The 120,000-nt window shown below is 39.2% G+C and overlaps 1 protein-coding gene across 1 annotated transcript; it reads right to left on the minus strand.

Annotated features, from left to right (window-relative positions):
• Positions 1–18,504: 18,504 nt before the first annotated feature.
• Positions 18,505–103,956, minus strand: Gorab (Golgin, RAB6 interacting). The gene is made up of 7 exons (XM_053776584.2): positions 103,793–103,956; positions 97,230–97,378; positions 75,268–75,385; positions 58,887–59,145; positions 56,484–56,624; positions 35,764–35,971; positions 18,505–22,411 (listed from the first exon to the last, which is right to left on the minus strand). Exons 1-7 carry the CDS (start codon positions 103,872–103,874, stop codon positions 21,917–21,919), a joined length of 1,452 nt encoding a protein of 483 aa, XP_053632559.2. The 5' UTR covers positions 103,875–103,956; the 3' UTR covers positions 18,505–21,916.
• Positions 103,957–120,000: the final 16,044 nt, after the last annotated feature.

A 120,000-nucleotide genomic window follows, 5' to 3' on the forward strand; every position in this document is an offset into this window, starting at 1 on the left:
GGATAAAAAGGCTTCAAGGAAGAATATTTGGATTTCTTCCTGAAGCCATTTGAATATTCCATTTCCCCTACCACCCCATCTTTTAAACTATTTTTTTTTTACCAATAGGAATATTTTATTACATAATATGGCACAGAAGATTTAAGAGATACATTGTTGATATAAAGGTGGCATATACGGTACATGTTGTTACGTGTGTATCACCGATTATAAGGCGAAAATCTCATCCAGCTCCTCAGAGCTGGGGCGTGTGCCCAAAATGCAGCATGCATTACCCCTTTGAACAGCCGCACTGAGCCGCTGGAACAGAAAACTAGCTGCCCTGGGATCCCTAGTTACCCTGATGAGTCTTTTTCCCAGCTCCTTAAGGAAATTAGATGCACTCTTTCCCCATGAGCCAAGGGTCTCTGAGCCTATGGGAACAATATATATATATATATATATATATATATATATATATATATATATATATATATATATATATATATATATATATATATATATATATATATATATATATATATATACGTATATATATATATATATATATATATATATATATATATATATATATATATATACCGTCCTGCCAAGTGATATATATATATTGCTGGTGTCCTTTTTTCTGTCTCATGAACATGCAAGTATATATATATATATATATACAAGCACATATATATATATATATATATATATATATATATATATATATATATATATATCGGTGGGATATATATATATATATATATATATATATATATTATACAGAGGAGTATCTGAGAGAGTTAGAGCAAAGGAAGGGGTAGCAGTAATGTTAAATGATCAGTTATGGAAGGAGAAAAGAGAATATGAATGTGTAAATTCAAGAATTATGTGGATTAAAGTAAAGGTTGGATGCGAGAAGTGGGTCATAATAAGCGTGTATGCACCTGGAGAAGAGAGGAATGCAGAGGAGAGAGAGAGATTTTGGGAGATGTTAAGTGAATGTATAGGAGCCTTTGAACCAAGTGAGAGAGTAATTGTGGTAGGGGACCTGAATGCTAAAGTAGGAGAAAGTTTTAGAGAGGGTGTGGTAGGTAAGTTTGGGGTGCCAGGTGTAAATGATAATGGGAGCCCTTTGATTGAACTTTGTATAGAAAGGGGTTTAGTTATAGGTAATACATATTTTAAGAAAAAGAGGATAAATAAGTATACACGATATGATGTAGGGCGAAATGACAGTAGTTTGTTGGATTATGTATTGGTAGATAAAAGACTGTTGAGTAGACTTCAGGATGTACATGTTTATAGAGGGGCCACAGATATATCAGATCACTTTCTAGTTGTAGCTACACTGAGAGTAAAAGGTAGATGGGATACAAGGAGAATAGAAGCATCAGGGAAGAGAGAGGTGAAGGTTTATAAACTAAAAGAGGAGGCAGTTAGGGTAAGATATAAAAAGCTATTGGAGGATAGATGGGCTAATGAGAGCATAGGCAATGGGGTCGAAGAGGTATGGGGTAGGTTTAAAAATGTAGTGTTAGAGTGTTCAGCAGAAGTTTGTGGTTACAGGAAAGTGGGTGCAGGAGGGAAGAGGAGCGATTGGTGGAATGATGATGTAAAGAGAGTAGTAAGGGAGAAAAAGTTAGCATATGAGAAGTTTTTACAAAGTAGAAGTGATGCAAGGAGGGAAGAGTATATGGAGAAAAAGAGAGAGGTTAAGAGAGTGGTGAAGAAATGTAAAAAGAGAGCAAATGAGAGAGTGGGTGAGATGTTATCAACAAATTTTGTTGAAAATAAGAAAAAGTTTTGGAGTGAGATTAACAAGTTAAGAAAGCCTAGAGAACAAATGGTTTTGTCAGTTAAAAATAGGAGAGGAGAGTTATTAAATGGAGAGTTAGAGGTATTGGGAAGATGGAGGGAATATTTTGAGGAATTGTTAAATGTTGATGAAGATAGGGAAGCTGTGATTTCGTGTATAGGGCAAGGAGGAATAACATCTTGTAGGAGTGAGGAAGAGCCAGTTGTGAGTGTGGGGGAAGTTCGTGAGGCAGTAGGTAAAATGAAAGGGGGTAAGGCAGCCGGGATTGATGGGATAAAGATAGAAATGTTAAAAGCAGGTGGGGATATAGTTTTGGAGTGGTTGGTGCAATTATTTAATAAATGTATGGAAGAGGGTAAGGTACCTAGGGATTGGCAGAGAGCATGCATAGTTCCTTTGTATAAAGGCAAAGGGGATAAAAGAGAGTGCAAAAATTATAGGGGGATAAGTCTGTTGAGTGTACCTGGTAAAGTGTATGGTAGAGTTATAATTGAAAGAATTAAGAGTAAGACGGAGAATAGGATAGCAGATGAACAAGGAGGCTTTAGGAAAGGTAGGGGGTGTGTGGACCAGGTGTTTACAGTGAAACATATAAGTGAACAGTATTTAGATAAGGCTAAAGAGGTCTTTGTGGCATTTATGGATTTGGAAAAGGCGTATGACAGGGTGGATAGGGGGGCAATGTGGCAGATGTTGCAAGTGTATGGTGTAGGAGGTAGGTTACTGAAAGCAGTGAAGAGTTTTTACGAGGATAGTGAGGCTCAAGTTAGAGTATGTAGGAAAGAGGGAAATTTTTTCCCAGTAAAAGTAGGCCTTAGACAAGGATGTGTGATGTCACCGTGGTTGTTTAATATATTTATAGATGGGGTTGTAAGAGAAGTAAATGCGAGGGTCTTGGCAAGAGGCGTGGAGTTAAAAGATAAAGAATCACACACAAAGTGGGAGTTGTCACAGCTGCTCTTTGCTGATGACACTGTGCTCTTGGGAGATTCTGAAGAGAAGCTGCAGAGATTGGTGGATGAATTTGGTAGGGTGTGCAAAAGAAGAAAATTAAAGGTGAATACAGGAAAGAGTAAGGTTATGAGGATAACAAAAAGATTAGGTGATGAAAGATTGAATATCAGATTGGAGGGAGAGAGTATGGAGGAGGTGAACGTATTCAGATATTTGGGAGTGGACGTGTCAGCGGATGGGTCTATGAAAGATGAGGTGAATCATAGAATTGATGAGGGAAAAAGAGTGAGTGGTGCACTTAGGAGTCTGTGGAGACAAAGAACTTTGTCCTTGGAGGCAAAGAGGGGAATGTATGAGAGTATAGTTTTACCAACGCTCTTATATGGGTGTGAAGCGTGGGTGATGAATGTTGCAGCGAGGAGAAGGCTGGAGGCAGTGGAGATGTCATGTCTGAGGGCAATGTGTGGTGTGAATATAATGCAGAGAATTCGTAGTTTGGAAGTTAGGAGGAGGTGCGGGATTACCAAAACTGTTGTCCAGAGGGCTGAGGAAGGGTTGTTGAGGTGGTTCGGACATGTAGAGAGAATGGAGCGAAACAGAATGACTTCAAGAGTGTATCAGTCTGTAGTGGAAGGAAGGCGGGGTAGGGGTCGGCCTAGGAAGGGTTGGAGGGAGGGGGTAAAGGAGGTTTTGTGTGCGAGGGGCTTGGACTTCCAGCAGGCATGCGTGAGCGTGTTTGATAGGAGTGAATGGAGACAAATGGTTTTTAATACTTGACGTGCTGTTGGAGTGTGAGCAAAGTAACATTTATGAAGGGATTCAGGGAAACCGGCAGGCCGGACTTGAGTCCTGGAGATGGGAAGTACAGTGCCTGCACTCTGAAGGAGGGGTGTTAATGTTGCAGTTTAAAAACTGTAGTGTAAAGCACCCTTCTGGCAAGACAGTGATGGAGTGAATGATGGTGAAAGTTTTTCTTTTTCGGGCCACCCTGCCTTGGTGGGAATCGGCCAGTGTGATAATAAAAAAAAAAAAAAAAAAAAAAAAATATATATATATATAAATAAAAAAGAGGTACAAGTATGAAGCATAATAATGGTATACAATACCGACAAGTTGATAAGTGAGACACATGTGCAACAGTTAAGTGTCTTTATTCCGAAACATTTTACCTACACAGTAGGATTCTTCAGTCAAGTACAGAGGAGACAGCAGAAGCAGTAGAGATGTAAAGATGATGTAATTAGTCCACCCTTGATGACAGTTTTCAAGGGTGATGGACTGATTACATTTTTTTACATCTCTACTGCATCTGCTGCCTCCTCTGTACTTGACTGAAGAAGCCTACAGTGTAAGTGAAACATTTTGGAATAAAGGTATGTACTTAACTGTTGCACATATGTCTTGCTTATCAAGTATGAAGAAATTTAGCAAACAGTATTATCAGAGAGCAGATGCACTGATGATTACATGAAGAGTATTGCATGTGATCATTTTTCAAAGTGCTGTCAAGGCAGCAAGTGGTGTATGTGGCATGAAAATACTTCTGAAATCTTTTGTGTGTGGAAAAAGATAAAACAAGGTTGTGGAAAAAACTGTTGAATACATAATTATAAGCTTTACAAAAGAAGCTGCAGTAAAACTTTGATTTATTGGACCTCGATATAATAGAGTTCAGGTTTAATGGACAAAATAAAGTCAACGGACAAAGTCCGTTGTTTACAGAACTCCATTATTGTTACGATCCACCAATTATACTGATTCTAGAAACAATGGACAAAGTCTGTCAACAACAAAGTCCATGGTTCACAGAACTGTTCATTTTTCTACTCATTTATTTTCAGCTGTGTGTATAGTACTGTCCTGTTAAATCATGGTGTCACTGTTTAAGAATTTAATACAAGTATAAAAATTATAAAGGAAAGTAAGGATAAAAAAAAAATGAAAAATTGTAGTATTCTATTATAAAATAGGCAAGATATTACTGGAAAATAAGTTGTTTTGGAAAGAAAAAATTCAAATGATAAGAGTGGAGGTGAAAAAATAATGAATATGGAGAAGTCTCTCTTAAAAAAAAAAGTGCTGAGTCACAGGAATAATAGGAGTTATTATCAACTAAAAAATCAACAATAGAAAATATTATGATGCATGGAAACAGCAAATATTCAAGTCCAAAAATTACATATAGAATGGTAAGAAAAATATGGAAAAAAAAAAATTGAATAATAAGAGTTGATTAGCATCTTATGACAGTTTGGAAATGCTATGTTCATGATGATAAATAAAAGTATAGAGAAATTAACAGGAATCAAGTACAGTATATGGGATTAGAGTGGCAACTAACAATCTGGAAGGATCAAGTTGAGTACACAAATAAAAACTACAAGGGAAACAATTTTTGGGGAAAACTATGTTTATAAAGAGGGTTCTAACCTCTAACAAGAGGTTCCTGAGAGAAACAAGGCATCACATTTAAATACTACTCTATCTCAAGTCTGTCTGCAAATGCTTTAATACTAATAAAATGGGCATCAATGGTAAACAGAATGATGCCAGTCATTATCATACAGGTTGGCTGGAAGGCATATGTGAACAGGTACATATACGGACAAAGAAACAAGTATGACAAGGTTTTGCTATAAGAAGTGATGCTTCACATCATGACTTTTAAAAGCTTAACTAAGAATGAAGTGTCCAAATACAGGCTCAAGCATACTTATTGTTGTCCACATGTTATCAAAGGAAAAGTAGCAATCCCAGTATACACATTACAACAATTTTCATAAAGTAAAAGGACACAAGTGCAACTAATGTGACATTTATTGTGGCAACGTTTCGCTCTCCAGGAGCTTTATCAAGCTTGATAAAGTAAAAGGACACAAGTGCAACTAATGTGACATTTATTGTGGCAACGTTTCGCTCTCCAGGAGCTTTATCAAGCTTGATAAAGCTCCTGGAGAGCGAAACGTTGCCACAATAAATGTCACATTAGTTGCACTTGTGTCCTTTTACTTTACATATTGTCGGTAATTCTACCAACTTTATTACAATTTTCATAAAAAAAAAAAAAAAAATGAAATTGCAATATTTAATGTATTAGTCAAAAATTGTAATTTAAACAGCTTAGTCTTAAATTGAAATACTATATGTAACTAGTAATTAACTGAGAATTATTTGGAAGTTCTTCACAACTCTTCCTTGCATAGAAGAGCCTAGCATGCATATGCATATACAAAGGGCTTGGACATACAGCAGGCATGTGAGTGTGTGTGTTAAATAAGAGTGAATGGAGACAAATGGTTTTTGGGACCTGATGAGCTGTTGGAGTGTGAGCAGGATAATATTTTGTGAAGGGATTCAGGGAAACTGGTTAGCCGGACTTGAGTCCTGGAGGTGGGAAGTATAATGCCTTCACTTTAAAAGAGGGGTGTTTGGGAAATATACCGTCAGGAATGACATCTGAACTGTCATATCTAAGTGCAAAGAGTGATTATGTGTGAATGATGGTGAAAGTGTTTCTTTCTGTTTTGGGTCACCCTGCCTCGGTGGGAGACGGCTGACATGTTGAATATACTATATAATTTTTTTTTAACATGTCAGCCATCTCCCACCAAGGCAGGTTAACCCAAAAAAGAAACACTTGCACCATCATTCAACACTTTCACTATCATTCATACATAAACACTGTCTTTGCAGATACTACAGTTTAGATGTCACTCCAAACAGCCAATACAGTGGACCCCTGGCCAATGAAGGCATCGTCTAACGATAAATTCGTCCAACGAAGCGTTTGAGCGTAAAAATTTTGGCCCGACCAACAAAGAAAAACTCGACCAACATGATTCGTCCCTAACCTGTCCGTCCAGCCTGAGTGTCTTAGCTGCCCTGCCGTCATTGTTTACAAGCCAGGGTAGACGGTTCCATGCATATATTCGATAAATTTTGTATTATTCCATTGTTTTTAGTGCTTGTAACTGCTAAATAAGCCACCATGGGCCCAAAGAAAGCTTCTAGTGCCAACCCTGTGGTAAAAAGGGTGAGAAATACTATCGAAATACTATCGTATCACAGTCAGCTGCTGCTGCACCACCATCAGATGCTGCTGCACCACCATCAGCTGTTGCTGCACCACCGTCAGCTGTTGCTCCACCACCATCAGCTGTACTACTCGAAGATGTGGAGCGAGTGTTTTTGGTGTGGCTTAGCCTGGTGGTTAACGCTCTCGCTTCACATGGCGAGGGCCTGGGTTCGATTCCCAGCCAGAGTAGAAACATTGGGCGTGTTTCTTTCCACCTGTTGTCTATGTTCCCCATCAGTAAAATGGGTACCTGGATGTTAGTCGACTGGTGTGGGTCGCATCCTGGGACACTGACCTAATTTGCCCGAGATGCTCAGCATAACAAGTGGCTTTCTATGTAGTAGTATGTCATTTTTGTCAGCTAGGACTGTATACCATGTACATGTACTTGTAGTAAATAAAGATTATTATTATTATTATTAATTACTGAGAAACAATTAACCCCAGAGGGTTAGCCACCCAGGATAACCCAAGAAAGTCAATGCATCATCGAGAACTCTCTAACTTATTTCCATTGGGGTCCTTAATCTTGTCCCCCAGGATGCAACCCACACCAGTCGACTAACACCCAGGTGAACCGGAAAAAATGCCTGGAACTAGTGCTCATATTGGTGAATTTAAGGCCAGCAAAGGTTGGTTTGAGAGATTTAAGAATCGTAGTGGCATACACAGTGTGATAAGGCATGGTGAAGCTGAAAAATTCCAACCCCAACAAGTGTTCAATTGTGATGAAACAGGCCTGTTCTGGAAGAAAATGCCAAACAGGACCTACATTACTCAGGAGGAAAAGGCACTCCCAGGACACAAGCCTATGAAAGACAAGCTAACTCTCATGTTTTATTGTAATGCTAATGGAGATTGCAAAGTGAAGCCTTTGCTCATGTATCACCCTGAAGTTATTGTGCATGTCTCATTATTTTCTTTGTAGGGAAATGTACACTTCATGAAAAAAAAAAAAATTTTTTTAAACTTTTGGCTGTCTGGAACAGATTAATTGGATTTCTATTATTTCTTTTGGAGAAAATTAATTTGACTAACAATAAATTTGCCTAAAGATAAGCTTTCTGGAACGGACTAATATCGTTGGTCGAGGGTCCACTGTATTCCAAACCCCTCCTTTAAAGTGCAGACATTGTACTTCCTACCTCCAGGACTCAAATCCGGTTAACAAGTTTCCCTGAATCCCTTCACAAAATATTACCCTACTCACACTCCAATAGCTCAGCAGGTCCCAAAAACCATTCATCTGCATTCACTCTTATCTAACACACACACACACACGCCTACTGTATGTCCAAGCCTATTGTACACAAAACATCTACCCCCTTCCCCCATCCTTTCCAAGGACGACCCCTATACAATAATAATAATAATAACCAAATTAAGCACTATGCCAAAAAGGGTGATACAGCGCTGATACAATACAGATAGGGATTAATACTGTACATTAATAATACAGTCTAGCACTTACTGCTGTGGAAGCCCAGTTATAGCAAAAAGTTTTTATTTCACTTCGTAACTTCATTTCAGAAATAAATTTTTAAACAAGTATTCTTGATTAACATAACTATGGCACCAAAAAATAGTTTTAATAGGCATGTACAGATGAGTGCATGAGCAAGAGTAAATAAATGGGGAAGTTAGAAGGAAGTGTGTGTGTGTGTGTACTTACCTGCATGTACTGTACATATGTACTTACCTACCTATTTGTGGTTGCAGGGGTACAGTCACAGCTCCTGGCCTTGCCTCTTCGCTGGTAGCTGTGTGTGCATGCATACACTATGTTCTTGTTTGTGCATGCATATGTCTGTGTGTGAGCATGCATGTGTATATATGTGTGTGCATGTGTGTAAATGTGTGTACTCACCTAATTGCATGTGTATGTGTGCATGTGTGTATGTGCACATGTGTGTGTGCATGTATGCACATGTATGTGCATGTGCATGTGTGCATGCGCATGTACTCACCTATTTGTGGTTGCAGGGGTCGAGTCATAGCTCCTGGCCCCACCTCTTCACTGATTGCTACTAGGTCCTCTCTCTCCCTGCTCCATGAGCTTTATCATACCTCGCCTTAAAACTATGTATGGTTCCCGCCTCCACTACTTCACTTTCTAGGCTAATCCACGGCTTGACTACTCTATGACTGAAGAAATACTTCCTAACATCCCTTTGATTCATCTGAGTCTTCAACTTCCAATTGTGACCTCGTGTCTCTGTGTCCCATCTCTGGAACATCCTGTCTTTGTCCACCTCGTATATTCCGCGCAGTATTTTATATGTCGTTATCATGTCTCCCCTGACCCTCCTGGCCTCCAGTGTCGTCAGGCCGATTTCCCTCAACCTTTCTTCGTAGGACAATCCCCGTAGCTCTGGGACTAGTCTTGTTGCAAACCTTTGCACTTTCTCTAATTTCTTGACGTGCTTGACTAGGTGTGGATTTCAAACTGGTGCTGCATACTCCAGTATGGGCCTGACGTAAATGGTATACAGAGTCTTGAACGACTCCTTACTGAGGTATCGGAACGCTATCCGTAGGTTTGCCAGGCGCCCGTATGCTGCAACAGTTATCCGATTGATGTGCGTGCGCGCGCGTGCGTGCGTGTGTGTGTGTGTGTGTGTGTGTGTGTGTGTGTGTGTGTGTGTGTGTGTGTGTGTGTGTGTGTGTGTGTGTGTGTGTGTGTGTGTGTGTGTGTGTGTGTGTGTGTGTGTACTCACCTAATTGTGGTTGCAGGGGTCGAGACTCAGCTCCTGGCCCTGCCTCTTCACTGAATGCTACTAGGTCCTCTCCCTGCTCCATGAGCTTTATCATACCTCATCTTAAAGCTATGTATGGTTCCTGCCTCCACTACCTCACTTGCTAGACTATTCCACTTCCTGACTACTCTATGACTGAAGAAATAGTACTTCCTAACATCCCTTTGACTCATCTGAGTCTTCAACTTCCAAGTGTGACCCCTTGTTTCTGTGTCCCCTCTTTGGAACATCTTGTCTCTGTCCACCTTGTCTATTCCATGCAGTATTTTGTATGTCATTATCACATCTCTCCTAATCCTCCTGTTGTTCAGTTAGGGTTAGGAAGAGATTTGCCGGTACTTCAGTGTTGTCAGTCCGATTTCCCTTATCCTTTCTTAGTAGGACATTCCCCTTAGTTCCAGAGCTAAGGGGAATATCCTATGAAGAAAGGTTAGGGGAAATCGGCCTAATGACACTGGAGGACAGGAGGGTTAGGGGAGACATGGCAACGACATACAAAATACTGCGTGGAATAGACAAGGTGGACAGAGACAGGATGTTCCAGAGTGGGGACACAGAAACAAGGGGTCACACTTGGAAGTTGAAGACTCAGATGAGTCAAGGTGGTAAGGTGAAAATGAATGTGTGTGCATGTGTGTGTGTGTGTGTGTGTGTGTGTGTGTGTTTTAGTCACCTAATTGTTGCAGGGGTCAATTCATGTGTGTATATGTATGCATGTGTACTCACCTAGTTGTGGTTGCAGGGGTTGAGTCACAGCTCCTGGCCCCACCTCTTCACTGGCTGCTACTAGGTCACTCTTCCTGCTCCATGAGCTTTATCATACCTCTTCTTAAAGCTATGTATGGATCCTGCCTCCACTACATCACTTCCCAGACTATTCCACTTCTTGACAACTCTGTGACTGAAAAAATACTTCCTAACATCCCTGTGATTCATCTGAGTCTTCAACTTCCATCTATGACCCCTTGTTGCTGTGTCCCATCTCTGGAACATCCTGTCTCTGTCCACCTTGTTGATTCCTCTCAGTATTTCATATGTCATTATCACATCCCCCCTCTCTCTCCTGTCTTCCAATGTCGTCAGGTCGATTTCCCTTAACCTCTCCTCATAGGATATAACCCTTTAGCTCCAGGACTAATCTTGTTGCAAACCTCTGCATTTTCTCTAGCTTCCTTATATACTTGGGTAGGTGTGGGTTCCAAACTGGTGCTGCATACTCCAATATAGGCCTAACATACACAGTGTACAGGGTCCTGAATGATTCCTCATTAAGATGTTGGTGGGCTGTTCTTAGATTTGCTAGGCACCCACATGCTGCAGCACTTATTTGGTTGATGTGCGCCTCCAGAGATATGCCTGGTATTATACTCACCTTGAGATCCTTTTCCTTGAGCGAGGTTTGTAGTCTCTGGCCCCCTAGACTATACTCCTTCTGCGATCTTTGCCCTTCCCCAATCTTAATGACTTTGCATTTGGTGGGGTTGAACTCCAGGAGCCAGTTGCTGAACGACACCTGCATCCTGTCCAGATCTCTTCGTAGTTCTCCCTGGTCCTTGTCTGATGTGTGTATATGTATGCATCTATGTACAGTATACTGCAACTTCTTGGGATCTTAATACAGTGGACCCCCGCATAACGATGGCATCACATAGCGATTATTTCGCATACCGCTTACTTTAATTGCAAAAATTTTGCCTCGCATACCGCTTAAAAACCCGCTTACCGATTTTCGTCCGAGACGCTTCCAATGTGCGGCCTGAGCCACGCTCACATGTTCCGCCGGTGGCATTGTTTACCAGCCAGCCTCCGCAATAACATCCAAGCATACAATCGGAATATTTCGTATTATTACAGTGTTTTCGGTGCTGTTTCTGGAAAATAAGTGACCATGGGCCCCAAGAAAGCTTCTAGTGCCAACCCTGTGGTAAAAAGGGTGAGAATTAGTATGGAAATTAAGAAAGATTTTGAAGGGTTTGGTGCTAACCCTGAGAAGCCTATGCCAGTTGTGGAATCCATTGTGCCTACTTCAAAAATTAAGGAAATGTGTGCACAGTGGGTTGAACTGCAAACCTTTATGGATGAAAATCACCCTGACACAGCTGTTGCAAGCCGTGCTGGTGACTATTTCAATGACAATGTTGTGGCCCATTTTAGACAAATAGTAAAGGAACGGGAGGTACAGAGCTCTATGGACAGATTTGTTGTGCGACAGAGGTCCAGTGACTCTCAAGCTGGTCCTAGTGGCATTAAAAGAAGAAGGGAAGTAACCCCAGAAAAGGACTTGCTACCTCAAGTCCTAATGGAAGGGGATTCCCCTTCTAAACAGTAAGAAGATAATGCTCTCCCCTCCTCCCATCCCATCAATCATCACCAGATCTTCAATAAAAGTAAGTGTCATGTAAGTGTGCATGCCTTTTTCAGTTTGTGTGTATTAAAATTAACATTTCATGTGGTAAAAAATTTTTTTTTTCATACTTTTGGGTGTCTTGCACGGATTAATTTTATTTCCATTATTTCTTATGGGGAAAATTCATTCACATAACGATTATTTCGCATAACGATTACCCCTCTTGCACGGATTAAAATCGTTAACCGGGGGTCCACTGTACTTGGGAATTCTTCGCTTGCCTAACCCTTGAGCATGACCTACTTCCACATTGAACAAATGTGACGCCACCTACGACTGCTGCACCTCTCCTGCCTACGGTTTATAAGCTACTTCTCCGCACATATGCTGTATTCTATTCAAGATTGATGGACTGGCCACGTTGACTCTAAGGTTGAGGGACTGATTACCTCATTCTCCTCCTGTTCTTCAAGATTCTCCTTTGTATGGACTGATGAAGCCACTGTGTGGCAAAACGTTTCCTGGTGGCCTGGTGGTTAACGCTCTCGCTTCACACGGCGAGGGCCTGGGTTCGATTCCCAGCCAGAGTAGAAACATTGGACGTGTTTCTTTCCACCTGTTGTCTATGTTCCCCATCAGTAAAATGGGTACCTGGGTGTTAGTCGACTGGTGTGGGTCGCATCCTGGGACACTGACCTAAGGAGGCCTGGTCACAGACCGGGCCGCGGGGGCGTTGACCCCCGGAACTCTCTCCAGATAAACTCCAGATAAAACCCAAGAGTTGCACATGTGTCTAATTCATCTATGTAGTATATGTATGCATGTGTGTGTATGCATATGTGTATATATATGCATGTGTGTATGTATATAGGTAGTAGGTTGGTAGACAGTAACCGCCCAGGGAGGTATTACCGTCCTGCCAAGTGAGTGTAAAACGAAAGCCTGTAATTGTTTTACATGATGGTAGGATTGCTGGTGTCCTTTTTTCTGTCTCATAAACATGCAAGATTTCAGGTATGTCTTGCTACTTCTACTTACACTTAGGTCACACTACACATACATGCACAAGCATATATATACACACCCCTTTGGGTTTTCTGCTATTTTCTTTCTAGTTCTTGTTTTTGTTTATTTCCTCTTATCTCCATGGGGAAGTGGAACAGAATTCTTCCTCCGTAAGCCATGTGTGTTGTAAGAGGCGACTAAAATGCTGGGAGCAAGGGACTAGTAACCCCTTCTCCTGTATAAATTACTAAATTTAAAAAGAGAAACTTTTGTTTTTCTTTTTGGGCCACCCTGCCTTGGTGGGATACGGCCGGTTTGTTGAAAGAAAGAAGAAGTGTGTATGTACATGTATCTAAGTATTCTTATTACCATGTTTCATATATCATTAGCATCCCTGTTGGTCCTAATCATATTAACATCTATACTGATGTTCACATTTTCAGAAATACAATTCAACATGCATTAATCTCAAAATATCATTGTTCATATTCCAAACTGTTACAGTTTTTAATGTCAAATATTGTAAACTATAGCAATATTTCATTATAAGTTATCTGTAATGCAGCCTGAAATGTTCTGCATAACAAGGGGCTTTCTATATAATTTCTATATAATTAATAGGTTGGTAGACAGCAACCACCCAGGGAGGTACTACCGTCCTGCCAAGTGAGTGTAAAACGAGAGCCTGTAATTGTTTTACATGATGGTAGGATTGCTGGTGTCTTCTGTCTGGCTCATAAATATGCAAGATTACAGGTATGTCTTGCTACTTCTACTTACACTTAGGTCACACTACACATACATGTACATGTTTATTTATACACACTCATCTGAGTTTTCTTTGACTTTATCTTAATAGTTCTTGTTCTTATTACTTTTCCTTTTATAACCATGGGGAAGTGGAATAAGAATCTTTCCTCCATAAGCCATGCGTGTTGTAAAAGTCAACTAAAATGCCGGGAACAATGGGCTAGTAACCCCTTTAGCTGTAATAATTACTAAAAAGAAAAAGAAGAAGAAAATTGTCAAAGTGGGATGTCTGAATGTGCGTGGAGGTTGTGCGAATGATAAGAAAGAGATGGTTGTGGATGTTATGAATGAGAAGAAGCTGGATGTCCTGGCTTTAAGTGAAACAAAGCTGAAAGGGCTGGGAGAGTTTCAGTGGAGAGGAATAAATAGGATTAGGTCAGGGATTTCAAATAGATTTAGAGCTAAAGAAGGAGTAGCAATAATGTTGAAGGATAAGATATGGCAGGAAAAGAGGGACTATAAATGTATTAATTCAAGGATTATGTGGAGTAAAATAAAGGTTGGATGTGAAAAGCGAGAAGAGAGAAGTGTCGAAGAGAGAGAGATTTTGGGAAATGTTGAGTGAATGCATAGGGAGTTTTGAACCAAGTGTGAGAGTAATGGTGGTTGGGGATTTCAATGCTAAAGTGGGTAAAAATGTTGTGGAGGGAGTAGTAGGGAAATTTGGGGTGCCAGAGGTAAATGAAAATGGGGAGCCTTTAATTGAGCTATGTGTAGAAAGAGGTTTGGTAATAAGTAATACATATTTTATGAAAAAGAGGATAAATAAATATACAAGGTATGATATAGCACGTAATGAAAGTAGTTTGCTAGATTATGTATTGGTGGATAAAAGGTTGATGGGTAGGCTCCAGGATGTACACGTTTATAGAGGGGCAAGTGATATATTGGATAATTATTTAGTTGTAGCTACATTTAGAGTAAGAGGTAGCTGGGACAAGAGGAAAATGGCAACAATAAGTAAGAGGGAGGCAAAAGTGTATAAATTAAGGGAGGAGGAAGTTCGGGTGAGATATAAGCAACTACGTATTGGCAGAAAGGTGGGCTGGTGCAAGTATGAGTAGTGGGGGGTTGAAGAGGGTTGGAATAGTTTTAAAAATGCAGTATTAGAATGTGGGGCAGAAGTTTGTGGTTATAGGAGGGTGGGTGCAGGAGGACAGAGGAGTGATTGGTGGAATGATGAAGTAAAGGGTGTGATAAAAGAGAAAAAGGTAGCTTATGAGAGGTTTTTACAAAGCAGAAGTGTTATAAGAAGAGTAGAGTATATGGAGAGTAAAAGAAAGGTGAAGAGAGTGGTGAGAGAGTGCAAAAGTAGAGCAGATGAAAGCATGGGAGAGGCACTGTCAAGAAATTTTAACTTGTTTAACTCAGCCTAGGGAACGAATGGATCTGTCAGTTAAAAACAGAGTAGGGCAGTTAGTAGATAGGGAGATGGAGGTATTGGGTAGATGGCGAGAATACTTCGAAAAACTTTTAAATGTCGACGAAGAAAGGGAGGCAGTAATTTCATGCACTGGCCAGGGAGGTATACCATCTTTTAGAAGTGAAGAAGAGCAGGATGTGAATGTGGGGGAGGTACGTAAGGCATTACATAGAATGCAAAGGGGTAAAGCAGCTGTAACTGATGGGATTATGACAGAAATGTTAAAAGCCGGGGGTGATATAGTGTTCGAGTGGTTGGAGAGGTTTAATAAATGTAAGAAAGAGGGAAAGGTCCCTAGGGATTGGCAGAGAGCATGTATAGTCCCTTTATATAAAGGGAAGGGGGACAAAAGAGACTAAAATTATAGAGGAATAAGTTTATTGAGTATACCAGGAAAAGTGTACGGTAGGGTTATTATTGAAAGAATTAGAGGTAAAATAAAACGTAGGATTGCGGATGACCAAGGAGGTTTTAGAGTGGGTAGGGGATGTGTAGATCAAGTGTTCACATTGAAGCATATATGTGAACAGTATTTAGATGAAGGTAGAGAAGTTTTTATTGCATTTATGGATTTAGAAAAGCAATATGATAGACTGGATAGGGAAGCAATGTGGCAGATGTTGCAAGTACATATATGGAATAGGTGGTAAGTTACTAAATGCTGTAAAGAGTTTTTATGAAGATGGTGAGGCTCAGGTTAGGGTATGTAGAAGAGAAGGAGACTACTTCCCGGTAAAAGTAGGTCTTACACAGGGATGTGTAATGTCACCATGGTTGTTTAATATATTTATAGATGGGGTTGTAAAAGAAGTAAATGCTACGGTGTTCAGGAGAGGGGTGGGATTAAATTATGGGGAATCAAATACAAAATGGGAATTGACACAGTTACTTTTTGCTGATGATATTGTGCTTATGGGATATTCTAAAATAAAACTGCAAAGGTTAGTGGACAAGTTTGAGAGTGTGTATAAAGGTAGAAAGTTGAAAGTGAAGATAGCAAAGAGTAAGGTGATGAGGGTATCATATGATTTAGATAAAGAAAAATTGAATATCAAATTGGGGAGGAGGAGAATGGAAGAAGTTAATGTTATCAGATATTTGGGAGTTGACGTGTCAGTGGATGAATTTATGGAGGATGAGGCTAATCATAGAATTGATGAAGGAAAAAAGGCGAGTGGTGCGCTGAGGCATATGTGGAGACAAAAAAACTTTATCTATGGAGGCAAAGAAAGGAATGTATGAAAGTATAGTAGTACCAACACTCTTATATGGGTGTGAAGCTTGGGTTGTAAATGCTGCAGTGAGAAGGCAGTTGGAGGCAGTGGAGATGTCCTGTCTAAGGGCAATGTGTGGTGTAAATATTATGCAGAAAATTCGTAGTGTGGAAATTAGGAGAAGGTGCGAAGTTAATAAAAGTATTAGTCAGAGGGCTGAAGAGGGGTTGTTGAGGTGGTTTGGTCATTTAGAGAGAATGGATCAAAGTAGAATGAGATAGAGAGTATATAATCTGTAGGGGAAGGAAGGCAGGGTAGGGGTCGTCCTCGAAAAGGTTGGAGGGAGGTGGTAAAGGAGGTTTTGTGGGCGAGGGGCTTGGACTTCCAGCGAGCGTGCATGAGCGTGTTAGGAGTGAATGGAGACAAATGGTATTTGGGACCTGACGAGCTGTTGGAGTGTGAGCAGGGTAATATTTAGTGAAGGGATTCAGGGAAACCGGTTATTTTTATATAGCCAGACTTGAGTCCTGGAAATGGGAAGTACAATGCCTGCACTTTAAAGAAGGGGTTTGGGATACTGGCAGTTTGGAGGGATATGTTGTGTATCTTTATATGTGTATGCTTCTAAACTGATGTATTCTGAGCACCTCTGCAAAAACAGTGATTATGTGTGAGTGAGGTGAAAGTGTTGAATGATAATGAAAGTATTTTCTTTTTGGGTCACCCTGCCTCAGTGGGAGACGGCCTATCTGGAGAGTTTATCTGGAGAGAGTTCCGGGGGTCAACGCCCCCGCGGCCTGGTCTGTGACCAGGCCTCCTTAGGTCAGTGTCCCAGGATGCGACCCACACCAGTCGACTAACACCCAGGTACCCATTTTACTGATGGGGAACATAGACAACAGGTGGAAAGAAACACGTCCAATGTTTCTACTCTGGCTGGGAATCGAACCCAGGCCCTCACCGTGTGAAGCGAGAGCTTAACCACCAGGCCACCAGAGCCCCCTACTTGTTAAAAAAAAAAAAAAAAAAGTGTCATTTTCTCCAATTGTATACTGTTCAGTACTCCACTTCATAAAGTTGTTTGTTTGTGTGTGGGGGGATATACATTTTTTTTTTTTTGCATATGGATGTGTATGCACACATTTTTAATCCTGTCAAACAAGATATCAAAGTCAGTAAGTTTTCAAGTGGTCATTCAGGTATTCAATCCATAGGAAATCATGAGCATGACTGAGAAAGTAGACAGAAAGAATAGGCTGATTATCAGAAACTGTGGCTCAGCTGTATGTAATGGTAGTAATTTTCTATTCTGAAAGTCCAGATGCACTGATAGATAATTCATAAGATAACATTTTAAAGTCATGCTCCTCACCTTCAAATGTATGGCTGCTATTATATTATCATTATTACTACTATATTTAAAAACAAGTGCCAAACCTATATGAATCATACAGCAAACTCCTACATAACACACGTCCATGGAACACATGCGTCATGTAAATGACCACCTCTCACAGGTAGTTTGTCACTTACCAGCTTTTGGTGTACCCAGAAGTTATATATATATACACACACACACACACAGAGCTGAGTCTCGACCTCTGCAACCACAATTAGGCGAGTATGTACGTACACACACACGCGCACACTCACACATGTTGGAAGTTGGAAGTTGAAGACACAGATGAATCACAGGGATGTTAGGAAGCATTTCTTCAGCCACAGAGTAGTCAGGAAGTGGAATAGTTTGGGAAGCGATGTAGTGGAGGCAGGATCCATACATAGCTTTAAGCAGAGGTATGATAAAACTCACGGTTCAGGGAGAGTGACCTAGTAGCAACCAGTGAAGAGGCGGGGCCAGGAGGAGAGGCGGGGCCAGGAGCTTGGACTCGACCCCTGCAACCTCAACTAGGTGAGTACAACTAGGTGAGGTGAGTACACACGCACACACACACACATACACAAAAAACTATTTTTGAATTCCTCTACGGAAGTGAGCTCCACATAGGGTTTCAAAAATAGACGTGATCTGACTCAAACACGTTAGTAGATGAATGGTTCAGAGAACCAACATGTGTCTAATTTATCAAACACGTTAGTCAGCTAAATGTTAAGAAGCAAGATCAAGAGCTGGAGCTCACCTTCCCTAAACAAAACAAGCAATTAATTACAAATAGTCCACTACACTGCTGTTTTTCACTTCCCATTTTATATATACTTCATGCAGTTTTGGGTATCATTAATCTGGAGGCCCATCCTTATTCATATAACAAGAACCAGTCTAGTAATGCTGGTAAGGTGAACAAATTTAAATAAAATTACCAAGGTGGAAGTGCTTGATACTGGTAATATGTGTCCTGACAATATCATGAAAGTACTACATAACATGAGTTTTAATGAAAGAAGAGAGGGACTTTGCAATATAGATAAAGCCAACCTAAGAACAACAATGAAGAATAAGACACATTAGCAACACTTGAGTATCTTGAATGATACTCAAGAGTTGCTAATGATGTCTTATTCATCAACATATTAGTATAGCATACAATAAATGATATGAAACAATGAAGTCTAAGTACTGCATTAAGATATGAAACATGCCCTGATGATTTAGATTAAAAACCAATGAAGATATTGAGTTTTCCTTCTAATGATCAATCATGAAAGAAAGGGTTGAACAAATTCATCAGAGCCTGCCAAGTACCTGTAGAATACTCTGGATTTGTTGGGTGGCTGGATGGATTCAGGCAGTCAAAAATAACCAAATTTTTAAAAAGCATTATAAGCCATTCACCATCATAACCAGTTGCTGGACCGGTTACAGCAAGTTTTTGTGCCAATACTTTTCAAACAGCTTGGCATCATGAATTTTTTTGTGATAGGCTAAGTAGCATGGCTTCCCCACATGTTTTAGCATATATAATTCATGGTCAGCAAATTCTTGGTAGGACCAGGAATATAGATCTATGCATTACTAAACATCAATATAGATTATACGTACAGTATATACATAAACGTACAGTATGTACATGGATTATATGCTGGTTAATACAGTATATAGAACTTTCAGGCTAATAAATTTTTAATGAATAAATTCCATAAGCCCACTCATCATCAAATTTCTAAAACGTAACTTTGATGCTAACAGCAAAATGAAATTTGTCCAACATGAGTAAGAAACTATACGACAGGCAGGGATAGAACCCATGATCAGAGAGTCATAAAACTCCAGGCTGACACGCTAGCCGCTGGGCCACTGGAGTTTTATGACTCTCTGATCGCGGGTTCTATCCCCACCCGTGGTATGGTTTGTTTGCATTCGTTCATTATGATTTCGTGAGTCATGAGTAAGAAAGGTATTGCTTGATCATACAAATTCGTCTTACAATGAGAAATACAGAATGAGTTTAACTATAGTATGTATTACTGTTAAGTAAAATCAAATCTGAACAAAAATTAAATGAGAGATTGTATTCTGTTCAAAGTTACTGCTAACAGACAGAAAAAGCAAATTTGATAAACCATTACACTGTACTGTACTGCATTAAACATCTGATTAGGTATGCCAAGAGATTTGAAAAGAAATATTACAATATTTTACTGTCATGTAGTGAAAAATGGAACAAAGTATAATACATGTATTTCTTCATCCCTCTTGCATTACAAATTTCCTACATGAACACACTTTCTAATACATTTTGTAACAATATACTGTTGTTATATTTAGCTGTTTTATGAATACTGTTAGCATTGACTCAGTCAAGCTCAGCAAAATGTTGTGGAACATGCAGCTACAGCATTCAGCAACAACATATATCATGTCACTGTGGATACAAGATTATGAGGTCAGACAGAGGTGGCATGAGCATTCTGAGCAGTGCACTGCACATTGTTAAGCAAGTAATAAGTGTCTTCATTATTCTAAGCAGGTGTTTTTGGCAACATATGATGGAATAAAGCAGAGTCATGTAAATCATCAACTCACTAGTCTTAGTCTGCTCTTGATCACACTGCATACGGCATCTATTTACAGGGGGAAAAAGAAGATTCATATATTTGTGCCTTATATTGTGCCACCTTATTGTAATGGCTCTGCAAATTTCATTGTAAAAAATATATATTGATAATTAAAGGTTGTCTGGTCAATCAAAATTTAGCAAAGCCTCTCTTATCAGATATTACAAAAAAATTTAAATCATAAAAAAAAAAAAAATGAAATGGTGAAACCATGTATTACAATTACAGTGTGTTTGATGTGAAGAATAATTTGGGTATGGGTATACACTGTTGAGTACAAGAAACTTATGGACTGTCAAGAACTAATCCTGTGAAAAATTAGATTATGTATTGATTTTTTCACCCAACTAGTTACTAGTCAGACTCAACAGTGCTTAACCTGCCAAACAGAGAGATATCATTCACACCACCAGACCACTAACAGTCAGACTTAAATTTCTATTTTACTTTATTTTGTCATTTAGAAAATGTTTAGAAGAATCAATAAATGTTTAATGTTTTCTTCTTGCAAAAACCTGAATGATGACCATATTAATTTCAACTCAGTGTAGAAGCACGTCACTGTAACAAGTGACATACTTGTGACCAGTTTCGAGGTATTCTGCTCTCAAAATCTGGCATGAGGACAAACTTCATTGTTGGATACCTGATCAATGAGGCTCTTACTGCCATTGACCCACAGGCCAACATAGCCATCACAAACAAGTTAATCTAACTCACAGTCAGTGTAGTTTTCATGATCACATTAATTACAATAACTCAGCCTTATGACTTTCGTAAGCAATTTATCAACATATTCCTCAAAAGCTGAGACATTTAGTGTTACAAAACAACACACAAATGTGAACATGATGAATAAGTAGGTCAATGTGGTCCATGGAAAATAACATTCATATAACAGTGACCTACATTATCATCTTAATTCTTCACCATGAAATTAAATAGACTACAATTCAAAAGGCATGTTACCATGATCTCTTTACCCACATTAGTCAAGATATCTTCTACAATGCTCTAAACTAAAATGAATGGGTAAAATGTTCAAAACATGAATGCTATTACGAAATCACGCATATACAGATGACCATGTATTTCTTCATATAAAGGGACTATTTAAGTGAGTTTATGCATATTTGTTTACAGTGAATTTACTGGTATCTATCTATATGTGCATGTTTTTAATTGCCTATGTAAACTTTGTCTTTGACTATATTATTATTATTATAATCAAAAAGAGTCTTTGACTATAAAAACGAGTGTATGACTATGTACATTTATGCAAAGATATATGCAAACCTGACACTCATTTACATATTTGATCTACATTTTAAAATTAGTTTGTTCTTCTACTCAGAATTAATAAAAATAGATTGCCCTTTTATTAACTATAATAAGACAAAACTGAAGTGTCATCCAACAAAGAAAATCATTATAACCTCAACATAGGTAAGATGCACAAACAGGTGAGTACTCTTCTCACTAACATCATTGTAGTTACCCAAATTAAGTTGAATTTACCTTTGCTGACTGTGATCTTTCAAGGACACACTTTCCTTTTCATTACTTTTGTCAATATCTGGGTGTTTACTCAAGCATTCTATTTCTACCTGACTATTTGCATTAACTTTGCATGTTTCACTGTCACCACCAATAACATTTTCAGGTTTGTCTTTACATACCTCACCATTTTTAGTTGAATCTTGATTTTCACATACCACATTTTTACTTTCTACAGCTTCTTTTATGTTTGTCTGTAAAACCATTTTATTATTTTCAATTAGTATATCTTCTTTCATATAACCCTGAAATTCTGGCATTCTCTCATCCTTATTTAAAATGACCTGTTCCTTTCCTTCTATGAGTAATTCCTTCACATTTTCTAAAGGAATACTATCACCATTTATTCTGGCAATGCCCATTTGTAGGGCTAGGCTAGTTTTCTTAGGATCTTTGATGGTTGTGCAAGCTGCATATGTCACTTCATCCAAGCTAGCTAGTTGAGGCAAAATCTGTAAAAGCCATTGAAAATTAGTCACCCCTGCTAAAGATCACTAACAGACTCAATACTTCTCATTATTACACAGTGAGACCAAAAGTTTAAAAATATACTAGGTCCTAGGTCCATCATTGCCTGCCTATTGTATGTGTTTTGTGCCAACTATTAAACACTGACCTTGATCCCTAATATGTCATGGAGATAATATTCTATACTGTTAATATTTGATGCTTGAATCATAATTTAATCAAATATATAATACTGTAATATAATGGCTACAACTGGTTGTGTTATGGTATATGTACTGTTAAAATGAAGTATACAAATGTGAGGAAACTAGGTGATAATATATTACATGAAAACTGAAAAGACAGGCATTAAGAAACAAAAAGAATCCTTACAATAAATCATTTAAATGGGGGTTTTAGAAACAAAAAATATTTATGATGGTGACCATAAGTTGGAGATCAGCAAGAGAGTTTAAAAAACCAACTGCATAAGTGACTGCATTTTTTAGCTTACAGCCATGATCAACAAAGATTGATAAACAGGTGAGCGTGAACCACAGGTTATCCTAACTGCTTCATATGGTACTTCTGGATGTAATATACCCAAAATACTGTCTGAAATAATAACCAGAACAAAGCTTTTCCAGTGTCTCTGTTGACTTCTCACTCATATTTAAATCTTATCATGATAAAATGAGTGGTAATTAGCAGACAGAGAATGTACAGTCTTCAGTTAATTGTTAGCAACCATAAAAATAGAAGTTTTAAAACTAAATTAAATGTGAATTAGGCAAATCATATACAGACCTAAAATACATGATGATGGCACAAGAAATATTTTTATCACAATAAACAGGATGGCATAAAGAATTTTGTGCAAGAATGGTATATAATACCGACAAGATGAAATTAAGACACATGTGCAACATCTGGGTATCTTTATTGTAGACGTTTCGCCATCCAGTGGCTTTATCAATACAAATTCTAGTACATAACTTGAAGATAGTAAGACTATGTACAGAAGGTGAGGTAATCAGTCCCTCAACCTTGGAGTAGGTGCGAAGAGCACCGTAGTCGTGGAGATTCTGAAGCAGAAGCAAGGAGTCTGGCGCTTATAAAGTAACGTCAGGTGTAGCAGACGAAGGCATAGTCACTGGTAGGCGGGACTCCCCAGTGGAAGTAGGTTCTTCCCAAAGAGATGGGTAGTTGTAGTAGTAGTTACCGTAGTAGTTGTCGTAGTCACGAAGATTATGTACATGTCCTCAGAATCAAGATTCCATGATGTTGCAGTGTCTGACAAGTTGTCAGACACTGCAACATCATGGAATCTTGATTCTGAGGACATGTACATAACCTTCACGACTACGACAACTACTACGGTAACTACTACTACAACTACCCATCTCTTTGGGAAGAACCTACTTCCACTGGGGAATCCCGCCTACCAGTGACTATGCCTTCGTCTGCTACACCTGACGTTACTTTATAAGCGCCAGACTCCTTGCTTCTGCTTCAGAATCTCCACGACTACGGTGCTCTTCGCACCTACTCCAAGGTTGAGGGACTGATTACCTCACCTTCTGTACATAGTCTTACTGTCTTCAAGTTATGTCCTAGAATTTGTATTGATAAAGCCACTGGATGGCGAAACGTCTACAATAAAGATACCCAGATGTTGCACACGTGTCTTAATTTCATAAAGAATTTTAAATCTGGGGTGGAGAGGAGAGGTACAAGCTGCCACAGGAAATGTTTGGGTGAGAGGAGACAAGTGTTTTGTAGGATTTGACATGCTGTTGGAATGTAAGCAAGGTAACATTTATGAAGGGATTCAGGGATACTGATTAGCCAGACTGAATCCTGAAGGTGAGAAATACAGTGCCAACACTCTGAAAAAGGGATGGAGATATTGCTTTCTGAGAGGTCATCTAAACTGTGAAGTCTGCACACATGTGGCGAGTGAATGTTTCTTTTTTTTTGGGGTGGCAGATGGTCTCTGTCAGGGGTGGGCAAACTGCAGCCCACCAAGATAAAGACATATATTCATGTATATGCAGCTGAATGAGCAAAACTTTGTTCATTTTCCTCTGTTGAAAACACAAACTGTTACACAAGCATTATCAGACAAGTACAGTTTCCAGATGATGGCTTTAGAAGTCTGCCCACCCCTGGTCTATGTAGTACAAAAATATATATGCTGTATACCTAGAAGAGTGCTGTAGGTAACTGAGGTAAAATGACACAATAATGGCTTAAAGAAAGAAAATGCCAGGTGTACAAAAGCAAAGCAGAGAAGTCATTAGTAATTACCTATTTGTAAAATCAATTAGCTCTATGTCTATAAAGATAACTCTAATATTAAACTGCTCACTAGGTGACTAAAGAGGAATCACTTTCCTTTCCCAAGTACTACAGTAGAACTCCTGTATATGGGGGTTTGGTTTTTGAGGTTTCAGTTATCCACAGTTTACGATGGACCAAAAAAACCCTTAATTTTTGCTTAATAATGGCTCCAAAGCACAAAAGTAGTGATGCTGGCAGGTCTTCAAAGTCTAAGAGAAGACATCAGTGAAAAAGTGCTAATTCTCAACTTTTTTTTTTTAATAAACTGGCCGTATTTCACCAAAGCAGGGTGACCCAAAAAGAAAAATAAGTTTTTATTTTTACCTTTAGTAATTTATACAGAAGGGGTTACTAGCCCCTTGCTCCCTGCATTATTTTCACCTCTTATGACACACATGGCTTATGGAAGAAGAATTCTTTTCCACTTCCCCATGGAAATACAGTGGAACCTCGTTTTTCGGCTGCTGTGTTTATTGGCCGATTTGTATTTAGGCCAGTTTTTCAGCGAAAATTTTGCTCCATATTTTGGCTGTTGCCTCATATATTGGCTGTATTAGACGTGGCCCGCCAGGGTGCCTCACGTAGGTGAGTCAGTGTCCTTCTGTCTGTCGGCGAGTGAGCATATACATACTACTCGCATTCATCCAAACCTTTCCTTAAAATCTGTTGTTTTTGGTTTTTTTTTATCAAGTGCGACTGTGAAATAAGTCACCATGGGCCCCAAGAAAGTTCCTAGTAAAATTCCTTTGGTAAAGAAAGTGAGAAACACGATGGAATTTAAGAAGAAAGTAAGATCACAAACAAATGAAAATGTGGAGTTGGTGTTGTTGTGGATCAGGGAAAATTAGTTAGCAGGAGACAGTGTTTCAGAGACAATCATTTGTGAATAGGCAAGGCAGTTGCATGCGGATCTCGACAGAATATTATTCAATATTATTCGGGCGACAGAATATTATTCAATATTATGCTAATATCAACTCTATGGCTTATTTATCTATCACAACTGATCTAATATGACATAATAAGCAATATAAACAACACAGAAACATGGTAAATACTCAAGAATGAATAAAATATGTCATTATATGGCAAGCGGTCGCCGTCACTCCTGAGGTAAAGTAATTATCCCTCTGACCATAGCTTCCCATGTGTCCCCTTCTAATGTATAAGAGATAATGGAGTTTTGGAGAGGCTAACTACACTAGATCATTAGTGCAGTAAGCAAAACGCTGAAACAATTGCGATTTTCTCAAAAAAAAAAAAAAAGCCAAAGAGGACCTACATTACGCAGGAGGAAAAGACACTGCCAGGACACAAGCCTATGAAAGACAGGCTTACCAAAGCCCCAGAGAGGGCTTTGATACCTGACGTCTTTATGGAGGGAGATTCCCCTTCCAAAAAAATAATCAGTCTTCCCTCTCTCCTCCTCCTCTGTCTTCCATAAGCCAACAAGCGTCTTCAGTAAAGATACGTACAGTAGACTGTCATTTAGCATGGTAGTTACGTTCTTGAAAATGCCGTGTTGGGTAAAATCGTGTCAGATGAACTGAAGACCTTATGGGTAAAATAGGGTTACGTTCCTGGGAGCCCCCAAAAAGCCAAACACCTTTTTTTAGGTCTCCACATCTTACAAAAACAAAAGTGAATATGTAGTTGTAGTTCATTGTTGTGATATATTATGCTGCTTTTACTGCTTAAGACGACAAATGTAACAGAAATAATAGTATTTCTTACCTTAAATTGTGGATGCTGGTGTTTGTGGATGATTGTGAAGAGAGTGGAGAGTTATGCTGTGGCCCTACTGGGCTGAGGTGGATGGTAGAGGTTCTGGTACTGAAGTTGATGGTTGTACTGGAGTGTTTAACTTTAAGTCATTCAGTCAGTCAAGTCATTCAGTAAGTCAGTCAGTAAAGTCACTCAGTAAGTCAGTCAAATCACTCAGTAAGTCAGTCAAGTCATTCAATAAGTCAGTCAAGTAATTCAGTAAGTCCATCAAGTCACTCAGTAAGTCAGTCAAATCACTCAGTAAGTCAGTCAAGTCATTCAATAAGTCAGTCAAGTAATTCAGTAAGTCCATCAAGTCACTCAGTAAGTCAGTTAAGTCATTCAGTAAGTCAGTCAAGTCACTCAGTAAGTCAGTCAAGTCATTCAATAAGTCAAGTCACTCAGTAAGTCAGTCATTCAGTAAGTCATTCATTCAGTAAGTCAGTCATTTAGTCACACAAACTCATGTTAACCTCTTTTTCTGTGTACAAAGTAACACTTCATTACGGCTACAGGTTATCTCTTGTCTAATATCTTTGTTTCTTTGTTAATTCTAAGACTTAAGTGCTTATACCTCTTTGTGCCACTTTCAGCAACACTGGTATGGCTACTGGGTGTCATGATTGCTTGGCAGATACAAGATATAGTAATTAAAATATCATAACACAATTCAGAAACACAGCTGCCTTGTAGCAGAGAAAAACTGGACACGTATGAATTACGAACACTGGGATGGTGGGGTGTTGTTGGGGAGTGGCAGGGGATGGCTTCCCGGCTGCTCCACAACAAGGCAGCTGCTTGAGCAAAAGAGAATTTTTTTTCCTTCCCACAAACTGAACCATGTTAAATTAATTATACAATGTGTTACATAAAATTGTGCCACAATCATTCAATCGTGCAATACCCAAATTGTGCCAAATAAACTCATGCTAAATGAAGGTCTACTGTAATAGAGATTTAAATGTTCATTTATTTATTTATGCTTCGCAATTACTCAAACCCACACTATTTGCAGATGACACTACATACGTCTTCTCTCACCCGAGCCCAGTCACGCTAGCCAATACTGTAAATACCGAATTACAGAAAATATCTACCTGGATGAGGACTAACAAACTTACACTAAACATTGACAAAACCTACTTCATTCAGTTTGGTAACAGAGCTACAGATGTCCCTCTTAACATAATGATAAATGGATCACCTATCACAAAACTAACAGAGGGAAAATTCTTAGGAATCCACCTTGATAATAGACTCAAATTTCATACACATATACATCAAATTTCTAAGAAAATTTCCAAGACTGTAGGCATACTATCGAAGATACGGTACTATGTTCCACAGTCAGCCCTCCTGGCCCTATATCACTCTCTTATTTACCCCTATCTCACCTATGGAATTTGTGCATGGGGCTCAACAACAATTAACCATCTCAGACCACTAATTACCCAACAAAAGGCTGCAGTTAGAATGATAACAAATTCTCACTACAGGCAGCACACTCCACCAATATTCAATACACTAAACCTACTCACCATACAAAACATCCATACTTATTACTGCACCTATTACATACATAGAACACTTAACTCTGATATTAACCCTCCCCTCAAACATCTCCTTGCCAACCTCAACAGAACACATGACCATAACACAAGGCACAGATCACTCTTTGATGTTCCTCGTGTCCATCTCACACTATGCAAAAACTCAATGCACATAAAAGGCCCTAAAATCTGGAATTCATTACCTGTAAATATAAAAGAAACACTACCTGTTTATAAATTCAAGTCTCTTCTCAAAGATTACTTACTCACCCAAAATCAAATAAATACTGAATAACTGAACATTATAAATTGTATATCTTAAATGTTTCTCACAATTATATCACATAAATGTTAAACCTAAAACCCAATCTAACTTTATTATTTTTTAAATACACTACCTAACAGAATCACTACCTAACTGAATGCAACCATATGACCTGTCTTTGTAATACTCACTTGTGCTTTATAGTTATCTGTTTACATTAATGTTTTATCACTGATTTCATCATTGCTTAGTAGCAGCGCTTTATAGTCCTTGTGGCTTAGCGCTTCTTTTTGATTATAATAATAATAATAATCATTGCTTAGTTAATCTTAAGTTAATTTTAAGCCAGCCCGTAATGCTATGCATAGTATAAGTGGCTTTGGCATACTGCTCTTATCTGTATTTTTTTGTACCTCTGTATGTGTGCACAAATTGGAAATAAATAAAATATGTGTAAAACTACAGGTCTCCCCCCACATTCGGGAGTTCCACTTTCGTGGGCTTCGAACATTCGTGAATGCCCAGCTGCCCAATCATATTTCAAATATGTCATTACATATGTTAGGAATTGTGGCAGTGGCAGAGTTTGTTTGGAGATAGGACAAGATAGTCCTTCAATATGACACTAAAATCAACTCTATGGCTTATTTATCTATCACAATTCATCTAATATGACATAACAAACAATATTAATAACACAGAAACATGACATACAGGTCTCCCTCAACGTTCATGTTTTCAACTTTCGCGGGCTTCACACATTCGTGAATTACCAACCGCCAAATTCCCAGCCTTCAAATTCCCAGCCGCCACCTGCGAGTCCCTACTACCCTCCCTCCGACCCCCGCAACTGGCAGCCAGCCCTCCCACCAGTGTGGTGAGTGTTTTGTTTGTTTATTATTTGCTATTAAACTACAGTATAAATAATGTAAACCAATTCATGACTGCATATTGGAATGGCTATTCGGACAGGTACTGGACGGTGACATCATGTGTTGACTCTTGAACACAGCAAAGAATCAAACATTTCTGCTACTGCTAATAACAACAATAGTAGTAAAAATAATAATAATAATAATAATAATAATAATAATAATAATAATAATAATAATAAATACGACAGAATTGAAGAAGGAAATTGTACAAAAATATGAGGGAGTAGTTGACACATCGTCAGTGTGGCTTTGTTTATGCTGGAGTGAGTATTAGTCTCCGTGCTCTTCCAAACATTTCACAATAATTCTTTGTGTTTGGTGCTTGTAGATTGAGTGCGACTGGAGTGGTAGAGGCTGTGGTTGGGGAAGCGGTTGAGGCACTGGGTGAGGCATTGGGTGAGGCAGTGGGTGAGGCAGTGGGTGAGGCAGCGGTTGAGGCAGCGGTTGAGGCAGCGGTTGAGGCAGTGGGTGAGGCAGTGGGTGAGGTAGTGGGTGAGGCAGTGGGTAAGGCAGTGGTTGAGGAAGCAGTTGAGGCAGTGGGTGAGACAGTGGGTGAGCTAGTGGTTGAGGCAGTGGGTGAGGCAGTGGGTGAGGCAGTGGGTGAGGCAGCGGTTGAGGCAGTGGTTGAGGCAGCGGTTGAGGCAGTGGGTGAGGCAGTGGTCGAGGCAGTGGTATTTAATAACATACATGTTATTATTAATAATAATAATACATGTTATTAGTAATATGTATTATTATTATTTATAACATGTTATTAAATACCACTACCTCAACTGCTGCCTCTACCATTGCCTCAACTGCTGCCTAAACCGCTGCCTCTAACAGTGCCTCAACCACTGCCTCACCCACTACCTCAACCACTGCCTCACCCACTGCCTCAACCACTGCCTCAACCACTGCCTCAACCATTTCCTCAACTGCTGCCTCAACCACTGCCTCAACCACTGCCTCAACCATTGCCTCAACCACTGCCTCAACCATTTCCTCAACTGCTGCCTCAACCACTGCCTCAACCACTGCCTCAACCATTGCCTCACCCACTGCCTCAACCATTGCCTCACCCACTGCCTCACCCGCTTCCTCAACCACTGCCACTCCAGTTGCACTCAGTCTACAAGCACCAAACACATTGAATTATTGTGAAATGTTTGGAAGAGCACAGAGACTAATACTCACTCCAGCATAAATAAAGCCACACTGATGATGTGTCAACCACTCCCTCGTATTTTTGTACAATTTCCTTCTTCAATTTATCGTATTTATTATTATAATTTATTATTATTATTATTATTATTAGTATTAGTATTATTACTACTACTACTATTGTTATTATTAGCAGTAGCAGAAATGTTTGATTCTTTGCTGTGTTCAAGAGTCAACACATGATGTCACCGTCCAATACATGTCCGAACAGCCATTCCAATATGCAGTCATGAATGGGTTTACATTATTTATGCTGTAGTTTAATAGCAAATAATGAACAAACAAAACACTCACCACACTGGTGGGAGGGCTGGCTGCCAGTTGGGGGGGTCGGAGGGAGGGTAGTAGGGACTCGCAGTGGTCGAGAAAGTGGAGGCAGTGGTATTTAATAACATACATGTTATTTACGACGTTTTCATGTATTTTATGATTGTTCATGGTTCAACAAGTTAAGGAAGAAGTACTGTATTATATTTCCCTACAATATATTGGGGCACCAAACATTCGCGATTTTTCAACATTCGTGAGGCTCTTGATCCCCTAACCCTTGCGAATGTTGAGGGAGAACTGTATATCTAGAATGAATAAAATATGTCATTACAAATGTCACGAGTGGTGCTGTGTTTTGTTGTTGGGTGTATAAGGGCCACTGAGAGCATAAGTCTTACATAGTGGTGGTGGAGGCGGCAGCAGAGGTGCTAGAGAAAGCGGTGTTGTCAGTTGCCCTATATAACTCCAACAACATTGGAGGAGTTAGGTTCATGCTGTCTTTTTTCTATTGATTAATTGCTTAACTTACTTGCTACACTGTTAATGCTACACTTTATGGCTGGCTGGTGCTATAGCCTTAATCGACTTGTGCTGCTTTAGTATCGTACGTATCATAGAATCACTGAATTACTGAAGAAGGCACATTCTCCCCTCTCTCTTCCTCCTCCACTTTGGTACTCTGCTACGAGTTCTTTCTTGAATTCTATAGTCTTTCTCACCTTCTTTACCAAAGGGCTGACACTAGTACAATATTTTACAATGTTTTCATGTGTTTTATGATTGTTCATGGTTCAATAGGTTAAGGAAGCAGTATTGTTAGGCTAAATAAATACTATTTTTGTATTACCCTACCCTATATTTGTGCACCAAATATTCGTGATTTTTCAACATTCGCGAGGTTCTTGATCCCCTAACCCTCGCGAATGTGGAGGGAGATCTGTACAATTAATCTTTAAAAAATGTATTTTTTGTTAATATTTTTGGGTGTCTGGAACAGATTAATTGTACTTACATTAATTCTTATGGGAAATATTGCTTCGAATTTAGGCTGTTTCGAATTTAGGCCAACCTTCTGGAATGGATTACGGCCAAAAAATGAGGTTCCACTGTAAGAGGAAATAAAGCAGAACAAGACCTATTAAGAAAATAGAAGGTGCACTCACCTTTTTGTGGTAGAGAGATAAGGTGTAAACTGCAGCGATCAATACATAAAACTCCACTAGCATCTACACTGAACTTAAGATCATAGTCTGTAAGTTTATTCTTGATTCTATGGATATCATTGTTCTTAACATCATATTCCTCACATACCCATGTAACTGAGATGCCAGACTCAACTTCTTTATTAACCCTTTGAGGGTCGACAGGCCCTCTCAGAAACTCGTTCTCAGGGTCGGCCAAATTTAAAAAAAAAAAAAAAAATTTTCTTATGAAAAGATAGAGAATCTTTTCCCGATCATAATGACACCAAAATTATGAGATTTGATGGAAAACTTACGGAATTATGCTCTCGCGAAGTTAGCGGTCTCGGCGATGTTTACGCATCGGCGATTTTGCCCAATTTGAGCCCCATTTTTGGCCAATTCCTCTGTACTAGTCGACAAAAATCATGAATATTTCGCTAGAACTATATTTTTTCTATTGAATGAGTGCAAGAAACCACCCATTTACCATTTTCAACTATCCAATACAGTGGTCAGAATTTAGCAATTTTGCCAATTTCACACAAATTTCAAAAAATGCCAATTTCCGAATAGGGTCCAGAACAAACAAGAAATACATTCCTGGCACTAAAATGACATTTCTTCTGTTCATTAGTCACGTCTCAAGGCCCCTCTTACATTCTTTTGCTTTCCACTTCGAATTTTTATTCTCACGAAAAATAGAAGATTTACTGTTATGCAGACTACTCCATTAGTGTAAAAAATGGTATAAATCATATTGGCGCACTTGCAAAAGAATGTTAGACTCACCAGTTGACGTGTATTGGACGCCTGGCATGATTTGTTTACTTTTGAACTTTGGTAAAAATCGAACATTTCTGCTACTTTGAGCTCAATTTCAAGGTACTTTTCATTGTAAAACCAGTGAAAATCACCTCAATTTCTGTGATATGCATTCCATTCTATAAAATGAGACCAAGAAAACTAGAATACAACAATAAATACCATACGAAAATACAGTGCAAAGTCGATGTTTTATGCCAAAAAAACGGTGAAAGTTTTTTTCTCATTATGCACTGTGTGCTGCAGGATTTTTTTTATACTGTGCACACTGACCACACAGACCCATTCTTTCATATGGAGGCCTACCAGCCTTTTCCCGCGAGATTTGACGGTGCTAGAATTTATGCGTACTAGTACGTCAAAAACCCGTGTATAAGACGTACTAGTACGTCCGAAACCCTCAAAGGGTTAATTCAGGTTTTTCTTCCTTAACATTGAGAATCACATGTTTTCTCTAGGCGCCACCACTTGCTGTAGAAGCCTTTGTTTATTTTGGGAGATGTTAAGCGAATGTATAGGAACCTTTGAACCAAGTGAGAGAGTAATTGTGGTAGGGGACCTAAATGCTAAAGTAGGAGAAACATTTAGAGAGGGTGTGGTAGGTAAGTTTGAGGTGCCAGGTGTAAATGATAATGGGAGCCCTTTGACTGAACTTTGTACAGAAAGGGGTTTAGTGATAGGTAATACATATTTTAAGAAAAAGAGGATAAATAAGTATACAAGATATGATGTAGGGTGTAATGACAGTAGTTTGTTGGACTATGTATTGGTAGATAAAAGACTGTTGAGTAGACTTCAGGATGTACATGTCTATAGAGGGGCCACAGATATATCAGATCACTTTCTAGTTGTAGCTACAGTGAGAGTAAAAGGTAGATGGGATACAAGGAAAATAGAAGCAGCAAGTAAGAGAGAGGTGAAGGTGTATAAACTAAAAGAAGAGGCAGTTAGGGTAAGATATAAACAACTATTGGAGGATAGATGGGCTAGTGAGAGTATAGGTAATGGGGTCAAAGATGTATGGGGTAGGTTTAAGAATGTAGTGTTAAAGTGTTCAGCAGAAGTTTGTGGTTACAGGAAAGTGGGTGCGGGAGGGAAAAAGAGCGGCTGGTGGAATGATGTTGTAAAGAGAGTAGTAAGGGAGAAAAAGTTAGCATATGAGAGATTTTTACAAAGTAGAAGTGATGCAAGGAGGGAAGAGTATATGGAGAAAAAGAGAGATTAAGAGAGTGGTGAAGCAATGTAAAAAGAGAGCATATGAGAGAGTGGGTGAGATGTTATCAACAAATTTTGTTGAAAATAAGAAAAAATTTTGGAGCGAGATTAATAAAAAGTAAAAGTAGACCTTAGACAAGGATGTGTGATGTCACCATGGTTGTTCAATTTATTTATAGATTGGGTTGTAAGAAAACTGAATGCGAGGGTCTTGGCAAGAGGTGAGGAGTTCAAAAATAAAGAATCAAACACAAAGTGGGAGTTGTCACAGTTGCTCTGTGCTGATGACACTGGTGGATGAATTTGGTAGGGTATGTAAAAGAAGAAAATTAAAAGTGAATATAGGAAAGAGTAAGGTTATGAGGATAACAAAAAGATTAGGTGATGAAAGATTGGATATCAGATTGGAGGGAGAGAGTATGGAGGAGGTGAATGTCTTCAGATATTTAGGAGTGGATGTGTCAGCAGATGGGTCTATAAAGGATGAGGTGAATCATAGAATTGATGAGGGGTAGTAGAGTGAGTGGTGCACTTAGGAGTCTGTGGAGACATAGAACTTTGTCCATGGAAGCAAAAAGGGGAATGTATGAGAGTATAGTTGTACCAACACACTTATATGGGTGTGAAGTATGGGTGATGAATGTTGCAACGAGGAGAAGGCGGGAGGCAGTGGAGATGTCATGTCTCAGGGCAATGTGTGGTGTGAATATAATGCAGAGAATTTGTAGTCTGGAAATTAGGAGAAGGTGTGGGAGTACTAAAACTATTATCCAGAGGGCTGAGGAGGAGTTGTTGTGGTGGTTCGGACCATGTAGAGAGAATGGAACAAAACAGATTGACTTCGAGTGTATAAATCTGTAGTGGAGGGAAGGCGGGGTAGGGGTCGGCCTGGGAAGGGTTGGAGGGAGGGGGTAAAGGAGGTTTTGTGTGCGAGGGGCCTGGACTTCCAGCAAGCGTGCGTGAGCGTATTTGATGAGAGTGAATGGAAACAAATGGTTTTTAATACTTGACGTGCTGTTGGAGTGTGAGCAAAGTAACATTAATGAAGGGATTCAAGGAAACCAGCAGACCGGACTTGAGTCCTGGAGATGGGAAGTACAGTGTCTACACTCTGAAGGAGGGGTGTTAATGTTGCAGTTTCATGACTGTAAAGCACCCCTCTGGCAAGACAGTGATTGAGTAAATGATGATGAAAAGTTTTTCTTTTTCAGGCCACCCTGCCTTGGTGGGAATCAGCCCATGTGTTAATAATAATGTTAATAATAAAAAAGTGTTATATAGCCAGGGACAACTAGAGACTGAATGATGAGTGTATGCATGTAAGCACAAACAATAAATTGGCATAAGTGGTCTACAGCTCAAGGAAGAATGAGAATATACACATACAGGACGTTGCCACTCTGGCCCATACTAGACAAACATCAAAGTCATCAGACTTGGTCTGATACTTCAGAAGACAACCGGACACTCTTGCAATGGACAAAATCCAGAATTACAGACTTTCGTCTATGTTGTCCGATATTCCAAAGCTCATCCAGACAATTTTTTTATTTAAAATTGCCAAAATCCATAAATGAGATTTTATTTTACTTTAATTCACTAAATTAATACTATGTATCTTCACATGAAAAATCTCTTCACCATATAAGCTTTATCTCCATTGCATTAGAACTTTCTCTCCCACATACTATTATGTGTAGGTATTTGACCATATTTCTTCACTGTAATGCTGTACTATCAACAGTACTGCATATAAGCATTATCTCCACTATATATGTACTATTCTGTTAAATTAGCACCACTTACCTCTTCAGCCCCAGTATCACCAATTTCTGATGAAATGTCAACCATCTCCAGCTTCGCCATAAGTTCAGAGAGCTTACAGGCTTTCCTTCGTTCATTGGCTTCAATGATGCGGCAGAGATGTTCTGTGAGAAGTTCCTTCTTCTCCAGCTTGCTGAACAACTGCAGTTTGGCTTCTATGAATTCCTTTTCTGCTTTGTCATATCGCTTTCTACCATTAAAATGAAAACACAAGACATTCAGAAATGTTATGTGATTGCATAAGAAATTGCTGACAAACCAGATTTGTCAAAAATGGTCAGATGGAATTACAGGTAAGTGAACATACTGAGGCAGTTTTTATTTGGGGTTTTTGCTTTAAGGATGAAAGGCCTAAAAATTCTTCCCTACTTGCATTCTTTGCCAAATAAATAACAATTGAAACTTTATATAGCCATGAAAGCATGAAGAACTGATGCTGCACTATAAAAACAAATATACAAATTATAAGTAAAAATGAAATCACCTATGATGATGGCACTGAAGAAGAAGCTAAGTCTGCTTGTGACAAGCAGGTGGAGGAACTACAACTAGGCATTTCCCTATTCACTGTTAACCCTTAAACGGTCCAAACGTATATATACGTTCACCTGTTCAGCACCCAGAATATTTTGAAAAAAAAAAAAATTATAGGAAAAAAAGCATGTGCTACCCAGGCATCCCCAATTTTTTTCATATGGCGCACACTGAGTGCGCACACCCATTCTCTCATGTCTAGGTGACTCAGGCCTATCATGCCAATATTGAATGACAAAGGAAACGTACATATACGTTTGGGGTGCTATGCAAGAGAACGTATATAAACGTTTGGACCGTTTAAGGGCTAAAATCATCCTGCTGAAAGATTTCAGCTCCAGTAGACAAGAAAACACAGATCTGATATCAGATACCCAGAGACCTAATAGCACCAGTATCAAGTACGTACTATGATCTGTTCCAGTCAGAAAGTTATGTGTACTGGCAACATGAAACCTCGACTAGATTGTGTGACATACTGAATCAGAATCAGGTTGGGGTATCATCACCTGTGGTACATGTAGGTAACCACAGGTGAGCCTTTCATCCCTTCTGATTGTACATGTAAACTTTGAGAAAAAGAGAAGACAAATGATCTTTACCATTACATAGTTGAGTGTCCAGTTATGAGTGACTCTAGGCCTGGTGGAATGATATACTTGGAACTGTGTGAATACTTTATCTATTCTGAGGTGCTTGAGGATATCCTCACTGTCCACCCTGAATTTACCAGAACTCATTAGAAGCTAGTGCCCCAGTTGCATGCAACTGCATTGGAAAATAAGGAATATCCACTAGGAATTTTTATTGACCTAAGAAAAGCTTTTGACACAGTAGACCACGGCATCCTACTCCAAAAACTTGACCATTATGGTATAAGAGGCCATGCGCTTGCGTATTTCAAATCTTACCTTACTAATAAGTATCAGTATGTCACCATTAAAGTCACAGCATCAACAACACGGCCACTTGATGCTGGAGTTCCGCAGGGAAGTGTCCTTGGTCCCCTGCTCTTCCTCATATACATCAATGATCTTCCAAACGTATCTCAACACCTGAACCCCATTCTCTTTGCTGACGACACGACTTATATCATCTCTTACCCTAATCTTGCCACCCTCAACACCATTGTTAACGAGGAGCTGATCAAAATATCGACTTGGATGACAGCCAATAAACTTAAGCTTAACACTGACAAAACCTACTACATTATGTTTGGTAGCAGAGCAGGAGCTGTGCAAACTAACATTAAGATCGACAACACTCTAATTGCCAGACATAATGAGGGCAAATTCCTAGGCCTATACCTCGACAAGAACCTGAATTTCAGCACCCATATCCAACACATAACCAAAAAAGTATCCAAAACGGTTGGGATCCTCTCCAAGATACAATACTACGTGCCACAAACTGCCCTTCTCACACTATACCATTCACTTATATATCCATACCTCACCTATGCTATCTGTGCTTGGGGTTCAACTGCAGCAACACACCTAAAGCCAATAATAACCCAACAAAAAGCCGCAGTAAGAATAATCACTAAATCCCATCCCTGGCAACACCCCCCCCCCACTCTTCATAGATCTAAACTTACTCCCTGTTCAGTACATCCACGCTTACTACTGTGCAATCTACATCTACAGGACCTTAAATTCCAATATTAACCTTGACCTAAAATGCTTTCTTGATAGTTGTGACAGAACCCACAGGCATAACACCCGACACAAACATCTCTATGACATTCCCCGTGTCTGACTAAACCTTTACAAAAAATTCAATGTATGTCAAAGGCCCTAAAATCTGGAACACCCTACCTGAAAACTCTAGAACTGCAGACACATTCATCACCTTCAAAACTACCATTAGAAAACATCTTATCTCCCTGATACACCCTGAAAACTAATTACATGAATACCACCTGGTGGTTCACACTTACACTCACTCACCCATTTGACCATAAACAGAAATATCAATCTCAATCTTAAAATTATGAATCCTAACTAGTAATAAGTTGGCCTGTGATGCTCCACTACTGAAACTATGTATTGTGCCAAAACAAAAGCATTCACATTGCTAAACTCACAAACTAGTATTTAGTCACTTCGCCATAATACCAGCTTACCTCATAATTTGTAATATTTTAAATTTAAGAATTAATCTAAGTCTGCCCAAAATGCCTAGCCATGCTAGGTGTTCTAGTGGTACACTCTGTAATTATTATTTTACTACATATAAACCACACAATAACCAAATTCTGTAAACTCAGCATTGTAATCCTTATAGAGAATAAATTTTGAATTTGAATTTGAATTTGAATGTTGGTAAGTGTAGTAGGTTGGTAGACAGCAACCACCCAGGGAGGTACTACCATCCTGCCAAGTGAGTGTAAAATGAAAGCCTGTACTTGTTTTACATGATGGTAGGATTGCTGGTGTCTTTTTCCTGTCTCATAAACATGCAAGATTTCAGGTACATCTTGCTACTTCTACTTACACTTAGGTCACACTACACATGCATGTACACACACCCTTCTGGGTTTTCTTTTATTTTTTTACTAGTTCTTGTTCTTGTTTATTTCTTCTTATTTCCATGGGGAAGTGGAGCAGAATTCTTCCTCTGTAAGCCATACATGTTGTAAGAGGCGTCTAAAATGCCGGGAGCAAGAGGCTAGTAACTCCTTCTCCTGTACACATTACTAAAATTAAAAAGAGAAACTTTTGTTTTTCTTTTTGGGCCACCCTGCCTCGGTGGGATATGGTCAGTTTGTTGAAAGAAGAAGAAGAAACATGAAAGATTTCAGGTACATCTTGCTACTTCTAGTTACACTTATGTCACACTACACATACATGTACATGTTTATGTATACACACTCATCTGAACTTTCTTTGATTTTGTCTTAATAGTTCTCATTCTTATTACTTTTCCTTTTATATCCATGGGGAAGTGGAATAAGAATCTTTCCTCCATAAGCCATGCGTGTTGTAAAAGTCAACTTAAATGCAGGGAACAATGGGCTAGTAACCCCTTTTCCCCTATAGCCTACTAAAAAGAAAAAGAAGAAAACCATCAAAGTGGGATGTTTGCATGTGCATGGATGTTGTGCAAATGATAGGAAAGAGATGATTGTGGATGTTATGAATGAGAAGAAGCTGGATGTCCTGGCTTTAAGTGAAACAAAGCTGAAGGGTGTAGGAGAGTTTCAGTGGAGAGGAATAAATGGGACCAGGTCAGGGGTTTCAAAAAGAGTTTGAGCTAAAGAAGGAGTAGCAATAATGTTGAAGGATAAGTTATGACAAGAAAAGAAGGAATATAAATGTATAAATCAAGGATTATGTAGAGTAAAATAAGGGTTGGATGTGAAAAGTGGGTTATAGTAAGCATTTCTGCACCTGGAGAAGAGAGAAGTGTAGAGGAGAGAGAGAGAGAGATTTTGGGAAATGTTGAGTGAATGTGTGGGGAGTTTTGAAACTAGTGAGAGAGTATTTGTGGTTGGGGATCTCAATGCTAAAGTGGGTAAAAATGTTGAGGAGAAGTAGCAGGTAAATTTGGGGTGCAGGCATAAATGAGAATGGGGAGCCTTTAATTGAGCTATATATAAAAAGAGGTTTGGTAATAAGTAATACATCTTTTATGAAAAAGAAGATAAATAAGTATACAAGGTATGATATAGCATGTAATAAAAGTAGTTTGTTAGATTATGTATTGGTGGATAAAAGGTTGATAGGTAGGCTTCAGGATGTATATGTTTATAGAGGGGCAACTGATATATCGGATCATTATTTAGTCAGAGCTACAGTTAGAGTAAGAGGTAGATGGAACAAAAGGAAAATGGCAACAGCAAGTGAGAGGTGAAAGTGTATAAACTAAAGGAGGAGGAAGATGGGGTGATACATAAGCAACTATTGGCAGAAAGATGGGCTAGTGCAAATATGAGCAGTGGTTGGGTTGAAGAGGGCTGGAATAGTTTTAAAAATGTAGTATTAGAATGTGGGGCAGAAGTTTGCAATTATAGGAGGGTGAGAGCAGGAGGAGAGAGGAGTGATTGGTGGAATGATGAAGTAAAGAGTGTGATAAAAGAGAAAAAGATAGCTTATGAGAGGTTTTTACAAAGCAGAAGTGTTATAAGAAGAGCAGAGTATATGGAGAGTAAAAGAAAAGTGAAGAGAGTGGTGAGAGAGTGCAAAAGGAGAGCAGATAATAGAGTGGGAGAGGCACTGTCAAGAAATTCTGCAGAAAATAAGAAAATGTTTTGGAGCGGGACAAACAAGTTAAGAAAACCAAGGGAATGAATGGATTTGTCAGTTAAAAACAGAGTAGGGGAGTTAGTAGATGGGGAGCTGGAGGTACGTATTGGGTAGATAGCGGGAATATTTTGAGGAACTTTTAAATGTCGATGAAGAAAGGGAGGTACTGTGCTTATGGGAGATTCTAAAGAAAAGTTGCAAAGGTAAGTGGACGAGTTTGGGAGGGTGTGTAAAGGTAGAAAGTAGAAAGTGAACATAGAAAAGAGTAAGGTGATGAGGGTATCAAACGATTTAGATAAAGAAAAAACTGGATAACACATTGGAGTGAGGGAGTATGGAAGAAGTGAATGTTTTCAGATACACCTACCATCTGGCTTATGATCGAGTTCGGTTCCGAGAAACCGGTCGTAAGTCGAAATGGATGCAAGCCGAACTTTACTACTGAATATCAACATAACATTTTTGTAATGACTTTATTTTATTGTTTTATTTTGGTATTTCATGTTTTACTTTACTTTTTATGCTGTTAGTACTGTATTTTATGCTGTAAGGTTTAGGAAAAACACTGTGTACAACACAAACACTTGTTTATTTCCCAGAAATTTGGCATAAAAAACACGGTCGTAAGTCGAGTCGTCAGATGTCGAGCAGGTCGTAAGTCGGATGGTAGGTGTATTTGGGAGCTGACGTATCAGCGGATGAGTTTATGAAAGCTGAGGTTAACCATAGAACTGTGGAAGGAAAAAAGGTGAGTGGTGCATTGAGGTGTATGTGAAGACAAAACATTATCTATGAAGGCAAAGAAGGGAATGTATGAAAGTATAGGGGTACCAACACTCTTATATGGGTGTGAAGCTTGGGTTGTAAATGCTGCAGCGAGGATATGGTTGGAGGCAGTGGAGATGTCCTGTTTAAGGGCAATGTATGGTGTAAATATTATGCAGAAAATTCGGAGTGTGGAAATTAGGAAAAGGTGTGGAGTTTATATAAGTATTAGTCAGAGGGCAGAAAAGGGGTTGTTGAGGTGGTTTGGGCATTTAGAGAGAATGGATCAAAGTAGAATGACATGGAAAGCATATAAATCTATAGGGGAAGGAAGGCGGGGTAGGGGTCGTCCTCGAAAGGGTTGGATAGAGGGGATAAAGGAGGTTTTGTGGGCGAGGGGCTTGGACTTCCAGCAAGCGTGCATGAGCGTGTTAGACAGGAGTGAATGGAGACGAATGGTACTTGGGACCTGACGATCTGTTGGAGTGTGAGCAGGGTAATATTTAGTGAAGGGATTCAGGGAAAGTGTCATCAGCAAAGAGCAACTGTGACAACTCCCACTTTATGTGTGATTCTTTATCTTTTAACTCCATGCCTCTTGCCAAGACCCTCGCATTTACTTCTCTTACAACCCCATCTATAAATATATTAAACAACCAGGGTGACATCACGCATCCTTGTCTAATGCCTACTTTTACTGGGAAATAATTTCCCTCTTTCCTACATACTCTAACTTGAGCCTCACTATCCTCATAAAAACTCTTCACTGCTTTCAGTAACCTACCTCCTACACCATACACCTGCAACATCTGCCACATTGCCCCCCTATCCACCCTGTCATACGCCTTTTCCAAATCCATAAATGCCACAAAGACCTCTTTAGCCTTATCTAAATACTGTTCACTTATATGTTTCACTGTAAACACCTGGTCCACACACCCCCTACCTTTCCTAAAGCCTCCTTGTTCATCTGCTATCCTATTCTCTGTCTTACTCTTAATTCTTTCAATAATAACTCTACCATACACTTTACCAGGTATACTCAACAGACTTATCCCCCCTATAATTTTTGCACTCTCTTTTGTCCCCTTTGCCTTTATACAAAGGAACTATGCATGCTCTCTGCCAATCCCTAGGTACCTTACCCTCTTCCATACATTTATTAAACAATTGCACCAACCACTCCAAAACTATATCCCCACCTGCTGATGACACTGTGCTCCTGGGAGATTCTGAAGAGAAGTTGCAGAGATTGGTGGATGAATTTGGTAGGGTGTGCAAAAGAAGAAAATTAAAAGTGAATACAGGAAAGAGTAAGGTTATGAGGATAACAAAAAGATTAGGTGATGAAAGATTGGATATCAGATTAGAGGGAGAGAGTGTGGAGGAGGTGAATGTATTCAGATATTTGGGAGTGGACGTGTCAGCGGATGGGTCTATGAAAGATGAGGTGAATCATAGAACTGATGAGGGGAAAAGGGTGAGTGGTGCACTTAGGAGTCTGTGGAGACAAAGAACTTTGTCCTTGGAAGCAAAGAGGGTAATGTATGAGAGTATAGTTTTACCAACGCTTTTATATGGGTGTGAAGCATGGGTGATGAATGTTGCAGCGAGGAGAAGGCTGGAGGCAGTGGAGATGTCATGTCTGAGGGCAATGTGTGGTGTGAATATAATGCAGAGAATTCGTAGTTTGGAAGTTAGGAGGAGGTGCAGGATTACAAAAACTGTTGTCCAGAGGGCTGAGGAAGGGTTGTTGAGGTGGTTTGGACATGTAGAGAGAATGGAGCAAAACAGAGTGACTTCAAGAGTGTATCAGTCTGTAGTGGAAGGAAGGCAGGGTAGGGGTCGGCCTAGGAAAGGTTGGAGGGAGGGAGTAAAGGAGATTTTGTGTGCGAGGGGCTTGGACTTCCAGCAGGCATGCGTGAGCGTGTTTGATAGGAGTGAATGGAGACAAATGGTTTTTAATACTTGACGTGCTGTTGGAGTGTGAGCAAAGTAACATTTATGAAGGGGTTCAGGGAAACCGGCAGGCCGGACTTGAGTCCTGGAGATGGGAAGTACAGTGCCTGCACTCTGAAGGAGGGGTGTTAATGTTGCAGTTTAAAAAGTGTAGTGTAAAGCACCCTTCTGGCAAGACAGTGATGGAGTGAATGATGGTGAAAGTTTTTCTTTTTCGTGCCACCCTGCCTTGGTGGGAATCGGCCAGTGTGATAATAAAAAAAAAAAAAAAAATCAGGGAAACCGGTTATTTTCATATAGTCGGACTTGAGTCCTGGAAATGGGAAGTACAATGCCTGCACTTTAAAGGAGGGGTTTGGGATATTGGCAGTTTGGAGGGATATGTTGTGTATCTTTATATGTATATGCTTCTAAACTGTTGTTGTATTCTGAGCACCTCTGCAAAAACACTGATAATGTGTGAGTGTGGTGAAAGTGTTGAATGATGATGAAAGTATTTTCTTTTTGGGGTTTTTCTTTCTTTTTTTGGGTCACCCTGCCTCAGTGGGAGACGGCAGACTTGTTGAAAATATATATATATATATATACAGTGGACCCCCGGTTAACGATATTTTTTCACTCCAGAAGTATGTTCAGGTGCCAGTACTGACCGAATTTGTTCCCATAAGGAATATTGTGAAGTAGATTAGTCCATTTCAGACCCCCAAACATACACGTACAAACGCACTTACATAAATACACTTACATAATTGGTCGCATTTGGAGGTGATCGTTATGCGGGGGTCCACTGTATATATATATATATATATATACATATATATAATATATATATATATATATATATACATATATATATATATATACATATATATACATATATATACATATATATATATATACATATATATATATATAATTTTTTTTTTTTTTTTTCAACAAGTCGGCTGTCTCCCACCGAGGCAGGGTGACCCAAAAAAGAAAGAAAATCCCCAAAAAGAAAATACTTTAATCATCATTCAACACTTTCACCACACTCGCACATTATCACTGTTTTTGCAGAGGTGCTCAGAATACAACAGTCTAGAAGCATACACATATAAAGATACACAACATATCCCTCCAAACTGCCAATATCCCAAACCCCTCCTTTAAAGTGCAGGCATTGTACTTCCCATTTCCAGGACTCAAGTCCGACTATATGAAAATAACCGGTTTCCCTGAATCCCTTCACTAAATATTACCCTGCTCACACTCCAACAGATCGTCAGGTCCCAAGTACCATTCGTCTCCATTCACTCCTATCTAACACGCTCACGCACGCTTGCTGGAAGTCCAAGCCCCTTACCCACAAAACCTCCTTTACCCCCTCTCTCCAACCCTTTCGAGGACGACCCCTACCCCGCCTTCCTTCCCCTATAGATTTATATGCTTTCCATGTCATTCTACTTTGATCCATTCTCTCTAAATGACCAAACCACCTCAACAACCCCTCTTCTGCCCTCTGACTAATACTTTTATTAACTCCACACCTTCTCCTAATTTCCACACTCCGAATTTTCTGCATAATATTTACACCACACATTGCCCTTAAACAGGACATCTCCACTGCCTCCAACCGTCTCCTCGCTGCTGCATTTACCACCCAAGCTTCACACCCATATAAGAGTGTTGGTACTACTATACTTTCATACATTCCCTTCTTTGCCTCCATAGATAACGTTTTTTGACTCCACATATACCTCAACGCACCACTCACCTTTTTTCCCTCATCAATTCTATGATTAACCTCATCCTTCATAAATCCATCCGCCGACACGTCAACTCCCAAGTATCTGAAAACATTCACTTCTTCCATACTCCTCCTCCCCAATTTGATATCCAATTTTTCTTTATCTAAATCATTTGACACCCTCATCACCTTACTCTTTTCTATGTTCACTTTCAACTTTCTACCTTTACACACATTCCCAAACTCATCCACTAACCTTTGCAATTTTTCTTTAGAATCTCCCATAAGCACAGTATCATCAGCAAAAAGTAACTGTGTCAATTCCCATTTTGAATTTGATTCCCCATAATTTAATCCCACCCCTCTCCCAAACACCCTAGCATTTACTTCCTTTACAACCCCATCTATAAATATATTAAACAACCATGGTGACATTACACATCCCTGTCTAAGACCTGCTTTTACCGGGAAGTAGTCTCCCTCTCTTCTACACACCCTAACCTGAGCCTCACTATCCTCATAAAAACTCTTTACAGCATTTAATAACTTACCACCTATCCCATATACTTGCAACATCTGCCACATTGCTCCTCTATCCACTCTATCATATGCCTTTTCTAAATCCATAATTGCAATAAAAACTTCCCTATCTTTATCTAAATACTGTTCACATATATGCTTCAATGTAAACACCTGATCTACACATCCCCTACCCACTCTAAAACCTCCTTGTTCATCCGCAATCCTACATTCTGTCTTACCTCTAATTCTTTCAATTATAACCCTACCGTACACTTTTCCTGGTATACTCAGTAAGCTTATTCCTCTATAATTTTTACAGTCTCTTTTGTCCCCTTTCCCTTTATATAAAGGGACTATACATGCTCTCTGCCAATCCCTAGGTACCTTCCCCTCTTTCATACATTTATTAAACAAAAGTACCAACCACTCCAACACTATATCCCCCCCTGCTTTTAACATTTCTGTCATGATCCCATCAGTTCCAGCTGCTTTACCCCCTTTCATTTTACGTAATGCCTCACGTACCTCCCCCACACTTACATTCTGCTCTTCTTCACTCCTAAAAGATGGTATACCTCCCTGACCAGTGCATGAAATTACTGCCTCTGTTTCTTCCTTAACATTTAAAAGTTCCTCAAAATATTCTCGCCATCTACCCAATACCTCCATCTCCCCATCTACTAACTCCCCTACTCTGTTTTTAACTGACAAATCCATATTTTCCCTAGGCTTTCTTAACTTGTTTAACTCACTCCAAAATTTTTTCTTATTTTCATTAAAATTTCTTGACAGTGCCTCTCCCACTCTATCATCTGCTCTCCTTTTGCACTCTCTCACCACTCTCTTTACCTTTCTTTTACTCTCCATATACTCTGCTCTTCTTATAACACTTCTGCTTTGTAAAAACCTCTCATAAGCTACCTTTTTCTCTTTTATCACACCCTTTACTTCATCATTCCACCAATCACTCCTCTTTCCTCCTGCCCCCACCCTCCTATAACCAAAAACTTCTGCCCAACATTCTAATACTGCATTTTTAAAACTATTCCAACCCTCTTCAACCCCCCCACTATATTTTTTTTTTTTCAACAAGTTGGCCGTCTCCCACCGAGGAAGTAGGTTGGTAAACAGCAACTGCCCAGGGAGGTACTACCGTCCTGCCAAGTGAGTGTAAAACGAAAGCTTGTAATTGTTTTACATGATGGTAGGATTGCTGGTGTCTTTTTTTTTCTGTCTCATACACATGCAAGATTTCAGGTACGTCTCGCTACTTCTACTTACACTTAGGTCACACTACACATACATGTACAAGCATATATATACACACCCCTCTGGGTTTTCTTCTATTTTCTTACTAGTTCTTGTTCTTGTTTATTTTCTCTTATCTCCATAGGGAAGTGGAACAGAATTCTTCCTCCGTAAGCTATGCGTGTTGTAAGAGGCGACTAAAATGCCAGGAGCAAGGGGCTAGTAACCCCTTCTCCTGCATAAATTACTAAATTTAAAAAGAGAAACTTTCGTTTTTCTTTTTGGGCCACCCTGCCTGGGTGGGAAACGGCCAATTTGTTGAGAAAAAAAATATATATACATGTATATATACATGTGTATATATATATATATATATATATATATATATATATATATATATATATATATATATATATATATATATATATATCTTCTTTCTTTCTTTAAACACATCGGCCGTATCCCACCAAGGCAGGGTGGCCCAAAAGGAAAAACGAAAGTTTCTCCTTTTACATTTAGTAATATATACAGCAGAAGGGGTTACTAGCCCCTTGCTCCCGGCATTTTAGTCGCCTCTTACAACACGCATGGCTTACGGAGGAAGAATTCTATTCCACTTCCCCATGGAGATAAGAGGAAATAAACAAGAATAAGAACTAGAAAGAAAATAGAAGAAAACCCAAAGGGGTGTGTATATATGTGCTTGTACATGTATGTGTAGTGTGACCTAAGTGTAAGTAGAAGTAGCAAGACGTACCTGAAATCTTGCATGTTCATGAGACAGAAAAAAGGACACCAGCAATCCTACCATCATGTAAAACAATTACAGGCTTTCGTTTTACACTCACTTGGCAGGACGGTAGTACCTCCCTGGTTGGTTGCTGTCTTCCAACCTACTATATATATATAAATATATACATTATAATATATATATATATATATATATATATAAATATATATATATATATATATATATATATATATATATATATATATATATTTATATATATATATATATAATATATATTTATATATATATATATATATATATATATATACAGTGGACCCCCGGATAACGATATTTTTTCACTCCAGAAGTATGTTCAGGTGCCAGTACTGACTGAATTTGTTCCCATAAGGAATATTGTAAAGTAGATTAGTCCATTTCAGACCCCCAAACATACACGTACAAACGTACTTACATAAATACACTTACATAATTGGTCGCTTTCGGAGGTGATCGTTATGCAGGGGTCCACTGTATATATATATATATATATATATATATATATATATATATATATATATATATATATATATATATATATATATATATATATATATATATATATATATATATATATATATATATACATTATATATATATATATATATATATATATATACATATATATATATATTTTTTTTTTTCAACAAGTCGGCCGTCTCCCACCGAGTCAGGGTGACCCAAAAAAGAAAGAAAATCCCCAAAAAAGAAAATACTTTCATCATCATTCAACACTTTCACCACACTCACACATTATCACTGCTTTTGCAGAGGTGCTCAGAATACAACAGTTTAGAAGCATATACGTATAAAGATACACAACATATCCCTCCAAACTGCCAATATCCCAAACCCCTCCTTTAAAGTGCAGGCATTGTACTTCCCATTTCCAGGACTCAAGTCTGACTATATGAAAATAACCGGTTTCCCTGAATCCCTTCACTAAATATTACCCTGCTCACACTCCAACAGATCGTCAGGTCCCAAGTATCATTCGTCTCCATTCACTCCTATCTAACACGCTCATGCACGCTTGCTGGAAGTCCAAGCCCCTCGCCCACAAAACCTCCTTTACCCCCTCTTTCCAACCCTTTCGAGGACGACCCCTACCCCTCCTTCCTTCCCCTATAGATTTACATGCTTTCCATGTCATTCTACTTTGATCCATTCTCTCTAAATGACCAAACCACCTCAACAACCCCTCTTCTGCCCTCTGACTAATACTTATATTAACTCCACACCTTTTCCTAATTTCCACACTCCGAATTTTCTGCATAATATTTACACCATACATTGCCCTTAAACAGGACATCTCCACTGCCTCCAACCATATCCTCGCTGCAGCATTTACAACCCAAGCTTCACACCCATGTAAGAGTGTTGGTACCCCTATACTTTCATACATTCCCTTCTTTGCCTCCATAGATAACGTTTTTTGACTCCACATATATCTCAACGCACCACTCACCTTTTTTCCCTCATCAATTCTATGATTAACCTCATCCTTCATAAATCCATCCGCCGACACGTCAACTCCCAAGTATCTGAAAACATTCACTTCTTCCATACTCCTCCTCCCCAATTTGATATCCAATTTTTCTTTATCTAAATCATTTGATACCCTCATCACCTTACTCTTTTCTATGTTCACTTTCAACTTTCTACCTTTACACACATTCTCAAACTCATCCACTAACCTTTGCAATTTTTCTTTAGAATCTCCCATAAGCACAGTATCATCAGCAAAAAGTAACTGTGTCAATTCCCATTTTGAATTTGATTCCCCATAATTTAATCCCACCCCTCTCCCGAACACCCTAGCATTTACTTCTTTTACAACCCCATCTATAAATATATTAAACAACCATGGTGACATTACACATCCCTGTCTAAGACCTACTTTTACCGGGAAGTAATCTCCCTCTCTTCTACACACCCTAACCTGAGCCTCACATTCCTCATAAAAGCTCTTTACAGCATTTAGTAACTTACCACCTATTCCATATACTTGCAACATCTGCCACATTGCTCCTCTATCCACTCTATCATATGCCTTTTCTAAATCCATAAATGCAATAAAAACTGTTCACATATATGCTTAAATGTAAACACTTGATCTACACATCCCCTACCCACTCTGAAGCCTCCCTGCTCATCAGCAAATATTACATTCTGTCTTACCTCTAATTCTTTCAATTATAACCCTACCGTATACTTTTCCTGGAATACTCAGTAAACTTATTCCTCTATAATTTTTACAATCTCTTTTGTCCCCTTTCCCTTTATATAAAGGGACTATACATGCTCTCTGCCAATCCCTAGGTACCTTCCCCTCTTTCATACATTTATTAAACAAAAGTACCAACCACTCCAACACTATATCCCTCCCTGCTTTTAACATTTCTGTCATGATCCCATCAGTTCCAGGTGCTTTACCCCCTTTCATTCTACGTAATGCCTCACTTACCTCCACCACACTTACATTCTGCTCTTCTTCACTCCTAAAAGATGGTATACCTCCCTGGACAGTGCATGAAATTACCACCTCCCTTTCTTCCTCAACATTTAAAAGTTCCTCAAAATATTCTCGCCATCTACCTAATACCTCCCTCTCCCCATCTACTAACTTCCCTACTCTGTTTTTAACTGACAAATCCATACTTTCCCTAGGCTTTCTTAACTTGTTTAACTCACTCCAAAATTTTTTATTATTTTCATTAAAATTTCTTGACAGTGCCTCTCCCACTCTATCATCTGCTCTCCTTTTGCACTCTCTCACCACTCTCTTCACCTTTCTTTTACTCTCCATATACTCTGCTCTTCTTATAACACTTCTGCTTTGTAAAAACCTCTCATAAGCTACCTTTTTCTCTTTTATCACACCCTTTACTTCATCATTCCACCAATCACTCCTCTTCCCTCCTGCCCCCACCCTCCTATAACCACAAACTTCTGCCCCACATTTTAATACTGCATTTTTAAAACTATTCCAACCCTCTTCAAGCCCCCCACTACTCATCTTTGCACTAGCCCACCTTTCTGCCAATAGTCGCTTATATCTCGCCCAAACTTCCTCCTCCCTTAGTTTATACACTTTCACCTCCCTCTTACTTGTTGTTGCCACCTTCCTCTTTTCCCATCTACCTCTTACTCTAACTGTAGCTACAACTAAATAATGATCCGATATATCAGTTGCCCCTCTATAAACATGTACATCCTGGAGCCTACCCATCAACCTTTTATCCACCAATACATAATCTAATAAACTACTTTCATTACGTGCTACATCATACCTTGTATATTTATTTATCCTCTTTTTCATAAAATATGTATTACTTATTACCAAATCTCTTTCTACACATAGCTCAATTAAAGGCTCCCCATTTACATTTACCCCTGCACCCCAAATTTACCTACTACTCCCTCCATAACATTTTTACCCACTTTAGCATTGAAATCCCCAACCACCATTACTCTCACACTTGATTCAAACTCCCCACGCATTCACTCAACATTTCCCAAAATCTCTCTCTCTCCTCTACACTTCTCTCTTCTCCAGGTGCATACACGCTTATTATAACCCACTTTTCACATCCAATCTTTATTTTACTCCACATAATCCTTGAATTAATACATTTATAGTCCCTCTTTCCCTGCCATAGCTTATCCTTCAACATTATTGCTACTCCTTCTTTAGCTCTAACTCTATTTGAAACCCCTGACCTAATCCCATTTATTCCTCTCCATTGAAACTCTCCCACCCCCTTCAGCTTTGTTTCACTTAAAGCCAGGACATCCAGCTTCTTCTCATTCATAACATCCACAATCATCTCTTTCTTATCATCTGCACAACATCCACGCACATTCAGACTTTCCACTTTGACAATTTTCTTCTTCTTATTCTTTTTAGCAATCTTTACAGGAAAAGGGGTTACTAACCCATTGTTCCCGGCATTTTAGTTGACTTTTACAACACGCATGGCTTACGGAGGAAAGATTCTTATTCCACTTCCCCATGGATATAAAAGGAAAAGTAATAAGACCAAGAACTATTAAGATAAAATCAAAGAAAACTCAGATGAGTGTGTATAAATAAATGTGTACATGTATGTACATATATATATATATATATATATATATATATATATTTCTCTGGAGTTTACCTGGAGAGAGTTCCGGGGGTCAACGCCCCCGCGGCCCGGTCTGTGACCAGGCCTCCTGGTGGATCAGAGCCTGATCAACCAGGCTGTTGCTGCTGGCTGCACTCAAACCAACATACGAGCCACAGCCCGGCTGATCAGGAACTGACTTTAGGTGCTTGTCCAGTGCCAGCTTGAAGACTGCCAGGGGTCTGTTGGTAATCCCCCTTATGTGTGCTGGGAGGCAGTTGAACAGTCTCGGGCCCCTGACACTTATTGTATGGTCTCTTAACGTGCTAGTGACACCCCTGCTTTTCATTGGCGGGATGGTGCATCGTCTGCCAAGTCTTTTGCTTTCGTAGTGAGTGATTTTCGTGTGCAAGTTCGGTACTAGTCCCTCTAGGATTTTCCAGGTGTATATAATCATGTATCTCTCCCTCCTGCGTTCCAGGGAATACAGGTTTAGAACCTCAAGCGCTCCCAGTAATTGAGGTGTTTTATCTCCGTTATGCGTGCCGTGAAAGTTCTCTGTACATTTTCTAGGTCAGCAATTTCACCTGCCTTGAAAGGTGCTGTTAGTGTGCAGCAATATTCCAGCCTAGATAGAACAAGTGACCTGAAGAGTGTCATCATGGGCTTGGCCTCCCTAGTTTTGAAGGTTCTCATTATCCATCCTGTCATTTTTCTAGCAGATGCGATTGATACAATGTTATGGTCCTTGAAGGTGAGATCCTCCGACATGATCACTCCCAGGTCTTTGACGTTGGTGTTTCGCTCTATTTTGTGGCCAGAATTTGTTTTGTACTCTGATGAAGATTTAATTTCCTCATGTTTACCATATCTGAGTAATTGAAATTTCTCATCGTTGAACTTCATATTGTTTTCTGCAGCCCACTGAAAGATTTGGTTGATGTCCGCCTGGAGCCTTGCAGTGTCTGCAATGGAAGACACTGTCATGCAGATTCGGGTGTCATCTGCAAAGGAAGACACGGTGCTGTGGCTGACATCCTTGTCTATGTCGGATATGAGGATGAGGAACAAGATGGGAGCGAGTACTGTGCCTTGTGGAACAGAGCTTTTCACCGTAGCTGCCTCGGACTTTACTCTGTTGACGACTACTCTCTGTGTTCTGTTAGTGAGGAAATTATAGATCCATCGACCGACTTTTCCTGTTATTCCTTTAGCACGCATTTTGTGCGCTATTACGCCATGGTCACACTTGTCGAAGGCTTTTGCAAAGTCTGTATATATTACATCTGCATTCTTTTTGTCTTCTAGTGCATTTAGGACCTTGTCGTAGTGATCCAATAGTTGAGACAGACAGGAGCGACCTGTTCTAAACCCATGTTGCCCTGGGTTGTGTAACTGATGGGTTTCTAGATGGGTGGTGATCTTGCTTCTTAGGACCCTTTCAAAGATTTTTATGATATGGGATGTTAGTGCTATTGGTCTGTAGTTCTTTGCTGTTGCTTTACTGCCCCCTTTGTGGAGTGGGGCTATGTCTGTTGTTTTTAGTAACTGTGGGACGACCCCCGTGTCCATGCTCCCTCTCCATAGGATGGAAAAGGCTCGTGATAGGGGCTTCTTGCAGTTCTTGATGAACACAGAGTTCCATGAGTCTGGCCCTGGGGCAAAGTGCATGGGCATGTCATTTATCGCCTGTTCGAAGTCATTTGGCGTCAGGATAACATCGGATAGGCTTGTGTTAATCAAATTTTGTGGCTCTCTCATAAAAAATTCATTTTGATCTTCGACTCTCAGTCTGGTTAGCGGCTTGCTAAAAACTGAGTCATATTGGGACTTGAGTAGCTCACTCATTTCCTTGCTGTCATCTGTGTAGGACCCATCTTGTTTAAGTAGGGGCCCAATACTGGACGTTGTTCTCGATTTTGATTTGGCATAGGAGAAGAAATACTTTGGGTTTCTTTCGATTTCATTTATGGCTTTTAGTTCTTCCCGCGATTCCTGACTCCTAAAGGATTCTTTTAGCTTAAGTTCGATGCTTGCTATTTCTCTGACCAGTGTCTCCCTACGCATTTCAGATATATTGACCTCTTTTAGCCGCTCTGTTATTCTTTTCCGTCGCCTGTAAAGGGAGCGCCTGTCTCTTTCTATTTTACATCTACTCCTCCTTTTTCTTAGAGGAATAAGCCTTGTGCATACGTCGAGTGCCACCGAGTTAATCTGTTCTAGGCATAAGTTGGGTCTGTGTTGCTTAGTATATCTTCCCAGCTTATATCGGTTAGGACTTGGTTTACTTGGTCCCACTTTATGTTTTTGTTATTGAAGTTGAATTTGGTGAATGCTCCCTCGTGACTAGTCTCATTTTGTCGGTCTGGGGCTCCACGCATACATGTCTGAACCTCAATTATGTTGTGATCTGAGTATATTGTTTTTGATATGGTGACATTTCTTATCAGATCATCATTGTTAGTGAAGATGAGGTCTAGTGTATTCTCCAGTCTAGTAGGCTCTATTATTTGCTGGTTTAAATTGAATTTTGTGCAGAGATTTAAAAGCTCATGTGAGTGTGAGTTTTCATCAGAGCTGCCTCCTGGTGTTATTACTGCAACAATATTATTTGCTATATTCCTCCATTTTAGGTGCCTTAAGTTGAAATCCCCCAGGAGCAAGATGTTGGGTGCAGGAGCTGGAAGATTTTCCAGACAGTGGTCAATTTTTAACAGCTGTTCCTGGAATTGCTGGGATGTTGCATCCGGAGGCTTGTAGACTACCACAATGACTAGGTTTTGGTTCTCGACCTTTACTGCTAAAACTTCCACTACATCATTTGAGGCATTAAGCAGTTCTGTGCAAACAAGTGACTCTGCAATGTACAGGCCAACCCCCCCCCTTTTGCCTGTTCACTCTGTCACATCTGTATAGGTTGTAACCTGGGATCCATATTTCGTTGTCCAAGTGATCCTTTATGTGGGTCTCAGTGAAAGCCGCGAACATTGCCTTTGCCTCTGCAAGCAGTCCACGGATGAAAGGTATTTTGTTGTTTGTTGCTGGCTTTAGACCCTGTATATTTGCAAAGAAGAATGTTATCGGACTGGTGGTATTGTTGGTACTGGGGGGGATTTTTTTTCCGGCATTAGTATCTGTATCTGTTGGTTTGGAGTGGAGGCCATCGACTGTGGTTCCACTCCAGGAATGACTGGATTTGGTGTACGATTTCTGCCATTTCCTGCCAGTTTTTTTTTCCTTCCTGGCACTAAAAAACCTCTCCCTCTTGAGTGGCTGTGGCTACCCAGGTTTTCCCATGGCCTGGATGTTTTGTATCTTTTTGTCCCCTTTAGATGGTATGCCTGGCAATTTAAGTTATAGCACAGTCTTTCCTGTACTGAAGAGGTACACATTTCAGGGTGAAAAAGCTTACAGGAAGGGAGTTTGCATTTTCCTGTTGTCATATGGGCATGGCATTTTCTAGGGTGGTCATAGTTGCACGTCCCATCTGTTTTTCCAGATTTCCCATGCCAGCAGATACCAAGTGCATAGTATGTGCACAGGCTTGGTTTCCGTTTGCCTTGGGTTTCTGTGACTGTATTCCCTGTTGGTGCATGTTTCCCTGTCTTACTTCTATCCTCCCTAGCACCAACAATGGAGCTCCCACCAGTTGTTTTTGGTAATATATCCTCACTATTGCTAGTGGAGTCCTCTTGTTTGCTATTTCCTGTGGTATTTCTAGTTTGCAATATTGGTTTTATCTTATCTTTGACTACACTTGTTTCCCTACTATGGCTCCTGTCCCCTATGAGGTCATTTATATGTATTCCTTCCTGCGTATAATTCCCGACTACCTGGACAAAATCTCCAGCTTCACCATTACTGTCTCCCAGGACAGCACCTCCAGCTTCACCATTACTGTCTACCAGGACAGCACTATCAGCCCCACATTTACTGACTACCAGGACATCACCTCCAGCCTTACAGTTTCTGACTACATGGCCAGTATCAAGGGCAGTACCATTCAGCCCAGACTTTTTATGTTCCCATCTGTTGTAGAAAGCTTCCAGGTTGTCTATGAAAGCAACTTTGATGTTATCCTCTTTTAATACCAATGTGATTTTAGTCCACAGATTTATCTCATTTGGGCATACCCAAAAACACTTCCCTGTTTTAATACTGCTTGTAGCTAGTTCATGGATACATGCACAAGGATCTTCTTCTATTTTCTTACTAATTCTTGTTCTTGTTTATTTCCTCTTATCTCCATGGGGAAATGGAATAGAATTCTTCCTTCATAAGCCATGCGTGTTGTAAGAGGTGACTAAAATGCCGGAAGCAAGAGGTTGGTAACCCCTTCTCCTGTGTATATCACTAAATGTAAAAGGAGAAACTTTCGTTTTCCCTTTTGGGCCACCCTGCCTCAGTGGGATACGGCCGGTGTGTTGAAAGAAGAAAGATATATATAGTATAAAATATATATGCGTATATGGAGGTGGAAGTACATTGCCTGCGCTTTACTGGATGGGTTTGGGATATTTGCTGCTTAGAGTGACATCTAAACTGTCATACATGTGCACCTCTGGCAAGACAGTGAGTGTGTGAATGATGGTGAAAGTGTTTCTTTTTTGGGTCACCCTGCCATGCTGGAAGACAGCCAGCATGTTAGAAAAAAAAAAGTTTGCTTTGAAGGATGAGTTATATGTTTTATATTCAAGATATTACTAAGTTGAGTAAAAATATACATGCCTCTGATATATAAATTCAGCAATTAACTCATAGCCAGTGAAATGAAAGACATAATTTATGCATGTCACACTCACTGTGCCTCATTAAATTCCAGGCTAGCAACTTCTATTTGGTCTCGAAGAATAGACACATCAGAAGACAAAAGCAAATCCAACTTGGCCAATTCTGACTGTATTTGCTTCAACTTTTGTGCTTCAGACTGTGTGCGACGACTCCTGTAATGTAGTTGTCATTTAAAGTTGCAGTACAGTACAGTGATTAATATAGTAATAGCAGCAATTTGAAACAGAAAAGCATAATTTCACACATTTATGAGTTTAGATAAAAAAAATTACACGAAAACCAAAACAAAAGTACAGTATTATACTACAATCTAATTCTACTTATATTGTAAAGAATTATGAACATTGGTTTCTAACCCTGCAATACATTTCTTTGTCTAAATTCTAGCTTAAGTATGCCCGAAATGGTATGTATAACGATGAACTTTTTTTTAATCTGTGGACATATAAACTGTTAACCCAATGTTTCATTTAATTTTAATATCTATGTACCATGTAAATACAAATTATTATATTAATAATAAAATTATTACTATTATCATTATTATTAAAATATAAACATACCCTGTCACAGAAATAAATACAGACTATGGTACAGTATAGTGGAAACAGAATATGTATGTTAGTGAAAAAATGTGCATGTTAGTGAAAAAATGTGCATGTTAGTGAAAAAATGTGTATGTTAGTGAAAATGGGTAGACATGCTTTGCATGTCTACCTGTTTTCCATTATTTCCTCTGCTTTCTAGTTCTTTACTCCAATATACTCATTCCCTTTTTAATAAAACTAACCATTCATCAGAAAACAAAGAAAAACTCATTATCTGCTGTTAGTTTCTCAAAATACTGTCATCTGTGAATTTTCATCTTTTTTTTACCAACTGTTTGTTCTGTTTACATATTTTTTATACAAATGTACTTTTTATAGGTTTAGACCTGTTATCCTGATTAATTTATTTCAAGGTCTGGCTCTAGCTATGATACACTACCCACAACAGTCAGCTAGCACCCAGCTACCTTTGTTCTAAGTAAATATGTAATGGGTGTAAGGAGATTTACCTATATGTCTGGCCCTTTCCTAGGATTGCACCCAGGGCCCTTTGGTGATACCCTAAATGTTCTGATTAATAAACTAAAACTCACCCTGTACCTCTCAATTATATGATTCAAAGATCTTTACACTCGACACTCCTGTAACATACAGTAATCATTCAGATTATCCATTGCTACTGTTCTAAATTTTGATTTTCATGCTCACTTATGTTGTCTCACTCCCTCTCCAAATAATGAAGTTGAAACAATCATTCTTTCTAACTACTACTGTACTTATGGTGTCTTCTTCCTAACCAGGGTTTTTATTTCATTAGTTGCTTTCTTTTCCTAGTTCATTGTACTTTCAGCTTCACGCTTATGTATTTCTTTTTTCGTCACTTACACATCACAGATACTGCATATAAACTGGTCAAGAGATTCCAGCACTTCTCTAAACACAATAACTGTACACAAAATTCCTTCTTTCTTCACTATCCTTAATTTATTTTCATTCATATGGATTTTTCCTTTTGTCTATGCTATGGTTCACCTCACCTTTCATAGATCCATCAGTTGACACGTCTACTCCCAAATATTTTCATACTGTATATCTTTTCCTCCATACTCCCTCACTCCAATCTTAAGTCCCATTTTTTGCCTAAATTTTTTTGTTGCTCTCAAGAGTAAGGTGATGATAAGCACAATGTGTGCACTCTGAAAGAGTGGGGATACTACACTCACTACGGTCTGTAGGGCTATTAAAACTGTGATGTATGTGCACTCCTGACAAGACAGCTTTTGAATGAATAATGGTGAATATTTCCTTAACTTTGGTGGAAGACAAGAAAAAAATAATTAAATGATCATTTTGCATTAACTTTTAACAGTCTTTTCTCACACACATCAAAAACACCTACTATTCTACATAAAATTTTAATTCTCTAATGTTAGAGTTGTCATCTACATATACAATATCAAGCTTAATATCTCACCCCATTTGTTTCTATCCTGCCTAACATTTTTCCAGATTAATTACTTGCTACATATACTCTGCATCCTTAAGAATGCTTACTATACACTTTAAAAAAAGGTGACCTGGCTTCATATAGGATTAGCACTTCCCACAGTCCATCTCCATTCATTGTCACACAGTCAACCCCAAAACTATTGTACAGGACATGTAAAAGCTAGTCTTATATACAGTACATAGTTAACAAGCTGTCTCACTGCAAATATCTGGTAGAAACCTCTTCCAAATGCAAAATAAAAATTTTGACTTCCTGAAACCCGATACTGTATACTGAATTCAGACACCACATATTCTTCAAATAATCTGCAACCCTTTCCAATAACCTTTGCATTACAGTTACAAATATCAACATACCTATCTGCAATAGCCTTAACAAGTAACTCTCGCCGTTGTTTATTTTGCTCCTCCATCATTTTTTGACGTTTCTGGAACTTTTCAAGTGACAGCTCCCCATCTTTTTCACAGTTTTCATTAAGCAGATTTTCTTCTAACAAGTCATCAGATTCAATCTTTGAACCAAATGGCTGGTCTTCCAGAATTGATCCATTTGTTGATATTAATTCATATGAGTTATTGTCTCGAAGGCGTATTTTAACATTCTTAGCATGACTACCTGTAAACATTAGAAAATTACCGTAAAATAATAATAAGCTTGAATAAAACCTATTCAAAAAAATATTGATTCAAGAAATGTTGTGTACCACTATCAAAATGTTTCTGCAAAAATTTGCTATTAATATTTCTATTCTTAATATTATTCTGTAAAACCCATTAACCCTTTCAGGGTCTGTGCCATAGATCTATGGCTTCATGTTCAGGGTCCAAACCGTAGATCTACGCCATGAGCTCAGCTCACTCTGATAAGCAGTGAGCAGTAAATTTGGGCCTAGATATGAGAGACTACATGTATGTGGTATGTGTGCACCACATAAAACAAATCCTGCAGCACACAGTGCATAATGAGAGAAAAAACTGGGACCGTAATTTTCGATTAAAACAGCGAATTTGCAGTGTTTTTTCATATGTTTTTTATAGTTGCATTTGCAATTTATTGGTTTCATTTGATAGAATGGAAGGTATACTACAGAAATAGAGATGATTTTGATTGGTTTTATTAAGGGAAACGGCTTGAAACTGAGCTCAAAGTAGCGGAAATGTTAAATTTTTGCCGATGTTCAAGAGTAAACAAATGACCTCACAAGTCTAATACATGCCAGCTGGTGGGTCTAATATACATTCACAAATGTGGTGATATTATTTATACAATTATTACAGTATTGCTCAACAGTAAATCTTCTATTTTTTGGTTTGAATAAAAATTCATTATGTGAATAAACAATCAAAATGGAATTCATTTGTAAAGCCTGAAAACATAACTAATGAACAGAGGAAATGTTAGTTTAGTGCCAGGAATGCCTGCATTGTTTATTCTGGACCCTATTTTGAAATTGGAATATTTTGAACTTTGTGTTAAATTGGCCAAATTACCAATTTCCAATCACTTTGTTTTGTTGTTGACACAGGTGACTTGGCGATTTCTTGTGCTCAATCGATAGAATAGAAGTAATACTAGTGAAATAGCTAAGAATTTGGTTGACTGGAATACTGTAATTGGCCTAAAATGGGAGTCAATGTCGGCAAAATTGCCAATGCGTAAATATCACCAACACATCAAAATTCACGAGAGCATAATTTCCTCAATTTTCCATCAAATTTCGTAGTTTTTGTTTTATTACCTTCAGAAAAAGATTCTCTACCATTTCATAAGAAAAAATAACAAAATTATTTTTTGAAAATTCTTGGACCCTGGTGAACACTTCGAAATTTGGCCTCTGGACCCTGAAAGGGTTAAACAATAAAAATATGACATACAGCATAAAACATGACCCATCATTCCTGTTTCAATGCTGATAATCTATGAGGTCAAGTCCTTAAAGTTACACACCCAATTATCTACCTTGATTCAATACATATTAACACAATGGAGAGAATGGGCATAAAATACCCTTTCAGGGTCCAGAGGCCAAATTTCAAAGGATGCACCAGTGTCCAAAAATTAAAAAAAAAAAATTTTGCTATTTCTTTCTTATGAAATGGTAGAGAATCTTTTTCTGAAAGTAATAAAACAAAAAGTACGAAATTTGATGGAAAATTGACGAAATTATGCTCTCGCGAATTTTGATGTGTCAGCGATATTTACGAATCGGCGATTTTGCCGACTTTGACTCCGATTTTAGGCCAATTACATTATTCCAGTCGACCAAATTCTTAGCTATTTCACTAGTATTGCTTCTATTTTATCGATTGAGAAGAAGAAATCGCCCAGTCAACTGTTTCAACTACAAAATAAAGGGATCGGAAATTGGTAATTTGGCCAATTTCAAAATAGGGTCCAGAATAAACAATGCAGGCATTCCTGGCACTAAACTAACATTTCCTCTGCTCATTAGTTATGTTTTGAGGCTTTACAAATGAATTCCATTTTTATTTTTTATTCACATAATGAATTTTTATTCAAACCAAACAATAGAACATTCACTGTTATGCATTATTGTAATAATTGTATAAATATCATCATCACATTTGTGAATGTATATTAGACCCACCAGCTGGCGTGTATTAAACGTGTGAGGTCGTTTGTTTACTCTTGAACATCGACAAAAATTTAACATTTCTGCTACTTTGAGCTCAGTTTCAAGCCATTTCCAGTATAAAAACCAATCAAAATCATCTCTACTTCTGTAATTTATCTTCCATTCTATCAAATGAGACCAAGGAATCTTAAATACAACTATAAAAAGCATACGAAAAAACACTGCAAAGTCGCTGTTTTAATCGAAAATCACGGTCTCAGTTTTTCTCTCATTATACACTGTGTGCTGCAGGATTTGTTTTATGTGGTGCACACATACCACATAAATATATTCTCTCATATCTAGGCCCAAATTTACTGCTCACCGCTTATCAGAGTGAGCTGAGCTCATGGCGTAGATCTACGGTTTGGACCCTGAACGTAAAGCCGTAGATCTACGGGACGGACCCTGAAAGGGTTAAAAAAAAAAGAGACAAATATAGTATTATATGATCATTTACTGACAACATTTCACCCACACAGTTGACTTTATCATGTTACAAACAGATCTACCTGATAAGAGAGGCTGAGTCTATAGTGTATATGGTGAGTGTAGGGACTAATTCTAAATTAGTCTTTAAGCATTAGGATTAGTTTACCCGAAATACACTGCATACTAGTGGTTTTCTTTTGTACCTAACAATGTTTTACTAGATGTACACTACATTATTTTTGTGCTGCATGAAAAGAAATAAAAATATGAATTTGAATTTGGAAAGAGACATAAATGATGTATAATGTGATCCTTTATTGACAACCTTTTACCCAACACAGTAGGCTTGATCACGTCACACAGAGATCTCTTCATGACTTGATAAAGTATGCTGTATGGACAAAAATGTTGTCAATAAAGAAATGCACTATACAGCACAGTAGGGCCCTGCTTTACTGTGTTTTGCTTTACAACTTTCCGCTAATACAGACATTTGAAATCAGAGTGGACCCCAGGTTTTCATAATTAATCCATTCCAGAGAGAGTGACTCAACCCGAATCTGACAATTTCCAAATTAATTTTCCCCATAAGAAATAACGTAAATCCAATTAATCCATTCCAGACACCCGAATGTATTAACAAAAATTATTTTTTTATAAATTAAATATAGATTTACATACAGAAAAGAATGAGAAATCGAGTATAAAACAATAATATCACATTTACCTTTACTGAAGACTCTTGTTGGTGTATGGAAGATGGGAGGAGGGGAGAGGGTTAGGGCGATGTTCCTCCACAAATGTTTGCACCTCACTCCACTTTGCACAAATGTCCGTAATCTTTGAAGAAGGCACCTTCTTCCTTCTTTCTTTCTCCTCCTCTGAAGCAATTTCCTCAGCTGGTGTACATAAGAACATAAGAAAGCAGGAACACTGCAGCAGGCCTGTTGGCCCATACTAGGCAGGTCCTTCACAAACCATCCTACCAACAGAATCATATTTGCCCAACCCAATTTTCAATGCTTCCCAAGCAATAAGCTTTGATAATTCTATTCACTCATGTGCAAGTCCCACCCAAATCAAATCATGTGTGGGGGGAAGTACTCTGGCTGGTGTGTGGGGAAGTACCCTGGCTGGTGTGTGGGATAGTATCCTGGTTGGTTTGCAGGGAAGTGCCCTAGCTGGTGTGTGGGGAAGTGCCCTGGCTGGTGTGTGTGGGGAAGTACCCTGGCTGGTGTACATAAGAAAGCAGGAACACTGTAGCAGACCTGTTGGCCCATTCTAGGCAGGTCCTTCACAAACCATCCCACTAACAAAATATTTATCCAACCCAATTTTCAATGCTACCCAAGCAATGAGCTTTGATAATTCTATTCACTCATGTGCAAGTCCCACTCAAATCAAATCGTGTGTGGGGGGAAGTATCCTGTCTGGTGTGTGGGGAAGTACCCTTTCTGTAGACAGCCTGTACTGTCTGCATAGACAGCCTATTGCTTGTGCTGCCACCTTTAGGCCTATGCCACTTCAGTATGTCCAGACCTGCCTCTCACTCTCTCAGCAGCCTTCACTCAGTCAACAAGGCCTATTCCTCTCTCCCTCGCCGGGCATGGCCCTCCTGGGCCATGGGCACTTACACACTTCCTGTGTACCCCACAACATTGCAAATAAAGTAAGAAGCCTTCGAAGCCTTATCATTCACTCACCGCAATCAAGAATCAATAATAAACTCGTAAACATTGGTGACAGCGGTGGTCGCAGCAGTTGTGTTGCCCGAGGAGGGAAGGAAGAGGAATGAAGTTGTCTTCACTTCATCACCCCACACTAGAAGCATCTGTCTCTCAGTGAGTTATCCTGATGTCGTGTTTGTACGTTTCAGCATCCAGACACAGGTACACACAGGATCCAGGCCGAAATTTGCCAAATTTCTTCGACTCCTGGGACTCCATGCCACAGCGCCCCACACTGCTTCTCAAGTCACATGTTCAGCATCACTTGTATGTTGCTGCTGTTGTTTTTCAGCTCAGCATGGCTATTTCAGCAAGTCAGAAGTGAGTTTGTGGCAATTTCAGTGTCCAGTGTGGGTGTTTCTCCAAGTGGGTATGTGGGAGAGGAAGCGGCTGGGTTCTTCGCCTCACTCACACCTCACCTGCCTTCCACCACACTACACCACAATGCCATCACTCTCTCTGCTGTTCTCCATGTGAATTCAATGCCAGAGCTGTGTATCCGAGTGCCCGAGGCCACTTGAAGCCACGTGGATCACCAAGCCATATGGATCACCAAGCCATGTGGATCAGCAAGCCATGTAGATCACAAAGCCATGTGGGGTGTGGATGATGCCACGTGAATCTACAAACCACGTGGGTTACCAAGCCAGACGTCTCAAGCCACATGCTGTGGTCTGCTGCTGCATCACTCCACTGACGTCATCTTATGATGTCACCCATGATGCTGCCCGATTTCACAACGTGACGATGTCTGCCTGACGTCACCTCGCGATGTCACCCCATGACATCCCTCACGATGTCACTCTAGGATGTCACCTTGAGATGTCTGCTGATGTCACCTCGCAATGTCACCCCATGACATCACCTCATGACATCATGCCTGATCGACAGTGTTAGTTTCACAGTGAGCAATATGTTGTGTTGTTGAGAATATTGAGAGAAGATACATGTCACATGTTAATTAATTCCTCTCAGTGTTCTCACATGTTCGTGTCGATTTTTGTACAGAAAAGCATCATTTACTAGTAAGCCCTGTTGTACCGCATGTGCAGTGCAGGTGTGTGCAGTTTTTCGTGTCCTGTGTAGTCTTGACCCCAGCTGTGTGTGGACCACAGGTCTGCATCCAGACAACTGTGTAGCACCTCGTGTTACTTGTCACTTGTTATGACCTGTGCATTTGACAGCTGATATTAGTCAGCCCCGAGCAAGTCTCTTGTACAGAAAACTTTTTATATTCACCACTCGTGATGCCCTGCAGAATCGTACTTGCTATGATTCCCGTCGAGATTTGTTTCACTCCACCTCCAGACCATCAGAGCACAATTATATGTAGAGAAACAAGTCTGGGGATGCTTAGACTAACCTCTGCTATAACTCCAACTGTCAAGAGAATGGCACTCATCGAGCCGCAGTTAGCCCCTGTCGGCAGGCGACTGCCTGCCTCCTGTCACAGCTTCAGTGAGCTCCTGCACAAAGATGATGTCACTCTGACTGCTAGCCCGCTCACTGCAGTATGGTGTATGATGTTACGACTCCCAGATGTTTCGCCGAGTCATCTCTGCCACGACTCATTCCACACTCGTCAGCAGTGACAGCCCCAGCGACAGTACCAGTCGAGAAATGTCCTCCTAAGTTGCTTGCCAGAAAAAGTCCTGTCCAGATGCAGGAAGGTGTGCAGTGATGCCCCTTGACACTCACTGCCTATGACCATGTTCTTGTTTAGCACACCCCATTTTTTTTTTCCCTCCCTGTAGGAAGTTTTTTTTCCCATGTCCATGTATGTATATATATATATATGTTTTTATTTTGTGTTCTGTGCCCTGTTCCTGAGAGAGAGAGACTGAGTTTTTTTTTACAGCCAGTCATGGTCAGGGATGACCATGGTGGTGCGTGGCTGAGCGAATGTAGACAGCCTGTACTGTCTGCATAGACAGTCTATGCTGTCTGCCAGCCGAGTTCACATTACGCGCCTTGCTTGTGCTGCCACCTATAGGCCTATGCCACTTCAGTATGCCCAGACTTGCCTCTCACTCTCTCAGCAACCTTCACTCATTCAACAAGGCCTACTCCTCTCTCCCTCGCTGGGCATGGCCCTCCTGGGCCATGGGCACAAACACACTGCCTGTGTACCCAGATATTGCAAATAAAGTAAGAAGCCTCCAAAGCCTTATCATCAAACCCCACTCTGCAGGAATGACCCAGTAAACTTGTAAACATGTCTGGTGTGTGGGAAAGTACCCTGGCCGGTGTGTGGGGAAGTGCCCTGGCTGGTGTGTGAGGAAGTACCCTGGCTGGTGTACATAAGAAAGCAGGAACACTGCAGCAGACCTGCTGACCCATACTAGGCAGGTCCTTCATAAACCATCCCACTAACAGAATATTTGTCTAACCCAATTTTCAATGCTACCCAAGCAATAAGCTTTGATAATTCTAGTCACTCATGCACAAGTCCCACTGAAATCAAATCGTGTGTGTGGGGAAGTACCCTGTCTGGTGTGTGTGTGGGGAAGTACCCTGGCTGGTGTGTTCTTTCTTGAATTCTATTGTGTTTATCACCTTCTTTACCAAAGGTCTGGCACTAGGAGCTTTCTTCTGGCCCATGGTGGCTTATTTAGCAGTTTCAAGCATTAAAAAGATTGGAATAATACAAAATATATCGTATGAACACATGGGATCGTCCTCACTGGCTGATAAACAATGGCACACTGGCTGTAACTGGTGTGTCAGCGAGCGAACACGTTCGGGACAAATTACTATTACAGAGTTCAATGACGATCACCGAGCCAATATTTTGACGAAAAAATGTTACTTATTCCGAATATTACAAAATCCAATGACTACATAATTCGGGGATCCAGTGTATGACCAAAACTTGCTATATGGCTCCCCCCACCTGACTTTCTAATACAGTCACCATTCCCCACCTGGTTTGTTTAGTCTCTGTGAGGTCCATGAGCACTGCGTCTCTCCATTATGTCTGAAAACTTTCCAAAATTTGAAGTGTTTTTAAAAGTTATTTCACATTTTATATATACTCTGATAATTATAGTACTTATGTATACTTGTACCTAAATAAACTTACACACTGTGCTAGCGTGCAGGTACACAATAAAATCAGTAGGAGTGTTTTATGTCTCAAGATGCCATATTAATAATGATAATAATACTTGACAATAATCACTGTCTCATTAAATGTCATATATTACAGTAATATAATATAGTACACATTTTCATTAATCCATCTATGATAATTTTTCAAAACTATATAATAAACATGATACACAACATATAAACATGATAAATACACCCCACAGCAGAATAAATTAACATAAATGTGAGATGTAGTAGCCAGACGACTTGTACGAGTGATGGCAAAAATAATGTTTTCTCTAGTCCAACATCAGAGAAAATGTGTACACTAATATTACTGGGGGTAAATGTAGAAAATTATTCCTTTCGTATGCCTTCACTCAGAGTATCATTTCTTCTAAAAATAGTGTTACATGAGCATGGGAGTGTTGCTCTTTATTTATTCTACTGTATCAACGTGCAGACAACTTGTACACAATGTAACTTGTACACAAACCAGATGCATTCGCCTGGTTTGTTTACAAAACTTGCGTCTGCCTGGTTTGTTTACAAAACTCACAGCTCTCCTCTCTCATGCACTCATTCTCTCTCTCTCTCTCATTTATTCGTTTTATCTCATTTACTCACCTCTGACCCTACATTAAGACTACAAATACTTTAAGGTAAGTAATGAGTGAACTGTATATGTATTTTATCCCTCTGGGATGCTTTAAATGCCATAGAATATTATGTGTGAGTGGGGTGGCCTGGTATGGTGGGTATGGTAGCCTGGCTAGCTGCCATACATACCACACTTGATTTCTTATAATAAATACAGTACTACTCATCTCGCTCTACATTGAGATCACAAATATATTAAGGTAAGTAATGAGTGTACTATACAGTGGACCCTCGCCTAACGATATTAATCCATTCCTGAGAGCTCAACGTTAGGCGAAATTATCGTTAGCCGAATTAATTTTCCCCATAAGAAATAATGGAAATCAAATTAATCCATTCCTGACACCCCAAAGTATGGAAAAAAAAAATTTTTACCATATGAAATATTAATATTAATACACACAAACTGAAGAAGACATGCACAGTTACATGACACTTACCTTTATTGAAGATCTAGTGATGATTGATGGGATGGGAGGAGGGGAGACTGTGGATGGTGTTAATGTTTAGAAGGGGAATCCCCTTCCATTAGGGCTTGAGGTGGCAAGTCCTTTTCCTGGGTTACTTCCCTTCTTCTTTTAATGCCACTAGGACCAGCTTGAGAGTCACTGGACCTCTGTCGCATAACATATCTGTCCATAGAGGCCTGTACCTCCCGTTCCTTTATGACATTCCTAAAGTGTTTCACAACATTGTCAGTGTAATAGTCACCAGCATGGCTTGCAATAGCTGTGTGAGAGTGATTTTCATCAAAAAAGGTTTACACTTTAAGCCACATTGCACACATTTGATTAATCTTTGAAGTAGACAACTTGTTCAATTTCTCTATCCCCTCCTCCGGAGCAGTTTCCTCAGGTCTGGCCTCTTGCTGTTGAAGATGATCCAGCAGCTCATCAGTGGTTAGTTCATCATTGTCCTCCTCCACCAACTCTTCCACATCCTCCCCACTAACCTCCAACCCCAAGGACTTCCCCAATGCCACAATGGATTCCTCAACTGGCATAGGATTCCCAGGGTTAGCCTCAAACCCTTCAAAATCCCTTTTGTCTACACATTCTGGCCACAGTTTCTTCCAAGCAGAGTTCAAGGTCCTCTTAGTCACTTTCTCCCAAGCCTTACCTATAATGTTTACACAATTGAGGATGCTAAAGTGATCTCTCCAAAACTCTCTTAGAGTCAACTGAGTTTCTGAGGTCACTACAAAGCACCTTTCAAACATAGCTTTTGTGTACAGTTTCTTGAAGTTGGAAATGACCTGCTGGTCCATGGGCTGCAGGAGAGGAGTGGTATTAGGAGGCAAAAACTTGACCTTAATGAAGCTCATTTCCGCAGAAAGTCACTCTGCCACGTCTGAAGGATGACCAGGAGCATTGTCTAATACCAGGAGGCACTTAAGGTCTAATTTCTTTTCAATTAGGTAATTTTTCACATTGGGGGCAAATGCATGGTGTAACCAGTCATAGAAAAAGTCCCTAGTGACCCATGCCTTACTGTTTGCCCTCCACATCACACACAAATTAGCCTTGAGGACATTGTTTTTCCTGAACACTCTGGGAGTTTCAGAGTGATACACCAATAAAGGTTTCACTTTGCAATCACCACTAGCATTGGCACACATCAACAGAGTAAGCCTGCCTTTCATAGGCTTATGTCCTGGGAGTGCCATTTCCTCCTGAGTAATGTAGGTCCTGCTTGGCATTTTCTTCCAAAACAGGCCTGTTTCGTCACAATTAAACACTTGTTCAGGTTTCAATCCTTCACTGTCTATGTACTCCCTGAATTCCTGCACATATTTTTCAGCCGCTTTGTGATCTGAACTGGCAGCCTCACCATGCCTTATCATACTATGTATGCCACTACGATTCTTAAATCTCTCAAACCAACCTTTGCTGGCCTTAAATTCACTCACATCACTAGTTGCAGGCATTTTTCTAATTAAATCCTCGTGCAACTTCCTAGCCTTTTCACATATGATCGCTTGAGAGATGCTATCTCCTGCTATCTGTTTTTCGTTTATCCACACCAATAACAGTCTCTCAACATCTTCTATCACTTGCGATCTCTGTTTCGAAAGCAAAGTTGCACCTTTGGCAAGAACAGCTTCCTTGATTGCCGTTTTCTTGGCCACAATAGTAGCGATGGTTGATTGGGGTTTTATGTACAACCTGGCCAGCTCGGAGACACACACTCCACTTTCATACTTAGCAATGATCTCTTTCTTCATGTCCACAGTAATTCTCACCCTTTTTGCTGTAGGGTTGGCACTAGAAGCTTTCTTGGGGCCCACGTTGACTTATTTTGCAGGTGCAATCACTAAAAAGGCTGTGATAATATGAAATGTACCGATTGTATGCTTGGAAGCGACTGCGGTGGCTGGCTTGTAAACACTGGCACCCACGGAACAAGTGAGGCGGGCTCAGGCCGCACGTGGACGCGTCTCGAACGAATCGCGTTGAGCGAGTTTTTTAGCACTAGCCGAGACAAAATTTTTGCATTAAAATGTATCGCTAGGCGGATTTAACGTTATGCGATGCGTTCATTAGGCGAGGGTCCACTGTATATGTATTTTACTTTTTTATTGTTTTTTTAATGTCTAGTTTTATTGGTAACTTAATATATGTCAGTGTAAACTTGTTATCTAGTACAGTGGTACCTTGGGATACAAACTTAATTCGTTCCGGAAGGCTGTTTGAGTGCTGATACCGAACAAATTTCTTCCCATAAGGAATAATGTAAATTAGATTAATCCGTTTCAGACCCCCAAATATACACCTACAAAAGCACTAACATAAATACACTTACACAATTGTTCGAGTTTTGAGCTGTTCATATCCTGAGGTACCACTGTACTTATTTACATTTATAAGTGGAAAAAAGGGCGTTCCAATTTACGGCAATTTCCACTTTACAGCAGTAGCATGGAACCTAACTTGCCATATAAGTGGGGCCCTACTGTACTTGATTTGTCTCTCCTTTTCACTGTGCTGGTGTTTTATACAGTTTTCCCTCCAGGTGAGGTATACTGAAGCTAATACTTTGAGTACACTAAAAACAGTCTGGACAAATATATGGCTGAGAAATACTGGATTTGAAGAGAACCTGCCAAGCATAGACCTGCAGGCCTACTGGCCCATGCCAGGCAGTTTCTTCTCAATTACAACACTTCTCAGCCATATATTTGCTTAACCTGTTTTAGTCTACCCAAGATATGCCTCAACATACTTCACCTGACTCTCCATGTCACTATGCTTTCTATATATAGGGTCATCCTCTTTCAAAAGTTAGATCTGTTTACAACATGATAAAGTCTACCGTGTGGTTAAGACATTGTCAATGGAAGATTACATTATACTTGCATTTGTGTCACTTTTTCCATGAATGGAACACATTTTAATTTGAAGAGAGATTTAATTATAGTACATAACAAGGAAGGTTCTTCTTGAGTATTTAATACACATGTAATACACAGGTATTTGAAACTAGTAATATATGCATGATAAGTGCTAATCTTGTTATAATCTCCTTTTGACAACAGGAAAGAGAGAGACATGCTTAAAGTGCCAGAGATGTGGAAGATGGCTAATGTGGTTCCTTTATTCAAATCAGGGGATAAGTCCATTCCTTCAAATTACTGTCCAATCAGCCTGACATCTATAGTACGCAAATTATTAGAATCAATTATAGATGACATTATTAGAAGTACTAGGTAGTAGGTTGGTAGACAGCAACCACCCAGGGAGGTACTACCGTCCTGCCAAGTGAATGTAAAACGGAAGCCTGTAATTGTTTTACATGATGGTAGGATTGCTGGTGTCTTTTTATTCTGTCTCATACACATGCAAGATTTCAGGTATGTCTTGCTACTTCTACTTATACTCAGGTCACACTACACATACATGTACAGACATATATATATACACACCCCTCTGGGTTTTCTTCTATTTTCTTTCTAGTTCTTGTTCTTGTTAATTTCCTCTTACCTCCATGGGGAAGTGGAACAGAATTCTTCCTCCATAAGCCAAGCGTGTTGTAAGAGGCGACTAAAATGCCGGGAGCAAGGGGTTAGTAACCTCTTCTCCTGTATATATTGCTAAATGTAAAAGGAGAAACTTTTGTTTTTCCTTTTGGGCCACCCCACCTCGGTGGGATAAGGCCGGTGTGTTGAAAGAAAGAAAGATTATTAGAAGTCACCTTGAAGAGCATAATTTGATTAATGAATCTCAGTATGGGTTCATGAAACAGTGATAAAGAATATGATATTGTTTATTTGGATTTTAGTAAAGCCTTTGATAGAGTACCTCACAAGAGACTCTTAAGAAAAGTGGAGCTCATGGTATAGGAGGTAAAGTTCTAGCATGGATAGAGGCATGGCTTACCAACAGAAAGCAGAGAGTTTCCATTAATAGGGTCAAATCTGAATGGGGATTAGTCATTAGTGGCATTCCACAAGGATCAGTTTTAGGCCCTCTGCTGTTCATAATTTACATTAATAACCTTGATGAAGGGATTACGAGTGACATGAGCAAATTTGCTGATACAAAGATAGGCCGTATGATTCATTCTGAGGAAGATACCAATGAACTCCAGGAGGATTTGGACAAATTAATGTCTTGGTCTGAAAAATGGCAGGTGAAGTTCAATGTGGATAAGTGTAAGGTACTAGTCCTTGGTAATGAAAATAACCCTCGAAGCTATAAACTAGGTGAAGTAGAGCTTGATCATACAGAATGTGAAAAAGACTTGGAAGTCATGGTAAGCAGAAATCTAAAGCCAAGACAACAGTGCCTAAGTGTGCACAACAAGGCTAACAGATTACTAGGATTTATCTCAAGAAGTATAAATAACAGAAGTCCAAAAGTTATATTACAGCTCTATACATCACTAGTGAGGCCTCATTTAGATTATGCTGCTCAGTTTTGGTCTCCTTACTACAGGATGGATATAGACTCATTGGAGAACATACAGAGAAGAATGACTAAAATGATTTACTGTGTAAGGAATCTCCTGTATGAAGATAGACTTAAAGCCTTAAATCTCCACTCTCTGGAGAGACGTAGAATGAGGGGAGATATCACTGATGTGTATAAGTGGATGATGGGCATAAACAAAGGAAATAGTATTTAAAGTAAAAGGACACACGTGCAGCTAATGTGACATTTTTATTGTGGCAACATTTTGCTCTTCAGGAGCTTTGTCAAGCCATTACAAACAATATATGGACACAGAGGGTATATATAGGATTAGAGTGAGGTGTAATAATAATAATGCTGCTCCTGCCGGAGGCAGTGGCGGCGGCAGTGGCGGCGGCAGTGGCGGTGGCAGCAGCAGCAGTAATTTGCAATTAATTAACTGTACTATTACTACTACTTATATTACTACTACTACTACTACCACCACCACTAGTTATACACCTCACTCTAAGCCGATATATATCCTCTGTGTCCATATATTGTTTGTAACGGCTTCACAAAGCTCCTGGAGAACGAAACGTTGCCACAATAAAAATGTCACATTAGTTGCACTTGTGTCCTTTTACTTTACATAGTCGGTAATTCTACCAACATTATTACAAAGGAAATATTAATAAAGTACTGAGGATGTCGAACCAGTAAGAACCAGAAATAATGGATTTAAGTTGGACAAATTTAGATTCAGAAAGGACATAGGTAAGTACTGGCTTTCGAACAGAGTTGTGGATGCATGGAACAATCTTCCCAGTAGGGTGATCGAGGTTAGGACCTTGGGTAGCTTTAAAAAGAGATTGGAAAAATTTGTATATGAGTGCGAGGTGCTGGGTTTGATTGGTGTTATTGGGTACGGGAGTAAATTCTTGGGTAGCTTAGGGTAGGGGTCGTTTTGATAGGGACCTGCCTTGTATGGGCCAGTAGGCCTTCTGCAATGTTCCTCCATTCTTATGTTCTTAAGTGTCATGTCTTTTTTTCTTCAACACAAGCCATCTCTCACCAAGGAAGGGTGACCCAAAAAGAAGGAAACATATTCACATTCATTCATTCAATTACTCTCTTTCCAGAATTGCTCCAACATCACAGCTCATACGACTTATTCCCTTAATTATGACATTTTCATTACTCTTTTAAAGTGCAGATACTAGTATACTTTCCATCTCCAGGACTCAAGTCCAGCTAAGCAGTTTCCCTGAATCCTTTCATCAAGCCTTAAAAACAACTAGGTACCCTCCCCTCCTGTTCAATAAATACTGAACAAGCAACTACTTTACAACTATAGCTCTGCCTGCTTTTCACATTTCCGTCTTAATCCCGTCTACTCAGCTGCTTTACCCTCTTTTTAAGCTACCCGCTGCCTCATGCATTTACCTCCACATTTGCATCTAGCTCTTCCTCACTCCTACAAGGTGTTATACCTCCTTGCTCAATGCATGAAATCACTGTCTCCCTTTCATCATCAACATTTAACAACAACTTTTCTTAGTCTTCACACCAAATTTGTTGATAAAATCTTACATACTCTCTCATTGCCTCTCCTTTTGCATTCCCCACCACTATTTTAATCTCTCTTTTATTCTCCATATATTTCACCCTCTGTATATCACTTCAACACTGTAAAAGCCTCTCATATACAGTGGACCCCCGGTTAACGATTTTAATCCGTGCAAGAGGGGTAATTGTTATGCGAAATAATCGTTATGTGAATGAATTTTCCCCATAAGAAATAATGGAAATAAAATTAATCCGTGCAAGACACCCAAAAGTATGAAAAAAAAATTTTTTTACCACATGAAATATTAATTTTAATACACACAAACTGAAAAAGGCATGCACACTTACATGACACTTACTTTTATTGAAGATCTGGTGATGATTGATGGGATGGGAGGAGGGGAGAGCATTATCTTCTTACTGTTTAGAAGGGGAATCCCCTTCCATTACGACTTGAGGTAGCAAGTCCTTTTCCGGGGTTACTTCCCTTCTTCTTTTAATGCCACTAGGACCAGCTTGAGAGTCACTGGACCTCTGTCGCACAACAAATCTGTCCATAGAGCTCTGTACCTCCCGTTCCTTTACGATTTGTCTAAAATGGGCCACAACATTGTCATTGAAATAGTCACCAGCACGGCTTGCAACAGCTGTGTCAGGGTGATTTTCATCCATAAAGGTTTGCAGTTCAACCCACTGTGCACACATTTCCTTAATCTTTGAAGTAGGCACAATGGATTCCACAACTGGCATAGGCTTCTCAGGGTTAGCCCCAAACCCTTCAAAATCTTTCTTAATTTCCATACTAATTCTCACCCTTTTTACCACAGGGTTGGCACTAGAAGCTTTCTTGGGGCCCATGGTCACTTATTTTCCAGAAACAGCACCGAAAACACTGTAATAATACGAAATATTCCGAGTGTATGCTTGGATGTTACCGCGGAGGCTGGCTGGTAAACAATGGGACGGGCGGCACATGTGAGGCTGGCTGAGGGCACATTGGACGCGTCTCGGACGAAAATCGGTGAGCGGGTTTTTAATCGGTATGCGCGGCAAAAATTTTGCGATAAAAGTAAGCGGTATGCGGAAAAATCGCTATGTGATGCCATCGTTATGCGGGGGTCCACTGTACTAACTTTTTCCTCCTTAACCACCCTCTTTACCTGATTATTCCACCAATCATTCCTTTTTCCACCCACACCCACCATCCTATACCCACAAACTTTTGCTGCACTCAAACACTGCATACTTAAATCCACTCCATGTAGATGGATGGTTCAGAGAACCGACATGTTGATAAATTAGACACATGTGCAACTCTTGGGTATCTTTATTGAGGAAACGTTTCGCCACACAGTGGCTTCATCAGTCCATACGTAGCAGAAACTTGAAGAACAGGAGGAGAATGAGGTAATCAGTCCCTCAACCTTGAGTCGATGTGTTTAGTCCATCATCAATTCTACTCAAGATTGATGGACTGAACACATCGACTCAAGGTTGAGGGACTGATTACCTCATTCTCCTCCTGTTCTTCAAGTTTCTCCTACGTATGGACTGATGAAGCCACTGTGTGGCGAAACGTTTCCTCAATAAAGATACCCAAGAGTTGCACATGTGTCTAATTTATCAAATCCACTCCATACTTTGAAGGATATTCTACTGTAAATTATATAATGAAAGAGTACCAGTACCTGAACAATGGTTTGAAGCATATAATTAGCGACTCCACAATACTTACCTGTTGGAGATTTGCAAGGTGATGGGGGCACAGAAGACTCTGACTGTGTGGAGGAACTCTCAAGAGATTCTGGAGATTTGTGTCCAGATGAGTGTAATGGGCTGATAGATCCCAAGTCCTATAAATAAAAATTCAAGTTATTATATATTTGCATTCCTGTTTGTTTAACCCTTTGACTGTCGCAACCCCCAATCCTGAGGTGTCTCCTGGTGTCGCAAAATTTAAAAAAAAAAAAATTATTTTTCTTATGAAATGATAGAGAATCTTTTCCCGATTGTAATGACACTAAAAAAACGAAATTTGATGGAAAACTGACGGAATTATGCTCTCGCGAAGTTAGCGACCTCAGCACTGTTTACAAATCGGCTATTTCGTCCACTTTGAGCCCTATTTTCGGCTAATTCCATTGTTCCAGTCGCCCAAACTCATAGCTATTTCTTTAGAACTCCATTTTTTTCTATCGATTGAGTACAAGAAACTGCCCATTTACCTATTTCAACTACCTAATAATGTGGTCAGAAATTTGCAATTTGGCCAATTTCACGAAAACTAAAAAATATGACAATTTCAAAATAAGATCCAGAATGAACAATGCAGACATTCCTGGCTCTAAAATAACATTTTCTTTGCTCATCAGTCATGTCTCCAGGCCCCTCTGATATTACTCTTGCTTTCTATTTTGAATTTTAATTCAAACAAAAAATAGAAGACTTACTATTATGCAGACTACTGCAATACTGTAATAATTGTATAAATAACATCAACCCATTCATGACTGCATATTAGAATGGCTAGTTGGACATTTATTGGACAATGGCATCATTTGTTTACTTTTGAACATTGGCAAAAATCAAACATTTCCCCTACTTTGAGCTCCATTTCTAGGTTCTTTTTATAGTAAAATCAATCAAAATCACCTCTATTTCTGTAATATGTTTTCCATTCTATCAAATGAGACCAAGAAAACGAGAATACAACCATAAATACTATACGAAAATAGACCACAAAGTCAGCATTTTAATAAAAAAAACGGTCGGAGTTTTTTTTTTCTCATTATACATTGCGTGCTCCAGGATTTTTTTTATATGGTGCACACACACCCATTCTCTCACATGTGGGCCTACCAGCTTTCTGCTGCTTGATTTGAAGCCGTTTGAATTTATGAGTATATGTACGTTAAACACGGTACCTCGTAAGACGTATATATACGGCCGCGACAGTCAAAGGGTTAAGTAACCTACAGTATATATAAAGTATAAAATTCCCATTTTAAATGGCATTAAAGTACAAAAAAATTAAAGGACTACAGACAGCAATAAGGTGGTGATTACACCACTTCCCTCCAACCTATGCATTTCAGACTGGGGGCTTTAAAATTAATTACTACTACTACTACTACTACTACTACTACTAATAATAATAATAATAATAATAATAATAATAATAATGATGATTTATTTAATTTATTATTAATTTGGACATGATACATAGAAGTACAAAGAAATACAGTGGTTAAGTGTAACATGCCAAAAGTCCCTTGTATGCAAAGCATTATGGGCATGCTTAAAATTAACTTAAGATTAACTAAGCAATGATATATTCAGTGGTAAAAATTATAGTAAACAAATAACAATTAAGCACAAATGAGTATTTCAAAGACAGGTCATATGGTCATTTACTGAGTTGCTGTGCATTCAGTAGAATGCAGTATTCTGTAAGGTAATGTAATTAAAAAAAACAAAGTTTGATTGGGTCACAGGTTAAACATTTATGAGATACAATTATTCAGTATTTATTTAGTTGTGGGTGAGTAAGTGATTTTTAAGAAGAGACTTGAATTTATAAACAGTGTTTCTTTTATATTCACAGGTAATGAATTCCAGATTTTTGGGCCTTTTATGTGCATTGAGTTTTTGCTTAGTGTGAGATGGACGCGAGGAACATCAAAGAGTCATCTGTGCCTTGTGTTATGGTCATGTGTTCTGCTGAGATTGGTAAGGAGACGTTTGAGGGGAGGGTTTATATCTGAGATAAGTGTTCTATGTATGTAGAAGGTACAATAATAAGTATGGATGTTTTGTACGGAAAGTAGGTTTAGAGTTTTGAATATTGGTGGAGTGTGCTGCCTGTAGTGGGAATTTGTTATCGTTCTGACTGCAGCCTTTGTTGGGTAATTAATGGTCTGAGATGGTTTATTGTTGTTGAGCCCCATGCACAAATTCCATAGGTGAGATAGGGGTAAATAAGCGAGTGATATAGGGCCAGGAGAGCTGACTATGGAACATAGTACCGTATCTTCAATAGTATGCCTACAGTCTTGGAAATTTTCTTGGAAATTTGTTGTACATGTGTTTGAAGTTTGAGTCTATTATCAAGGTGGATTCCTAAGAATTTTCCCTCTGTGAGCTTTGTGATAGGAGATCCGTTTATCATTATGTTAAGAGGGACATCTGTAGCTCTGTTTCCAAACTGAATGAAGTAGGTTTTGTCAATGTTAAGAGTAAGTATGTTAGTCGTCATCCAGGTAGATATTTTCTGTAATTCGGTATTTACAGTATTGGCTAGCATGACTAGGCTTGGGTGAGAGAAGACGTATGTAGTGTCACCTGCAAATAGTGTGCGTTTGAGTAGTTGCGATGCATTTGATAGGTCATTTATGTAAACGAGAAAGAGAAGAGGGCCAATGACACTTCCCTGTGGGACACCAACTGTAATTGGCTGTGCGGAAGAGTTTAGTCCATTTGTGTACACATATTGGTTTCTGTTGCTGAGGTATGACTTTAGGTAGTTGAGGGAGTGCCCTCTTATACCATAGTGCGTCAATTTTATGTGGAGCAAATCATAGTCAACTGTATCAAAAGCTTTACGTAAATCAATGAAGAGCCCCAGTGGGACTTCTTTTCTCACTAGTGCAGTGTATATTTGTTCTAGCATGTGTACAATAGCAACATTCATATTTTTATTAGGCCTGAATCTAAACTGATAGGGGTTGAGTATGTTGTGGGAGATGAGGTAGGAATAGATTTGCTTATGAATTAATTTTTCAAAGATTTTAGAGAGAGGGTGTAAGCTGGATATTGGCCTATAGTTATTCAAGTCTGTTTAGTCTCCTCCTTTATGAATTGGGGTGACCCTCGCTATTTTGAGAACTGTAGGGAAGGTAGAGGATTCAATGGATTTGTTAAATAGTGTTGCAATGATTGGTGACAGCACTTGTGATGCTTTTTTGTATATAAAGGGTGGTAAGGTATTTAAATCTCCTGTCTTGTTTTTTAGTGTGTTGATAATAAGGGAGACTTCTGTTGGGTTAGTCGGAGCTAGGAACAGTGTGTTCGGGTAGTTGCCAGTGAGGTAGACATTGGGTCGGGTATTTGAGCTTGGGATTTTATTGGCAAGGTTTTTTCCTATGGTGGAGAAGAAATCATTGAGTCTGTTTGCTGTTTCAGTTGGTGGGAGTTGGGGTTCATCTGGTTTTGTTAGTTCAATTGCGCTATTTCGTGATATCTTTTTTGTTCCTAGAATTTCTGATAGGGCTTTCCAGGTCTTTTTTATATCACCTTTTAAGTTGGATAATGTTCTCATAATACAATTTTTTAGCCCTTCTTTTTCAGGCTGGTTAGGACTGACGAGTAACGTTTTGCTTAGTCTCTGGTTATGTGACCCATTCTGTACTGTTTTTTGTATAGGTGCTTTGTATTTATGGATTTGAGGATGCTGGGTGTTAGCCAGGGATTGTTCAGTCTCTTAGCTGTCATCTGTTTAGTTTTTTTAGGGCAGTGCAACTATTAGACAAGTACCCTAGCCCCCTTTCCAAACAGAGTGCCACCCCTAAGTCTCACCTATACAGAGTCTAGAGCCACCATTGATCACTGTTGTTGAAGAAAAGTTTTTAGTATCCTTTCAGCACCTCTCCTTTCTTAGTTTATAGCTATGGTCTCTTATTCTCCCTAATGATGGGGGGTTATGAAATCCTCCTTATATAATTTTGTGTGTTGTACCTGTAATCATTTGTTTACTGTGTTGTAGGTGAAGTGGATTACAATTCTCTGAAAAAAGTAAACTGTAATACCGAAATTTTTCGGAATCAATACGCCATATTTTCCGGCATATAAGACACACAACAGAAATATCATAATAGTAAATCAGTAATCATTTTCAAGGACTAATGAGCCTCTTACTTAATGCTAAAGTGTAACCCAAAGCCTACTCTTGACCCTGACCTTGAACAGGAAAAAAAGGCACATCCTATATCATACAATTGCTCAAACTTCATATTACAAGTCAGATCTTACTCCTAAATTAATATTATATCATAGTGACTATCTGTCCATTTAACTTGGTTTACCACTACTTATTTTAGTCCCTTTTATATTTTCTCCTTTATTTTAGCTTTTAAATAACTACCTTAGTTCATATACTATTCACATTTGTTAAAATAATTAAGGTGCTATTTTCAGGTGCTAAAGTGTAATACTTTCATTATTTTACTATTATATTCCCTAGTTCCTTTATTTGATTACCACTTTATTTGTTTACCACTACTTATTTTAGTCCCTTTTATATTTTCTCCTTTATTTTAGCTTTAAAGAACTCTCTTAGTTCATATATTCACATTTATTAAAATAATTAAGGTGCTATTTTTTAGCCTAAGAATATTTACATTGTCTTATACTTAAGTCTGATTATAGATTCATTATAAATCTTATGATTACAAGCATTGGTCCTGATACCAACCTCTTACTGAATGACTTAAATGAATCAAACAGGAACTGTAATTACTACACAGCAGAACAAACAAAGGCACTTCTCAGAACCAACAACAACATAACTGTCTTTAACTACAATGTCAGATCTTTAAGCAAACATTACAATGAAATCACAGCATTACTAAATTCCCTGCATGCCAGTACAGTGGACCCTTGGCTAATGAACGCATCACATAACGTTAAATCCGCCCAACGAAGCATTTGAGTGTAAAAATTTTGGCCTGGCTAACAATAAAAAACTTACCCAATGTGATTTGTCTTGAACCTGTCCATCCAGCTTGAGTGCCTCAGCTGCCCTGCCGTCATTGTTTACAAACCAGGGTGGCCGGTTTCATGCATACATTCGATACATTTTGTATTATTCCATTGTTTATGGTGCTTGTAACTGCTAAATAAGCCACCATGGGCCCAAAGAAAGCTTCTAGTGCCAACCCTGTGGTAAAAAGGGTGAGAATATTATCAAAATACTATAGTACCACGGTCACCTGCTGCTGCACCACCAGCAGCTGTTGCTGCACCACCATCAGCTGTACTACTCGAAGAAGTGGAGAGTGTTTTTGGTGTGGCTTAACGAGAAACAATTACCGAGAAACAATTAGCCCCAGAGGGCTAGCACTCAGGATAACCCAAGAAAGTCAGTGAGTCATCGAGGACTGTCTAACTTATTTCCATTGGGATCCTTAATCTTGTCCCCCAGGATGCGACCCACACCAGTTGACTAACACCCAGGTGAACTGGAAAAAATGCCTGGAACTAGTGCTCATATTGGTGAATTTAAGAACAGCAAAGGTTGGTTTGTGAGATTTAAGAATCGTAGTGGCATACACAGTGTGATAAGGTATGGCGAAGGTGAAAAATTCCAACCCCAGACCTGTTTCCAACGAAACAGGCCTGTTCTGGAAGAAAATGCCAAACAGGACCTACATTACTCAGGAGGAAAAGGCACTCTCAGGACACAAGCCTATGAAAGACAGGCTAATTTTCTTGTTTTGTTGTAATGCTAGTGGGGATTGCAAAGTGAAGCCTTTACTCATGTATCACTCTGATAATCCCAGAGTGTTCAAGAAAAACAGTGTCTCATCACTCATCAATACTCTTCAATAAAGGTAATTGCCAATTTAACATTTATTTATATAGTTATTGTGCATGTCTCATTGTTTTCTTTGTAGGGAAATGTATATTTCATGAAAAAAAATAATTTTTTTTAATACTTTTGGCTTTCTGGAACGGATTAATTGGATTTCCATTATTTCTTATGGGGAAAATTAATTTGGCTAACGATAATTTCGTCTAACGATGAGCTATCAGGAACGGATTAATATCGTTAGCCGAGGGTCCACTGTATGTCCATCATTACTCTCACCGAAACCTGGCTAAAGCCAGATACTACAGATGTCTATGCCATTCCTGGTTACACAGCCATACACAACTGTAGGCCAGATCAACAAGGGGTGGCACAGCTATATACTACTCAGACCAACTAGAATGCATCAATAATACTTGCACAAGGAATGAACATGGGGAGTATATAATAGCTAAATTCAAATCCAAATACATGTACCTGCAAAAACCTCTCACAGTGATAAACATCTACAGAGTACAACAGTCAAATATTAGCCATTTTAGTGAAAACCTAGAAGTATGATAACTGATGCACACATGAATAAAGATCACTTACTACTCTCAGGGGACTTCAATATAAATCTCCTGCAAGACTAGGACCCACATGTAACTGAATTCACAAACACTGAGTAACTGCTAGTTGCTACCAACAGTAACAAAACCTACAAGAATTACAGAGACTAGTGTTTCCCTATTAGACCACATCTGGACCAATACCATATCCCTTTAAAATCAGGCATAATTACAGATAATACCACAGACCACTACCCTACCTTTCTTATAACCAATCTAAGTAAATTACCCCAAGACACTACTAAAGTAACCTTCAGACTTCATAATGAGGCAGCCATTAATAACTTCACAACAGCAATGACAAACATCGACTGGAAAACTGAGTTAGAAATCTATACAGATACTGACGAATATACACCTACCATCCGACTTACGACCTGCTCGACATACGACGACTCGACTTACGACCGTGTTTTTTATGCCAAATTTCTGGGAAATAAACAAGTGTTTGCATTGTACACAGTGTTTATCCTAAACCTTAGAGTATAAAATATAGTACTAACAGCATAAAAAGTAAAGTAAACATGAAATACCAAAATAAAACAATAAAATAAAGTCATTACAAAAATATTATGTTGATATTCAGTAGTAAAGTTTGACTTACGTCCATTTCGACTTACGACTGGTTTCTCGGAACTGAACTCGGTTGTAAGTCGGATGGTAAGTGTATTAATAATTTTCTAAAAAAGACCCAATACCTCTATAACATGCACTGCCCTAAAAAAACTAAACAGATCACAGCTAAGAGACTGAACAGCCCCTGGCTAACACCCAGCATCCTCAAATCCATAAATATAATGCACCTATATGAAAAACAGTACAGAATGGGTCACATAACCAGAGACCAAACAAAACGTTACTCATCAGTCCTAACCAGCCTGATATGAAGGGCAAAAAAATTGTATTATGAGAACAGAGTATCCAACTTAAAAGGTGATATAAAATAGACCTGGAAAACCCTATCTGAAATTCTAGGACCAAAAAAGATATCAGGAAACAGAACAATCAAACTAACAAAACCAGATGAACCCCAACTCCCACCAACTGAAACAGCAAACAGACTCAATGTTTTCTTCTCCACCAGAGGAATAAACCTTGCGGGTAAAATCCCAAAATCAAATACCCCACCCAATGACTACCTCACTGGCACCTACCCGAACACACTGTTCCTAGCTCTGACTAACCCAACAGAAGTCTCCCTTATTATCAACACACTAAAGAACAAGACAGGAGATTTACCACCCTTTATATACAAAAAAGGCTTCACAAGTACTGTCACCAATCATTGCAACACTCTTTAACAAATCCATTGAATCCTCTACCTTCCCTACAGTTCTCAAAATAGCGAGGGTCACCCCGATACATAAGAGAGGAGATCAAGCAGTCCTGGATAACTATAGGCCAATATCCAACTTACAACCTGTCTCTAAAAATCTTCGAAAAATTAATTCATAAGTGAATCTATTCCTACTTCATCTCCCACAACATACTCAGCCCCTGTCAGTTTGGGTTCAGGCCTAATAAAAATACAAATGATGCTATTATACACACGCTTGAACAAATATACACCGCGCTCGAGAAAAAAGGAGTCTCACTGGGGCTCTTCATTGATTTACGTAAAACTTTTGATACAGCTGACCATGATTTGTTCCATATAAAATTATCACACTATGTTATAAGAGGGCACTCCCTCAACTACCTGAAGTCATACCTTAGCAACAGAAGCCAATATGTGTACACAAATGAAGCAAACTCTTTCACAGCCAATTAAAGTTGGTGTCCCACAGGGAAGTGTCATTGGCCCTCTTCTCTTTCTCATTTACATAAACGATCTACCAAATGCATCGCAACTACTCAAACCTACACTATTTGCAGATGACAGTACATACATCTTCTCTCACCCAAGCCCAGTCATACTAGCCAATACTGTAAATACCGAAATACAGAAAATATCTACCTGGATGATGATTAACAAACTTACTCTCAATATTGACAAAACCTACTTCATTCAGTTTGGGAACAGAAATACAGATGGTCCTCTTAACATAATGATAAACGGATCACCTATCACAAAGCTCACAGAGGGAAAATTCTTAGGAATCCACCTTGATAATAGATTCAAATTTCAAACACATGTACAATGAATTTCCAAAAAAATCTCCAAGACCGTAGGCATACTATCGAAGATACGGTACTATGTTCCACAATCAGCCCTCCTGGCCCTATATCACTCGCTCATTTACCCCTATCTCACCTATGGAATTTGTGCATGGGGCTCAATAACAATAAATCATCTCAGAACATTAATTACCCAACAAAAGGCTGCAGTCAGAATGATAACAAATTCCCACTCCAGGCAGCATACTCCACCAATATTCAAAACTCTGAACTTACTCACCGTACAAAACATCCATACTTATTATTATGCCTACTACATACATAGAACACTAAACTCGGATATAAGCCCTCCCCTCAAACTTCTCACCAACCTCAACAGAAAATATGACCATAACACAAGGTACAGATCACTCTTTGATGTTCCCCGTGTCCATCTCACACTATGTAAAAACTCAATGCACATAAAAGGCCCAAAAATCTGGAATTCATTACCTGTGAATATAAAAGAAACGTGTCTGCTTATCAATTCAAGACTCTTCTTAACCCTTAAATGGTCCAAACGTATATATACGTTTTTTCAACATCTGAAAGTATGTAAAAAAATGTAGATTTTCTTTTTTGTTTTACATTTGAAAACGTGTAAAAAAACTTTTATCTACTTTTTTTTTATATTTGAAAATATGTAAAAAAAAGTAGATCTATTTTTGTAGCACTACGAATTTGAACGTTGATCTGTTTGGACCGTTTAAGGGTTAAAAACCACTTACTCAACCACAACTAAATAAATACTGAATAACTGTATCTCATAAACGTATAACCTGTGACCCTATCAAACTATGTTTTTTCTTATTACATTACCTAAGAGAATACTCCATTCTCTTGAATGCAGAGTAACTCATCTAATGACCATATGACCTGTTTCTGCACTACAAATCATTGATTTTATTCGATTTGATCGGATTATATTATACATTGTTACGCTACAAATTTGTACAACTTTAATGCTTCTTGTATGAAGTATATACTCATTTGTACTTCATGTTGTAATTTGTTTACTGTAATTTTTACCACTGAATATATCATTGCTTAGTTATTCTTAAGTTAATTTTAAGCCTGCCCATAATGCTCTGCATACAAGGGGCTCTTGGCATGTACACCCAATCACTATATTTCTTTGTACAACTATTAATCATGTCCAAATAAAAAATAGATAAATAAATAAAATAAATAAATAAATAAATAAAATAAATAAATAAATAAATAAAATATGGTAAGTGCAGTTATTCTGATTTCTTAACACTCCAATAAAAGCTAAGACATCAACTGTGCATTATAAATTCTCCCACAGGAAACATTAAGGAGCATTCTGAACAATGAGAGACTTCTCTGTAAAAAATCTCCTAGCAGATTATGGCAATTTATTCCTTAGGTTTTGAAAGTAATGTACTCTCCTCGAAATTTCCTAATAAAGTGCAGGGGAAAATACCTTTTAATGCTCCAAAGGCCACAGAGGATAAAGTAACCTAAACACACTATCTTTGTTGACAAACTTTTTTATATTTCCTCAAAAAATTGCAACAAACTTTCATCCTATGTATATTCCATGTTATCAACAGGAAAAAAACTATTTTCTAATGAAAAATTGTATAGTATTACTGATAATGTGTTTCAAAATGCCTAAGTTCTCTAAACATTTGCCATTATGTCCAAAAAAAAAAATAATCATCAACACATGGGTAGTAACAACAAACAATTTTTTTATGATTTTTGAAGTCTGTAGGTGTAATGAACATATTTTAATACACAGAGCACAATAAAATGACTACATTATGCATGATCACTATAAAATTTCTTACATCACAGCCTCTGACCTACAAACTGCAAAACAATATAAGGCACTGTGAAAAAAAAAATGAATGAATGTTACTCGTACCATTTTCTAACCACAAGATGGTTTTTACATAAACCTGTTCTCCACTGTTATAGTAGAGATGATGAGGATGAGTTACCTTTTTTTTGTTAACACACCAGCTATCTCTCATCAAGGTAGGATAACCCAAAAAAGAAGAAACACTTACGATCATTCACTCTAATACTGTCTTGCCAAAAGCATGCTGACATTACAGCTCAGATCCCCCTCTCAATTGCAATATCCCCTCCCCCCCTCCATCAGAGTGCAGACACAAGTAGCTGCCCATTCAACCATCAGAACTACCTTATAATGTGAACAGAAGTTGGTAATTTAGCCAATTTTACACAAAATTTAAAAAAATTAAATTTAAAAACAGAATCGAAAATAAACACTGTTGGTATTTCAGCCACTAAAGTAACCTTTCCTCTGTTCACTAATCACATTCCCAGGTCTCATGTACAGTGGACCCTCTATTATTGGCCATAATCCATTCCAGAAGGTCGGCCTAAATCCGAAAAGGCCGAAAACTGAAATAATATTTCCCATAAGAATTACTGAAAATCCAATTAATCTATTTCAGACACCCAAAAATATTAAAAAAAAAAAAAAAAATTTTAAAGATCAACTATAGTTTTACATACAGAAAACAATGAGAAATAGATATAAAGCACAAATTTTAATGATAAATGAACATTACATACCTTTACTGAAGACTCTTGTTGGCGTATTGAAGAAGGCAAGGAGGGGAGAGGGAGCCAGGAATCCCTGTCCATAAGGTATCAAAACCCTCTCTAGAGTTACTTCCCTTCTTTCTCATTTACTGCCACAGTAAATTCATTACTTACCTTAAAATATTTGTAGTCTTAACCCTTTCAGGGTCCACAGGCCCTCTCAGAGACTTGCTCTCAGGGTCCTCCAAATTTCAAAAAAAAAAAAAAAAAATTATTTTTTCTTATGAAAAGAAAGAGAATCTTTTCCCGATCATAATGACACCAAAAGTATGAAATTTGATGGAAAACTTACGAAATTATGCTCTTGTGAAGTTAGCGGTCTCAACGATGTTTCTGCATTGGCGATTTTGCCCATTTTAGAGCCCTATTTTCGGCCAATTCCAGTGTAGTAGTCGACAAAAATCATAACTATTTCGCTAGAACTCCATTTTTTCTATCGAATGAGTACAAGAAACCATCCATTTACCGATTTCAACTATCCAATACAGTGGTCAGAATTTAGCAATTTTTGCCAATTTCACACAAATTTCAAAACATGCCAATTTCCAAATAGGGTCCAGAATAAACAAGAAACACATTCTTGGCACTAAAATAACATTTCCTCTGTTCATTAGTCACGTCCCCACGCCCCTCTAACATTCTTTTGCTTTCCATTTTGAATTTTTATTCTCACAAAAAATAGATTTACTGTTATGCAGACTACTGCATTAGTGTAGAAATGGTATAAATAATATTGGCACACTTGTGAAAGAATATCAGACTCACCAGTTGACGTGTATTGGACGCTTAGCATGATTTGTTTACTTTTGAATTTTGGTAAAAATCGAACATTTCTGCTACTTTGAGCTTAATTTCAAGGTACTTTTCATTGTAAAACCAGTCAAAATCATCTTAAGTTCTGTAATATGTCTTCCATTCTATAAAATGAGACCAGGAAAACTAGAATACAACAATAAATACCATACGAAAATACAGTGCAAAGTTGCTGTTTTAATCCAAAAACACAAAGTTTTTTTCTCATTACGCACTGTGTATTATTATTATTATTATTATTATTATATTATTATTATTATTTTCTAAGTTGTTTGTTGGGTTATCTTATTCAAACTTGGGCAATGTATGATGGAAAGATACTTCTTCACGTACACCAAAAATGAAAGAAATCAGACCATAAAGAGCGGAGTTCACTTCTCAGCCATTAGCGGCCGCTTAGCGGTATACATGTATTTTTGTATGGTTGTCATGGTTGTATTCTCATTTTTTCGGTCTCATTTGACAGAATGAAAGATATATTACAGAAATAGATATGATTTTGATTGCTTTCATGACGAAAAGTACCTTGAAATTGCGTTCACAGTAGCGAAAATGTTCTATTCTTTAGTGAAGCTCAAGAGTAAACAAATGACGTCACCATCCAATACCTGTCCACCTGCCAGTCTAAATTCCAGTACGGAGTCAAGAATGGATTGACAATATTTATACAATTATTACAATAATGCAGTAGTCTGCATAACAGTAAATCTTCTATTTCTTTTTTTTTGTGAATAAAAATTCCAAATGGTAAGCAAGAGTAATATAAGAGGGGCCTGTAGCCGTGACTAATGAACAGAGAAAATGTTATTTTAGTGCCAGGAATGTCTGCATTGTTTATTCTGGACCCTATTTTGAAATTGGCATCTGCTGAAATTTGTGTTAAATCGGCCAAATTGCCAATTTCTGACCACTTTATTGGGTAGCTGAAATAAGTGAATGGGCGGTTTCTTGTACTCAGCTGACAGACTAGAAGTAAATAAGTTTATTCAGGTATACACAAATACAGTTACATTCAAATTCAAAGTTTATTCTCTATAAGGATTACAATGCTGAGTTTACAGAAATTTGGTTATTGTTTGGTTTACATGTAGTAAAATTGTGATTACAGAGTGTACCACTAGAACGCTTAGCATGGCTAGGCATTTCGGGCATAGATTATCATACATAGCAGTGTATGTATAGAGAACCTAGGATAACCCAGAAAAGTCAGACAAAGTGACTTATTTCCAGTACCTGGCTTGGGCTTGCCATATATGATTTTTGGTAAATATTTTTTTTTTCTCGGTTGTTTGTTGGGCTATCTCAAACTTGGGTAATGTATGATGGAAAGATGCTTCTTAACGTACAACAAAAATAAAAAAGACTGACGATAAATAAGGGAGTTCACTTCTCAGCCATTAGCCGCCTCTTTGCAGTATATTTTCTTATGGTTTTTATGGTTGTATTCTCATTTTTTGGACTCAATTGATAGAATGGAAGATATATTACAGAAATAGACATGATTTTGATTGCTTTCATGATGAAAAATACCTTGAAATTGAGCTCAAAGTAGCGGAAATGTTCGATTTTTGCCGATGTTCAATGAACTGTGTAAGTCAAGTTGGTTAATTTTATTAAGTGTATTCTAACCTAACCACTCTGTAATTTGGCAAACTCAGTAATCTGGCACACTACAGGTCCCAATGATGCCGGATTTGTGATGGAGGACCTGTACGGCCAAAACTCTGAGAGGGTTAATGTAGGGTGAGAGGTGAGTAGTATTTATTTGTAGGAAATCAGTGTAGTCAGTGGTAGATGTAGTGTAATGTAGCCCCCCTGGGCTACATTACACAGCCATGTTATTACACTACACAGCCATATTACAGTGGACCCCCGCATAACGATATTAATCCGTTCCTGAGAGCTCATTGTTATGCGAAATTATCGTTATGCGAATGAATTTTCCCCATAAGAAATAATGGAAATCAAATTAATCCGTGCAAGACACCCCAAAGTATGAAAAAAAAAATTTTACCACATGAAATATTAATTTTAATACACACAAACTGAAAAAGACATGCACAGTTACATGACACTTACCTTTATTGAAGATCTGGTGATGATTGATGGGATGGGAGGAGAGTGTTAGTGTTTAGAAGGGGAATCCCCTTCCATTAAGACTTGAGGTGTCAAGTCCTTTTCCGGGGTTACTTCCCTTCTTCTTTTAATGCCACTAGGACCAGCTTCAGAGTCAATGGACTTCTGTCGCACAACATATCTGTCCATAGAGGCCTGTACCTCCCGTTCCTTTATGACTTTCCTAAAGTGGTTCACAACATTGTCAGTGTAATAGTCACCAGCACGGCTTGCAATAGCTGTGTTAGGGTGATTGTCATCAAAAAAGGTTTGCACTTTAAGCCACATTCCACACATTTCCTTAATCTTTGAAGTAGGCAACTTCTTCAATTTCTCTCTCCCCTCCTCCGAAGCAGTTTCCTCAGGTCTGGCCTCATGCTGATGAAGATGATCTAGCAGGTCATCAGAGGTTAGTTCTTCATTGTCCTCCTCTACCAACTCTTCCACATCATCCCCACTAACCTCCAACCCCAAGGACTTTCCCAATGCCACAATGGATTCCTCAACTGGCATAGGATTCCCAGGGTTAGCCTCAAACCCTTCAAAATCCCTTTGGTCTACACATTCTGGCCACAGTTTCTTCCAAGCAGAGTTCAAGGTCCTCTTAGTCACTCCCTCCCAAGCCTTACCTATAAGGTTTACACAATTGAGGATATTAAAGTGCTCTCTCCAAAACTCTCTTAGAGTCAATTGAGTTTCTGAGGTCACTACAAAGCACCTTTCAAACAGAGCTTTTGTGTACAGTTTTTTGAAGTTTGCAATAACCTGCTGGTCCATGGGTTGCAGGAGAGGAGTGGTATTAGGAGGCAAAAACTTCACCTTAATGAAGCTCATGTCCCCATAAAGTCGCTCTGCCACGTCTGTAGGATGACCATTGGCATTGTCTAACACCAGGAGGCACTTAAGGTCTATTTTCTTTTCAGTTAGGTAATTTTTCACATTGGGGGCAAATGCTTGGTGTAACCAGTCATAGAAAAAGTCCCTAGTGACCCATGCCTTACTGTTTGCCCTCCACAGCACACACAAAATAGCCTTGAGGATATTCTTTTTGCCTGAACGGTCTGGGAGTTTCTGAGTGATACACTAATAAAGGCTTCACTTTGCAATCACCACTAGCATTGGAACACATCAACAAAGTAAGCCTGTCTTTCATAGGCTTATGTCCTGGGAGTGCCTTTTCCTCCTGAGTAATGTAGGTCCTGCTTGGCATTTTCTTCCAAAACAGGCCTGTTTCATCACAATTAAACACTTGTTCAGGTTTCAGTCCTTCACTGTCTAAGTACTCCTTGAATTCCTGCACATATTTTTCAGCTGCTTTGTGGTCCGAACTGGCAGCCTCACCATGCCTTATCACACTATGTATGCCACTACGCTTCTTAAATCTCTCAAACCAACCTTTGCTGGCCTTAAATTCACTCACATCACTAGTTGCAGGCATTTTTTTAATTAAATTCTCATGCAACTTCCTAGCCTTTTCACTTATGATCACTTGAGAGATGCTATCTCCTGCTATCTGTTTTTCATTTATCCACACCAGTAAGAGTCTCTCAACATCTTCCATCACTTGCGATCTCTGTTTCGAAAACACAGTTGAACCTTTGGCAAGAACAGCTTCCTTGATTGCCGTTTTCTTGGACACAATAGTAGCGATGGTTGATTGGGGTTTACTATACAACCTGGCCAGCTCGGAGATACGCACTCCATTTTCATACTTAGCAATGATCTCTTTCTTCATCTCTATAGTAATTCTCACCCTTATTCCTGTAGGGTTGGCACTAGAAGCTTTCTTGGGGCCCATGGTCACTTATTTTGCAGATAAAATCACCAAAAACACTGTAATAATACGAAATGTTCCGATTGTATGCTTGGATGTTACCACGGAGGCTGGCTGGTAAACAATGCCACCGGCGGAACATGTGAGGCTGGCTCAGGCCGCACATTAGACGCGTCTCGGACGAATAGCGTTGAGCGGGTTTTTTAGCAGTATGCGAGGCAAAATCTTAGCAATAAAATGTATCGGTATGCGGATTTAACGTTATGTGATGCCAACGGTATGCGGGGGTCCACTGTATTACCATGTTCACTGAGTTTAATCGTTTCTAACAACTACCTTTAGATGTCATCATAAACAAAGGGAGAAGTAATGAATAATTCAAGCCAAGAATTGTAAACAAACGCGTATGAAGGGCAGTGACTGGGCCAGGCGCCAGATTCACAGTTTTCTCTAACGCTGAATCAGGGAAAACACAATGTTTACTCTCTACCTAACTCACCACTCAATAGCATATAAACATTGCATGTTTATATGCTATGTAACGTGTTTCTTACATAATTTTTAAGAAAATATCATAGATGGATTAACCCCTTGACTGTTGAAACCCCAAATCCTGAGGTGTCTCCTGGTGTTGAAAAATTTTTGAAAAAAAAAAAAAAAATCTTATGAAATGAGAGAATCTTTTCCCAATGGTAATGACACCAAAAGAACGAAATTTTATGGAAAACTTACGGAATTGCACTCTTGCGAAGTTAGCGATCTCGGCGATATTTACGAATTGGCAATTTCGCCCAGTTTGAGCCCTATTTTCGGCTAATTCCATTGTTCCAGTCGACCAAACTCATAGCTATTTATTTAGAACTCCATTTGTTCTATCGATTGAGTACAAGAAACTGCCCATTTACCGATTTCAACTACCCAATAACTTGGTCAGAAATTTGCAATTTGGCCAATTTCACGCAAATTAAAAAATATGTCAATTTCAAAATAGGGCCCAGAATGAACAATTCAGACATTCCTGGCTCTAAAATAACATTTTCTTTGTTCATCAGTCACGTTTCCAGGCCCCTCTGATATTACTCTTGCCTTCTATTTTGAATTTTTATTCAAATAAAAAATAGAAGATTTACCGTTATGCAGACTAATGCAATATTGTAATAATTGTATAAATAATGTCAACCCATTCATGACTGCATTTAGAATGGCTAGTTGGACATTTATTGGACAATGACATCATTTGTTTACTTTTGAACATTGGCAAATATCAAACATTTCCCCTACTTTGCGCTCCATTTCAAAGCTCTTTTCATAGTAAAACCAATCAAAATCACCTCTATTTCTATAATATGTTTGCCATTCTATGAAATGATACCAAGAAAACGAGAATACAACCATAAATACTATACGAAAATAGACCACAAAGTCGGCGTTTTAATCCAAAAAAAAGTCAGTTTTTTTTCTCATTATGCACTGCATACTGCAGGATTTTTTTTATATGGTGCACACTGACCACACAGACCCATTCTCTCACATGTGGACCTACCAGCTTTCTCCTGCTTGATTTGAAGCCGCTAGAATTTTTGAGTATATATACGTCAAACACAGTGGCTCGTAAGACATATATATACGACTGAAACAGTCACAGGGTTAATGAAAATGTCTATATTAACCTAAAATAAGACATTTAATGTGCCCAAGAGAGATTATTATTAAACATACATCGTATATAAACATTGCATGTTTTTATATACAGTGGACCCCCGGTTAACGATATTTTTTCACTCCAGAAGTATGTTCAGGTGCCAGTACTGACCGAATTTGTTCCCATAAGGAATATTGTGAAGTAGATTAGTCCATTTTAGACCCCCAAACATACACGTACAAACGCACTTACATAAATACACTTACATAATTGGTCGCATTCGGAGGTGATCGTTATGCGGGGGTCCACTGTACTATGTAACTTGTTTCTTTGGGCCCATGGTGGCTTATTTTGCAGTCACACTCAATAAACAACCACAAAAAACAATGGATTATCATGAAACGTGGGGGTGGATGCGTCCAATACGGCCGATTTCTGAGTTGCCAGCCAAAATCCAGGATAGAATTTAGGCCAAAAAAGCGGCCGAAATCCAATTTGGTCAATATCCAGAATGGCTGATATCCGAGGGTCCACTGTATATAAATAATACTTGTCCTTCATTTTGAATCCATCATCACACAAAAAATATGTTTTACCCTATTTCTCAGATAAAATATAATGAATGACTGGTTATGATATAGGTCACCTACCCTTCCTCATGAAAATCAATAAAAGTCAAATATTTCTGACACTGTGAGCCCTATTTCAAGCTATTTCTTATCTGAAATCAACCAAAATCATTTCTATTTCACTACTATGTCTTCTACTGATCGAATAAAACCATAAAAACCACTCTAGAAAACACCTCAAAGTTGTTATTTTAAACCAAACACAGAGTCAGAGGTTTGCTTTTTCTATTATGCACTAAGTGGGGCATGATATTTTTTATACTGTGCACTCACTGCACAGACCCATTCTCTCGTGTTTAGTGCCAAAATTTACTGCTCACGGCATATTTGAGGGAGCTGTTCTTAAAATGTAGATCTACATGAATGACACTGGCATCAATAACGTAGATCTACATGGGAGACAGTGAGAGTTAATTTAAATAATTTTTTGACCAAACACTAAACCCTGTACTAGTTTCCAGGAAAATAACGAAGATGAGGGTTGTGGTATTGGTTTATTCACCAGAAAACAACACACTGTCTCCTGACATGGGTCTTAATCAGATGATGACCTGTTCAGTGGTTAAGTATGTACTACCTACTTGTTTACCAGAGTTAGGTTGAGGCCCACTTATTCTGGAATGACACATAATTCAAGTACAGTGGAACCTCAGCTTACGAATTTAATCCGTTCCACGACCTTGTTTGTATCCCAATTTGTTCATATGCTGAGTAAATTTTCCTCATTTAAATTAACTGAAATGGCATTAATCCGTTCCAGCGGAATTCCTGCTCTCAGGAGGCACAACAAAATACGTACTTCAATATGCTAATATCAACTCTACGGCTTATTTATCTATCACAATTCATCTAATTTCACCATCACTCAAGGAATGCACAACAGGTGCATCATTGTCAGTGTTCAGCATTTCTTCGATGTCAGCTTCCTGTAACTCCATTAGCACACAGTCAAGGTGAGTAAATAGAATTGTTAACGCTTATTGCTTGGGTACGTTTATTCTGTTAGTGGGTTGGATCTATGAAGGACCTGCCTAGTATGGGCCAACAGGCCTACTGCAATGTTCCTCTTTTCTTATGTTGTTATGTACCCACGACACCAATCAGACCCTGCCCCTCCCACTCACGTACAGTGGACCCTCAGCTAACGATGGCATCAGCTAACGTTAAATCCAGTTAATGATATATTTTAACGCAAAAATTTTGTCTCGGCTAACGCTAAAAAACTCACCCAATGCGCGCCTCAGATGTCCTGTGGCCAGCCAGTGCGGTCGCATCCACGCATACAATCGGAACATTTCATATTATCACAGCGTTTTTAGTGATTGTACCTGCAAAATAAGTCACCATGGGCCCCAAGAAAGCTTCTAGTGCCAACCCTGTGATAAAAAGGGTGAGAATTAGTATGGAAATTAAGAAAGATTTTGAAAGGTTTGGGGCTAACCCTGAGATGCCTATGCCAGTTGTGGAATCCATTTTGCCTACTTCAAAGATTAAGGAAATGTGTGCAAAGTGGATTGAACTGCAAACCTTTATGGATGAAAATCACCCTAATACAGCTATTGCAAGCCATGCTGGTGACTATTACAATGACAATGTTGTGGCCCATTTTAGGCAAATCTTAAAGGAACGGGAGGTACAGGCCTCTATAGACAGATTTGTTGTGCGACAGAGGTCCAGTGACTCTCAAGCTGGTCCAAGTGGCATTATAAGAAGAAGGGAAGTAACCCCAGAAAAGGACTTGATACCTCAAGTCCTAATGGAAGGGGATTCCCCTTCTAAACATTAACAACTTCCACACTCCCCCCTCCTCCCATCCCATCAATCATCACCAGATCTTCAATAAAGGTAAGTGTCAGTTTGTGTGCATTAAAATTAATATTTCATGTGGTAAATTTTTTTTTTCATACTTTGGGGTGTCTTGCACGGATTAATTTGATTTCCATTATTTCTTATGGGGAAAATTAATTCAGCTAACGATAATTTCAGCTATCGATGAGCTTACAGGAACGGATTAATATCGTTAGCTGAGGGTCCACTGTATTTGTCCAGTCTCTTTTTAAAGCCACCCAAGGTTCTATCGAAGCTAAAACCTTGGGAAGTTTAAAATTTAGGTTGGATAAATACACGAGTGAGAGGGGTTGGATTTGAGTGGGACTTGCACACGAGTAAATACTAGAATTATCAAAGCTTATTTCTTGGGTAGCACTGAAAACTGAATTGGGCAAATATTCTGTTAGTGAGATGGATTATGAAGGACCTGCCTAGTATGGGCCAATGGGCTTTCTGCAGTGTTCCTCCTTTCTTATGTTCTTATTATTATTGTTAATTTAGGGAAGTGGAGCACGGGGTGGCCCGGTGGCCTGGTGGCTAAAGCTCCCGCTTCACACACGGAGGGCCCGGGTTCGATTCCCGGCGGGTGGAAACATTTCGACACGTTTCCTTACACCTGTTGTCCTGTTCACCTAGCAGCAAATAGGTACCTGGGTGTTAGTCGACTGGTGTGGGTCGCATCCTGGGGGACAAGATTAAGGACCCCAATGGAAATAAGTTAGACAGTCCTCGATGACGCACTGACTTTCTTGGGTTATCCTGGGTGGCTTACCCTCCGGGGTTAAAAATCCGAACGAAATCTTATCTTATCTTATCTTATCCTTGATCAAGAGTCAAGAGCCCCTCACCAAGGAGCCTCCCTTGTGGGAGAAGTTCACATCCTGAAATTCTGTTCATATCCAGAAGCAAAAAATCGATCGAGTGACTGTTTGTATCCTGAAAAATTAGCATGGTGGGGCATTTGTAAGCCGAGGTTCCACTGTATTTTGTAGGGGTCAGCCTAAGAAAGGCTGGAGGGAGGGGGTAGAGGAGGTTTTGTGTAAGAGGGGCCTGGACTTCCAGCAAGCATGCATGAGCGTGTTAGATAGGAGTGAATGGAGGCAAATGGTTTTTAGGACTTGACATGCTGTTGGAGTGTGAGCAAGGTAACATTTACGAAGGGATTCAGGAAAAAAGGCAGGTCAGACTTGAGTACTGGAGATGGGAAGTACAGTGCCTGCAGTCTGAAGAAGTGGTGTTAATGTTGAAGTTTTATAACTGTAGCGTAAGTGCGCCTCTGGCAAGACAGTGATGGAGTGAATGATGGAGAAAGCTTTTCTTTTATGGGCCACCCTGCTTTGGTGGGAGATGACCAAAGTGTTAATAAAAATAATTTTGTTCCTAAACACAAGAGGACCAGTTATTTTTATGAATTGACATGACTTGAGTGTGACAAGGTTAACATTTAATGAAGAGATTGAGATAACCCAGTTAGCCAGATTCACTCCCCTCCCTCTAATGGAGAGGTTGGCATGATGCAGTTCAGAAGGTCATTTGAACTGTTATGTCTGTGCATGTCTAGAATGAATAATGGTAAATATGTTTCCTATTTTGGGTTACCGTACCTTGGTGAGCGACAGCCAGTGTGGTTAAAAAAAATCACTGAACTGTTAATTTTACACTGTAATCCTAGTTTGTAATTTTTCTGAAACAGACTTTACAAAGAGTACAATAAATTTCTTACTACAAGAAATGTTCTTCTCCCCCAAAATGAATAAGTAGTAGAGATTTGTCAGCTTGTTTCTTATGAATTTAAAAATAAAATGAAATGAAAATCTCACCATATTGTGAAAATAACAAATTGTGTAAGGAGAACTGAGACTAAACTGCCAACATATCTATTAAAATACTGAATAATTCTTTTTCACTTTTATTTACTCTAAGACAACATCTCATACCTGAGCTTGGGAGAGTCGAGCTTGTGGTGGAATGGGTGAATAATTGTGAGTTGTCTTAGTAGAATGAATCTTTCCTGGCTTCTCTTTTGTCAGTGTTTTTCCTGAGGATTGTAGCCTGACTTGACGCAATTCAGTCTTTTGATTCGACACTGCAAGTATAGTAAAATATTAATAAAAAAAGGTAAAAAACAATAATGAGGTTTTGTTAACTGAACTACTGTACAGTACATGATATTAATTAATCATGAATAATGATATAGTACTGGTGATCTTTTTCATTTAACCCTTTGCCTGTTTTGGTCATATATATACGTATTACGAGCCACCGTTTTTGACGTATATATACTCATAAATTCTAGTGGCTTCAAATCAAGCAGGAGAAAGCTGGTAGGCCCACATGTGAGAGAATGGGTCTGTGTGGTCAGTGTGCACCATATAAAAAAAATCCTGCAGCACACAGTGCATAATGAGAAAAAAAAAACTCCGACTGCTTTTTTAATTAAAAGGCAGACTTTGTGGTCTATTTTCGTAAAGTATTTATGGTTGTATTCTCGTTTTCTTGGTCTCTTTTGATAGAATGGAAAACATATTATAGAAACAGAGGTGATTTTGATTAGTTTTACTATGAAAAGAACCTTGAAATGGAGCTCAAAGTAGGGGAAATGTTTGATTTTTGCCAATGTTCAAAAGTAAACAGATGATGTCATTTTCCAATAAATGTCCAAGTAGCCATTCTAATATGCAGTCATGAATGGGTTGACATTATTTATACAATTATTACAATATTGTAGTATTCTGCGTAACAGTAAATCTTCTATTTTTTGTTTGAATATAAATTCAAAATAGAAAGCAAGAGTAATATCAGAGGGGCCTGGAAACGTGACTGATGAACAAAGAAAATGTTATTTTAGAGCAAGGAATGTCTGCATTGTAGATGAATGGTTCAGAGAACCGACACGTTGATAAATTAGACACATACCCAAGAGTTGCACATGTGTCTAATTTATCAATGTCTGCATTGTTCATTCTGGACCCTATTTTGAAATTGTCATATTTTTTAATTTTCGTGAAATTGGCCAAATTGCAAATTTCTGACCACGTTATTGGGTAGTTGAAATCGGTAAATGGGCAGTTTCTTGTACTCAATCAATAGAAAAAATGGAGTTCTAAAGAAACAGCTATGAGTTTGGTCGACTGGAACAATGGAATTAGCCAAAAATAGGGCTCAAAGTGGGCGAAATCGTCGATTCATAAATATCGCCATGGTCGCTAACTTTGTGAGAGCGTAATTCCGTAAGTTTTCCATCAAATTTCGTTCTTTTGGTGTCATTACAATTAGGAAAAGATTATCTATCATTTCATAAGAAAAAATAACTTTTTTTTTGAAATTTTGTGACACCAGGAGACACCTCAGGATTTGGGGTTGCGACAGTCAAGGGGTTAAACACCAGATTTCAGCTGTCTAATACAAATTACAAATATTACTTCATTAACTGTTTTCTATTTAGATACCACTTATATGCACCACCTAATACGAGCCCTATATTCTTTTCTCACACACTTTTTTATCTTCCTGTAATCAAATGTATTAACAACCTTTCATTTTGACTAAATTTAAAATTATTGAAATAGTAAACATTTTTTTGCTGTGGAGAGTTTGAGACTTCTACATATATTATATAATAATGCTTTATCTGATTAAGGAAAAACTGTTCATTAACATTTATGACTTCAAAAGTTCAATACAAACCTGTTTGCTCCGAAACTAATATCATAGATATTGCATCTTGCAGTTCAGGTTTTACCTTGAGCTCACACCCTTGAAAAAGAATGGGGATTGAAAGATAAGTCAATTTATATATATAAATGGCAGATTTAACCCTTTGACTGTCGCGGCCGTATATATACGTCTTACGAGGTACCGTGTTTGACATATATATACTCATAAATTCTAGCGGCTTCAGATCAAGCAGGAGAAAGCTGGTAGGCCCACATGTGAGAGAATGGGTCTGTGTGGTCAGTGTGCACCATATAAAAAAAATCCTGGAGCATGCAGTGCATAATGAGAGAAAAAAAACTCCGACCGTTTTTTTTAATTAAAAGGCAGACTTTGTGGTCTATTTTCATATAGTATTTATGGTTGTATTCTCGTTTTCTTGGTCTCATTTGATAGAATGGAAAACATATTATAGAAATTGAGGTGATTTTGATTGATTTTACTATAAAAAGAACCTGGAAACGGAGCTCAAAGTAGGGGAAATGTTTGATTTTTGCCAATGTTCAAAAGTAAACAAATGATGTCATTGTCCAATAAATGTCCAACTAGCCATTCTAATATGCAGTCATGAATGGGTTGATGTTATTTATACAATTATTACAGTATTGCAGTAGTCTGCATAATAGTAAGTCTTCTATTTTTTGTTTGAATAAAAATTCAAAATAGAAAGCAAGAGTAATATCAGAGGGGCCTGGAGACATGACTGATGAACAAAGAAAATGTTATTTTAGAGCCAGGAATGTCTGCATTGTTCATTCTGGACCTTATTTTGAAATTGTCATATTTTTTAATTTTCGTGAAATTGGCCAAATTGCAAATTTCTGACCACATTATTGGGTAGTTAAAATCAGTAAATGGACAGTTTCTTGTACTCAATCGATAGAAAAAATGGAGTTCTAAAGAAATAGCTATGAGTTTGGTCGACTGGAACAACAGAATTAGCCGAAAATAGGGCTCAATAATGGGCGAAATCGCCGATTTGTAAATATCGCCGAGGTCGCTAACTTCGCAAGAGCATAATTCCGTCAGTTTTCCATCAAATTTCGTTTTTTTGGTGTCATTACAATCGGGAAAAGATTCTCTATCATTTCATGAGAAAAAATAATTTTTTTTTTTTTTTGAAATTTTGCGACACCAGGAGACACCTCAGGATTGGGGGTTGCGACAGTCAAAGGGTTAAAGGTTTAACTTGCAGTTGTTTGATTTATGACTATAGCACCCAGGATAACTCAAAAATGCCAGTGTATCATCAGGGACTCTGTCTTATTTCCACTGGGGTTCTTCAATCTTGTCCCCCAGGGTGCAACTCACAAAAGCTGGCTAACATCCAGGTGCCTATACTGCTAGGTGAATGGGGCAGCAGGTGTACGGAAACATGCCCAATGTTTCATCTGTGCCAGAGATCGATCCTGGATCCCTCAGTATATGAGCTGAGGATGCTACCAACAAGCCATGAGCACTCAGCAGTAGAAGATTTCCTTTTTAATATGAGCAATACTGCTTATTAACCCTTTGACTGTTTTCGACGTATAAATACGTCTTACGAGCCAATGTTTCTGACGTATATATACTCAATAATTCTAGCGGCTTCAAATCAAGTGGGAGAAAGCTGGTAGGCCCACATGTGAGAGAATGGGTCTGTGTGGTCAGTGTGCACCACATAAAAAAAATCCTGCAGCACACATTGCGTAATGAGAAAAAAAAAACTCTGATCGTTTTTTTGGAATAAAACGCCGACTTTGAGGTGTATTTTGGTATAGTATTTATCGTTGTATTCGCGTTTTCATGGTCTTAGGTGATAAAATGGAAAACATATTACAGAAATAGAGATGATTTTCGTTACTTTTACGATGAAAACGACCTTGAAACTGAGCTCAAAGTAGCGGAAATGTTCGATTTTTACCAATGTTCAAGAGTAAATAAATCACACCACACGTCCAATACACGTCAACTGGGGAGTCTAATATTCTTTCACTAGTGCACTGATATTATTTATACCATTTTTACAATAATGCAGTCGTCTGCATAACAGTAAATTTTGTATTTTTTTGTATGAATAAAAAATCAAAATAGAAAGCAATAATAATATAAGAGGGGGCTAGAGATGTGACTAATGAACAGAGCATATGTTATTTTAGTGCCACGAATGTCTACCTTGTTTATTCTGGACCCTATTTTGAAATTGGCATCTTTTTTATTTTGCGTGAAATTGGCCAAATTGCCAATTTCTGACCACCATATTGGGTAGTCCAAATTAGTAAATGGGAGGTTTCTTGTACTCAGCTGATAGATAAAATGGAGTTCTAAAGAAATAGCTATGAGTTTGGTCAACTGGAACAATGGAATTGGCTGAAAATTGGGCTCAAAGTCGGCGAAATCGCCGATACGCATATGTCGCCGAGACCGCTAACTTCGCGGGAGCATAATTCCACGAGTTTTCGACCAAATTTCGAACTTTTGGTGTCATTACCATCGGGAAAAGATTCTCTATCATTTCATAAGAAAAAATAATTTTTTTTTTTTTAAAAATTGAGCGACATAGAATGACAGTTTCAGAGAGGGGCCTGAAACAGTCAAAGGGTTAATACCCACAATAACAAAGTTTACAAGAATAACTGAGACTGCTGAAATATCACTTGATCACATATGGACAAATATTCCAGCTCCTCAAACAGCAGGCAATATCACAAACAATACAATTTTTATTTCTTTATGCAGTACAAATAGTGTAGTTTACATGTACTACTGATCACTACTCTACCTTCACCAGTTTAAAGAACACTACCCCATGAAACTAGTAAAATCTTCAGGCTCCTTAATGATCTGTCAATAAATAACTTTATAGTGGCAATCAGCAACTGCACAGTGGCTAAGACATTAACTCAAATGTTCACATATTCTTTCACACAACACAAAGCCTCTACAACAGACATTGCCCATTAAAAACCAAAGAAATAACAACAATGGGATTAAATATCCCATGGCTAAAGAACTAGCCAAGGGATAAACTATTGTATATATGTTGGTAGAATTACAGTAATGGCTTGACAAAGCTCCTGGAGAGTGAAACGTTGCCACAACAAAATGTCACATTAGTTGCACTTGTGGATAAACTATTACATTTGCTGAGCTCATGAACAGATTAAAGGAGATATAAAAAAGACCTGGATAATGCCTTTTCAGATATGTAAGGTATCAAAATCGAAGAAATAGTTCTAACCACACCTAATGAATCTCACCTCCAAGCCTTGGAGACGGCAAATAAAATAAATGTTTTGTTTTGACTGTTGGAATAATCAAGCTAGCAAAATCCCAAACTCTCCAGTCCAACTTAGAGATTACCTCACTGGTAACTATTCAAGCTCACTGTAACTATCTCTAACTACAATATCTGCTGGTAAAGTGAAAAAAAAAAGTTTGCTGGTGATTGAGTAACAAAAAATATTGCATTTTCAACTGTAAAAGAAAATGAATTAGAAATAGACATATGTTTGGCATCACACCAACTCTGATAAACATGACACAGAAATAGAGTGATCTTTCAGTAACTAAAAGACTATGACAGAGAGGTGTTGTCACACTTGCAATTTGCCCCTTTTGCTCTGCATGATTGTCTACCTTTTCCACCATCTACAGTAGTTCCTGTCAATCACAATAGGTTGGTATAGTCTTTGTGTGGAGTATAAGAATCATGTCATCACTCTCCTGGACCTAGAAGTCCTTGTGAAGGATATTACAGACAGGCTGGGATGCATCCCGCAATTTACTGAACCTCAATTGAGCTGCAAAAAACCTGCCTTATGACAGAGGTCATATAGCTCTTGGGGAATAGAAGGCATTCAGTTTCAATCCACGGAAGGTGAAGACAAGTTCCATTCCTTGGATAAAGAGCCCTTAACATAAAAAAAGCATAATACTATTTTAAAGAATCTGACCCCAAAATAATAATAATGATACAATAAAGTTAAGCATTAAACCCAAAATGGTTATACAGCCCTCCCCCCCATAAAAAAAAAACATGAATGCAGACCCACTTACTACTGAATATTAACTATAAATTTTCACCCAAATCTGCCAAATAGCTTTTCTATATATATCTTGACCAATATATGGTATCAACTTCGCTATCCTTCTCTGTCTATTTTCTATCCCACTTTTCAAGGATCCTAATGTAAATAAATGACCTTGACTCCTTTGTGTTATCCTAGGTAATTTACATATATGTTACTATGTCAGATAATTGCAATCACCCAAAATTTGTACTTAAACTTACTTGCATCCATTTTGTAATACGGGAATCAGATTATTATTATTATAATCAAGGGGGAAGCGCTAAACCCGTAGGATTATACAGCGCCCGGGGGGGGATGTGGAAGGCATTCAGGCTTAATTCGGGGAACTGAAGCACAGATCCAATTCCCTAAATCAAGAGCCCTTCACCAACATCAAGGAACCTTCCATGAGGGGACGGGAATCAGAACTGAGCAAAATAATCAAAATCTGTTCTTTAAAACGTTAATAAGAGGGCAAGTGTTTTGAAAAGAAACCTCTCCTGTAAAATATATCACTTATCGCAAAATAATCTCCTGTAAAACATATTACTTATCACAAAATAACCTATCTCAAATACCGTGGATCCCATAAATAACAGCAACTTTAACACTAGTTTAGTCTTTCTGCAAAAAACTTTCCTAGAAAGTTTGCTTTCAGAAATATTACTTCGGGGATAAAATTTACTCTCAAACTACCTTGAATAGCAAGAACTGCTTACGTGTTTTCGTATTACCTTGCCCACCTCGTGAGGCACTTCCCCTTTGTACATTTTTAATATCTTCCTCCGTGAATCCTGCCCAACCCCTTGAAGTCATTTCGTGTTTACATCTGCTGTCACCAACCAGGGCTGCCAACCCTTCCTGTGTTGTTGCTGGGCTTAAGGGCTGAGACGGATATGGCCCTCACGAACACTCTTGCTGTATGACCTCTGTCTCTTGCTGTATGAATCTCTTCTTCAAAAAAATATTTCTTGGTATTATTCTTGGGTGTCCCAAATCTACAAAGGTTCTTAATATGAGGAAGGAGCTTGGTATTTCTAGTATCAGTGATAGGATTGTTGAGATTAACACTGTACTTGGTATTAGAATGTTAAGAAATGAACCAGACACTGTCACAATGAACCTTATTAAGTGTCTAGAAGTAAATACACACAGGTCTAAATGGATTGTGAAAACGTGCAATTGCATTAAGTTTTATAACCTGCATGAACTGTATCACTGTAGACAACAAGAGCATTTAACCCTTCCATGGAAGATGTGTTCATTTAATATCACATACCTACAAGTCCCTCCCAAGAAGCTCATTGCTAGTAATCCCTTCCTTAATTTCTCGCTCTAGCTGGTGGTAATAAGTTATCACAAGTTATATACACTGATGGATCTAAACAGGAGTCTTCTGGCAGGTCTGCATCTGCTCTTGTTGCCACCTCCCTAGTTAAGAACGATAACAAATGCTTTGAGTTAGGCATAAGAATTAACAACTTTGCGTCTACACTGCAAACTTAATTGTTTGCAATCCTAATGGCGCTGGAGCTAGCTTATGACACTGTGCTTGACTCTATCATCATTACTGATTCTATGTCATCATTGAAGGCTCTTGACTCATACAATGACTCATTGGAGAAGCCAGGTACAGATACTCAAAAATCCGGGAAAAAAGAATTTATGTACAGTTGCTATGGATCCCATCACACATTGGAACACTCCTTCATGATGAAGTTGATATGTTAGCCAAGAAGAGTAACCTGAAGGAGAATGTAGAATATAACTTTGGTATATCTATGTCTAACATTAGGAATAATATTAGGAGAGAAATAAATAATGAAATTGAATGTTATAGGAATGCAATTAGAAGCCTGAGTAGATCTATAACCCACTATAACATGAACATAGATAAGTATGTTTATGGAGCAACTTGCAATATGAACAGACTGACTGATGTAGTGGCCAGGCTTAGGCTTGGTTACTAGTACTTCTGGCAGTTTGAGAAACACACAGATGATGATCGAACCAAATTAAAATTATGTGGTCAGGCATATAATCACTGTCCTGAACACTGTGCTTAATTGCCTACTTGTTGAGGAATATAGAGATAGACAGTATAATAACCTATGTGTCATGTCAAGATATCGTATTAATGAAAATAAGATACCAGACATACTAAGCAAATTTCTTAAATTTGCTTGTAACAGATAAGTGAACTGTAGATACAAATCCAATTGTTCTCTTGTTAACCCTTTTGGACCTAGTTCCTAAGCGTTTTGTGTATCCATATGCTCTTACGCTACCGTCCACATGATGGATATGGAGTGCACAATAAACTAGCCACTTCGGTGGCAAAATCTAAAACCTTCTTGCAGTATGAGGGGCCCCCCTCTCTTGCTATATAAACCTTCTTTCAGTATGAATGCTTTTGCATTATAAATCCTCTTGATGTATGAAATCTCGTGCTGTATAAACTCTTTCTGCTTAAACTTTCTTGCTGTATGAACCCTCCTTATACCTGGAGGGAGTTTCGGGGGTCAACGCCCCCGCGGCCCGATCCGTGATCAGGCCTCACGGTGATCAGAGCCTGATCAACCAGGCTGTTACTGATGATCGCACGTAACCAACGTACGAACCACAGCCCGGCTGATCAGGTACTGACTTTAGGTGCCTGTCCAGCGCCTTCCTGAAGACAGCCAGGGGTCTATTGTATCGTACTTGTACGTGCTATGAAATTTCTCTGTATATTCTCAAGGTCTGTAATTTTGTCTGCCTTGAAAGGGGCCATTAGTGTACAGCAATATTCCAGCATAGAGAGAACAAGCGATAGAAGAGAATCATCATGGGCTTTGCATCTCTAGTCTTGAAGGTTCACATTATCCATCCTATCATTGTCCTAGCAGATGTGGTAGATACAATGTGATCTTTGAAAGTGAGATTCTCTGACATTATCACTCCCAGGGCCTTCACATTAGTTTTTCGCTCTATCATATGGTTGAAATTTATTTTGTACTCCAACACAGTTTTTATTTTCTCGAGTTTTCCATAGTGGAGTAATTGAAATTTTTCTTCGTTGAACTTCATATTGTTTTCTGCGGCCCATTTAAAGATGAAAATGATGGTTCCAACTTCATCCTGTCCCCTACTTGTATCTTTCATAACAATAAAAATGCTTTCAAATGAGCTGATGTAGGTAACAGCTCTTAGCTTGTTAATAAAGCTAGGGATCCTTAACCTAACCTTGTCAAACCCTGTGTAAAAAAAAAAAAATTTGGTTGATATCCGCTTGGAGATTTGCAGTGTCTTCGATGGATGACACTGTCATACAAATTCGGATGTCACCATCAAAGGACACAGTTCTGTGGCTTACATCTTTGTCTATAAACCTTCCTACATGAACCCTCTTGGTGCATGAACCATTTTGCTATAAAACTTCTTGAACGAGCTCTTTTGTTCCATGAACGCATTTGCTATATGAACCTTCTTGTTGTTTGAACCTTTTGGGGAATGACTCCTCTTACTGTATAAACTTTTATTGTATGAATCCTCTTGGGATAGGGATTACAGTAGGGATTACAAATGTCACACATTATTGAAACTGATATTTGATGAAATTACAACCAAGTAAATGACCAATGTGTGCATTGGTGAAGGTAAAATATGTGAGTATTTTTTTTGCGGGGGGAGGGGGTTGTATCCACGTGTTGTATTCTGTACCTGGAGTGTACCTGGAGGGTGTTTCGGGGATCAATGCCCCCGTGGCCAGGTCCACGACCAGGCCTCGCGGTGGATCAGAGCCTGATCAACTAAGCTGTTACTGCTGGCCGCACGCAAACCGACGTATGAACCACAGCCCGGCTGGTCAAAAATTAATTTTAGGTGCCTGTCCAGCTCTTGAAGACACCCAGGGGTCAATTATGTCATAGGATTGTAATATTATGCCATGGGATTGTACTATATGAAATAAATGTAGTATTTTAATGTAATCCAATGGGTGGGGGGTCTGACAAGAATCTGCTGTGGCTGCTGTAACCTTGTGTCTTACATAGCTTAATTGCTAGTGCACTCAGCTCATACACTGAGGTCTGGGGGTTGATCCCCGGTACGAGTGAAATATAGAGACATGTTTCCTTAAGGCACCTGCTGTCCCTGTTTACCTATCAGTAAAATAGGTACCTTGGTGTTAGTTGACTGGTGTGGGTCGCATCCTGGAGATAAAATTGACTTAATTTGCCCGAAATGCTCTGCATAACAAGGGGCTTTCTGTATAGTAGTATATGCCATTGATATCAGCTAGGCCTTTATACCTTATACATGTACTTGTAGAATAAAGATTATTATTATTATTATTATTATTATTATTATTATTATTATTATTATTATTATTATTATTATTATTATTAAGCATGAGCTATGGGTGCGCAATAAACCTACCGCCCAGGAGAGGAAAAAAAAAAAGAAAGAACAATCACAGTGTGGAGATGAAAGTGTCCAGGACAGAGACACGTCAACACCACATCCAGAGCCGGGAGAGGGAAGTGCGTCCATGGGCAGGGATTCGAAGGGCCTGGAAGCGCTCTTGATGGAGCGCCATAGATATAACAGGGCTTTGTTCCACCTGCTGGATGCCGCCGTCCACAGATACCTTTGCTAGAAAAGGGAGTCGTTGAGCGCCGAATTGATCACACGGGGATTCGTGAAGTCCCAAGTTTCGTCTAGGGTGTGGATGCAGGACAGTCCTTTAATCTAAATATGGAACAGTAGAGGATGCCGACATCTTTCAGTAGAAGTGGCTGAAAGAATTCAGCCATAGAAGGTTGTTGACGGATGTATATTAATTATACCGCCTGAACAACTAATTGTCCTCAAGGGAAATTCCTTGATGCTGGTGAGGGGCTTTCGATATTTTATTTCCCCAAGCGCTGTATAACCCCCTACGGGTGTAGCGTTCCTCTCCTATGAGTGTAATAAGCTGCTGTTTTATTGTGTATCCCATACTCATCCTGTGAGCGATAGTGTAAAATGAAACGAGATTATAGAGATCATAATGGATCTTTATCAGACTCTGCCTCCCATAGTTACATACCCAAAAATATTAGTCAATTCATTTATTACAATTATTTCATGTAACTAATGTACACAAGACAATATGGAGATACAGTCTTAAAAAAATAAGTACCTTATTACCACAAAGTAATTGTCATCACTGGGTTGCAGTTTCATCAAAAATCATTTCTTTCATCTAGTCGACGCAAAATGTGGATAGTCTTAATATTTGACAAATGTAAACCGTAGCTCGGCTGGTAGTACGCTTAGCTCACACACTTAGATCCGTGGTTCGATCCCTGGAATGGATAGAAACATTGGGGCATATTTCCTAAGACACTTTCTGTCCCTGTTCACTGAGCATTAAGTAGGTACCTGGGTGTTAGTCAACTGGTGTGGGTCGCATCCTGGGGACTGTGGAAATTTATTTCGTCCCTAAAGTTCCACAGGACAGATACTGCGTATGAAGGGGTCCCAGCATAGCCGTAATGGAACGGCTGAGCTGGATGGCCCTTAAAACCACCCAAACAAAAAGCGTTCTCCCCGAGTTGGCGTGGTTGGTAAGCTTATTTATTTATAGATTTACCCTTCAGGGAAGGAGTAGGTAGTTTTACTGTTAGTACATTAATATTAGGTTTACTAAGGCAACTGTAGATTATAATAATGTAGGCCTAAGACCTTAGCATAGGTAGTAATAGGCCGATAATGTAGGCAAACACTAGGATAAGTTAGCTAGGGAGAACTGGCAGCCCTAGTTTGAATGAAGAGACGAGGGTCTGGAAGAGAGACCAGCTCGTTCTTCTTAAGACAGACACCAACTGGACAAGACGTGCCGTGATCAGCAGACGGCGCCCCCCACGTGTCTTCACATTTGAGACCTAGGGAAATCTGGTAGAGGCACCTCGATGTACCGTAGATGACCTCCGTCAGGCCCATACAGTAAGACAAGACCTCCACTTTATCTCGTAGATTTCTGGCCAGTGTCTGGGGAGATTGTGAGTTTGATCTGTGGGCCGGTGTGCAGCAGGCAGTGCATGCCCAGTAAGTACAGTGTCTCTTGGCAGTCTGGAAGATAGTGTCCGTGTCTGCATAGTTATACTAGGGGATACATACCCTCTTGGATATAGGAATTTCTGAGGTGCAGGCAGGTCACTAATAACGATTGAATATTGCAGGAATTGAGGCTCCCGGTTGCACGTGGTTTCCGAGGGGAAGTCCAAAGGGGCTAAGGCTAAGCTTAGGGAAGTTGAAGATCAGGATATATGCTGCAACACCAAGTAAGTTAGTCCTTTATACGTGCATGCAGGCGAGTTTCTTGCAACATCAATCATTTGTGAAAATCTGTCCTATAAGCCACTTGTGAGGCTGAGGTACCCACCTCAGAGCTCGGTGTCAACAGAGTTTGCCAGGGTAGGCGACTCACTTGGAGGCAGTCCACACAAATTTTCACAGGGACAAAATTAACCTAGTTGTTTTCTATGTAACATACCATTGATGTCAGCTTAGTCTGTATAAGCTGTATTATGTACTTGTAGAAATCAAGATTTTTTTATTATTATTATTATTATTATTATTATTATTATTATTATTATTATTATTATTATCCCCTCCCTCAAGCAGTAGGTTCGAGAGACAGGTAACTGTCTCTGGTGTCACCCTCAGACAGTATGGACGGTAAACTCTCAGGACGAGTTTCCCCTCAAGGAAGGTTCCTTGATGTTGGTGAGGGGCTCTTGATTTAGGGAATTGGATCTGTGCTCCAGTTCCCCGAATTAAGCCTGAATGCCTTCCACATCCCCCCCCCCCCAGGCGCTGTATAATCCTCCGGGTTTAGCGCTTCCCCCTTGATTATAATAATAATCAGGACGAGTTTAAAAAAAAAAAGGTAGGTGATCTTATTTATCGACCATAAATTCAAACAAAATAAATAAATGCTTGATATGTGATCGTTATATTCTGCATTATATTACAATACTTTCTGTTTTAATTGCTCACAGTTTCTAGCAAGTCCATGTTGGTACGCTTGATAATGTGCCAAGTTGTACAGAGAGGCAAAATGTAAAACTTTAATTTTAATTTGTGTCTTGTAATTATTATATTTTTTAATTATCAGAATTGTATAATTTTATAATTATGATAATAATTTTCATAGTTTTAGAATTATTATGATATTCTTTGAAATTTATACACATACGAGGCTAAGTTGGTAGCGTCCTCAGCTAACACTTGAAATTCCGGGATCGATCCCCGGTACGAGTGAAACATCGGGCATGTTTCCTTGCACATGCTGCCCCTGGGTGTTAACCGACTCTAGTGGGTCGCATCCTGGGGAACAAGATTAGCAGATGACACCCGAATTTGTATGACAGTGTCCTCCATGAAGACACCACAAGACTCCAGGCGGACATCAAACAATTTTATAAATGGGCAGCAGAAAACAATATGAAGTTCAATGTTGAGAAATTTCAATTACTCCGATATGGAAAACGTGAGGAAATTAAACCTATATCGGAGTATAAAGCAAATTGCAATCACACAATAAAACGAAAAAATAATGTAAAAGACCTGGGAGTGATCATGTCAGAGGATCTCACCTTCAAGGACCATAACATTGTATCAATCGCATCTGCTAGAAAAATGACAAGATGGATAATGAGAACCTTCAAAACCAGGGATGCCAAGCCCATGATGACACTCTTCAGGTCACTTGTTCTATCTAGGCTGGAATATTGCTGCACACTAACAGCACCTTTCAAGGCAGGTGAAATTGCTGACCTAGAAAATGTACAGAGAACCTTCACGGCGCGCATAACGGAGATAAAACACCTCAATTAATGGGAGCGCTTGAGGTTCCTAAAACTGTATTCCCTGGAATGCAGGCGGGAGAGATACATGATTATATACACCTGGAAAATCCTAGAGGGACTAGTACCGAACTTGCACACGAAAATCACTCCCTACGAAAGCAAAAGACTTGGCAGACGATGCAACATCCCCCCAATGAAAAGCAGGGGTGTCACTAGCACGTTAAGAGACCATACAGTAAGTGTCAGGGGCCCGAGACTGTTCAACTGCCTCCCAGCATACATAAGGCGGATTACCAACAGACCCCTGGCAGTCTTCAAGCTGGCACTGGACAAGCACCTAAAGTCAGTTCCTGACCAGCCGGGCTGTGGTTCGTATGTCGGATTGCGTGCGGCCAGCAGTAAAAGCCTGGTTGATCAGGCCCTGATCCACCATGAGGCCTGGTCACAGACCGGACCGCGGGGGCGTTGACCCCCGGAACTCTCTCCAGGTAAACTCCAGGTAAGTTGCCCGAAATACTCTGCATAAGCAGGATCTTTCTATATAGTATGTCAATGATATCAGCTATATCTGTAATATTTACTTGTGGAAACAAAGAATAATAATAATAATAATAATAATAATAATAATAATAATAATAATAATAATAATAATAATAATAATAATAATAATAATTATTATTATTATTATTATTATTATTATTATTATTATTATTATTATTATTATTAATTATCATTATTAATAATTATTATTATTAATTATTATTATTATTATTATTATTATTATTATTATTATTAATTATTATTATTATTATTATATTCTTGCTTGTACACATTATAAGTACATTAGTACTGTACTGTCTCCACAAAGCAGGTACTGGACAAGCACCTAAAGTCGGTACTTGACCAGCCAGGCTGTGGCTCTTACGTTGGATTGTGTGCAGCCAGCAGTAGCAGCCTGGTTGATCAGGCCCTGATCCACCATGAGGCCTGGTCACAGACCGGGCAGCGGGGGCGTTGACCCCCGGAACTCTCTCCAGGTAAACTCCAGGTAAACAAAACCACAAAAGTAAACTCACGAATCACCAAAAAAATGTAAGAAGAAAAAAAGTCGAAATTACAAAATAATAATATTTGAACCCAGAAATACACCAGTGAACACTGTGAACAACAACAACAACCACAGCAACTGCGACAACAACAACTGCAACAACAACGATAACACAGCAACGACATCAACACTAATAACAACAACAACGACAACTGCAACAACAACAACAACGGCGACAACATCAACAGTGATAACAACAACAGCAACATCAACAGTGATAACATCGAGGAAAACAGTAACAACAATAACAACGACAAGAAGAACAACGACAACTGCAACAACAACGGCGACATCAACAATGATAAGAGCAACAACAAGAACGGTGATGAAAACAGTAACAGCAACAACAACGACAACAACAACAGAAGCAACAGTAACAACGACAACGACAACAACAACAACAGCTACATTAACAACAACAGCAGCAGCAACAATATCGACAACAGCGATGAAAATAATAACAACAAGAACAACGACGACAAAAACAAGAAAAACAACAACAACACAAGTTGCGGTCATCAGGCCGCCGCCAGCTCAGACTGTGTATAGACTAACAGTAAGGATGGAATGGTCCGGTTATGGGTGGTCCAGTTTAGGTGGTCCAGTTATTAGTGGTCCAGTTTAGGTGGTCCGGTTACGGGTGGTCCAGTTTAGGTGGTCCAGTTATTAGTGGTCCAGTTTAGGTGGTCCGGTTACGGGTGGTCCAGTTTAGGTGGTTCAGTTTAGGTGGTCCGGTTACGGGTGGTCCTGTTTAGGTAGTCCGGTTTCAGGTGGTCCGGATTTGTGGGGGTTCGGCAGAACATCTGATATTTAAACTCATGCATGAAGCCGTTCGTGACTTCTAACAGTAATTATACATCCACACACAGTTGGTACATAAGTCCGTGACGCAACAACTTACTACTGCAGACTTCATATTAACCTCCCTTTCATTTCCTCATTTAACCGACAGATGCTAAAAAAAAATAGTGAGGATGACATTGGTATGTCATGTTTATGTCCTGTCCACTACACGAGGGTCATTAAGGCAGCAACCAGATAATAACATCGAAAAGATACTTGTATCTCTAGTTTAAAGTAAACTCCATATATATATATATATATATATATATATATATATATATATATATATATATATATATATATATATATATATATATATATATATATATATATATATATATATATATATATATATATATATATGTCTATACAATTCTATTCTATTCTACATAGAGTTACACCTCTGGGTGTAAAACACAAATATACACTTCTGAGAGTCTGAATGTATATTATACACAGTGTAACCGGGATGTAAAGGTGGAAGAATTACCGGTGACGGCATCACATATGTAAGTCAACATTAACATGGGCCAGCATGCTCTCAGTCCAGAAGTTGGTTTGCGAAATCCTATTCTAGCTGAAACTGTCTTAGCTGAGGTCGTTAGGGGCTTAGCTGAGTCTTAGCCCAGACTGCTGGGAGTTTAAGGAGATCTGCTGGAAAGAAAGAACTAAGAGGATCCATTAGAAATAAAAAAAGAAAGGTAAGGGGTTCATTATGAAGAGAAAGGGGCTCTCATTCATGGTAACTAAGAGAGGAAGTTGTTAGAGAGAAAGCTAGGCCTGCTAAGGGGATCTATCACAGAGAAAGTTGATGTGAACCTTTTGTTTTTACCCCAGAGAATGTTATCCAGAGAAGCCGGTATACTGAAAGTTACCCCGGGGATAACCACACAGAGAAAGTTAACACGTATTTGAACCACACACACAGAAAGTTACCACTTAGATCAACGACATATGTAGAAAATTAACACGTAGATCAATCACACACACAAAAATATTACCACACAGGTTTAACACACACAGAAAGTTAACACATAGATCAACCACACAGAAACGGAAGGTAATCAGATTTCATCCAAGAGGAAGAGTAGCTCCAGTTCCTTGGACCAGAAGCCCTTCACTAGCATCAAGGCGTCCTCCCCCCCCCCCCCACCACTGTTCAGGAGAGACCATGTACAATAAGCAGACAGGGAACAACAGAAGTATTTAAATTTAAAGAAGCAAATTATCTAATTAATTTTCTCTTCGAATAAGCGTTGATGCAGTTTATGTGCATCAAAACTGTGTTGATGTCGAGTTTGTTTATTAATTAAAACTGTATTGATGACGTTTGTGTGCATCAAAACTGTATTGATGTTTGAGGTATCCGCGAGAGGGCACCTTGACGGGAGCCTGATTTTTTTTTTTCAACTTCTTTTTCCTCCATCTTTTCTATTTTATTTCGCTCCTAACTCGAGAATGACAAAATTGCCTTCAAATTTTGAACACTTGTGCACAGCAACGAGGACTAAATTCTTGAAGCAACTGAATGTCTCCCATACTCCTGTGGTTTGCACTTTCTTCTGGTTAAAATGTAATAATTATGAATAGAATCAATCGTAAGTAGCTGATGAATCATATGAAATAGATGGATTGTCTCATGGGTCAAGGCTGTGTTGGCACTTTTTTTTTTTTTTAGATTCTTAGATTCTGTGCAATAACTGGAAATTGCATCTTCTGGTCAACTTTAAACTTTTAGTGCTGATATATTTTTCTCAATTAAAACATTCCCTTGATGCCAACTTGTTTATCATCTGCCAATCTTATTAATTAAATTAGTTTCTGTGAAATAGCTGGAGAATGTCTCCTCTGATCAGAAATAAGTCACAATGTTCGACTTTATTTGGTTATCTCAGGTTAAATCAACTTTCATATTCTTTCATGTGTCCTCAAGACCATCGTATAACATTTGTATATTATGTACACTAAGCTTACATAAAACTTACTTACTTAGATTTTTTTTGTCTCTTTAAAATTTTTGAGTTAGATTTGGGCTGTGTAATATTTTAATTTACCATTTTCACTGAAAACAATTGGATATAAATTTCCTTATGATGACTTGTGAATGCCTCTCCTGATTCTCTTCAAATCTCCATAGCTAATATTTAACTGCATTATCAGTTTCCACCGCACTCTGCACACTTCCATTCGTGCGCATTAAGGCACTGGGGACCGGGGTTAAAACTATTAATTACCCGGGGAATAAGTGGGATAAATGAGTTGCAAGACGTCACACTTTCTGACGGGGTTCGACGAACGTCCCGGTTGACTACAGCCGGATTCATTGACGCCATATTAATTAACAGATCTAGGGATCAACTAACCTGTACTCACCTAGTTGTGGTTGCAGGGGTTGAGTCATAGCTCCTGGCCCCGCCTCTTCTTAGGTAGTGTTTTTTCTCGTGATTACTGGAAGGAGGATCGAGCCTCACACGTTTCTCATTTAAAGAGAGATTGGATGATTTTTGAAGATGATTGGATCATTTCTGAAGACTCTGTGGTAAGAAAATAAAATCTTTGTGATTTCTGTGATACATGGATTCTGCCAGGAGAGATGTGACGCTCTGGCCACAGGTTCGTTACCAGGGAACAGAAACTACTCGTCCTCTCAGGATCAAACCTCTTCATAGCTTAATATTGTGTGTGTACTCACCTAGTTGTGGTTGCAGGGGTCGATTCATAACTCCTGAACCCGCCTCTTCACTGGTCGCTACTAGGTCACTTCCTGCTCCATGAGCTTTATCATATCCCTTCTCAAAACTATGTATGGTCCCTGCCTCCGCTACATCACTTTCCAGACTCATCCATCCCCTGACAATTCTATGGCTGAAAAAATACTTCCTAACATCTTTGTGACTCATCTGAGTCTTCATCTTCCAATTGTGACCCATTGTTGCTGTGTCCCATCTCTGGAGCATCCTCTCTCTGTCCACCTTGTCTATTCCTCTCAATATTTTATATGTCATTATCATATCCCCCCTCTCTCTCCAGTGTCGTCAGGTCCTTAACCTCTCCTCGTAGGACATGTCCCTTAGCTCCGGGGCTAGTCTCATTGTAAACCTTTGCATTTTCTCTGATTTCCTGACGTGCTTGGCCAGGTGTGGGTTCCAAACTGGTGCTGCATACTCCAATATGGGCCTGATGTACACAGTGTACAGTGTCCTGAACGATTCCTTATTGAGATGTCGGAATGCTGTTCTTAGGTTTGCTATGCGTCCATATCCTGCAGCAGTTATTTGGTTTGTGTGCGCCTCAGATGTGCTCGGTATTATACTTTTCCTTGAGTGAGGTTTGTAGTCTTTGGCGCCCTAGACTGCACTCTGCCTGCGGTCTTTGCACTTCCCCAATCTTCATGACTTTGCATTTGGTGGGGTTGAACTTCAGAAGCCAGTTTCTGGAGCAGGCTTGTAGCCTGTCCGGATCCCTTTGTAGTCCTGCCCGGTCCTCCTATTGAATTCCCCTCATTAACTTCACGCTCGCGCGCGCGCGCAAGTGTGTTTATGTGGGTGTGTGTGTGTGTGTGTATGTGTACTCACCCATTTGTACTCACCTATTTGTGGTTGCAGGGGTCGAGTCATAGCTCCTGGCCCCGCCTCTTCGCTGATTGCTACTAGGTCCTCTCTCTCCCTGCCCCATGAGCTTTATCATACCTTGCCTTAAAACTATATATGGTTCCCGCCTCCACTACGTCACTTTCTAGGCTATTCCACGGCCTGACTACTCTATGACTGAAGAAATACTTCCTAACATCCCTTTGATTCATCTGAGTCTTCAACTTCCAATTGTGACCTCTTGTGTCTGTGTCCCATCTCTGGAACATCCCGTCTTTGTTCGCCTTGTCTATTCCGCGCAGTATTTTATATGTCGTTATCATGTCTCCCCTGACCCTCCTGTCCTCCAGTGTCGTCAGGCCGATTTCCCTCAACCTTTCTTCGTAGGACAATCCCCTTAGCTCTGGGACTAGTCTTGTTGCAAACCTTTGCACTTTCTCTAAATTCTTGACGTGCTTGACTAGGTGTGGATTCCAAACTGGTGCTGCATACTCCAGTATGGGCCTGACGTAAATGGTATACAGAGTCTTGAACGAATCCTTACTGAGGTATCGGAACGTTATCCGTAGGTTTGCCAGGCGCCCGTATGCTGCAGCAGTTATCTGATTGATGTGCGCCTCAGGAGATATGCTCGGTGTTATACTCATCCCCAGATATTTTTCCTTGAGTGAGGTTTGCAGTCTTTGGCCATCTAAACTATATTGTGTCTGCGGTCTTCTTTGCCCTTCCCCAATCTTCATGACTTTGCATTTGGCAGGGTTAAACTCAAGGAGCCAGTTGCTGGACCAGGCTTGTAGCCTGTAGTGTGTGTGTGTGTGTGTGTGTGTGTATATGTGTGTGTACTCACCTAATTGTGGTTGCAGGGGTCGAGACTCAGCTCCTGGCCCCGTGTGTGTGTGTGTGTGTGTGTGTGTGTGTGTGTGTGTGTGTGTGTGTGTGTGTGGTGTGTGTGTGTGTGTGTATGTGTGTGTGCGTGTGTGTGTGTGTGTGTGTGTGTGTGTGTGTGTGTGTGTGTGTGTGTGTGTGTGTGTGTGTGTGTGTGTGTGTGTGTGTGTGTGTGTGTGTGTGTGTGTGTGTGTGTGCGTGCGCGCGTGCACACTCTCCTGCTTCCCGCGTCACATTCCAGCAAGTCATCTAGGAAATACGCCTTTTAGTCACTTTCTTCCTGACTCACCCTGTAACCTCCCCGTCCCAGAGAGAAGTAGGGGAGACCTGTGTCTGGGAGGAGAGGAGAGAAGGAGGAGATGAACACGACGAGGAAAGGAGACGAGGAGGAAGAGGGATATTGAGATATCTCGTAGGGCAGTGGATACCCAACAGCACCGTGGTAGCGCCTTCAGCTCAAAACAAATGACCGGATCGAATGCTAGACGTAGAGACACGCATGAACAAATCTAACACCTGCTGCCCTGTTCACCTAGCAGTAAAGACATACCTAGGAGGACCTGACAGCCATAAACCACACTGCTTGGCTTAAGTTTATCCTGGGTAACAAGTCCTCCAGGGTTGCTCTTCTGAATAAACACTTTCTTCTTATTCTTCTTCATCTTCTTAGAGAGGAGAGAAAGGGCATTTCTAAGACTTCCACAGAGAATGAGTAGAGGAAGGAAAGGGGGAGGGGGAGAATGAGGGGGGAGGAGAGGACGCTAAGAAATGGCGGGGAGGATAGGAAGAGGAGGAGGATGTCCGGGAAGACTGGAATGTGGAGTAGAGAGGTTGACAAGTAAGAGAATTTCCGGAGGTTATGGAGAAAGTGGAATTTATGAGGTAAACTGGAGAAAAGGGAAGGAAGGGGAGGATGAGGTACATAGTGAGGGACAAGAGAATAGGATGGGAAAAAAGGAGAAGGAGGGGAAAAGGATATAGAGAAAGTTTTTGTGCAATAGAAATCTGTGGCACTAGTCAGGGGGTGTGACATATACCGTGATGAGTTAAAAAATCAACATCAGTGGAATGACGCTGCTTTTCTGACCTTATTGTACACACACACACACACACACACACACACACACACACACACACACACACACACACACACACACACACACACACACACACACACACCACCCATGTGTATATACACCATCTCTGTGTATATATATCACCTGCGTGTATATACATCATACACAAGAACACTTCCCGTTGATCAAGAGCATACTTGACACACATTTCTAATGCTATCTTGAGAGTCCCGTTATCTACCATCCAGGGAGAAACTAGGAACAACAGTATCTAACACGCACGCCTCTCTTACATCCACCATGTTAAATATATTATTACTATTATTTTCCAGTCTTATTATCAGTCTTTTCACGTTCACTCTTTTTTTTTTCTATTTTTTTTTCATTTTTTTCGTTTTATTTGGTATCCCCGAAAGCGTTGACATAATTATTTTTTCTTCCTCTTTCGTTTTCGTTCAAAACTTGAGAATGTCTGATCCGATTCTCTTCAAATTTTCAACATTGGTCTGCTGTAACTAGGGAAAGATTCATGCAATTAATGACATGTGCAGCTGCACTCTGGTCAATTTCATATAGATCATTCCCAATGTTCGTTTCTGTGCAATAACTCGAGAAAGTTTTTTCTAAATCGGATTCAAAAATTTCCAGGCCAGTGTAGCCTATGAAGAACGATGAAATGATTATTACTGAAGTATGTAAGTGTCAGTGTGCCAATATTATTTTTAAAATTGTGTGGTATTTTTCCCGTTAAATACCTTGATTATGCTTCCCTTAACCATCTTTAGTCTTTAAAGGAGGAAGATGCAGCCTATTCATCAGATGGCAGCCTATATGTTTAAGGCTAAACAAAGGCAAATTTACTAACACAGTTACTTGCTGGGAGTGTGTTATAAGCAGTGGTGAACACAGGGTGTGTAGGGAGTGTGTTATAAGCAGTGGTGAACACAGGGTGTGTAGGGAGTGTTATAAGCAGTGGTGAACACAGGGTGTGTAGGGAGTGTGTTATAAGCAGTGGCGAACACAGGGTGTGTAGGGAGTGTGTTATAAGCAGTGGCGAACACAGGGTGTGTAGGGAGTGTGTAATAAGCAGTGGTGAACACAGGGTGTGTAGGGAGTGTGTTATAAGCAGTGGTGAACACAGGGTGTGTAGGGAGTGTGTTATAAGCAGTGGTGAACACAGGGTGTGTAGGGAGTGTGTTATAAGCAGTGGTGAACACAGGGAGTGTTATAAGCAGTGGTGAACACAGGGTGTGTAGGGAGTGTGTAATAAGCAGTGGTGAACACAGGGTGTGTAGGGAGTGTGTTATAAGCAGTGGTGAACACAGGGAGTGTAATAAGCAGTGGTGAACACAGGGTGTGTAGGGAGTGTGTTATAAGCAGTGGTGAACACAGGGTGTGTAGGGAGTGTGTTATAAGCAGTGGTGAACACAGGGTGTGTAGGGAGTGTGTTATAAGCAGTGGTGAACACAGGGTGTGTAGGGAGTGTGTTATAAGCAGTGGCGAACACAGGGTGTGTAGGGAGTGTGTTATAAGCAGTGGCGAACACAGGGTGTGTAGGGAGTGTGTAATAAGCAGTGGTGAACACAGGGTGTGTAGGGAGTG

This window comes from Cherax quadricarinatus, chromosome 1, assembly GCF_038502225.1.
Source record: "Cherax quadricarinatus isolate ZL_2023a chromosome 1, ASM3850222v1, whole genome shotgun sequence".
In the NCBI taxonomy this organism is placed as follows: Eukaryota; Metazoa; Arthropoda; class Malacostraca; order Decapoda; family Parastacidae; genus Cherax; species Cherax quadricarinatus.

Coding starts and splice junctions, on each gene's coding strand:
- Gorab (XM_053776584.2), bottom strand. CDS start 103,874: ATGACTTCAAGGGGTTGGGCAGGATTCACGGAGGAAGATATTAAAAAT. Junction 75,386..97,229: donor CTCGACTCTCCCAAGCTCAG/GTATGAGATGTT, acceptor TTTTATTTATAG/GACTTGGGATCTATCAGCCC. Junction 35,972..56,483: donor CTGGAATTTAATGAGGCACA/GTGAGTGTGACA, acceptor TTTTAATGGTAG/AAAGCGATATGACAAAGCAG.